The sequence below is a fragment of the Haliotis rufescens genome, unplaced genomic scaffold (genome assembly GCF_023055435.1).
Source record: "Haliotis rufescens isolate VD_foot unplaced genomic scaffold, xgHalRufe1.0.p SCAF_14, whole genome shotgun sequence".
Lineage (NCBI taxonomy): Eukaryota > Metazoa > Mollusca > Gastropoda > Lepetellida > Haliotidae > Haliotis > Haliotis rufescens.
The window spans coordinates 29,802,929-29,947,107 of record NW_025963824.1 but is presented as its reverse complement, the minus strand read 5'-3'; the positions used below and the strand labels follow the sequence as shown (position 1 = coordinate 29,947,107).

General features: G+C 43.3%; 5 protein-coding genes across 6 annotated transcripts; 1 reads left to right on the top strand and 4 right to left on the bottom strand.

The window, feature by feature from the left end:
* Positions 1-16,333: 16,333 nt before the first annotated feature.
* On the top strand, positions 16,334-18,831 carry LOC125379227 (ribosome-binding protein 1-like). Its single transcript, XM_048395470.1, has 3 exons — positions 16,334-17,732; positions 17,840-18,125; positions 18,162-18,831. The coding sequence occupies exons 1-3, from the start codon at positions 16,334-16,336 to the stop codon at positions 18,829-18,831; spliced, it is 2,355 nt and encodes a 784-aa protein (XP_048251427.1).
* A 30,023-nt stretch (positions 18,832-48,854) lies between these two features.
* Positions 48,855-94,838, bottom strand: LOC124143355 (transmembrane protease serine 9-like). Its single transcript, XM_048395469.1, has 22 exons — positions 94,701-94,838; positions 93,308-93,517; positions 91,184-91,438; positions 90,701-90,783; positions 90,109-90,197; positions 88,798-89,060; positions 87,579-87,718; positions 85,335-85,497; positions 82,544-82,675; positions 81,427-81,594; positions 78,334-78,407; positions 77,499-77,587; positions 76,173-76,435; positions 73,252-73,391; positions 72,226-72,384; positions 60,297-60,420; positions 56,415-56,582; positions 56,051-56,124; positions 55,351-55,439; positions 54,237-54,496; positions 50,759-50,898; positions 48,855-49,047 (listed from the first exon to the last, which is right to left on the bottom strand). Exons 1-22 carry the CDS (start codon positions 94,777-94,779, stop codon positions 48,886-48,888), a joined length of 3,324 nt encoding a protein of 1,107 aa, XP_048251426.1. The 5' UTR covers positions 94,780-94,838; the 3' UTR covers positions 48,855-48,885.
* A 477-nt stretch (positions 94,839-95,315) lies between these two features.
* LOC125371648 (tryptase-2-like) lies at positions 95,316-96,918 on the bottom strand. Its single transcript, XM_048395468.1, has 3 exons — positions 96,891-96,918; positions 96,622-96,764; positions 95,316-95,471 (listed from the first exon to the last, which is right to left on the bottom strand). Exons 1-3 carry the CDS (start codon positions 96,916-96,918, stop codon positions 95,316-95,318), a joined length of 327 nt encoding a protein of 108 aa, XP_048251425.1.
* LOC124143324 (prostasin-like) lies at positions 96,779-112,696 on the bottom strand. 2 transcript variants are annotated; one of them, XM_048395260.1, is made up of 8 exons: positions 112,495-112,694; positions 102,715-102,858; positions 102,172-102,219; positions 101,572-101,663; positions 100,928-101,016; positions 98,657-98,771; positions 97,320-97,461; positions 96,779-97,134 (listed from the first exon to the last, which is right to left on the bottom strand). In XM_048395260.1, exons 1-8 carry the CDS (start codon positions 112,562-112,564, stop codon positions 97,097-97,099), a joined length of 738 nt encoding a protein of 245 aa, XP_048251217.1. In that variant the 5' UTR covers positions 112,565-112,694; the 3' UTR covers positions 96,779-97,096. The 2 variants fall into 2 exon arrangements, with proteins under 2 accessions (XP_048251217.1, XP_048251218.1); XM_048395261.1 differs by lacking the exon at positions 96,779-97,134 and having other exon boundaries at positions 97,376-97,461; positions 98,653-98,771; positions 112,495-112,696.
* A 4,476-nt stretch (positions 112,697-117,172) lies between these two features.
* On the bottom strand, positions 117,173-143,853 carry LOC125379168 (hemicentin-2-like). The gene is made up of 15 exons (XM_048395259.1): positions 143,690-143,853; positions 138,444-138,560; positions 136,252-136,398; positions 135,385-135,436; positions 133,403-133,555; positions 131,024-131,317; positions 129,426-129,689; positions 125,970-126,251; positions 124,349-124,470; positions 122,655-122,796; positions 121,011-121,280; positions 120,373-120,439; positions 119,874-119,940; positions 118,224-118,357; positions 117,173-117,275 (listed from the first exon to the last, which is right to left on the bottom strand). Exons 1-15 carry the CDS (start codon positions 143,834-143,836, stop codon positions 117,218-117,220), a joined length of 2,316 nt encoding a protein of 771 aa, XP_048251216.1. The 5' UTR covers positions 143,837-143,853; the 3' UTR covers positions 117,173-117,217.
* Positions 143,854-144,179: the final 326 nt, after the last annotated feature.

The following is a 144,179-nucleotide window of genomic DNA, read 5'->3' as shown; positions in this document are numbered from 1 at the left end:
CCACCCCCCACCCTTGCGTTTACATACATCAGAGTATTTCTGGCCCCGCCCCGCATAATTCCTGCTTTCAGTTGTAACTTCCCTTTGGTACTTATTTCACGGGCGTTGCTATTTGCAGAAATGGCATGAGGTCATATTTGTTCGTCTCGAAAATGATTGGCATTTTGACTTTTGAACCAACGCCCAGTTTTTATCAGCTTCTCCGTAATTGACCCTCCCTTCCTGGTGCCGACCTCGAAATACGTCATTAAATCCAAAATAGTAGAGTGATATTGACTTTAACAGCTTTGGGTGGAAGCCAAGAGTATAATTTTCTTTATCCGGACTTTTTCAAGAACACATAGCTCTATAGAGTTTAATAACGTAATGTGTTACATCGAAACACATGAATACAACGAGGCTGTACTGGTATAGTCAGTGTGTAAAATTGAGTGAGTTAAGAGAGGGGTTTGATGGGTGGTTTTGTGTGTGGTTGAATGAGTGGTTGAATGGGTTGTTGAATGAGTGCCCACATGCCCACATGTCTATTTTTAAAACTAAGATCACTCTCCGGTCACACTCACCCATACCGATCCCACACTGACCGATCACACCCCACCCACACACCGACCACACCCAACCCACACACCGACCACACCCAACCCACACACCGACCACACCCAACCCACACACCGACCACACCCAACCCACACACCGATCACACCCAATCCACACACCGACCACACCCAACCCACACACCGACCACACCCAACCCACACACCGACCACACCCAACCCACACACCGATCACACCCAATCCACACACCGACCACACCCAACCCACACACCGACCACACCCAACCCACACACCGACCACACCCAACCCACACACCGACCACACCCAACCCACACACCGACCACACCCAACCCACACACCGACCACACCCAACCCACACACCGATCACACCCAATCCACACACCGACCACACCCAACCCACACACCGACCACACCCAACCCACACACCGACCACACCCAACCCACACACCGACCACACCCAACCCACACACCGATCACACCCAATCCACACACCGACCACACCCAACCCACACACCGACCACACCCAACCCACACACCGACCACACCCAACCCACACACCGACCACACCCAACCCACACACCGACCACACCCAACCCACACACCGACCACACCCCACCCACACACCGACCACACCCAACCCACACACCGACCACACCCAACCCACATACCGACCACACCCAACCCACATACCGACCACACCCAACCCACACACCGACCACACCCAACCCACACACCGATATCACCCAACCCACACACCGATCACACCCAACCCACACACCGACCACACCCAACCCACACACCGATCATGCACACCCAATCCACACACCGATCACACCCAACCCACACACCGACCACACCCCACCCACACACCGACCACACCCCACCCACACACCGACCACACCCCACCCACACACCGACCACACCCCACCCACACACCGACCACACCCAACCCACACACCGACCACACCCCACCCACACACCGACCACACCCCACCCACACACCGACCACACCCCACCCACACACCGACCACACCCCACCCACACACCGACCACACCCAACCCACACACCGATCATGCACATCCATGTTGCACACCGTTGACACATGAGCTAATGTATACGCCACCCCCAAAACAACTACACACACCCAAAAATTCATCCCCACCCATATTGTACAATGAGCATAACCTTCACCTCATCAAGCCTCGTGTCCCACTATCTCTACTCTACATATCGTTTCCCACCCTTTCTCCCCCACCTCACAACCCAACCCTACTTGTACAACTTCCATCCAAGGTGAGTGAGTGAGTGAGTTGGGTTTAACGCCGCTTTTAACAGTATTCCAGTTATGTCACGGCGTGTCAATCCAAGGTGAGGCGAGGTGAAATGGGCTTTAACGACGCGTCGATGCGTATTGCACTCATATCGCGACGTGCATGCACATGTGTGTGTGTGTGTTTGTGTGTGTGTGTTGTGTGTTTTGTGGTGTGTGTGTGTCTTGTTTTAGCCCCTTAATGCCGACCGCCAGACAGGGTAACAACAAGTACCATCTCTTAACGTCTTTTTAAGTCGCTATATGGCTGAAATAATGCCGATTCGACGTTAAATTTGAACTCCCTCACTCTTAACGTCTTTTGGAATGACGCGGCCGGGGATCAAACCACTCCCAGCCGATACATTTACAACAACAACAACAACAACAACAACAACAGAGATTCCCCTCCAACTTGTTGACAGGCTTCCTGCGCCCCGTTCAACTCCCTTCCGGCCCACCTTCCAGCCCCCGTTCCATTTCCTACCCTCGCCCCACCCCCCTGCGTCTGAGCAGCACTCCTCCCTCATGACAGTGTAAATATTTTATATCGGACAGCCGCACGCATCATCAGTCACCTTGTTCGTCTCGTGTTAATCAACGATCAAGAATCTCAACCAAATTAAGTCATTATTTTGGGACGAACCCCAGCCGCGGATGGTATGGGCTATGCTGCGATTTTTTCTCATTAGCTCACAAAATCTAATTAGGCCTATCCATTATTTATTGTGAGTTGGAAACTTTAATTACATATCGAGGAAACCTGGACCCGCAACACACTTACCATAGCCGCTGCTGTGTTGACGCCAGCCATTGCTGCCGCGACGTATCGACGTACCTGCCAGAGAGTGGGGAGGAGGGGGGTGGGGGGTGGGGGGTGGGGGAGCAAGGGGGAGAGGTTGCAGGACTCCAAGCCGGACGTACGACCGTAGATTTCTCCGTGGAAACTGATTACAAACAAGTGGGTTAATTCTTGTCCTTTCAGTGGAGTTGTTTGGGTGTAGTTATTGTTTCACATGCGACTTTCCATTAAATAGAATAATATGAACCACAATACACGACAATCGACTGAACATGAAACATTTTATATGAATGAATGAATGAATCATTATGAATGAATGACTATATAAATATATTAATAAAAAGTGAATGAATGAATTAAGGATTGACTGCATTTTTTCGGTTCATTGAGGTATGAAACGAAAAACTGATGTTCAAGTTGTATGAATGCGCGTAACGCACGCACGCACGCACGCACGCACGTGACGCACGCACGCACGCACATACATACATACAAACATACATACACACACACACACATACACACACACACACACACACACACACACACACACACACACACACACACACACACACACACATACATACACCCACACACACACACACACACACACACACACACACATACATACACACATACATACATACATACATACATACATACATACATACATACATACATACATACACACACACACACATACACACACACAGACACATACATACATACATACATACATACATACATACACACACACACACACACAGACACACACACACACACACACATACATACATACATACATACATACATACATACATACATACATACATACATACATACATACATACATACATACATACAAACATACATACACACACACACACACACATACATACATACATACATACATACATACATACACACACACACATACACACACACAGACACACACACACACATACATACATACATACATACATACATACATACATACATACATACATACATACATACATACAAACATACATACACACACACACACACACACACACACACACACACACACACACACACACACACACACACACATACATACATACATACATACATACATAAAATGAAAAGGTAGATAGATAGACTCCATCACTGAATCCCAGGCACGAAATAGGCACAACATCCCGGGACCAGTTTAATACTAACTGTACTCAGACCTCAGACAGTGAGGCGGTTCCCTCCAATCAGTCATCCGGTAATGTTCCCGTAGAGCGGCATAATCCAACTACGACGTTCTACCGCACTTACGAGTCATTAATGGCGCACCGCATAAATCTGCATGCACTGTAATTAAAGAGCCTATACAGTAATTGATTTACCGTCAAGGAAAAAATGGGAAGGACGTACTGTCATTGTTTTACGTTCCAGGCCGATGTGATTTTAAAGGCTAGTTCAGACAACATTATATGGCACTATCGGTTGTGTGGGATGTTCTAGTTGACGTCATAACGTTATATCGTTTGTGTAGGATGTGGCAGGGTCTGGTTGACGTCATGACGTTATATGTCACTCTCTGTTGTGTAGGATATGGTAGTTTCTAGTTGACGTCATCACGTTATAATTTTTTAATTTGACGTTTACACGATATACGGCTTTTCCGTTGGACGAGAGGTCGGTCACATGACCGCGAAATTGACGTTCATAAGTGTATGAACGAAACAAATTTGACGTTCATACGTTTTTCACGAGACCGTGTTCTTGAAATGACGTAAACACGGACGGACTACTTCCACATTCCTGGGGAAACCCCTGGGAACGAAAACATACATAAACATTATTTCTGATCATTTAGAACCTTTAATCTTGGTCTCAGCATTTCAGTATACATTGAGAAACGTAAGAGAGCTTGACTGCATGATTGTTCACGAATTTCCTCGTTACGGCCCATCCTAATGAACAAACGAAAACATGCACATCCAAACTATCGTCAGTATCGACTCGATCTATGTCTAGGCTGACAGTGATTGTCTCCAGCAATCTACGAATTTACCTTGGTTTCTGTTTGACGCATCTTTAATCACCTTTCAATAATCGGTCAGTTGATCAATGATGACTAACACATGTAACCGCCACAGGTTCATTAACAACTTCGGAAATCCTCCCGTCACGTTTATCGTGTCGGCCATTTTGACGTCTTGTCCTTGATGTAAATGTATTACGACGCGCTGTCATTGTGACTGACTTACTGAGGTAGTTCATTACAGACCTTTCTCATCTAATGGGGATATTATATGAACACATGTGTTGCGTAAGATGTTTCTGAAGAGCAAGTTCTGCATCCATACGCTCCTTCAATCACCTCCTTTTTGGGGACCTATTTTATTCCGCGATATAGCTGGTTGTTGTTTGGCTATCAGTGTAAACATGAAGTCACACGTACTAAATAATAAAATTGTGTTTAGATCTTGGCCAAGATCCTTTGAGGTAAGAAATTGTGATAAAAAATTATAAGAATTGACTTTCACTTTGCGTGAGTTTATTGGAGTATGAACCTTCATAGAGTGAGGGCCAAACATTGTATGAACGTCGTCGCAAGCTCCGACGTTCATACAGTTTGGCCCTCACTCTATGAAGGTTCATACTCCAATGAACTCACACAAAGTGAAGGTCAATTCTTAAATATGGTCTGTTGTGTAGGATGCGGGAAGGTCTGGTTGACGTCATAACGTTATATGGTCTGTTGTGTAGGATATTGTAGTTTCTAGTTGACGTCATCACGTTATATGGTCCGTTGTGTAGGATGTGGCAGGGTCTAGTTGACGTCATCACGTTACATGGTCTGTTGTATAGGATGTGGCAAGGTCTAGTTGACGTCATAACGTTATATGACACTCTCTGTTGTGTAGGATATGGGAGTTTTTAGTTGACGTCATCACGTTATATGGTCTGTTGTGTAGGATGTGGGAAGGTCTAGTTGACGTCATAACGTTATATGGTCTGTTGTATAGGATGTGGCAAGGCCTAGTTGACGTCATGACATTGTATCATTTGTGTAGGATGTGGCAAGGTCTAGTTGATGTCATCACGTTATATGGTCTGTTGTATAGGATGTGGCAAGGTCTAGTTGACGTCATAACGTTATATGGTCTGTTGTATAGGTTATGGCAGGGTCTTGTTGACGTCATCACGTTACATGGTCTGTTGTATAGGATGTGGCAAGGTCTAGATGACGTCATAACGTTATATCGCACTATCTGTTGTTTGAGATGTGGCAGATATTCTGTACCCCGTGTAAATCCGGGTTAGAACTAGCCTTCGGCAACCAATACTTATCATAGGATGCGACTAACGGGATAGGTCGATGCATGTCATCGTATTCCAATTGCGTAGATCGTTCATTAAGTCAGTCACTGGATTATCTGGTTCAGACTCGAATATTTACAGACCACCTTCATGTAGTTGGAATATTGGTGAGTGCGGCGTTTAACAATAACATAAAGAAAAGAAAAACAACGTTAACCCTAGCTCTTATCGCAACAAAACATCAGAAATGACAGAACGGTATTAGATAAACATGGCGGTTTAATGTTGTTTGCTGCAACACATCCACTAGTTCGGCATATTCCATTAGGCAGTTACTAATTAAGGTACTTCACAACGCTGATCGATACACATCACGTCCATTATAGAAGAGAAATCAAACATGAAGAGGTGAGGTGAGGTGAGGTGAGGTGAAATGGGGTTTAATGTCGCGTCCAAGATTATTGCACTTATATAGCGACGTGGATGCACGTGTATGTGTGTGGCTGTTTGTACTAGTCCGGACGTCGACTGATGCCGATTTATATTGCTAGCTCACTGAAATACCATGCCGCAGTTTAACATGAATACCAGACTCAGACACAGTATACTGACTCCGAGCCGAACAGTCCTTGTTTTAGCCCCTTAATGCCGAGCGCCAGACAGGGTAACAACAAGTACCATCTTTTAACGTCTTTTGGTATGACGCGGTCGGGGATCGAACCCCGGACCTTCCGCTCTCCGGGCGGACGCTCTACCACTAGACCACGGTGGCGGTCCAAACATGAAGAACCATCCTGTTGTGTTATATAAATAATTTAAAGCAATGTGCCCTGTGACGTCAGAAGGGTGGCAGATAAATCTACTCGGCACCAAGGCACGGTGGTGATGCGAGTACAGTATACACAAACCACTTAACCGCAAAGACTTCACAGCACAAACTTGATAAAACAGACGCATACTGCTCCACAGCAATTATCACGTGAGTCTATTGTTAGACTAAAATTTAAAGACGAAATAAATTTCTTTATCCCCGTCTGTTATTAACGAATCGGCGCCAGCAGAGCTGCCTAGATAGCTCCCAGGATTAAGCCTCAAGTTAGGGAAACGGAGGCTGCGAGATAAAAGCGGTTATTACCGACCGTCAACTGTCAAAGAAAACGGGCATTATCTCCCTTTGCTTTTCTAAATGACTGTATTTTCTGAGACGAAATACGGACGAGAATACGGTGCAAATACGAATCGATAACAATAATAGATAGTCTGAGGTTTCAGTGTATTGTATGTGACTTGAAGCTATCATGGTTATGGCCCGACAACTGACAGGTCACGCCACATCTCACGTCTCACCGCGAGACATCAGCACGAGATTTTGTCGTTACTTTGAGTAGATACTTCAACAATTCTGTAGCAGCTCTGTAGATGTGTAATTTGCTGATATAGATCAAGCCTTAATTAGCTTGTAAACATCGTCGCGGCCTACGCCTTGCTCTTTGTGTTGGATACAACATGTCTGCTCGAATACAGTCAAACCCCTACAGTCCGGAAACTCTGAATTACGGAAGAGTGTTATTGGCAATTTAATGTCCATCAAGCTCCTCACAGCGATATCTAGTTCGCGGAGCTCTCTATACTATCGCTGCCACCAGGCAAAACTCCCCACAATGATAGATGACCACAACCATGCATGGAGTTGAACTCGCAGCCGATTGAACGTTATGTTAACAAACAAGTGACGACTGTCGTGACCCCGAATACACTTACCCGTGCTAAATTGCTTTCTTTGTTTGTCATTTTGAATTTCTATTTCATTAAAACTATCATGTAATTGATAAAGTTAGAATGTAAGGGACAAGTTGGTTGATTTTCCGTGAGTCTGCAATCTCGAACCAATCTGATTATACAAACAACAAAATAATTTCATCTGGAAAACATGGTCAGTCGTAAACCTTTTCAAAATGAACTATGATGGCATTCCCAAAGACATAAACAAAAGTATAAACGTTACTACATATGGGGTAAGAGGGCAAATTTCAAGATTGTTGACATTCATCACCACTCGTCCCCCTATCGATGAATGTAATGTGTGAAAATACGACAAACCAATCAGAATGCGCGTATGATTTCAAGTTCTTCGTCAAAGAATCACTCAGAAATAATTTTTGATTTTACCTATGTCTTGCATCTAAAAATATACCAAAGACACAGTTAAATGTGTTCAATCCTACTGTATAATTCCGCACGTTCCGATGTGCTTTAAATTGCATCTGAAATTTATATAATATATGGGGAAAATGTGTGAACCATTACGCAACGAGTTGACGATTGTTTTAGGTATGCCCGTTTGCGCTAAGACGGAACCCGGTCGCAAAAATGGCCACGAGAGGGGCACGAGTCGCTATTCGGCTTGTCCCGGAATATCACGAGTTGGTCACGAATGGATTGTTGACTGTCTATAAGATAAGGGACACAACTCCGTACCTGTGTTGAGCTGAACTTGACTGAGCTTCTGTCTGTGGCTGTCATTGGACGACGCTAAACGTAACTATCATTGGTCCTCGGTATCAAATGAAAACAACGAGCGAACATTGTGAAGTAAAAATGTTTAAGCAAAAATAACCTCAGCAGAGCAAACTGTTGTTATTTCTATCTCCCTAAACATATTTCGAGGTATGGACATGTCACCATGTTTATTTAAATTCGTATTCAATTACGCCACGCATGCGCACCTATAACCGGATATGGTACAGTTTTATATCAGAGTTTTGGGCTGCCGCATATTTGCTAAAATCTGCAAAGCTTGCTGCGCGAACCAACAGTAGACGTTAAGCTGGAAAAGTGTTGATCCGGACGAATTTACGGCGAAACCTACAAGGCAGATTAACGACAATACTGAAAGTACCATAAACTGGTTCCCTGTCCTTGTTTCGCACGCACGCGAATACGACATAAAACATAAGTGAGCTAACGTCAATGATATTAAACCTGTAAGGAGATACCAAGTCTTACAATCGGCAACTCAACGCGGGCCTTCGGTACGACGAGCTGACGCCTTAACCACTTTGCAACCCCATCACCTATTAGTGAGTGAGTGAGTTTAACTTTTGCGTGGGATGGTGGTAATACATGAGTGTGCAGAAACTAGTTCTTTATAAAATAACTATAATGAGTGAGTGAGTTAGGTTTAACGCCGCCTTTAACAGTATCCCGATTATCAAGAATATGATCGCAAAGTCACCAGGGCCTATGTTACACTATGTTGACCCAAAGAGTGAGTGAGTGAGTGAGTTGGGTTTAACACCGTTTTTAACAGTATTCCAGTTATATCACGGCGTGTCAGCTTAATGTGGGAGGAAAGCCCGAAGTGATGCAGGTCTTAGACGTTTACCACTTCGGTGAAACCCACGAGCACGGGTATGGCGCTGACAAACCTAGAACCACAATCGGGGCGAAACGGGATTAGAACTCACGATGATAGGTTTCTGGCGTGCCCAAGGGACGCAATTCTGCACAGCGAATTGCGGCGCCTTAGATGACTTGGCCACGCGAAATCGCTTAAGGCAATGAACACACATATAATTCACAGGGCAATAATTCCCGGTTCGCTATGATTATGTTTCTGCGTTTGTCAGCACTTAACCCTTGATCGTGGGTTGCACCAAAGTGGTTAACGGCTAAGATTTCTATCCCCCCATGCACGGAGTTCCTCCCCCGGGCTCGAATAACAACACAAGTGACTGTATTGGGGTAGAACATGTCTTCAAGATCCCATGCTTTTCGTAAGAGGCGACTAACGGGATCGGGTAGTCAGGCTCGCTGGCTCGAAATTGGCCGTTCCATGCACGGATTTCCTCCCCCGGGCTTGAATAACAACACAAGTGATTGTATTTTACATCCAACCGAAGCAACGAGGCAGAGTAGCTCTCGCGTAACACAAACCATTTGTTGATTATTTTATTTTCCTTGCAACATAATTCAGTTTACCCCGAATTAGACCGCTTGCGGTGATATTGGACAAACGTGGTCTCGCTAACAGCAGTGAGATATGTGTTCGTCCACCAGTTGTATGTCTGATGTTTATACTTCCTGTGTACTTCTCACGGTTAAGTCTGTTGAAGTATTCACAGACCGCCGTCATATAGCTGGAATATTGCTGAATGCTGCGTTAAACCACAAACAAACAAACAAAACTGTTTTTAACGCCGCACTCAGCAATAGTCCAGCTATATGACAGCGGTCTGTCAATAATCCAGTCTGGACCAAACAATTCAGCATTTGACATCATGAGCATGGCTCTACGCATTGGGATACAATGACATGCATCAACCAAGTCAGCGAGCGTGACCACCCGATCCCGTTAGTCGCCTCTAACGACAAGCATAGTCGCCTTTTACGGCAAGTATGGGTTGCTGAAGACCTATTCTTCCCCGCATCTTCGGTGAGTGAGTGAGTTTGATTTTACGCCGCTTTTAGCTATATGCCAGTAATATCACGGCGGGGGACACCAGAAATGGGCTTCACGCAGTGTACCCATGTCGGGAATCGAACCCGGGTCTTCGGCGTGACGAGCTAACGCTTTAACCACTGGGCTACCCGACCGCCGACACCCCCCCCCCCCCCCCCCGTGAAGATTCGGGAGAGAGTTGGTCTTCAGCAACCCATGCTTGCCGTAAAAGGCGACTAACGGGATCGGGTGGTCAGGCACGCTGACTTGGTTGATGCATGTCATCGTATCCCAATTGAGTGGGTCGATGCTTATGACATCAATCACTCGATTGTCTGGCCAAGACCCGATTATTTACAGACCGCCACCATATAGCTGGACTATTGCTGAGTGTGGCGTCAAACAAAGTACAGATGGAAGCACAATTACGTAACTGTAGATCGGTTATTACAATTCTCACAAAACTTTTCTGTAAACTTCCAGTTTCGTCTGCCATAAGAAGACGTGGATGAATGACGTAAAACTCGTGAATAAATCATCGTTAGAGGTCTGACGAAGTACCACATTGCTTCCCCACTCAATTACTTTACTTTCCGGGGCCACGTGTTCATTTTTCCCGCGAAATGCTGTCGTCCGTCAGGCCCTGCAGCCAGTCCAGCCTAGCCGCACCAGACGCGCCATGGCGGGATCTCGACCAGCACGGAGAGGCATTAATACTGGATGAATTAATCTTTCCTTATTGTCTTTACCCTGCAAACTTAATTACACTCACTAGAAAGCTGATTGCCTCCACATCGATCTCCCAAAAGAGGCACGATGCACGCGTGCAGAAGTGGCACGCCATCTCGCATGTATGGAACACTGTTTGGGACACAATATACGATAATACTTCATGGTAAAGTTAATTTAGTTGTTTATTCTTACGTGAGCATGCACATGTTTTAACAATGACGAACACAATATTTCGAAAGCTTAGTTCACGTATTACTCTTGTCTCAATTACTAATGTTCGACTGGTATAGGAATGAAAAGATCCCTCTGTGTAACTGGTTGCAGTGACGAACTTCTTATCTCATCAAAGGAGGAATCAGTTCCATGACAAGAACAGCCCACCGTAGCTATAAAAAGGTCACAATGCGTGAGACTGTCTTCGGCCGATATCATAGGAAATGAAATGAATTTCAAACAATAATACAGCTACAAAAAGTGTATCGATGTCAAGGTGTAACGTATCAGCTGATTTATTTACCACCAATTAACGGTTTCTCAAGATAGACAAAAATGAAAATACGACTATTTGAAAAATACACTTATGATAAGTATAATTCATATATGTATTTTACCCGCATCTTGACAAGAGGGACACGGAGTGTTATGTTTCTGATCAGCTAAACAGTGTTATACACTAATAAAAATGGGACGGTTGTCTAAGGCGACGCAATTCGCTGTGCAGAGTTGCGTCCCTTGGGCACGCCAGAAACCTGTGATCCGGGGCTCCAATCCCGGTTCGCCCCGATGATGTTTCTAGGTTTGTTAGCACCATACCCGTGCTCGAGGGTTTCACCAAAGTGGTAAACGTCTGAGACCTGCATCACTTCGGGCTTTCCTCCCACACTAAGCTGTCACATCGTGATATAACTGGAATACTGTTAAAAGCGGCGTTAAACTCAACTCACTCACTCACGAATTAAAAATAATTGATAATTTCACATGGTAAGGGAGTACTGGCTAGAACATTAAATCGCCTCATGCGACAAGCCTCTTGCAGGAAACATAGGCTGCTGAAGACCTATCCTACCCCGGAACTTCACGTAGTAGTAGTAGTAGTAGTAGTAGTAGTAGTAGTAGTAGTAGTAGTAGTGACAGTAGTAGTAGTAGTAGGTATGTTGCTTTCATAACCTTATTATGTAAACACCCCTCTGAAGATGGGGGGTAGAATAGATGTGTATGTCTTAAGCAACCAATACTTGTTGTAAAAGGCGACTATGCTTGTCGTAAGAGGCGACCAACGGGATCGGGTGGGTAGGCTCGCTGATTTGGTTGATGCATGTCATTGTATCCCAATTGCGTAGATCCATGCTCATGATGTCAAATGCTGAATTGTCTGGTCCAGACTCGTTTATTGACAGACCGCTGTCATATAGCTGGACTATTGCTGAGTGCGGCGTTAAAAACAGTTTTGTTTGTTTGTTTGTGGTTTAACGCAGCATTCAGCAATATTCCAGCTATATGACGGCGGTCTGTGAATACTTCAACAGACTTAACCGTGAGAAGTACACAGGAAGTATAAACATCAGACATACAACTGGTGGACGAACACATATCTCACTGCTGTTAGCGAGACCACGTTTGTCCAATATCACCGCAAGCGGTCTAATTCGGGGTAAACTGAATTATGTTGCAAGGAAAATAAAATAATCAACAAATGGTTTGTGTTACGTGAGAGCTTCCTGCCTCGTTGCTTCGGTTGGATGTAAAATACAATCACTTGTGTTGTTATTCGAGCCCGAGGGAGGAACACCGTGCATGGAACGGCCCGCGAGCCTGACCACCCGATCCCGTTAGTCGCCTCTTACGAAAAGCATGGGATCTTGAAGACATGTTCTACCCCAGATCATCACGTGTCAGTAACGTGTGCGTTATCCTTAACATACTGCTGGGGATTATATTTTCACGTGTGGCGATATTTTGTAATTTGAGATCTGTTCAATTTGTTTACTATATTATTAAACGGCCAGTCATTGTTTCATTTTCAACCCATATTTATCATAAGTTCAAAACACAGCTGCTGAAATATGTCGTGCCAAACATATTTTTCAACCATTCTTTTGCGCATTTAAGAACAGCATTGAAGATGAGACATACATGGGCGGATACAGAGGGGGGTGGGGTTGTGTGTGGGGGGGTTGGGGCGGGGTGGGGTGGGGTGGGGATGCGCACCCCCCCCCCCCCCCCCCCCCCTTTTATTTCGAAAATAAATCTTTATTTCTGTATAAATTACCACCAAAGACAATAGATAGATCTTAATTGTGCACCCCCCTTTTCAAAAAAGCTGTATCCGCCCATGACATATATGCACCTTGCTATACAAAACATATTCCTTACGGGGAGTAATGCGGCCTATCATGTAGAGTCTTATCGCTGTGACGTATATAATTTGAAAGTCTCTTGTAAACACGTGCATAAAGAACAAAAGCTATAGACACAAATTGATATATCAAACTAACTTTACGTGATGTAACAACCACATTTCCGATCCCTCTCAAGTTAAAGACTTCTGATCACCGATACCCCGTGCGCATAAGCTATTAAGCCATGGCATTAATTAGTCGCTATTTGGGCGTTCCCCATTCATCTCAACGACAAAGTTCTTCGTAAGGAAAATAGCATCTTTACAGCGTTCTTTGCTTGCTATCATATTTCAAAGCACTAGATTAACGTGTCTCCTCAGAGATGTGCATTATTCAATGATTAGGTTGAAAGTAAAACAGGCTTTTAATGTCCGAGGATCCTATACAAGGCTTAATGACTTCCTTGTGTGTCCAGCTCTGTAGAAAGCCAAGATAAACGAGTTTTACAAGAACAAAAGACATGTCTTGTTGCGCTCATAGTGCAAGACCCCACAGACCAGACTGGGAGACTGTCTTACTTGTTGCGGTTTGGCCAAGAGTATAATTCCAGTTTTCGGTCTTCCTCTTGTCCCGTGGTAACCTTTATCGTGATAGCTTCAGGGATAAACAGATTGAGTGCAGTAAACTACGGTTATAACGAACTCAAAGGGACTACTAATTTTAGTTCGTTATAACCGTAGTTCGTTATAAGCATATATACAGCATAACTACAGCAAATAGTCAGGACCAAAAAGTAAGTTCGTTATATCCGTCAGTTCGTTATAAGCGTGTTCGTTTTAACCGTAGTCTACTGTATTTGTTCACATATAGGCGCCCCCCTGTTGTTGCCCCTTATATTAGATAAGGGTTTTCTGAAACACGCCAGTTTAAAAAGCTGTGGAATTACTTTTTTGTCTTAAACGTTTTAGGGGTCTGCGGGGTTGAGTGGTATAAGACACAACAATTCTCAGATTTGCACCCCTTAACTGGACCAGGATCCGCTAATCGGGGTTCCAATCTGAGATGATGATCACCGATCTGGCATCTGTTTCCACCTTGTCACAAGACTGACGCCAGGGTGTATGTAGATTTCACTCAGCAACAGAAACATTTGAAATCTTGATAAAAATCCGTGTAAAACCAGCCCCTTGGCCTTGATTTTGTTGGAAATCCAAAGAATTAATAATTGTGTTACAAACCGTTTTGAAAGAGCAAAACACATGTAGAAAAATAATGAAATATGTCAATACATTTTATTTGTTTCATAATCGTAACTCGCAGGAAAACGAAACCAGAGACCTCATTGACCGGGACTTCCCCTGTAAGTTGAACAATATTCTAGCTGCTCCCGCCTTTGACGTCTACATTTCACATTTGTCCAGGTAAAATAGGGGCGGTCGGGTAGCCTAGTGGTTAAAGCGTTAGCTCGTCATGCCGAAGACCCGGGTTCGATTCCCGACATTGGTACAATGTGTGAAGCCCATTTCTGGTGTCCCCCGCCGTGATATTGCTGGAATATTGCCAAAAGCGGCGTAAAACCATACTCACTCACTCACTCACTCAGGTATAATACACACCACTCTAGCTCAAAGGGGGTTTGATCAAGGTTACAACAAGGCCTCAGTAAAAGTTTCAAAACCTTTTGCTGTAGACATGTGGAGGAAATTTCGAAATTTGAGGCATAAGTGACAAAATTGATGTTCGATCCTCTTCCATATTCTGATTTGTCCTAAATGTTCCCGTGTTGTTTTTTTCAGGTGAACAGTTGCCGTGAATTGCATGTGTTTGTGACGCGTGCTACAACCAGGTCGGAATCGTACAACCAGTTCTGCTTTCAGCAGATTGTTCACGTGGCTATTGAAAGGGCCCTGTCGCTTATATTTTAATCAAACTCACTCTCCCACACAAGAAAGATGTGCGGCATTTAATATTTTAAATATTTTATGATCAAAGATCCCCGTGAGCACTCATCACTTCGGGCTTTCCTCCCACATTAAGCTGACACGCCGCGATATAACTGGAATACTGTTAAAAGCGGCGTTAAACCCAACTCACTCCCTCACTCCCTCACTCACTCTTCGACACAAGCATGTGCTTGGAAATGTCAACGGAGGTTTCATTTAACGTTTGACACACCTTGATTAAACACATGATGGCAGCTAGCGTTCTTGTTGAAACAGACAATGTAACGAGATTTTCAGGAAGTCAAATTTCCCGGCAATATAAACAACTCCTCCAAGAGATGAAAATATATAAACAATATCAAACTATATCGAACCCCATGATACCTTTCATTGAATAGTTTTCTAACTTGCACAATGAAAATTTAATGTTTCTTAAGTAAGTATGAAAATAATAAGGTTACATGACCCCAGTAACTGTAAGGTGTAAGCGCTGAGGCATGGTGGAAGTTCAGACTAACACATATATACCCCCTGAAATAAAGTAAAATATATAAATAATGTTTACATAATATTTTTGTTTTCCTATTAAATATAGTTCTATATAATTCATCTTGCAGGAACTTTCATTTTAGTTAAGCCATCTTAACAAAACCTAACACGTTTAGATTTACTTTTGTTTTTCTATTATATACAAACGAACGAACGAACGAACGAACGAACGAACGACAGACAGACAAATAAGGGAACTCTTTAGTATGAAGGCACCAAAACCTGGACCTGAGAATGGGATGAGTATCGGCTCCTAGACCTGAGAATAGGATGGGTATAGGCTGCAAGAGCTGAGGAAGGTTGAGTACAGGCTGATAGAGCTGAGAAAGGGTGAGTACAGGATGATAGAGCTGAGAAAGGGTGAGTACAGGATGATAGAGCTGAGAAAGGGTGAGTACAGGATGACAGAGCTGAGAAAGGGTGAGTACAGGATGATAGAGCTCAGAAAGGGTGTGTACAGGATGACAGAGCTGAGAAAGGGTGAGTACAGGATGATAGACCTGAGGAGGGGTGAGTACAGACCGTCAGAGCTGAGAAAGGGTGAGTACAGGATGACAGAGTTGAGACAGGGGGAGTACAGGATGACAGAGCTGAGAAAGGGTGAGTACAGGATGACAGAGCTGAGAAAGGGTGAGTACAGGATGACAGAGCTGAGAAAGGGTGAGTACAGGATGACAGAGCTGAGAAAGGGTGAGTACGGGATGACAGAGCTGAGAAAGGGTGAGTACAGGATGACAGAGCTGAGAAAGGGGGAGTACAGGATGACAGAGCTGAGGAGGGGTGAGTACAGGATGACGGAGCTGAGGAGGGGTGAGTACAGGCTGATAGAGATGAGGAGGGGTGAGTACAGGATGACAGAGATGAGGAGGGGTGAGTACAGGCTGATAGAGCTGAGGAGGGGTGAGAACAGGATGACAGAGTTGAGGAGGGATGAGTACAGGATGATAGAGATGAGGAGGGGTGAGTACAGGCTGATAGAGCTGAGGAGGGGTGAGTACAGGATGACAGAGCTGAGGAGGTGTGAGTACAGGATGATAGAGATGAGGAGGGATGAGTACAGGATGATAGAGATGAGGAGGGGTGAGTACAGGCTGATAGAGCTGAGAAAGGGTGAGTACAGGATGACAGAGCTGAGAAAGGGTGAGTACAGGATGACAGAGCTGAGAAAGGGTGAGTACAGGATGACAGAGCTGAGGAGGGGTGAGTACAGGATGACGGAGCTGAGGAGGGATGAGTACAGGATGATAGAGCTGAGAAAGGGTGAGTACAGGATGACAGAGCTGAGAAAGGGTGAGTACAGGATGACAGAGCTGAGAAAGGGTGAGTACAGGATGACAGAGCTGAGAAAGGGTGAGTACAGGATGACAGAGCTGAGAAAGGGTGAGTACAGGATGACAGAGCTGAGAAAGGGTGAGTACAGGATGACAGAGCTGAGAAAGGGTTTGTACAGGATGACGGAGCTGAGGAGGGGTGAGTACAGGATGACGGAGCTGAGGAGGGGTGAGTACAGGATGACAGAGTTGAGGAGGGGTGAGTACAGGCTGATAGAGCTGAGGAGGGGTGAGAACAGGATGACAGAGTTGAGGAGGGATGAGTACAGGATGATAGAGATGAGGAGGGGTGAGTACAGGCTGATAGAGCTGAGGAGGGGTGAGTACAGGATGACAGAGCTGAGGAGGTGTGAGTACAGGATGATAGAGATGAGGAGGGGTGAGTACAGGCTGATAGAGATGAGGAGGGGTGAGTACAGGCTGACGGAGCTGAGGAGGGATGAGTACAGGCTGATAGAGCTGAGGAGGGGTGAGTACAGGCTGATAGAGCTGAGAAGGGTGAGTACAGGTTGATAGAGCTGAGGAGGGATGAGTACAGGATGACAGAGCTGAGGAGGGGTGAGTACAGGATGATAGAGATGAGGAGGGATGAGTACAGGTTGACAGAGCTGAGGAGGGGTGACTACAGGCTGATAGAGATGAGGAGGGATGAGTACAGGCTGATAGAGCTGAGAAAGGGTGAGTACAGGATGATAGAGCTGAGGAGGGGAGAGTACAGGCTGATAGAGCTGAGGAGGGATGAGTACAGGATGATAGAGATGAGGAGGGATGAGTACAGAATGACAGAGCTGAGGAGGGATGAGTACAGGCTGATAGAGCTGAGGAGGGATGAGTACAGGCTGATAGAGCTGAGGAGGGGTGAGTACAGGATGATAGAGCTGAGAAAGGGTGAGTACAGGATGACAGAGCTGAGAAAGGGTGAGTACAGGATGACGGAGCTGAGAAAGGGTGTGTACAGGATGACAGAGCTGAGAAAGGGTGAGTACAGGATGACAGAGCTGAGAAAGGGTGAGTACAGGATGACAGAGCTGAGAAAGGGTGAGTACAGGATGACGGAGCTGAGAAAGGGTGTGTACAGGATGACAGAGCTGAGAAAGGGGGAGTACAGGATGACAGAGCTGAGAAAGGGTGAGTACAGGATGACAGAGCTGAGAAAGGGTGAGTACAGGATGACAGAGCTGAGAAAGGGTGAGTACAGGATGACAGAGCTGAGAAAGGGTGTGTACAGGATGACAGAGCTGAGAAAGGGTGAGTACGGGATGACAGAGCTGAGAAAGGGTGTGTACAGGATGACAGAGCTGAGAAAGGGGGAGTACAGGATGACAGAGCTGAGAAAGGGTGTGTACAGGATGACGGAGCTGAGGAGGGATGAGTACAGGATGATAGAGATGAGGAGGGATGAGTACAGGATGATAGAGATGAGGAGGGATGAGTACAGAATGACAGAGCTGAGGAGGGATGAGTACAGGATGATAGAGCTGAGGAGGGGTGAGTACAGGTTGATATAGCTGAGGAGGAGTGAGTACAGGATGATAGAGCTGAGGAGGGGAGAGTACAGGCTGATAGAGCTGAGGAGGGGTGAGTACAGGCTGATAGAGCTGAGGAGGGGTGAGTACAGGCTGATAGAGCTGAGGAGGGATGTGTACAGGTTGATAGAGCTGAGGAGGGGTGAGTACAGGCTGATAGAGCTGAGGAGGGGAGAGCACAGGCTGATAGAGCTGAGGAGGGGAGAGTACAGGATGACAGAGCTGAGGAGGGGTGAGTATAAGCAGATGGAAGTGAGAATTGAACGGTATGCAATGGGGTTGCTTTGTTAAATATATGCTGTGGGATGTGAAGGAGGGACTGGGAGATACATTATTGGGGGAAAGGGACAAGTGGCGGGGGTTACTATTATCCTGTTGGCCGGCAATAAATCTCGATTACCATGAGAAACGGAACTGACGAACGATATGCAGTTGTTTCTGATTTCCATTTCTGATGCTTGATTCGAATACGGCCGCTGTGATATGGGCGGGAAATTACTGGCCACTGCGTTCCACTCACGCAGACACACGCATCCACGCATGAAGGCCCAAACTTATTCAATCGTGCGCTCGATACATGGACGCCCCGAACGAACGAACGAACGAACGAACGAACGATAGATAGATAGTGAGTGAGTGAGTGAGTTTGATTTTACGCCGCTTTTAGCAATATTCCAGCAATATCACGGCGGGGGACACCAGAAATGGGCTTCACACATTGTACCCATGTCGGGAATCGAACCCGGGTCTTCTGCGTGACGAGCGAACGCTTTAACCACTAGGCTACCCGACCGCCAGGATAGATAGATAGAATGGGGTGGGTATTGGCTGATAGAGCTAAGAAGGGTGAGTACAGGCTGATAGAGCTGAGAAGGGTTTGTACAGGCTGATAGAGCTTAGAAGGGTGAGTACAGGCTGATAGAGCTGAGAAGGGTTTGTACAGGCTGATAGAGCTTAGAAGGGTGAGTACAGGCTGATAGAGCTGAGAAGGGTTTGTACAGGCTGATAGAGCTGGGAAGGGTGAGTACAGGCTGATAGAGCTGAGAAGGGTTTGTACAGGCTGATAGAGCTGGGAAGGGTGAGTACAGGCTGATAGAGCTGGGAAGGGTGAGTACAGGCTGATAGGGTATAGGCTGATAGAGCTGGGAAGGGTGAGTACAGGCTGATAGAGCTGAGAAGGGTTTGTACAGGCTGATAGAGCTGGGAAGGGTGAGTACAGGCTGATAGAGCTGGGAAGGGTGAGTACAGGCTGATAGAGCTGGGAAGGGTGAGTACAGGCTGATAGAGCTGAGAAGGGTGAGTACAGGCTGATAGAGCTGGGAAGGGTGAGTACAGGCTGATAGAGCTGGGAAGGGTGAGTACAGGCTGATAGAGCTGGGAAGGGTGAGTACAGGCTGATAGAGCTGGGAAGGGTGAGTACAGGCTGATAGAGCTGAGAAGGGTTTGTACAGGCTGATAGAGCTGGGAAGGGTGAGTACAGGCTGATAGAGCTGGGAAGGGTGAGTACAGGCTGATAGAGCTGAGGAAGGGTGAGTACAGGCTGATAGAGCTGGGAAGGGTGAGTACAGGCTGATAGAGCTGGGAAGGGTGAGTACAGGCTGATAGAGCTGGGAAGGGTGAGTACAGGCCGATAGAGCTTAGAAGGGTGAGTACAGGCTGATAGAGCTGGGAAGGGTGAGTACAGGCTGATAGAGCTTGTGTCCTGGCGTGTAAACCCCCTGTTTGTGAGCCAGGTCTAAACAGTATTCTCTTGTACCAAACGGCATCAGTAACCACGTTAGCAAACGTCTTTAACTGATGCGGTCGCCCTGGGCGCCGTGTCCCATATCCGGGCTAGTAATTGTAGCCTTGCATCTGTGATGCATTGAACACGAGTATGTACATCTAAATACAATGGAAATTGGTAGCCTGATATTCTGACCAGTAGCAACGTACATCGCAAAACATGACCCCAGCTATTGTGAAGGTCAACTGAAATCCAGGAACATATCTTTGACACGTGATCTCCCACAATTATTTTCGACCACGATAAAGGGTTACTCACAATTTATGGGCCAGAGTTATAACATTGTGTCACATGAGACACACATACGTCGTGGCGTCATAAAAGTCACCTCAACTGTTGGTTGGTTACACTGCTGGTCAAAACAACTTCCTCTCGATCTCGACTGAACATACATTCCGGTTAATTTAGGAATAAATAAATTGCTAGATAGCCCATGGCTTTTAACACATTTGACACATCAGAGACAAAAATGATGTCCGATGCAATTCATTATTTTGACTTCTACCATATGTTCCCGTGGTTTTTCAGGTTAAGAATTGACTTGTCTTTGCATGTGTTTGTGACGGGTGCCACCGGTGGGGCAGGATATGCACACTTTATCGCGAACACCTGATATCATTACTATTTGATATTGATTCATAAACACATGCTCATGATGTAGTCGGAATCGTACAGTCGACTCTACTTTATGCGTGGATTTCTATTTGAAATGAAAAGGGTTTTGTCGCTATAATTTTTTCAACAACAAATAGAGAGACATAAACAGAGAAATACTTACAATACGTCCACAATCAGAATGTGATTGTCTGATAAGAGAATGTAAGTAAGGATAAGAATTTATGGATGAACAACTTCTTTATTACAATTAAGCGACGTTTCAGTGTAGGTTCAAACACCGTTATCAAGCAAGTGATATACAGAGGGTATATCATCACCAAGAAATCTCAGAAATCCCCACGCCAACAGTCTGCACCCTTTGTGATAAGCCTCCCCTACTCTTGAACAGTTAGCCACAAAATCCAGAGACTCTTAAAGCAACAGGCCAAAATTGATGTAGTTTTCAAGAGAAGTCATACCATTCAGAACATAATTAAAGCCACAGGGAAACCACCATCCAGCCACAAGCTAGAACCATCAGGAGCAGTGTACCACATTCCGTGCAACTGTGGACAAGCTTACATAGAAGAAACATCTAGGCCCCTCAAAACCCGAATAAAAGAACATCAAAGCTCAGTCTCCAAAGATGACTCTAAATCAGCTCTTTCAGATCACACAGCATGCAGTGGGAGAAAGTCACAGCTCTCATCACCAACCTCAAAGACTTCAAGATCAGGAAACTACAAGAAGCCATCAACATCAAAAGACTCCAACCGTCAATCAACCGTGACCAAGGCTATTACATACCCCCGGCGTACCATCAACTCATCAAAGACCCCAATCAGCCATAATCCCATTGTTTTTATTACTGGCTTCATCCTTTGTTTAAGGTACTGACTTCACTGATGATTGTCATCACTGCCCTTGTGTATACATAACAGGCTTCTCTACTCCAGTATAACAATATCTACTCTACTGTATAAACATTGCCTCCTACTTGTATATATATTTATCAACCACACCCTGTATATCACTTGCTTGATAACGGTGTTAGAACCTACACCGAAACGTCGCTCTTAATTGTAATAAAGAAGTTGTTCAACCATAAATTCGTATCCTTACTTAGTACTCCAACTTCTAAATGCCTATCAAAGAAGTGATAAAAGAATGGTCAGGGCTTGTGTCGCATTATCGCGCTGAACAATGTCACTGGTTTCTATAGGTTTTTAGTGTTAATGATTAAATAAGCAGTCTGTGAAGTTTCTGTTGTTTATTTGTGATAATTGCCATATTGCATTTATGGCTTATTATTTTTGAATTACATACATATAATTAATTATGCATAAACTGTCAATGCAACCAGTCTGGAGTGCCCGCAAAAGCAGATTCCTTTCAGAGCAAAGGGCAAACTCGATGTGAAAATTATATGAATGGACCACTGAGAATCAGTCATGACACCCGGTGTTCATGAATAGGGAAGCATCTCCGGTCAGAAGTCCCAGCTATGTTTCTATGACAACGAAAACGAGCGAGATGCGTTCTGAAATACAATCGTTGTAAGAAGGGATCGAGTGCAGTAGCGTGTTATTGTTCACTTAATTTGTGCATAAGATCTAATTCAGCGTTAAAACATGGGGTCGTTAAAGTAAGGATGGCGTATGAATTCACCATCAAGTAAGAAACACGAGTATTGAACGGAAAATATGGCCTCGTAATCGACAACGCAGAGTTGGCGAGTGGAGCCGGGGATACGATCGAGTTCATGTGACGTAGACTAAATGATTTTACATTTTATGAAATATTTGTTGCAATAACCGTTAATCAACTTCAGTGATGGAAAAGAAAAGATTCACGACATTCGGGATTGCATCGGGTGACGTAAATGAGAACTATATTTCCTTTTTCGCGACCTTCTCGGTCGAGGGGACGTATATTTTACACGGTAGGGTTGTATGGAAATGCTCAACTCTGTCCTTTAAAAGTTTCAATATGCAGTCTCCACTTACGGAACACACCGAATCGGAGTGAAATCAAGGTATGGACATTAATGAATAACTGATTATATCGAAGTCGTACCAGAATTCAACATGACAGATAAACCAACACTCTACACATCATGAAAGAAAAGCACTCGCGTCGTACCAACATTCCATATAACGTGAAACCAAAGCACTGACGCCGTACCAACATTCTTTATATCAAGAAACAAAAGCACTCACGTCGTACCAACATTCTACATATCATGAAACAATGGCACTCACGTCGTATCAAGATTCTATACATCAAGAAACAACAATATACACGCCGTGCCAACATTCTATACATCAAGAAACAACAATACTCACGCCGTGCCAACATTCTACATATCATGAAACAACAGTACTCACGTCGTACCAACATTCTATACATCAAGAAACAACAATACTCACGTCGTATCAAGATTCTACACGTCATGAAACAACAGTACTCACGTCGTACCAACATTCTATACATCAAGAAACAACAATACTCACGCCGTGCCAACATTCTACATATCATGAAACAACAGTACTCACGTCGTACCAACATTCTATACATCAAGAAACAACAATACTCACGCCGAGCCAACATTCTACATATCATGAAACAACAGTACTCACGTCGTACCAACATTCTATACATCAAGAAACAACAATACTCACGTCGTATCAAGATTCTACACGTCATGGAACAACAGTACTCACGTCGTATCAAGATTCTACACGTCAAGGAACAACAATACTCACGTCGTACCAACATTCTACATATCAAGAAACAACAATACTCACGTCGTATCAAGATTCTACACACCATGAAACAACAATACTCACGTCGTACCAACATTCTATACATCAAGAAACAACAATACTCACGTCGTATCAAGATTCTACACGTCATGAAACAACAGTATACACGCCGTGCCAACATTCTACATATCATGAAACAATGGCACTCACGTCGTACCAACATTCTATATATCATGAAACAACAGTACTCACGCCGTGCCAACATTCTACATATCATGAAACAATGGCACTCACGTCGTACCAACATTCTACACATCATGAAACAACAGCGCTAACGTCGTACCAACATTCTACACATCATGAAGCAAAAGAACTGACGCCGTAACAACATTCTGTATATCATGAAACAAAAACACTCACGTCGTACCAACATTCTACTTAAACAACAGCACTCACGTCGTACCAACATTCTATATATCATGAAACAACAGCACACCCGTACAAACATTCTATTTGTCGTAAAACAACAGCACAGACGTTGTACAAACATCATATATATATACGATTCGTAAAACAACGGCCCTCACGTCGTACAAACATTCTATATATCAAGAAACAACAGCACTCACGCTGTACAAACATTCTATATATCAAGAAACAACAGCTCTCACGCCGTACAAACATTCTATATATCGTGAAACAACAGCTCTCACGCCGTACAAACATTCTATATATCACGAAACAACAGCCCTCACGCCGTACAAACATTCTATATATCAAGAAACAACAGCCCTCACGCCGTACAAACATTCTGTATATCAAGAAACAACAGCTCTCACGCCGTACAAACATTCTATATATCAAGAAACAACAGCACGCACGCCGTACAAACATTCTATATATCAAGAAACAACAGCACGCACGCCGTACAAACATTCTGTATATCAAGAAACAACAGCTCTCACGCCGTACAAACATTCTATATATCAAGAAACAACAGCACTCACGCCGTACAAACATTCTTGATATCAGGAGAGGCGGTGGGGTAGCCTAGTGGTTAAAGTTTTCGCTCGTTCCAACAAAGGCCCAGGTTCCATTCCCCACTCTATAAAATATGTGAAGCCCATTTCTGGTGTTCCCCACAGCAATCTCATTAAAATCAGATCTTCTTAAAAGTGACAGTCGGAATGTCTTTTCTGATCATGCAACCTCGAAAATGTCCACACGGGGTATTCCGAACGACAGTTCCCAGTACGTGGGAAGCACTGCCATACAATCTAAACCATATATCAAACATTCCGGAATGTTAGTTTGTTCAGTTTTCAAAATTTTAATCGACAACGATGTCAACATATCTTTCAAGCGTGAGACGTCAGGTTGTAACGAGTGCCGTAGAGCTCGATTAAGCTGCTTTCTAATTGAATGATGTCGACTTCTTGTTAGTCGTTTCGGCGGTCGGTCAAAGTTCGCGAAAGGTCGTTTTGACGTGATCCGTGATGGGATGTCCTCAGATCTTTGTTTAGCGATAGCGAGAAATAAGATCTGGTTTGAATGAGATTGTCCCCATCGTGACATTGCTGCAACATTGCTGCAAGCAGTGTAAAAACACACTCACTCACCCATTGTCTCTACATTTATTGAAACAACAACCCTCACGTCGTACCAACATTCTATATATCGTGAAACAACAGAACTCACGTCGTACCAACATTCTATATATCGTGAAACAACAGAGCTCACGTCGTACCAACATTCTATATATCATGAAACAACAGATCTCACGTCGTACCAACATTCTATATATCATGAAACAACAGAGCTCACGTCGTACCAACATTCTATATATCGTGAAACAACAGAACTCACGTCGTACCAACATTCTATATATCGTGAAACAACAGAGCTCACGTCGTACCAACATTCTATATATCGTGAAACAATAGAACTCACGTCGTACCAACATTCTATATTTCGTGAAACAACAGCACTCACGTCTTACCAACATTCTATATTTCGTGAAACAACAGCACTCACGTCGTACCGACATTCTATATATCGTGAAACAACAGCACTCACGTCGTACCGACATTCTATATATCATGAAACCAAAACATTGACAACATACCAACATTCTATATTTCGTGAAACAACAGAGCTCACGTCGTACCAACATTCTATATATCATGAGTTAAAAGCATTGACGCCGTACCAACATTGTATCTATGATGAAACAGCAGCACTGACACCCTACCAACATTCTATATATCGTAAAATAACAACACAGATGTGACTCCAACATTGTATATATGGTGAAACAACAGCATTCACGCCGTACCTGAAACACGATGATTTGTGTGGGCATTAAACTTGGATTTGGCCTTTAATGACGTAGGTGTAGTGGGAATGAACAACCTCCATAACAATGTCTAATTTGGCGATATGACCGTAGACAATAGGGGCAACAGCATCATCATTATCGTCATGGTCGCGACACCTTCAACATCGTCGACTACGTCCACGCGCCGCGGCGTCGCCAGATTCCAAATGCCACTCTCTTCGTAACACCGACGTGATGTAGGTATCAAACCTCAGCCATTAAATAGATTATCCATCTGAAAACAAATCAATATTTGATATATCTCTTACAGCTTGTCACTGACTGGGAACACTGTCTTTAGGATTCGCCACATCGACGCCCTAACAGCAAGGAGATGACACTACAGAACTCCTCACACGGTTGTTGACGTGATAGGAGCTCTGTCTTGCTATTGTTTCTGAACATTCGCAGATCAGGTGCAGGTATGGCTATTTCTGGTACGTGAAGTGTACGGTCTGTGGAACATGTCTCATCTTGTGTACACGAGGTGGACGAATCAATGGACAACGTTCACGAGGCAACATGCATGGATGGCGGCACTTCCAGCAGGTTGGAGTGAGATAATGAGTGAACCATTCTCACCTGTATGGCGACTTTCTACATGTAGTCTCCGTCTTGTAATAAACCCGACGCCATCATTCCCAAATCTGTCTTCATCATTGAGCTATCTTTCAGCATCAGTCCCTTGAAGTTCAACTTTCACCACCATTTCCCAATCCGTGTCATTGAGCTATCTTTCAGCATCGCTCCCTTGTGTTAAAAGCTTCACCGCTATTTCCCCTTGGCTGTCTCGACCCTTGAGCTATCTTTCAGTATCGCCCATTTTAAAGTGAGCCCTTCACGAATACTTCTGAAAAAGTGCCTCGAACTTTGAGCTCCCTTCCAGTATTTCCCATCTTGAAGTAAACCCCACACCGCAATTTCCCATGGGTGTCATTAACCTTGAGCTTTCTTCCAGTGCTTCCCATCTTGAAGTAAACACCACCATCATTTCCACAAGTGTGTCATTAACCTTGGTGTTACTTCCAGTATTTCCCATCTTGAAGTAAACCCTACACCAACATTTCCACATGGGTGTCATAAACCTTGAGCTTTAAAATTCTTCCAGTATTTTCCATCTTGAAGTAAACCCCACACCGTAATTTTCCCATGGGTGTCATTAACCTTGATCTTTCTTCCAGTATTTCCAATCTTGAAGTAAACCCCACACCGCAATTTCCACATGGGTGTCATTAACCTTGAGGTTTCTTCCAGTATTTCCCATCTTGAAGTAAACCCCACACCGCAATTTCCACATGGGTACGTTGTCATTAACCGTGAGGTTTCTTCCAGTATTTACCATCTTGAAGTAAACCCCACACCGCAATTTCCACATGGGTACGTTGTCATTAACCTTGAGGTTTCTTCAAGTATTTCCCATCTTGAAGTAAACCCCACACCGCAATTTTCACCTGGGTGTCATAAACCTGGCGGTTTCTTCCAGTATTTCCCATCTTGAAGTAAACACCACCACCATTTCCACATGGGTGTCATTAACCTTGAGGTTTCTTCCAGTATTTCCCATCTTGAAGTAAACACCACCACCATTTCCACAAGGGTGTCATTAACCTTGAGGTTTCTTCAAGTATTTCCCATCTTGAAGTAAACCCCACACCGCAATTTTCACCTGGGTGTCATAAACCTGGCGGTTTCTTCCAGTATTTCCCATCTTGAAGTAAACACCACCACCATTTCCACATGGGTGTCTCGAACCTTGAGCTATGTTCCAGTACTATACATGTATAGAGAATGTCACACTCATTCTCATTAGATACCATTTGTACGAAACGAGTGGACTTTCTATGGCATCTTGCCGAGAGAAAGATCACGAGTTTCGTAAAAAATGGTATCTAACGAGAACAAGTGTGGTATTTTATTTATTACCCACGTTAAATATATTTTAAGTGTAAGACCAAACCTTAACCAGTTGCAAAATCGGGTTGCGCATGAATATTTTTATGTGCCCAAATATGGGCATTGTTGACATTTCTATGCATATGCAGTAACAACATGCGCCTGCAGTTATGTTTGCAAACAAAACAGCACCGACGCTCAAGATCCTTTTTGGATAATATCTTCAACCTATGGCAATTCAAGTGCATTGTTGTTAGTCTGCGGGACACCTTAAAGAAAATTTGAAAAGTCACATCAGCGCCGCGCTTTGAATATCGGACCAATGGTCGGTCACTGCCGGGACCCCGTGTTTTCAATCAAAAAGGTTCGGTTTCTTTTATCTATCAGCTGAATTTATATCATGTCCGTACCATTTTGGAAGAGGGAAATCAGAGTGTTTGCAAAAGACATTCATGTTAACTGTACGACCCTACACTGAAGACGTGAAAATCAACAAACTCAAGTCTGCATGCATGTCAGTGACAGCTACGAACGAAGGGCAAGGTCACCACCGGAATAAGAAAAGACAACCGTGATCTACTCACAGCGTTTTACGCTAGAGATAGGGGATGTTACTGTTCACATTTGGGATATTTTGGGCCACATAATCAGAAGTCAGGCACACTTCTACGGAGTTTTCGAATGATTTGTTTCGGAACTGTTCACTTCGAGTGATCCTGTCGTGCAGTCGTGAACAAACAACTCCCGAAACAGCGCCACAAAATACGCTTCGAAGGGGACATTGATGGCACAACCGGATCATCCCAAGTAAGTCTAGATTCTGTCTAAACTGACTTCATTTCGACCCGCTTATCCTTTTACGTTAAATCAAATTGAAAGTTGCAAAGTGGTCGGGTGCGTCACGCTCATGGGGACGAGTTATTGATCGGTAGCGATACATTGTAAATGGATATAGCTCGATTATATAATGTCTGCAGACGTTGATGCGTGTGACTATCTTGTTTGGTTTAGTAAAGTGTTTGTAAATATCTCTCGCTCTCGTGAGATTGCTTCACTTCTGCCTTGTAGTTGCAAAATTAATGATGTCTCGCGACTTTTTATAAATGAAAAATAAGTCCCGATGTGACAGAGGTCACGGTTATCCAATCAAAACGAATAAAACGAGGTCAACATTGCACGACAAACCTGTGACGTACGGATTTAGTATTTTACCACCTGTATCTTCACCACGTGGGTAATAGAGAAGTTTATCCCACCACCATTTCCACATGGGTGTCTCGATCCTTGAGCTATGTTCCAGTATTTCCTATCTTGAGGTTTATCCCACACCACCATTTCCACATGGGTGTCTCGATCCTTGAGCTATGTTCCAGTATTTCCTATCTTGAGGTTTATCCCACACCACCATTTCCACATGGGTGTCTCGATCCTTGAGCTATGTTCCAGTATTTCCTATCTTGAGGTTTATCCCACACCACCATTTCCACATGGGTGTCTCGATCCTTGAGCTATGTTCCAGTATTTCCTATCTTGAGGTTTATCCCACACCACCATTTCCACATGGGTGTCTCGATCCTTGAGCTATGTTCCAGTATTTCCTATCTTGAGGTTTATCCCACACCACCATTTCCACATGGGTGTCTCGAACCTTGAGCTATGTTCCAGTATTGCCTATATTGGAATTACCCGTGAAGATCCGGAGTAGAATAGATTTTCAGCAACCCATGCTTGCTGTAAAAGGCGACTATGCCTGCCGTAAGAGGCGACTAACGGGATCGTGTGGTTAACGGAAGGCGGGATGTTGATTCTAGAAGAAAGCGGGATGTTGATGGATTCTAGAAGAAAGCGAAATGTTGATGGATTCTAACGGAAGGCAGGATGTTGATGGATTCTATTAGAAGGCATGATGTTGATGGATGCTAGCAGGAGGCAGGATGTTGATGGATTCTATCAGAAGGCGGGATGTTGAAGGATTCTAGAAGAAGGCAGGATGTTGATGGGTTCTAGCAGAAGGTTGGATGTTGATGGATTCTAGCAGAAGGCGGGATTGTTGATGAGTTCTAGCAGAAGGCGGGATGTTGATGGATTCTAGAAGAAGATGGGATGTTGATGGATGCTAGCAGAAGGCGGGATGTTGATGGATTCTAGAAGAAGGCGGGATGTTGATGGGTTCTAGAAGAAGGCAGGATGTTGATGGGTTCTAGCAGAAGGCGGGATGTTGATGGATTCTAGAAGAAGGCGGGATGTTGATGGATTCTAGAAAAAAGCGGGATGTTGATGGATTCTAGCAGAAGGCGGGATGTTGATGGATTCTAGAAGAAGGCAGGATGTTGATGGATGCTAGCAGAAGGCGGGATGTTGATGGATTCTTGCAGAAGGCAGGATGTTGATGGATTCTAGAAGAAGGCAGGATGTTAATGGATTCTAGCAGAAGGCGGGATGTTGATGGATTCTAGCAGAAGGCGGGATGTTGATGGATTCTAGCAGAAGGCAGGATGTTGATGGATGCTAGCGGAAGGCAGGATGTTGATGGATTCTAGAAAAAAGCGGGATGTTGATGGATGCTAGCAGAAAGCGGGATGTTGATGGATTCTAGCAGTCTTGATATAATCATACATTTCGATAAATAAAATTGGTTCGATCAGTCGATAATTAAATGACAACGATGATTCTGAAGTGATGAATTATTTGTTGTTGTGAGCAAAATTCATTATATCCAGATGTGAAGTATTTGGAAATGACTGTCATTTTAACATATTCCGAAAAGATTTGTTAAGATGTTACAAATTAGTGAAGGATATCAAGTCACATATTGCAAAAAACTGTTCTTGATGTCAATTAATAAAAAAATTATATTTACTTATAACATGGAACAAACATCCCCTGTTACACCTGTCCACGTGGTACTGTACAGTGAAAACCGGCGTCTGTAACTACACTACAAAATGCTTAAAGCAAAGCCTGGAAATTGCCTGCGCCTAATGGCAGCTGGGCGACGACCTATGGAACATTCCACTCCATCGTCCCTGCAAGTGGAAACAATTACTGCAGCAATGTCTCCCGTGACCTCGGGGCAAAAGACAATAAATACTCATCTTTCGTTACAGTTTCCACACAGGCGAGCACTACATGGAGACCAACGGGGTGGTTGAAGATGCTGATGTCCCCGAAGTACAGTACAGTAAACTACGGTTATAACGAACACGCTTATAACGAACTGACGGATATAACGAACTAACTTTTTAGTCCCGATTATTTGCTGTAGTTATGCTGTATATATGCTTATAGCGAACTACGGTTATAACGAACTAAAAATAGTAGTACCTTTGAGTTCGTTATAACCGTAGTTTACTGTATTCCAATATAACCGCAATGCAGCACACGTATCGTGAAACAACAACATCCATTTCTCTAACTTGGTGACACGCTGATGTCATGTCATAGTGAGTGAGTGAGTTGGTTTTTACGCCGTTTTTAACAGTATTCCAGTTATATCACGGCGTGTCAGCTTATTGTTGGAGGAAAGCCCAAAGTAATGCAGGTCTCAGACGTTTACGTGAAACCCACGAGCACGGGTATGGTGTTGACAAACCTAGAAACATAATCGGGGCGAACCGGGATTCGAAGCCACAATCATAGGTTTCTGGCGTGCCCAAGGGACGCAACTCTGCACAGCGAATCGCGGCGCCTTAGACGACTGGGCCATCCGTGACCCCCTGTGATGTCATAGCATTCAGTACGATATACACTGAAGAAACAAGGATACTGTTGTTTTTGTTTCTGGAGTCCATTTAAAGAATGTGACAACGTGATATGTTCTTTAACAACGTGATATGGACCCGTGAAGATCCGGGTTAGACAAGGTCTCCACAACCCATGCTTGCTGTGAAAGGCGACTATGCTTGTCGTTAGAGGCGACTAACGGGATCGGGGTGTCAAACCCGCTGACTTGGTTGTTGCATGTCATCGTAACCCAATTGTGTGGATCGATGCTTATGATGTCAATCACTTGATTGTCTTGTCCAGACTCGATTATGTACAGACCACCGTCATACAGCTGGAATATTGCAGAGGGCGGCGTATACAAACAAACAAACAAACTTATAACTCCCTTGGGGATCGTTCAAACTATATTGACATTTAAGCTCAAATATCGTCGATTTACACGGGAGTCGAAGTTTGGTCATCAAAGGTTAGTTACCGATATATTTTCAACGCATTCGACGAAAATGTTATATTGACATCAGTATAGAACATACATACATATTGAACTTAATCCAACAGAACTATTTTGCAATGGTGTCTCGAACCTTGAACAGTCTTCCAGTGCGGCGTTAAACAACAAACAAACAAACAAACAAACAATGACAGCGTGATTTGTGTGCTCTACCCAAGTGGTAGGGAGTTTACAGCCGCTTTGAATAGTATTTCAGTTATATGGCGGCCCCACAGCGACGTGTGGGAGGAAATCACCAGGATGCCAGTACGTACATGTTTGCAGGTGAAATCCAGAGTGACAGTGAATCAAAATTCGAGCAAATTTGCGATTCGACACCACGACCAGCAAAGCCTGGCACGGTTTAGGGACATAGCTATGTATAGTTAGGGACCATTGAACCACAAGGCCGTAAAAACCAATTCCCCCTCCCCTGCTCCTTCCCCCACCCCAGCACACACCAACCGCTGAGTGACAGGGAGAGAAAGAGGCTGGTTCTCGCAAACACTTCCGTGTTTAAGATTAACCTGGACATTAAAAAAGACTCTCCTTCCAATGTAAACCCTTTGGTGAATATAAGCTGGAGAACTTCCTGCTACCCCCCGACGTAAATCAGCAATGATTGTGTTGGGTAATACGGTTGTATGACGCTGTTGCGCAATACACCTATATCCGCGTTCAGTTCCCAAGAGGAATACTTTCCTGGTGCTCCACGGGGTAATACTACTTGAACATTTCATACTGTCGACGTACCATATGCTATATTTATTAATTGTCACTGTACAGTACTTCCCTGTAGGGCGGTCGGGTAGCCTAGTGGTTAAAGCGTTCGCTCGTCACGCCGAAGACCCGGGTTCGATTCCCGACATGGGTACAATGTGTGAAGCCCATTTCTGGTGTCCCCCGCCGCGATATTGCTGGAATATTGCTAAAACCATACTCACTCACTGTTTAACACCGCAAAAAGCAATATTTCTGCTTTATGACGTCCGTCTGCAAATAATCGAGTAAATAATCGAGACTTCCCCGTGACGGCCAAAGCTTTACGGCGGCATCGCGGATTGATCCTGTGTACCGACATGCATGCCACGTCACTTATGCTGTTTGGGGGACAGTTTGCCCGATGGTCTAAACCGCCGCTGTTCTTTTTGCAGAGTTGTCTCCCTTGGGCGTACCAGGATCCTCTGATCGTTAGCTAACGAAAGTAGCAAACTTCTCCGACCTGTGATACTTTTGGATTTCCTCCCACATAACACTGAAACGTTGTGTTAGGACTCGAATACTGGTTAAAGCGACGTCAACAAATTTCACATAGCTCATAACCTAACACTGTGACCAATCCGCAATGCAAATAGGACACCAAATCACATGTTATTGAGGAGCGTTGGGGTAGTTTTGTGATTCATCGTTCGCTCGTCACGCCCGGGTTCGATTCTCTCCAGGGGTATTATATACTGTTCAATGATTGATATGGATATACAGTGACACAGCCGACTGATTCTCTATACCATGCATGCACAGTATGTGTAAGGGAATAGTGTTAAAAGAGTAAGTCACGTTCCTGGAGCCAATCTTCACTGTAATTAGTGTCCTGAAAAACTTGAGACATTGCGTGCGTCCGTGCGTGCGTGCGTGAGTGAGTGTGCGTGCATCTGTGTGCGTGTGTGTGTTAAAAGGCGGCTTCAGAATGACATACTTGATGTCGGGTCTTGCTAATCACCATGGATATAACTGGAGAAGGATAATATATATATATATATATATGTATACTTCTCAAAAGAAGAGGGGGCACGGGTGGCCCAGTCGTCTAAGGCGCCGCAATTCGCTGTGCAGGGTTGCGTCCCTTGGACACGCCAGAAACCTATGATTGTGGGATCGGGTCCCGGTTCGCCTCAATTATGTTTCTGGGTGTTTCAGCACCATACCACCGAAGTGGTAAACGTCCGAGACCTTCATCACTTCGGGCTTTCCTCCCACAATAAGCTGACACGCCGTGATATAACTGGAATACTGTTAAAAGCGGCGTTAAACCCAACTCACTCACTCACTCACTCTCTAAAGAAGAGTGTACTTCAACGACGGTGCGTTTATAGCAAAGGGGAAAAACATGAATTGAAAGGAAGCTGTCGACGGTTAGTAAAATTCTAAATACGTCATGGACTTCACTTTATGCGCATGACGTCAGTTTTCAACTAACAGTCAGGACTTATGTGAAGAAAATTCATGTAACTCTTAAATCTAAAAATAGCACCATAATATTACATGAAACGTCAAGGCCAGAGAACAGCCAGTTTCGATTATCCGACGCAACAGGGCGCGGTCGGGTAGCCTAGTGGTTAAAGCGTTCGCTCGTCAGGCCGAAGACCCGGGTTCGATTCCCGACATGGGTACAATGTGTGAAGCCCATTTCTGGTGTCCCCCGCCGTGATATTGCTGGAATATTGCTAAAAGCGGCGTAAAACCATACTCACTCACTCACTCACCAACGCAACAGAGTCCACAGGGCGCAAAGGGTATAACAGCGGTGGTTATTCTATTATATACGTACATATAAGTGTGAAAGACTGACTTTCTGAAGTTAAGAAAAGTGATAATTTCATTGCAGTGAACATAACAATTGATATTTCACAGCAGTGGACATAAACACTCGATATTTCACTGCTGTAAAAATAACACTTTGACGGAACTATTATCATTCGAGAGTAACCTCCCCTCAAATTGTCCCTTGTCCAGCCCGTACAAATTTTTAAAAACTGTTGACTTCCTTTTGAAGTACTTTCCACATTGACATGTCAAAATAATGACAGATGGTCTTTAATGGAGTAAATATCGCTTCAGGCTGTTTGCTATTCTCTTCAAAATGATTTCCTTATACACTGTAAATTTCTCACTTAACTCGTCAGTCGAGGCTGTTCGTTTCGCGAAGCGCCATTTTTGTTACTTGACCAGCGTGTATCCTTTCGCTTCCAACAGCGGTTTGGTAATTGTCAAGCATATGTTTTTGTTAAAGTTGATTTTGTATATATTAATCATATCTGTTTGCATGAAACATAATTTTCGTAGCCCTAAATAATTTTTCTTACTTTTGTTTATATTTTGTAAAGATTTTGCAAACGCGAACTACTTTTTTAGTCGCAAATACAAGGGATAGTGAACCGTTCTTGTGTGTAAAGTAGGGAGAATTTACGTTTCAAGGTTTTACATTTGTAATGAAATGATAAAACTACACAACAAGTATATAATAAATAGGATATTCCATGTGTCTCGTGAAATATCATGTTTCTCTCATCTCGTGACGGGTGAAAACGACAAAGTAGACACAATTAATTGATAACACCATCTTTAATACTGTAAAGGCGACGTTTGTATTCCGCGTGAAAAAGAGAAATTTATAAAATATTTATAAAATATCTCCTTCAACCCCCGATGAGGGAAACATGATATTTCACTCGACACATGAGTGAATGAGTGAGTAAGTATGGTTTACGTCGCTTTTAGCAATATTCCAGCAGTTTCACGCCGTGGACACCAGAAATGGTCTCCACACATTCTACCCATGTCGGGAATCGAACCCTGGTCTTCGGCGTGACGAGCGAACGCTTTAACCACTAGGCTACCCGACCGCCCCTCACACATGAAATATCCTGTATATATGAATAGGTCACTGACAACATGTGTAAGCGTCTCCTCACCTACCCGTAGCAACCGCCATTCACACACTTTACAAAAATAGTGACCCGTGAAGATTCCGGGGTAGAATAGGTCTTCAGCAACCCATGCTTGCCGTAGAAGGCGACTATGCTTGTCGTAAAAGGCGACTAACGGGAACGGGTGGTCAGGCTCGCTGACTTGGTTGATGCATGTCATTGATCCCAATCACTGGATTGTTTGGTCCAGGCTCGATTATTTACAGACCGCCGTCATATAGCTGGAATATTGCTGAGCGCGGCGTTAAACAACAAACCAACCAACCAACCAACACAAATAGTAACCCTCGTTTTGAGAATAACCAGCGCTTGGAATAGACACTTGATGATAACCTTGAATCTGAGCAGTGTTTATGTACATCTACAGTTATTAGATCTCGAAGGAAGGCTATTTTCGGACAACTTTAACACAAGATACACAATAATGTTTATTGCATTCGCTAAAACCATATTATCCAAGGCTGGACAGCAACAGACGTGAGCAGATCACATCTATCGTTAATACTCCTAACAACGTTAGCAAAAACTTTTATTTGACACTCTGGAAAAGATCAGCTAAAATTCAGCAGATATTATACATCGGCTGTGTTTCTTATAACACCCCAACATTTCCCAAACGCAATTTAGCTGAAAGCTCTTCCCATATGGTACTGAACGTGTAAACAAGATGGAGCCCGGAAGTAGTGAACCAGATTATGGCATGTCGAAATGATGCCATTAAGTGATGTGTCTAAACTAAACGGTAATTCTTGTTCAGCCGGCCTCACATGTTCATTTGAGTGTAAACAAGTTGGCGTCAACTGTAAACACGGTTTTTGCGACTTTTATCAACAAACGTCGGCTGTTAGTGGATGAAAGACGATTGTTGTCGTGAAACATGCCGTTCTTTTACAGGCTCTTCCAATCTGTCATTTACTGATTAAACTGTGATATTATGAATTATTGTTTGACAAAAAATAACAAACTCAATTTTAGCAAATTATCTAAATGTGTACTGCGTTTATCATACCGTTAAAGTAACGGAGAACACTACAAGTGTATATTACGTGAGTGTGATATATCGTTATACCATGACAATGCTTTATTGCAAAGGGAATAAAAATCAATGCAGCTTATGGCTATAAATTCCTCGAAGCCTGTTTAAGGAGATTAACCGTCGAATTTTATAGGCGTCGAGAAGTGCCATAGATTATATTTTTCTAATAAACCAATGTCTTTGGACATCCCAGAACTGATTCACCCAAGCGCCTTGTTGAAGAGAGTTATTAGTTTTGAAAGAAACAGACAGGACATGCCTAAAACCCTAGTGCATCGTCACATATCGACTTGGTTGCTATGGGTTACCGTTATCAGGTACTCCCGGACAACGGGTAATTTGTAGAAACATCACCGATTATCATGACAATATTTGATTTCCATTCTTCCGCGAAGCTCATTTGTCGTACAGACATGACTTAAGGCTAACGGAAGGGTCGAAGAAAAAAAATGAGAACTTGAATTATTCCATGTTCCTTGAAATTGAACACGAACAGCAAGACAGGGTATTTTCTGTTAAAAAGGGACACAACCTCTATTGGCATGAAACAATTATTGAAGAAACATACACGCACCGGAAGACGAATTCGTATGTATCGATAGTCTGTTTACGTTTAGAGATTTGAGCTATTCATAGTACAGTCCTCGGGAGTCTCTCACGTAATTACTGTCGGTAATTTGCGCAAGCAATAATTATTGGTGTCCTGTCATTAGTGACAGTGGCTCACGTGCATCACGTCCAGCACGAGAACTGCTTTGTATACACCCGTTTGTCGTTGTTGTTTTGTTTGTTGTTTAACGTCGCACTCAGCAATATTCCAACTATATGACGGCGGTCTGTTATAATCGAGTCTTGCCTTAAAAGGCGACTTACGGGATGAGGTGGTCAGGCTTGCTGACTTGGTTGATGCATGTAATCGTATCCCACACTTTACAAAAATAGTGACCCGTGAAGATTCCGGGGTAGAATAGGTCTTCAGCAACCCGTGCTTGTCGTAAAAGGCGACTAACGGGAACGGGTGGTCAGGCTTGCTGACTTGGTTGATGCATGTCATCGTATCCCAATTGCGTGGATCGATGCTCATGATATCAATCACTGGATTGTCTGGTCCAGACTCGATTATTTACAGACGGCCGTCACATAGCTGGAATGTTGCTGAGGCAACAAACAAACAACGAACAGAGTACCAATCAAAACTTACAATATACCAATCTCATGAGATAATATAATAATTCAGAAGTCGTAACATCCATGCATTTATATTGTAACTGTTTAACGCGCATGGTCCATCTGTAAATGAAGACATCAGCTCTAGAAAAAAAGGTTCCCGTCTAGCGATGCCGCTGGTCGCAATGGCTGAAACCAACGGCGCTAAAATCGACGCGCTTTCTTCTGCCAATCCCGTGACACCCCTAGAAACATTCTGCCATGTCGGGCAACAGTTCACTGGCAGCAAATCTAATTAAGACCAAGGGAATTTGTGTTTAACAATTCATGTTTTGCCCCGGGTTTCAAAGCCGAGAAATCATCAATATTTGAAAGCATTTGGCTTCGCAGAACTAATAAGGAAAGTCGTGTCCAATGCGCTGTGGATAATTACCCCATCCCTTCTGCTATCTCACCCAAAACGGGCCCCTCTGGTGTTTGGGATTTTTAAGACTGGGACACCTTCTACAGATAATAATTGAAACAACGGGTTGGCAGGCGATATACTAATTTGCCAGAGAGGAAATTAAATTTAGATAAATTGGGGTGTTGGTAAAAATAGAGCTGCTCTCCACGTGGAAGATTCCTCCATTGTTCGGGAGGCTGGACTTGATTCCTCACGTTTGGGCTCCATTACCTCTGAAAGGATTCGGAGCAAGAATAGTTCCACTCTTGCAATACTTCTAGGCATATATGACTTATATGTGGGTGAAGGAACACGAAATAAATATGAAAATATTTTTAGTTATGTTGTAAACCTTTCCATAATACAATATGTATTAACCTGTGAAAATCGGTTTAACTAATACATTAAATATTTTAATGTAAAAATCGGTACACGTTAACGAATTTTATTCTGAGAGGTGTGACCAGAATGTTTTTTGTAATCTAGCTTGACGTCCATGTGGCCTAAGAAGAAATTGCTGAAACACCCACAACAATTTATCACCAGGGGAACATGTGCACCACCTCCAATTATGAAAATACGTAAAATACAACACCTGGCGTGAATAAAAAAAAGCCAAAAAACTTGGAGGAAAAAACTATCTGTGAAACATCATGCTCACTGTGAAGGAATTACATCGCCACAGACACGTTTCTGGCATGTGAGCTGGCCAGATGTCAAACTGGACGGCAAGCCATTGATGAGAGAGTGTGGCGCACCATCTCACTCTACACTGTGCGGCCAGGGGTCCCAGGGGGCTGTGTGTGCGAAGGGGGGGGGGGGGGGGGGGGGAGGCCTGCGTGTGAGTTTCTTGTTGAAGTCAGTAAAAAGGCTGTCACTTTTTCATATATCTTTATCATGTATCGAGGGAATCGTTATGAGCCACGATTTGGAATATTTAGAACAAATATGCACAACAACATTTATAACATGTTCGTTCGTCACATCTTTTGTTATTGTTGTTGTTGTTGTTGTTGTTGTTTAACGTCGCACTCAGCAATATTCCAGCTATAGGTCGGCGGTCTGTAAGAAATCGAGTCGGGACCAGACAATCCAGTGATTGGCACCATTATGAGCATCAATCCACGCAATTGGGATACGATGACATGCATCAGCCAAGTCAGCGAGCCTGACCACCAGATCCCGTTAGTCTCCTCTCACAAGCACAGTCGCCTTTTACGGCAGACACCTTTAACAGAATTGAATCAATCACTATGAGTAATTTCTTTGATCGCGTACATACGCTGCTTAGTGTGCAGCCCATATAGTGCGTACACAATTGCATTAGCATTAGAAAATACATATAACAGGTGCTTTGTCATACTTTGACTGGTCGTTGCTGTTTATTCGTTGTTTAACACCGGGAGCGGTCGGGTAGCCTAGTGGTTAAAGCGTTCGCTCGTCACGCCAAGGATCCAGATTCGACTCCCGACATGGGTACAATGTGTGAAGCCCATTTATAGTGTCCCCGACCGTGATATTGCTGGAATATTGCTAAAAGCGGCGTAAAACCACACTCACTCACTGTTTAACACCGCACAAAGCAATATTGCTGCTTTATGAAGTCTGTCTGCAAATAATCGAGTCTGGACCAGACAACCCAGTGATTGATATCATGAGCATCGATCCACGCCCGTTAGTCGCCTCTTACGACAAGCAAAGTCGCCTTTTACGACAAGCATGGGTTGCTGAAGACCTATTCTACCCCGAATCTTCACGGGCATTCGGATCCCATCGGTCGGGCAGAGTACGTTAACTTTTTGGCAACCACTCTGTCTCAACACAGTTTGATACTGTTTAATAAACACATGCGTTAAACAACAAACCAACCAACCAACCAGCTTCCAATGCCTCGGTTAGATTAACCCTATGTGTAAAACCCAAGAGTGAAGCCCACTTCTGGTGTCACAGGGGTATTATGCTGGATAAACAACCCAGTGATTAATACAATGAACATCGGTCCACGCAATTGAGTTCAAATGTCAAGGGGTAAATCTTGATCAGTGGTCCAAGCATATTGCATACTCCAGGAATCGTATTCTAACAATAATCCCAGTTAAAAAAAATGTATATTTTGTGGAATAAGCTTATGATATAAAAACCAAAAAAATATAAGTCTTTTGAGGTTGATTTTTTTTTAGAAAGTGCTGGACTGTTAATGTACCACGTGGACAGAGCACGCCGTGATTTTCGCACGGCGACGTCTATAGAACGCAGGATTTGCACGTGCAACCTCTGGTTATAGTACTGTTCAATATTACATTTAGCTGTCAATCACGTTGAAGGTGTCACGCCGTTGATGACTCTCTTGCGCGTGATGCAGGAGGACCAGAAGACATTAAAGCTTTATCGGTGGAATTTGACGGGAGAGGTTGTCAATTAAAGAAAATGTATTGTATCACAGTCCGTGCAGCACGAGGACTGGGGAATATTTGTCATTTATACTCCGTCACACGGTGTGATATGACGTCATACACAGACACGATGGGTTGGGGGTTCAACATTCAACTCGCATTGGAAGTTTGTGCACCTGAGGTGTTTCTTTTGCTGATATTAAGTGTAATTGAGTTTTATTTGTTTGTTTGTTTGTTTATTTGTTGTTTAACGCCGCTCTCAGATATATTCCAGCTGTATGACGGCGGTCTGTAAATAATCGAATCTGGACCAGACAATCCAGTGATTGACATCACGAGCATCAATCAACGCAATTTGGATAATATTACGGTGACATGCATCAACCAAGTCAGCGAGCCTGATCAACCGATTCCGTCAGTTGCTTCTTACGATAAGCATAGGTTGCTTAAGACCAATACCAACCCGCAATCTTCGCGGGGCAGTGGCGAGGTGAGGTGAAATGGGGTTTAACGTCGCGTCCAAGATTATTGCACTTATATAGCGACGTGTGTGTGTTTGTGTGGCTGCTTGTACTAGTCCGGACTGATGCCGATTTATAGTGCTAACTCACTGAGATACCATGCCGCAGTTTAACATGAATACTCCACTCGGACACAGTATGCTGACTCCGAACCGACCAGTCCTTGTTTTAGCCCCTTAATGCCGAGCGCCAGACAGGGTAACAACAAGTACCATCTTTTAACGTCTTTTGGTATGACGCGGCCGGGGATCGAACCCCGGACCTTCCGCTCTCCGGGCGGACGCTCTACCACAAGACCACGGAGGCGGTCGCGGGGCAGTGGAATTGAGTAAAATAAATATAAGAGCCCAGGTGAAAATAGTTCTTTTGATTCAGTGTGTAATTGAATCTTGACTTCTCAGACTTAGAGTCAACGACAAAAACCTTTTAGACACTGACAGACATGACCCCGCCCTATATGTCCAGGTTCCTGTGTCAATGTTTTATGTAGGGCTTTTAACGCCAAATTGTCGCTAGTTCCATTAACAGGCAGATACTGTGACACTGTCATTTCCCACTTGATAAATCACCAGCGTCCAAACAAATTTGTCACGACCGAGCTTCCGTACATTCTGTCCACAACACTGTTTTATTTCAATTCAGTAACATGTGTGTCGCTGGGTCTAGGGATAAGCTGCCCTACAGACATCCGGTGAAGTCTGCGCGTGCTCTGCGCGTGCCAAGGGAAATAAATCTTCTGGATCGTTTCGCGATGACCGATTGTGTGCCAGGTGTCTGTTGACCTGCCTGTCGCACTGTGCAACACTTCAAACATCTCTCACATTGAAATGTCCACTGATTTACCCACATTAGGGGTGGGACGGGCAACTCAGCTACCCGGGTCGGGTGGGTACTGAGTAGGACCCGGGTACCCACAGGACTACCCGGATCCGTGGTTAGTCACGTGATATATTGTTTAATGACAAAAATTATCTAGAACTCTATGGTTACACTACAAGTCACTAATGTTCGCATTTCTTTCTGACTATGCACCCATTCCTTCTGATTTTTCATGTGGTTGAATAAAGATTTAACTCAATTCAGCTTTAGTGTATGAATGACCAGATTGTTAAATACATGTATCTAAATACATTTTGCCAGGGCCAGGCTAAAAATGTTCCCAATCGGACATTTTGAGACATCTCCCGAGACCTACAGTGGGTAACCGGGTTGGGTCGGGTAATAGGGGGGTGGGTACCCGGGTAGTAAATTTGGACTCGTCCAAGCCCCATGCAGTACACATACAAAACCTCTCGTCTCTTTTGGTGGTGTTTACCTGCTAAAAACTGCTTTTTGTTTTCATTATTAAACATATGTTCTCGGACTCGGTTTTCCGGTTTAATAGTGAGTGAGTGAGTATGGTTTAACGCCGCTTTTAGCAATATTCCAGCAATATAACGGCGGGGGACACCAGAAATGGGCTTCACACATTGTACCCATGTCGGGAATCGAACCCGGGTCTTCGGCGTGACGAGCGAACGCTTTAACCACTAGGCTACCCGACCGCCCTTTCCGGTTTAATAAACGTCAACCATTAACAGCAACGAAACGCTGTAATGAGCTTGTAGGTTGAGTTCATCTTCGCTCTGGGTATTATCTCCATTCGGATGCTTTGTTTGTCGTTTGTTGTTTGACGCCGCACTCAGCAATATTCCAGCTATATGACGGCGATCTGTAAATAATCGAGTCTGGACCAGACAATCCAGGGATTGATACCATGAGCATCTGAAGTTGTATGACTGAAACATATTACCGTCATAAATAAACCATGAAGGCTCACATAATACAATTTGTAATTCTAACTTATGATATTTACGATACGAAGGCGAACATAATGCCCATTTTCTATTCCAAATAGAGGCGCGTGGGTAGCCAAGTGGTTGTAGCGTTCGCTCTTCACGCCGAAGACCCGGGTTCGATTCCCCACATAGGTTCAAATTATGAAGCCCAATTTTGGTGTCCCCCGTCGTGATATTGCTGGAATATTGTTAAAATTGCCGTTAAACCATATGCTCACTCACTCACTCACTCACTCACTCACTCATTAGTCCTAATATATGATATTTACGATACAGAAATACACTCAGCGAATAATCTGTGTTTAGGTGACGTGTCTACAGCACGAAAACATCTGCAATCTCTACACTATGTAAAGCACGTTCACAATCTCATTAAAATCAGATCTAAGTTCTCGCTACCACTAAACAAAGATCTGAAGACATCCCTTTAGGGGTCACGTCAGAACTACCTTTCATCCGACCAATCGGAGCGTCGCTTACCAGATCATGAAAGTGACAGTCGGAAAGTGTTTTCTATACACGGGGTATTCCGAACGATAGTTACGGGCTTAATGACTGTATCCATACAATTAGCCATTCCAGAATGTTCTTTTGTTTAGGTTTCAAATGTTAATTGAGAATTTGTCAAAATATGTTTTGAAGCGTAGTCGCCTATTTGAAATTTGTGCCGTAGAGCACGAGAAAGCTGCCTTCTGATTGGCTAATGTCGATTTCTTGTCAGTCATTCCATTGGTCTGTCAAGTTCAAGTTCGCGCATGGTCGTTCTGACGTGACCCGCAATGGTGTCCCCAGATCTTTATTTAGCGGTAGCAAGAACCTAGATCTGATTTTGATTAGACTGAGCACGTGAATTACATGTACATTGTGTTTGTGTTGTGATTTTAGCCAGTGGAGATTATATTAAGATAATGCCGCGTCCCCCACACAGACTCCCTACCCAAACCGCCCCACCCCCTCACCTTGGCTCACTTTTGCACTATGCACTCCCAGGCAGGCAACGTGTGCAGCGTTGAACGACGGAAGGGACCTCACTCTGTTAGCCTTCCTCTACAAGGTGCATTTTCTATTCTCAAACGTAACAATATCAGTTCAAACCCCATCATGAAATAGGGTAACTGTATTTTGTATCAATGTCATATATCAGTATGTCTTATTTTCGTTTCAAAAATGTTACTAATAATAAATCAATTGTTTTCCTATAGTTTCTGAATGAACTTTAAACATAACATTCTTTGATGTTGCCAAAGGCTTAAGAACTTGCCGACATTACTGGATCTTTATGTGTCACCGCAATCTGTTACTGATAACAAGCTGTTTTCGTTTTATCTAGAGGTCAGAGATCACACCTGAAGCTGCAGCCAGCTGTCAACCCCAACAGGAACTGTCAGAAGCGGCGTAAAATCCAAAAAGTCTTGCTTGCCGGTGGAAGGGAGGTAACCCTTGAGGCGGTTTCAAGCGTTTTGTTGGACGCAAATCTTGCGACCCAAGCACGCCCTCAATCCAAATCCAACTGCAACTCAGCGTTATGATTGAGGCAGATACCGATCACACGTCATGTCTTTATCATATTCGAAATACATTTCCCTCGCATCCGTTAAATACTGAGAATATCTTCCTACGTTGAGAAATTTTGATTTGAACATATTTTAATCACAAAAAGAGAATGGGATTGGGTACAAGTTCTCCAACTTAGGACACCTTCTCTCAAATCAAGAAATTGTATTTCTGTTTGCCTTGGCAAACTGGGTCAGAATAGGTCCCCTGAAGGTGAGATGGGGTTTGATGTCGCTGTATTTCGGGTCAGAATAGGTCCCCTGAAGGTGAGATGGGGTTTAATGTCGGTGTATTCCGGGTCAGAATAGGTCCCCTGAAGGTGAGGTCGGGTTTAATGTTGCTGTATTCCGGATCAGAATAGTTCAGCTCTTTAGGTTGAAAGTCTGAGTGTAATACGATACCGATGCACACAAAGCGATTCTCAATGGTGATTGGTCTGTTGAAGCGATAAGAGGTCATATTGCGTCTTTTGAGAACAAAACTTTGTCACGTTTCAAATTGCTAAAATTATCTGAACAGGCTACAGTTTCTTTTCTCAAGGCCATCTAATGCTATTTTGTTCGTGATCTTTCTTAAAAAGGGTAATAAATAGAACAACTTACACGAAACTCGGAACTACGGATTTCCTGCTACAAGCCTATGTTCGGTGCTTACATCATTCCTTCCTTCGAGTTGTCACTGCCCGCTATAAATTTCATTTCATTTTGAACAGTACTAATCTGTTTTGAATCTGTGTGTAAATATATTTCAGATCTCTGAATGATATATCGGGTGTAAATCTACACCAAGATCTCTGAATGATATATCGGGTGTAAATATATAGTATAACCCAGATCTCTGAATGATATATCGAGTGTAAATATATTCCCAGATCTCTGAATGATATATCGGGTGTAAATATATATCCCGATCTCTGAACGACATATCGTTTGTAAATCTATACCCAAATCACTGAATGATATATCGTGTATAAATATATACCCAGATTTCTGAATAATATATCGTGTGTAAATCTATACACAGATCTCCGAATGATATATTGTGTGTAAATCTATACCCAGATCTCTGAATGATATATCGTGTGTAAATCTATACCCAGATCTCCGAATGATATATTGTGTATAAATCTATACCCAGATCTCTGAGTGATATATCGTGTACAAATGTACATCCGAGGTACATACATATCCATAGATCCAGGAATATACAACAAATAGGCATTATATCATGCCCGATTGCCACTTAGACTTTATAGACCAAGATAAACCACATTGGTAGGCATTCTGTCAGCTGCTCGGACTATTTGAAGAATGTTTTATCTGAGGTAATGTCCTACCCCTTTTCAAAACTCTACGGGGGCGGTGGGGTAGCCTAGTGGTTAAAGCGTTCGCTCGTCACGCCGAAGACCCGGGTTCGATTCCCGAAATGGGTACAACGTGTGAAGCCCATTTCTGGTGTCCTCCGCCGTGATATTGCTAGAATATTGCTAAAAGCGGCGTAAAACCATACTCACTCACTCAAAACTCTACGGAGCAAACAAACGCCACACCTGCTTGAATCAGTTTTGTTTTTAGTTGTTTGACGATGAAGTAAAAAATATTCTTCCTATTTCACGACTTTCAACTCCAGCATGTGCGTGAGGCTAGCCAGAGGACGATAGCCTTTCCGACAATCTCGTCTCTTTCCGCCACTCTCCGTAATCGCGAAGAAGACTCGGCTGTGAGTGTAGGAAATGAAGCAGCTTCTGCCCAAACAGTAAAGAGCCTTCCGCCTTAACACGATCAATTCTTGCGCGCTACCGTTTTATCAGCGTTTAATGTTCGTTATTCTTACATATACTTAGCTATTTATCTAGGTTAGGTTATTTGTTGCTTAACGCCGCACTCAGCCATATTCCAGCTTTATGACATCGGTCTGTAAATAGTCGAGTCTGGAACAGACAATCCAGTGATTGACATCATGAGCATCGATCCACGCAATTGGGATACGATGACATGCAGCAACAAAGTCTGCGAGGCTGACCACCCAATCTCGTTAGTCGCCTCTTTCGACAAGCATAGTCGCCTTTTACGGCAAGCATGGGTTGCTGAAGACCTATTGTACCACAACAAATAACTCTCGTAATCGTAAGATCAGTCACATAACTTATGCAAACGGCCGCTTTTGCCACATCAGAAGCCATTCCAGAAGCCATTCCTTACTGTTGCCTGGACGCTGGGACGTGTACATCACGTGACGGTCATGTGGTCAAATATAGTCCCTGCTTATAGTCAGTTAGCCGAGTGCGCGTGCACAACGTGTACGCCATGCGTTTGCAGTCGGAAAGCGCACGTAAAATCCCCAACCTCAGTCAGTCGGTTAGTCAGGGGTGAAAAACATGTCCGTTGTATGGAGGAGAAATCTGTACACAATGTTCAATTGGTAGTAAGCTTGCAAGCGTGTGCGTGAATTTTCAGGGGGTCAAAATAGCATAAATTGAAGGGAAATTGAATAATTTGACAAAACAATGTTATACTCTGTAAAAGATCTTTGATTTTGAAAACAGGTCATAGAAAAACTTCAAACATCATTTTTCTTTATTATTGTACTGTTTTGGTGTTTTTAAGCATTTTTGCAAGTATCCCACTCATCAACTACATTAACATAATCTACCACCATATTTCAAAAAGTAAGTTTCGTCAAAATTGCTTTTTAGGGGGTGGGGCAATATTCTAGACAATATCTGAGCCCCTATGTAATATATTTTTATTTTAATACATTTTAATACACAGTTATAGTGCTTTTATTGTCACAATTCAATGGAATTAGTGTTTTACCTACTCACAAGAATTCAAAATGAAGTAAAAACATATTAATTTATCAATGTTTTCACTGGGAATTAGAATAACAGTTAAATAAAACAGAATGTTGTCAAATTCAGATAACCGAACATATTATCTGCAATCAAAGACATAATTTAGATAGTTTAATAAAGATGTTACAGTCAATTTTTCCTTCAAATTTTGATCCACTGAAAAATTCACGCACACACTTGCAAGCTTATTACCCATTGGAAATCGTATGCAGATCCCTCCTTGATGCAAGAGAAAAAGTTTTAGGTATACAGGAAAAAGTGGGAAAAAAATCTTAACTGAGCCTCTTTTTCTCTGGTGGCAAACTGACTAATACAATGGCTGCCAGTCACCTCAGAGCAATATTTTCACCGGAAATAGCCGATCGTGGCAGGGTGACAGGATGGACATCGCCCTATCCCGCCAGGATACGATGACACGTCGTCAACCATTACCCGATCCTCATTATATAGTCTGTGTTTGTGTGTGTGTGTGTGTTTGTGTGAGTGTGTGTGTGTGTGTGTGTGTGTGTGTGTGTGTGTGTGTGTGTGTGTGTGTGTGTGTGTTTGTGTTTGTGTGTTTGTGTGCGTGTGTTTGTGTGTGTGTGTGTGAAAATCAGTGCTATACACTCACTCACTCATTCACTCACCCACCCACCCACCCACCCACTCACTCACTCACTTACTCGCCCGCCCACCCACCCATTCACTCACTCACTCACTCACTCACTCACTCACTCACTCACTCACTCACTCACTCACTCACCCAATCCACTCACTCACTCACTCACTCACTCACTCACTCATATTCAAATATTTACCAAAGCATGAGTAAGTCTGTAAACATCCTGGCCAAAGACACAGAAACTTACACACAAACTATTATGCGTGATTTATTTTATTGAGTGAAACTAGTATTTAGACTTGACACCTTCAATCCAGCTTAGAAATGAAGACACACGCGTGTAGACACCGGGTGTTGCTTTGTCACCACATCCGTAACCCCAGGAAACAATACCCGCCAGTTTCCACACACTACCAGTTTTACACACCAGGGGGCCGCCGGAGTCTCCCTACAAAAAAATATTAATGAGGGATTTACAGTAAGCAGAAATAGGTTCATAAAGTAAAAACAAATACAAAACAATATATCTGAGATTTTTAATATATAATATATATTTTCTTGCCATGCTTGTCAAACGTCAATAACAGATGAAAGTAAGCAGATCGATATGGGAACCCGTTTGTCACTAAATGTAACTTTTCTGTGATACGTCTAGTTATTTTACTGTCCGTTGTTGACAGGTTTTTATTGTTTACATGTCTCTATTATATATAACCTTTGAAAGTCACGATATGGCTGAAATATTGCTGATGTGACTTTAAATTTTAACTCACTCACTCACAAAATGTAACACTCAAACCGTTAGCACTTTCTATTTCAATTTTAAAATTATTTCCTGTTCACAACCCTTTAAATGAAAATTTTAAAATATGATTGAACTTTTATATTTTATAATAAAAATTATCATTATTTTATTATTAACTGCGACAATGCTATAAAATACGGTGAAGTGTACTAAAGCACAAAGGTATTTTCTGTTTCTGATTGTCTACCGTGAACAACTGTTTGGAAGCCGGTGCATCAGAACAATACAAGCTCATCACTCAGCTTTGTAATCAGCTCACCTGGAATAAGATCCTCACCTAGTTTTATAATCAGCTCACCTGGAATAAGATCCTCACCTAGTTTTGTAATCAGCTCACATGGGATAAGATCCTCACCTAGTTTTATAATCAGCTCACCTGGAATAAGATCCTCACCTAGTTTTGTAATCAGCTCACATGGGATAGGATCCTCACCTAATTTTATAATCAGCTCACCTGGAATAAGATCCTCACCTAGTTTTGTAATCAGCTCACATGGGATAAGATCCTCACCTAGTTTTATAATCAGCTCACCTGGGATAAGATCCTCACCTAGTTTTATTATCAGCTCACCTGGGATAAGATCCTCATCTAGTTTTATAATCAGCTCACCTGGGATAAGATCCTCATCTAGTTTTGTAATCAGCTCACCTGGGATAAGATCCTCACCTAGTTTTATAATCAGCTCCCCTGGGATAAGATCCTCACCTAGTTTTATAATCAGCTCACCTGGGATAAGATCCTCACCTAGTTTTATAATGAGCTAACCTGGGATAAGATCCTCACCTAGTTTTGTAATCAGCTCACCTGGGATAAGATCCTCACCTAGTTTTATAATGAGCTAACCTGGGATAAGATCCTCACCTAGTTTTGTAATCAGCTCACATGGGATAAGATCCTCACCTAGTTTTATAATGAGCTAACCTGAGATAAGATCCTCACCTAGTTTTGTAATCAGCTCACCTAGGATAAGATCATCACCTAGTTTCGTTTTTATCTCACCTGGGATAAGATCCTCACCTAGTTATGTAATCAGCTCACCTGGTATAAGAGCCTCACCTACGTTTGTAATCAGCTAACATGGGATAAAATCCTCACCTAGTTTTGTGATCAGCTCACCTGGGATAAGATCCTCACCTAGTTTTGTAATCAGCTCACATGGGATTAGATCCTCACCTAGTTTTGTAATCAGCTCACATGGGATAAGATCCTCACCTAGTTTTGTAATCAGCTCACCTGGGATAAGATCCTCACCTAGTTTTATAATCAGCTCACATGGGATAAGATCCTCACCTAGTTTTATAATAAGCTCACCTGGGATAAGATCCTCATTTAGTTTTATAGTAATTAACTCACCTGACAAGCATCCTTTCCTCCTGATGTCAGACCAGCGCAGACGTTGTGGTCGAAGACGACGTTGCCGAGGTAGTATTTACACATGCTGTTTGTGATGACGGGAACGTTTACCTTCTCGAGATAACGCGTGCCTTGTCCATCTGGATGTGTGGAAAACAGCAATAACGTCATGACATATGCACGTCGAGGAACTAGCTGTCCATAAACGTCACGCCAAGCGTGTCTGTACGTCGTCGTTGTTATTAACTCCCCTATTTAACTATATGGATACAATTTGGAGATTATAAAACGAATGTGTGTGTCCTTCTGATTTTCTAAAAGTGTGCCAGGATAACTGGCATCTTCTGGGTTAAAAGTGTATTTCTGCTTATGATCCAAAAATGATGCCACACAGTTTGCATGCTTACGAAGGGTGATTGAAAGTGCAGAGCCTCAAACAGATGACAAGACGTGAAGACATTTAAATTATTATCTTAAGCATAACACACTTCTACAATGATACACTTTTGCCAACGATTTGGACCCGTGAAGATCCGGGGTCTTCAGCAACCCATAGGCGACTATTCTTGTCGTAAGAGGCGACTGACGGGATCGGGTGTTCAGGCTCGCTGACTTGGTTGATGCATGACATCGATCCCAATGTGTGGATCGATGCTCATTATATCAATCACTGGATTGTCTGGTCCAGACTCGATTATTTACAGACAGCCGTCACATAGCTGGAATATTGCTGAGTGCGGCGCAAATCAACAAACCAACCAACCAAGCCAACGATTTGAAGGGATTTTATCCCAGTTTCGTTGATTTCCTTCACTTGGCTGTCCGAAAACATTCTCCAAGACAGCCATGAAATTGGTTCCGACTGAAGCTTTCTTCATATTTGGGAAGCTTGAGATGAGGCGTATAAGGTGGAGGCTGAAGGAGTTCAAAGCCATACTTGTGGATTGTGACCATGTCAAGGACTGATTGGTGCACTGACGCATTGTCCGGATGAGAGAGCACATCATTTCGCAGCAAAAAACGTTTCTTAGTCTTAATGCCATTCCGTAAATGCCCCAAAAGTCACCATAATGTGCTCTCTTTTGTGTCAGTCATTTTGGAAGATAGTCCGCTATGAGGACAAGCTCGGCATCCACAAACACAAAGCCCATAACCACTCCAGGTGAGGGTCAGTCTTTGCCTTCTTTGGTGGTGGTGGTGGTGGTGGTGTCTGGTGATTGAACAGTCTTTTCCTTCTTTGGTGGTGGTGGTAGTGTCAGGTTATTTGACAGTCTTTGCCTTCTTTGGTGGTGTTGGTGGTGGTGATGGTGTCAGGTGATGGGACAGTCTTTGCCTTCTTTGGTGGTGGTGATGGTGTCAGGTGATGAGACAGTCTCTGCCTTCTTTGGTGGTGGTGGTGGTGGTGGTGGTGGTGGTGGTGGTGGTGGTGGTGGTGGTGTCAGGTGATTGGACAGTCTCTGCCTTCTTTGGTGGTGGTGATGGTGTCAGGTGATGGGACAGTCTCTGCCTTCTTTGGTGGTGGTGATGGTGTCAGGTGATGGGACAGTCTCTGCCTTCTTTGGTGGTGGTGGTGGTGGTGTCAGGTGATTGGACAGTCTCTGCCTTCTTTGGTGGTGGTGGTGGTGGTGGTGGTGTCAGGTGATTGGACAGTCTCTGCCTTCTTTGGTGGTGGTGATGGTGTCAGGTGATGGGACAGTCTTTGCCTTCGTTGGTGGTGTTGATGGTGTCAGGTGATTGGACAGTCTTTGCCTTCTTTGGTGATGGTGGTGGTGATGGTGTCAGGTGATTGGACAGTCTTTTCCTTCTTTGGTGGTGGTGATGGTGTCAGGTGATGGGACAGTCTTTGCCTTCTTTGGTGGTGGTGGTGGTGGTGGTGTCAGGTTATTTGACAGTCTTTGCCTTCTTTGGTGGTGGTGATGGTGTCAGGTGATGAGACAGTCTCTGCCTTCTTTGGTGGTGGTGGTGGTGTCAGGTGATTGGACAGTCTTTTCCTTCTTTGGTGGTGGTGGTGGTGTCAGGTGATTGGACAGTCTTTGCCTTCTTTGGTGGTGGTGGTGGTGTCTGGTGATTGGACAGTCTTTTCCTTCTTTGGTGGTGGTGGTGGTGTCAGGTGATTGGACAGTCTTTTCCTTCTTTGGTGGTGGTGGTGGTGTCAGGTGATTGGACAGTCTCTGCCTTCTTTGGTGGTGGTGATGGTGTCAGGTGATGGGACAGTCTTTGCCTTCTTTGGTGGTGGTGATGGTGTCAGGTGATGGGACAGTCTCTGCCTTCTTTGGTGGTGGTGGTGGTGTCAGGTGATGGGACAGTCTTTGCCTTCGTTGGTGGTGTTGATGTTGTCAGGTGATGGGACAGTCTCTGCCTTCTTTGGTGGTGGTGATGGTGTCAGGTGATTGGACAGTCTTTGCCTTCTTTGGTGTTGGTGGGGATATCAAATGCTCCCTGTGTTTATGTTGTTGGGCTCAGAGTGGTGAACCAAAGTATCATCCTTAGTCAAAAATCTAAACTTACTGAATCGATATCCTTTCTGGATTAGCTTCAAATGGAGCCAGATTATCACAAGACATATGCTTGATGCGTTTTTTGTCTGATTTCAGAAGCTTTGGAACCTAAAACTCTGATACTTCATTTGCAAAGTTTCTGTGGTAACGGAGTAGTTTTGCTTCTGGGAAATGCCAACTGAACGAGCAAAATGGTTCGCCGATTGGTCGACATATCGTTGATTCTCGGGATCATTTAATGGTGTTGCTGACGTGACAGGCTTTCCAGGACAGGGTCATTTTGAAGGCTCCCACTTCCTTATGGTGGTATCCTTCCCAAGTGTTGTACGTATATCTTCATGGACGTCCATTGTTTCAACTGACTCAAAGTGTTGGTGGCCACACCCCTGTGACGTCTTGTAACGCCCACAATAACAGATTGTACCATTACACAATTCCTTCTATTGAGGCACAGACCTTCAATCAACTCTCTAAAATATGATCAACCTTGAAATATAACCGCCACAGCAACCATTTTTAAAATGTAAGTTTAGTTTTCGGTGAATCACTGATTGTGTTTGATCATACAATGAATATGTATAGCCTGTGTATATAGTAACGTTCTCCGACCTTATCCGACGTTCTGATTTTTGTAATTCGCATATTTCTTTTCCTAAACTTCGAAAAATGTAAAAATACAACATACCATGTTTTCGTAAAATATCTGATTGATAATTTTGATTTTATAAGTGTCTGATAATAAATAAATAATACTCCTAACAAAAGGGCAGTAACTCCAATTAATTTTTAGGAATTAAGTCATATGGCCTTACACCAAGACAAAAGTGTACGAGTATCGCAAAAATCATTTTACATTAAATAAATAAATAATGTATGTAGAGTATAAAATTTGTGTTTGTAAAATCAAATCAGTTCTCGGTTACCCACGTAGTTGTCTTTGAAATACTGTACAATAGATGCGACGAAGACTCAATACTGACTGAAATGAGTGGCTCCCCATCCGGTGACAGTGCACACCACGTTGTCGAAGTTCTCCCCTGAAGCAGGCAGGCATGCTGGCTTGAGCATCCTTCCCTCGGCGATTGGCTGTGAGAGTTTCACCAAGGCGATGTCGTGAGCGTTGGTTTTGCTGTTGAAGCTGGCGTGCCTGATGATGTGGGCGATTTTGTGCACCTGTTTCTGGTAAACGTGGTAGTTGTCAATGCCTCCCATCACGACGTCCCAGTTACCCAAATTAGTGCTGTGAGGAAATAAAGCGAGTTAATGGCGAGTCTGCGCATCACGTGATCGAATATGGACCCATCAACCAACTTGGCTATCTTAAAATAGCTACAGACGTTAAATTGAAAGATTTTTGGGTTTTTTGTAGGGCTTCTGTGTCACGCAATTACTTGAAGATAGGCAGTTGAGAGTTGTCTCCCCTGACTTAGTTATTCCAAGCAACTGACAGTTGTCTCCTTTTGCAGATATCCTCCTGAATAGCTGAGTATCGTCTACCAAGATACCGGGCTGTTGAGAGTTGTCTTCCCATATCAACTCTGCCAAAGCAGCTGAGGGTTATCTCCCCTGTCATCCTGAGATGTTGCCTCCCTTGTTTTATTATGTAAAACAGTCAAGTAGTTTTCAATTACCCAAAGACAATGTCTAAGGTTCTCTCATTGCGCTAACTGGTATGTGTGGACACAGACTTAAGACCCCTGAAGACCTGGGGAAGAATAGGTCTTCAGCAACCCATGCTTGCCGTAAAAGCCGAATATGATTGTCGTAATAGGCGACTAACGGGCTCGGGTGGTCAGACACGCTGACTTGGTTGATGCATGTAATCGTACCCCAATTGAGTGGGTCGATGCTCATGACATCAATCACTGGATTGTCTGGCCCAGACTCTATTCTAAACAGACCGCCGTCATATAGCTGGAATATCGCCGAGTGCGGCGTAAACAACAAACAAGCCAACACAGACTTAAATTGGGCTCGATATCGTGGTTCACATTCCCTCTATGATTGGGGTAGCTGTTAGTTAAGCCCTCTGACAAACACAGTTGTGTCAGCATATTAATCGTATATAATAGGACAACGATAAAGTAATCATACTCTTCGAAGCAGTGAGCTGCAGTGGCAATCCATTGGTCGTCAATCAGGGTACCTCCACACATGTGTCCCTGGTTGTACTGCAGGGAGACCTGGATTAACATCAGGAGTGAGTGAGTGAGTGAGTGAGTGAGTGAGTGAGTGAGTGAGTGAGTGAGTGAGTGGGTGGGTGGGTGGGTGAGTGAGTGAGTGAGTCGATGGGTGGATGAGTGAGTGAGTGAGTGAGTGAGTGAGTGGATGAGTGAGTGAGTGAGTGAGTGGGTGAGTGGATGAGTGAGTGAGTGAGTGAGTGGGTGAGTGAGTGAGTGAGTGAGTGAGTGAGTGAGTGAGTGAGTGAGTGAGTGAGTGAGTGAGTGGGTGGGTGGGTGGGTGGGTGGGTGGGTGGGTGAGTGAGTGAGTGAGTGAGTGAGTGAGTGAGTGAGTGAGTGAGTGAGTGGGTGGGTGGGTGGGTGGATGAGTGAGTGAGTGAGTGAGTGAGTGAGTGGATTAGTGGGTGGATTAGATGTTTGGGTTTCTGTGTGAATGATGGCCGTTGTAAGTATTGAGATTGTTATTGGTAGTTGCTGCATGGTTGTCAAGACCTTGTGATGCTGGTATTGTGCTGGCGTTTTTGTGCTGGTGTTTGGATGATGTTGTGATGGTGCTCTAGCGATGTTGTGATGGTGGTGTTGTGTGATGGTGTTGTGATCTTGGTGTGTCGTACCTGCCATGGGAACTCCCCTGCTACAGCTGTCGATCCCCCAACTATCCGGCTCACCTCGGGAACGCCACAATGACCTGTTAACACGCCGACATGCACGTACATAGCAGTTATGACAAACAAAAAGGAAAACAACTCCACTCGTACACACATCCACACAAAGTCTGATACTGCATTCAAAGCACACAAAATGAAGTTTGTATATATGAACTATATTCTTTAACGCACATATTTCTGGGTTAACTTATTGTTTCAAATTGGGAATCGACACGTAACACCAAGTACGTAAACACATAACATCATATATATAGCAACTTGTTTGTCATGCCCGACTCAAGAGTACCCGGATGCAACGTTAGCTCCTTACCATTCCCGTGCGAGACATGTCCGGGCGCCTGTGTGGCATGCGCAGTGCTGGGGTCCGGGTAACAACAGAAGTTGAGGAAGCCGCAGTGACTGAGTGTCTGGAGTTCCCCGGGGTTACACGACGACCCGAAAAGACTACGGCAGTGGCCGCCATATTGAGACTCACATTCTGGAACAACAGGAGATTGTCAACTATGTCCTGTCGTCTTAAAACTACCCTGTGCAGGAATGCATGACTCCCTTCAACAGGAAACAGGTAAGGAGTCTTTCAATGTATCTTGCGACATCTCTTATACACTACTGCTCTGATACGGATCCAGCAACCCATGCTTGTCGTAACGAACCAACGAACTTGATGATCATTCTTTGTCAAATATTTAAATAGTTTGTAAGATGACATGAATGTATTCTAATCAAACTTATTGCATTGAAAATGTTGTAAAAATTAATTTTTAAAATCTTTTAGACGAATTTCTGTGTAGTCATCACATGTCGAGAAGATGAAGATGAAGCCATCGTCATTTGATCATCAGACATCCTAGTGAGAGAGTGGATGTTTTATGCCAATCAGCAATACACCAGTTGAATTAGTTGATTCTGGACCGGACAAACCAGGGATTGATATAATGAGCATCATCCCATACCGTCGGGTCATGAAAAAAACTCAATCACTAAGCATGACTACCCGTGAAGGTCAGGGTTATAATAGGTCTTCCAGGGAGCAATCCATGCTCGCCGCACAATGGAAACTGTGCTTGTCGTCATGCCCCCCTTTCACTACGACCACGAATGTCCCGAATCACCCCGAATCGGAAACTTTCGAAATTCGTGATGATTCGGCCAATGATGCAAACTTTCGTGGCTAATCGGGTTGAAAAATATGAAGAATGCCAGGAATGGGTTAAGAAACATGTACGAATTATAATATTCATGTACGGATCATGCACGAATTGTAAGAATCACCTACGACTAAGTTACGAATATGCCGAATGTTGTTACTTAATTCTTACATGATTCATAGTTGACTCGGGACATTCGTGGCTGTTTCGGGATGTTTTCGGGTAGACGACAAGAAATTCTAGGAGCCACGAATCGCTCAGAATAGCCAAGAATGCAAAAGAATCTATAACGAAGCTGTTACGGAACATAAGAATTAATTACGAATGGATTACGATACAGCCACGAAATTGCAATTCGGGGACCCTTCCACGAAAGGTTTTGACAAATAAAAACTTTCTCGCCGATTCGAACTGTACGAATGTAACTCCCACACTTTAAGAAAGACTTACGATAGTCGCAGAGCTACGATCGCTTTGTGAAAGCCAGGAAACACAGAAGAAGCTGCCGAGCTGTGTGGCCTCTAATGTATTCATACGCACTTTACTCTCAATATCAGGACTCGTCGACATGACGCAATATATTCATAGATGATTATCGTTGCTACTAAGTAGGATATAAAATTCGTTTCTATTTGATATCAAATTTATGTCCTCTCAAAAAATATCAAATACAAAATATTGCGCTGGGGACATATAAGTGATGTGCTATATTTATAGCCTATACTAATATAATGTCCAGGCAATAATTTTGATGACCCTGCAAGATTTCTGCTGACATCATCAATCCAGCTTCCACACAAAAATATGTATAAATTCACCAAAACAACTAAACAGAGGCGCAAAAGAAAATATACCTCTCATCTGACTTTACCATTTTTTTTAATTTTCAAATAAAAAATATCTTAAGTTAGCGATAACATATACATAAGACGCTCCAAACGAATACTTCATGTTTTCTTTTTTAAAATATAATTTGATTTAAAACTTTTAAAACGTTAAAAAAAAGGATTCGCACAATTAGCAACTGCTGACATCTTATCTTTGAAATCCAATCAATTTGCTTTTTCGGCGCAAATGTATAACTGTTACATTAATTTTCAAACATGCAAGGTAGTGGCTATGTTGTTTGCAAATTTATTTCTTACCCTGGTCTGCATTGAACCAGTTAATTTATAAACACAAAAAAAAAACACAACAAAAACCAACAAGCAATGAGTGATGGTTAAATATATATTATAAAAGTTAACAACAGTTCTTTTAATTTTCATGAAAAAACAATCGAGCCCAGAAATGAGCCTTAAGCCCCTACTCTTACATACACGATTTAAGATTCGTGCTCGATCTTGTGGTTTAAGCAAATTCCTTAACCAAACACGACCCTCATACGACCAAAAACGACCCTCATACGACCCTCATACGATCTTCATACGACTGAACACGACACTCATACGATCGTCATAAGATATTCATACGATACAACACGATTTAACCTCATTTAACACGACCCCAATACGACTGTCATACGACCAAACACGACTGTCATACGATGCCCATACGACTTAACACGAATCAACACGACCGCCATACGATTAAACCCGAATCATTACGATGTCCATACGACTACAAAAATAAAAACGATCTCCATACGACTGGGGAAGACCTTCATACGACATATTTTTGTTTATTTTGGTCACGTGGGTCAGTAGTATATATAAGCTGCATTGCAACAGCATTTCTGTGTCAGTCTTCACCATGTTCAACAACGAACAAGACCCGCAAGAAGCAGCTTTGGAGGAGGAGGATGTTTCCCTTTCGAAGGTTTTGCTTGGAGGAGCTTCCGTTTCGCATGGAGTTTGGCATGGCTGTAGAATGAGCTTTCACTTTCAGGGGCTTTCCCACGTTCTCACTCAGTCACGTGATGGGCTCTTCCGGTCGTATGACAAACGTACGGATTTCGTGTTCAGGCGTATGGGAGGCGTATGAAAGGCATATGAAAGTCGTGTTGAATCGTGTTAAAACGTTAGAAGGTCGTATGAGTTTCTTCCCACGCTCCCCAACACGACTGAACGCGACTGAAAACGATCTTCATACGCTTGTACACGACTGTCATACGACCATCATACAACCTTCATACGACTGAACACGACTTTTCAGCTAGGCTTAATTCGTGTAATAAATTTTTGCATTGCTAAAAATTATAACACGATTTAAGCCGAGCTGCGACGTCCATACGACCGCGCGCGACCGACCACGACTTAAAACGAATGAACACGAATGAGTGCGCGACCTTCATACGTTCTACCACGATTTAAGGAAAAACGTTAAATCGTGTTCATTCGTGTTCAGATTCGTGAAGGGGGGTCGGGTAGCCTAGTGGTTAAAGCGTTCGCTCGTCACGCCTAAGACCCGGGTTTGATTCCCGACATGGGTACAACGTGTGAAGCCCATTTCTGGTGTCCCCCGCCGTGATATTGCTGGAATATTGCTAAAAGCGGCGTAAAACCGTATTCACTCACTCACTCACTCACTCAGATTCGTGAATGTGAGATAGGGGCTTACACATTGTACCAATGTTGGGAAAACAGTCCGGATCCTTGGCGTGACAAGCGGACGTTTTAACCACAAGCTCACGCCTACCCACAATGTAAAGAAAAAACAACGTTGAGGCAGATATTCAAATAACTGGAGGTGACGTTATTATGAGGTTTATAAACACATTACGCAGGCTTTCCCGGCGAACGGGTACCCGTTAGTATGGGATAGCAATAAAATAAAGACCCTTCTGGAACCTTACAGATAGCTTGGGTTGTATGCTCCCTAGGGAGATGAAAATTGAACAAATGGTATGTACAACAATGCTTTACCTGCAATATGGGCAAAAGACCTGTGGTCCGGGTTCGATTCCACACATGTGTGAAGCCAATTTCTGGTGTCCTCCCGCCGTCATAAATTGCTGGAATATCGCTATAAGCGGGCAAAACCATACTTACTCACTCATTTAGTAAAATAAAAAACGACATCAATTGGGGATTATAGGGTCTTACCTGTTTGTTGGAGACTGCCCCGTATGAGACAGGCGAGTACCAGGAGGGCTAGGGAAGACAACATTATAGCAAGACGACCAACAGGACTGCTGAGGCGGCACCTAGCACCGGGCAAGTAGAGGAGCTATCTTGAATAAAGATAAGTCATGTGACATACGCATGAAAAACAATGTCACTTTGGTCACTTGGTTATCTTTGATAACTTCTTTTCTATTTATATTGTAAAACAAATAGTATTACATACTGCCCCCATTATCTCCCTGTGCCAGTGCCCAACACGATGTACTAAATTTAACCCTCCAAGTTGAAAGTTTCAGTGTAATATGATACCGATGTGCACGAGATTCTTCATGTTGGCTGGTCTGTTCTAGCAATATGAAGTTATATTGCGTCTTTTGAAAACAAAACTTTATTAAGTTACAAATTGCTAAATTTATGTGAACAGGCTACAGTTTCTTTTCTGAAGGCCATCTTATGCTATTTGTTTGTGAAAAGTTCTTAAAAAGGGAAATAAATAGAACAACCTACACGAAACTCGGAACTAGCAATATGACGTTATATTGCGTCTTTTGAGAACAAAACGATATGACGTTACAAATATATACAAAAAGTTTCTTCTCTGTAGGGTTGCCATCTTAAACAGTAAATTCTCCCTACCTAACACGTTTCAACACCCCTTGTAATTGCGACTTGAAAAGTAGTTCCGTGAATAAATGTAAAGCCTTGACCTCTGAGTGATGAAACGTGCATAAAAGTATATCCCAGGTCTCTGAATGAACTGTTATGTATAAATGTATATCTCAGGTCTCTGAATGAACTGTTATGTATAAATGTATATCTCAGGTCTCTGAATGAACTGTTACGTATAAATGTATATCACAGGTCTCTGAATGAACTGTTATGTATAAAAGTATATCACAGGTCTCTGAATGAACTGTTATGTATAAATGTATATCACAGGTCTCTGAATGAACTGTTATGTATAAAAGTATATCCCAGGTCTCTGAATGAACTGTTATGTATAAATGTATATCACAGGTCTCTGAATGAACTGTTATGTATAAAAGTATATCACAGGTCTCTGAATGAACTGTTATGTATAAAAGTATATCCAAGGTCTCTAAATGAACTGTTATGTATAAATGTATATCCCAGGTCTCTGAATGAACTGTTATGTATAAATGTATATCCCAGGTCTCTGAATGAACTGTTATGTATAAATGTATATCACAGATCTCTGAATGAACTGTTATGTATAAATGTATATCCCAGATCTCTGAATGAACTGTTATGTATAAATGTATATCCCAGGTCTCTGAATGAACTGTTATGTATAAATGTATATCCCAGGTCTCTGAATGAACTGTTATGTATAAATGTATATCACAGATCTCTGAATGAACTGTTATGTATAAATGTATATCCCAGATCTCTGAATGAACTGTTATGTATAAATGTATATCCCAGATCTCTGAATGAACTGTTATGTGTAAATGTATATCCCAGATGTCTGAATGAACTGTTATGTATAAAAGTATATCCCAGATCTCTGAATGAACTGTTATGTATAAATGTATATCTCAGGTCTCTGAATGAACTGTTATGTATAAATGTATATCCCAGATCTCTGAATGAACTGTTATTTATAAATGTATATCCCAGATCTCTGAATGAACTGTTATGTATAAATGTATATCCCAGATATCTGAATGAACTGTTATGTATAAAAGTATATCCCGGATCTCTGAATGAACTGTTATGTATAAATGTATATCCCAGATCTCTGAATGAACTGTTATGTATAAATGTATATCCCAGGTCTCTGAATAATGTATAGTGTGTAAGTGTATGTCCCAGGTTTCTGAATGGTGTATCGTGTATAAATATATATCTCAGATGTCTGAATGATATATCGTGTATAAATGTATATCCGCGATTTCTGAATAATATAAAGGGTATAAGTGTATATCCCGAATCTCCGAATGAACTGTTATGTATAAATGTATATCCCAGATCTCTGAATAATGTATAGTGTGTAAGTGTATGTCCCAGGTTTCTGAATGGTGTATCGTGTATAAATATATATCTCAGATGTCTGAATGATATATCGTGCCTAAATGTATATCCACGATTTCTGAATAATGTACCAAATCTCCGAATGAACTGTTATGTATAAATGTATATCCCAGATTTCTGAATAATGTATAGGGTGTAAGTGTATATCCCAGGTCTCTGAATGGTGTATCGTGAATAAATATATATTTCAGATGTCTGAAGGATATATCGTGTCTAAATATATATCCGCGATTTCTGAATAATGTAAAGGGTGTAAGTGTATATCCCAAATCTCCGAATGAACTGTTATGTATAAATGTATATCCCAGATTTCTGAATAATGTTAGGGTGTAAGTGTATATCCCAGGTCTCTGAATGGTGTATCGTTTATAAATATATATCTCATGATCAGATGTCTGAATGATACATGTATATCGTGTATAAATGTATATCACAGATCTCTGAATGGTGTATCGTGTATAAATATATATCCCAGATGTCTGAATGATATATCGTGTATTTTGAGGTTATCACGCGAGCGTGTTTGGGGATGGTATATCCTGTATTAGGAATAAACATTGTATTTAGCGAGCCATGGCGAGCCATGTAGATAGTGTTTCTTCCTTACACAGAGGGGCGGTCGGGTAGCCTAGTGGTTAAAGCGTTCGCTCGGCACGCCGAAGACCCGGGTTCGATTCCCGACATGGGTACATTGTATGAAGCCCATTTCTGGTGTCCCCCGCCGTGATATTGCTGGAATATTGCTAAAAGCGGCGTAAAACCATACTCACTCACTCACTCCTTACACAGAACATTTACCATCCCCAAAACACACCAGCGTGATAACGTCTTTATCATATGTCATTCTGTGTTGAATAATCTCTTCCAATCCTTCACAAATATTACCTAAACATTGCAAGTTTTTTCCTGGAATGGGCCTAATAATATATATGACGCCAGAAGGTAAGTAATGTGTCAGTCTGACAGTGGAAACAGTCAATATATTAATTTCCAAATGAAATCTGTTCCTTATACAGAGGCGTAACTACATATAGGCAAAACAACAATTCCCTACACAAATTGTTTCGACTTGCCTCTCTCGGCAATCAATCGGTCTGTCCACTAGAGTAACTGCCATTATCAAAGGGAAGCTACTCTTAACATAATCTATGAGACGTCACGTTTGATGACAAATGTCTGCCTATCCTGTCCTGATATATCGTGTGTAAATCTATACCCAGATCTCGAAATGATCTGTTGTATATAAATGTATATCCAAGACCTCTGAACGATATATCGGGTATAAATGTTTATCGTTGATCTCTGAATGATATATTTGGTATAAATGTTTATCCCAGATCTATGAATGATATATCGTGTATAAATGTACATCCAAGGTATATACTGTGCCTGATCTCTGAATGATATATCGCGTGTAAATATATATTCCAGTTTCCTTGACGATATGTCGAGTATAAATGTATATCCCAGACCTATGAATGATATATCATGTATAAATATATACCCCAGGCCTCTGAATGATTTATCGGGCATAAATGTATATCCAAGACCTCTGATTGATATATCATGTAAATCCCAGATCTCTGAATGATATATCGCGTGTAAATATATATTCCAGTTTCCTTAACGATATGTCTAGTATAAATGTATATCCCAGACCTCTGAATGATATATCGTGTGGAAATCTATACCCAGATCTCTGAATGATCTGTTGTGTATGAATGTATATCCCATACCTATGAATGATATATCATGTATACATGAATACCCCAGCCCTCTGAATAATATATCATGTATACATGTACATCCCAGACCTCTGATTGATATATCGGGCATAAATGTATACCCCAGACCTCTGAATGATATATCGGGCATAAATGTATACCCCAGACCTCTGAATGATATATCGGGTATAAATGTATATCCCAGACCTATGAATGATATATCATGTATACATGTATATCCCAGACCTCTTATTGATATATCATGTAATCATGTACATCCCAGACCTCTGATTGATATATCGGGTATAAATGTTTATCCCAGATCTTTGATTGATATATCGGGTATAAATGTTTATCCCAGACCTCTGATTGATATATCGGGTATATATGTTTATCCCACACCTCTGACTGATATATCATGTATACATGTACATCCCCGACCTCTGATTGATATATCGGGCATAAATGTATACCCCAGACCTCTGAATGATATATCGGGCATAAATGTATACCCCAGACCTCTGAATGATATATCGGGTATAAATGTATATCCCAGACCTATGGATGATATATCATGTATACATGTATATCCCAGACCTCTGATTGATATATCATGTATACATGTACATCCCAGACCTCTGATTGATATATCGGGTATAAATGTTTATCCCAGACCTATGAATGATATACCATGTATACATGTATATCCCAGACCTCTGATTGATATATCGGGTATACATGTACATCCCAGACCTCTGATTGATGTATCACATATACATGTACATCCCAGACATCTGATTGATATATCGGGTATATATGTTTATCCCAGATCTTTGATTGATATATCGGGTATAAATGTTTATCCCAGATCTTTGATTGATATATCGGGTATAAATGTTTATCCCAGATCTATGAATGATATATAGTGTGTAAATGTATATCCAAGGTATATGCAACAGACATTCATGCGATTTTCAACATGACCATACCGTGCCAGATTGCTTAATTAGGCTTAGAGACTAAGATAAACCACATTGGTATGCATTCTGTCAGCTGCTTGGTCTATTTGAAGAATGTTTTATCTGAGGTAACGCCCTACCTCTTTTCAAAACACTACGTAGCAAACGGTGTCCATCTTATCAATGACGCGTTAATCACCTAGTCCTGGCTAAAAGCCACACCTGCTTGAATCAGATTTGTTTGTTTGTTGCTTATCCCTTCAGTCAGCAATGTTCAACCCCTATCACGGCGCCCTGAAAATAATGCAGCATGCGCGAGGTTAGCCGGAGGATGATAGCATCAAAACAACTCCTCATACCGCCTGGATGCGATGACACGTAATAAACCAAGTCACCGAGCTCGCTCCCCCGATCCTCATTATATAGCCCGTTCTTAAATAACTGAATTAATAATAAAACCAATATTTGTGTGTGTGTGTGTGTGTGTGTGTGTGTGTGTGTGTGTGTGTGTGTGTGTGTGTGTGTGTGTGCGTGCGTGTCGGAACTAGTGTCAGAGCGTCACAATGACATTATGGCTTTCAGAACGGGATAATAACAGCCGCTGGAACGCTGCAAACTTAAGGTGCAAAACACAACTATGATACCCGTATGAAATGCATCACCATCGAATAACCATTTCCTGTTTGCTTCACTTTTAGCCATGCATACTTCCTTTAGCCACCGTCAAACATGGGTGTATACTTCCTTTAACCAACGTCAAACACGTGTGTTGACTTCCTTTAGCCACCGTCAAATATAGGCGTATACTTCCTTTAGCCACCGTCAAACATTGGTGTATACTTCCTTTAGCCAACGTCAAACATGGGTGTTCACTTCCTTTAGCCACCGTCAAACATGTGTGTTCACTTCCTTTAGCCACCATGGGTGTATACTTCCTTTAGCCACCATGGGTGTATACTTTCTTTATCCACCATCAAACATTGGTGTATACTTTCTTTAGCCACCGTCAAACATGGGTGTATACTTCCTTTAGCCAACGTCAAACATGGGTGTATACTTCCTTTAGCCACCATGGGTGTATACTTTCTTTAGCCACCGTCAAACATGGGTGTATGCTTCCTTTAGCCATCGTCAAACATGTGTGTATACTTCCTTTAGCCACCGTCAAACATGGGTGTATACTTCCTTTAGCCAACGTCAAACATGGGTGTATACTTCCTTTAGCCACCATGGGTGTATACTTCCTTTAGCCACCGTCAAACATGGGTGTATGCTTCCTTTAGCCATCGTCAAACATGGGTGTATACTTCCTTTAGCCAACGTCAAACATGGGTGTATACTTCCTTTAGCCACCATGGGTGTATGCTTCCTTTAGCCACCATCAAACGTGTGTTTACTTCCTTTAGCCACCATCAAACGTGTGTTTACTTCCTTTAGCCACCATCAAACGTGTGTTTACTTCCTTTAGCCACCGTCAAACATGGGTGTATGCATCTTTAGCCACCATCAAACATGGGAGTATACTTCCTTTAGCCAACGTGAAACATGTGTGTTTACTTCCTTTAGCCACCATGGGTGTATACTTCCTTTAGCCACCACCAAACATGTGTGTTCACTTCCTTTATCCACCATCAAACATGGGTGTTTACTTCCTTTAGCCACCGTCAAACATGTGTGTTCACTTCCTTTAGCCACCATCAAACATTTGTGTTCACTTCCTTTATCCACCATCAAACATGGGTGTTTACTTCCTTTAGCCACCGTCAAACATGGGTGTATGCTTCCTTTAGCCACCATCAAATATGGGTGTTTAATTCCTTTATATTAGCCACCGTCAAACATGGGTGTATACTTCCTTTAGCCACCACCAAACATGTGTGTTTACTTCCTTTAGCCACCGTCAAACATGGGTGTATGCTTCCTTTAGCCACCATCAAACATGGGTGTTCACTTCCTTTATCCACCATCAAACATGGGTGTTTACTTCCTTTAGCCACCGTCAAACATGGGTGTATGCTTCCTTTAGCCACCATCAAACATGGGTGTTTACTTCCTTTAGCCACCGTCAAACATGGCTGTATGCTTCCTTTAGCCACCATCAAACATGGGTGTATGCTTCCTTTAGCCACCGTCAAACATGTGTGTTCACTTCCTTTAGCCACCGTCAAACATGGGTGTTTACTTCCTTTAGCCACAGTCAACCATGGGTGTATACTAACTTTAGCCAACGTCAAACATGTGTGTTTACTTCCTTTTGCAACCATTGGTGTATACTTTCTTAAGCCACCATCAAACGTGTGTTTACTTCCTTTAGCCACCATGGGTGTATAGTTTCTTTAGCCACCATCAAACGTGTGTTTACTTCCTTTAGCCACCATCAAACATGGGTGTATGCTTCCTTTAGCCACCGTCAAACATGGGTGTATGCTTCCTTTAGCCACCGTCAAACATGGGTGTATACTTCCTTAAGCCAACGTCAAACATGTGTGTTCACTTCCTTTAGCCACCACCAAACATGTGTGTTCACTTCCTTTATCCACCATCAAACATGGGTGTATACTTACTTTAGCCAACGTCAAACATGGGTGTATACTTCCTTAAGCCAACGTCAAACATGTGTGTTCACTTCCTTTAGCCACCACCAAACATGTGTGTTCACTTCCTTTATCCACCATCAAACATGGGTGTATACTTACTTTAGCCAACGTCAAACATGGGTGTATGCTTCCTTTAGCCACCGTCAAACATGTGTGTATGCTTCCTTTAGCCACCATCAAACATGGGTGTATGCTTCCTTTAGCCACCGTCAAACATGGGTGTTTACTTCCTTTAGCCACAGTCAAACATGGGTGTATACTAACTTTAGCCAACGTCAAACATGTGTGTTTACTTCCTTTTGCAACCATTGGTGTATGCTTTCTTTAGCCACCATCAAACGTGTGTTTACTTCCTTTAGCCACCGTCAAACATGGGTGTATGCTTCCTTTAGCCACCATCAAACATGGGTGTATGCTTCCTTTAGCCGTTAAACATGGGTGTATGCTTCCTTTAGCCACCGTCAAACATGGGTGTATACTTCCTTAAGCCAACGTCAAACATGTGTGTTCACTTCCTTTATCCACCACCAAACATGTGTGTTCACTTCCTTTATCCACCATCAAACATTGGTATATACTTACTTTAGCCAACGTCAAACATTGGTATATACTAACTTTAGCCAACGTCAAACATGTGTGTTTACTTCCTTTTGCAACCATTGGTGTATACTTTCTTAAGCCACCATCAAACGTGTGTTTGCTTCCTTTAGCCACCATCAAACATGGGTGTATGCTTCCTTTAGCCACCGTCAAACATGGGTGTATGCTTCCTTTAGCCACCGTCAAACATGGGTGTATACTTCCTTAAGCCAACGTCAAACATGTGTGTTCACTTCCTTTAGCCACCACCAAACATGTGTGTTCACTTCCTTTATCCACCATCAAACATGGGTGTATACTTACTTTAGCCAACGTCAAACATGGGTGTATACTTCCTTAAGCCAACGTCAAACACGTGTGTTGACTTCCTTTAGCCACCACCAAACATGTGTGTTGACTTCCTTTAGCCACCACCAAACATGTGTGTTCACTTCCTTTAGCCACCACCAAACATGTGTGTTCACTTCCTTTATCCACCACCAAACATGTGTGTTCACTTCCTTTAGCCACCACTAAACATGGGTGTTCACTTCCTTCAGCCACCATCAAACATGGGTGTATACTTCCTTAAGCCAACGTCAAACATGTGTTTACTTCCTTTAGCCACCACCAAACATGTGTGTTCACTTCCTTTAGCCACCACTAAACATGTGTGTTCACTTCCTTTATCCACCATCAAACATGGGTGTATACTTCCTTAAGCCAACGTCAAACATGTGTGTTCACTTCCTTTAGCCACCACCAAACATGTGTGTTCACTTCCTTTAGCCACCATCAAACTTGTGTGTTCACTTCCTTTATCCACCACCAAACATGTGTGTTCACTTCCTTTAGGCACCACCAAACATGTGTGTTCACTCCCTTTAGCCACCACCAAACATGTGTGTTCACTTCCTTTAGCCACCACCAAACATGTGTGTTCACTTCCTTTAGCCACCACCAAACATGTGTGTTCACTTCCTTTATCCACCACCAAACATGTGTGTTCACTTCCTTTATCCACCACCAAACATGTGTGTTCACTTCCTTTATCCACCACCAAACATGTGTGTTCACTTCCTTTAGCCACCATCAAACTTGTGTGTTCACTTCCTTTATCCACCACCAAACATGTGTGTTCACTTCCTTTAGGCACCACCAAACATGTGTGTTCACTCCCTTTAGCCACCACCAAACATGTGTGTTCACTTCCTTTAGCCACCACCAAACATGTGTGTTCACTTCCTTTAGCCACCACCAAACATGTGTGTTCACTTCCTTTATCCACCACCAAACATGTGTGTTCACTTCCTTTATCCACCACCAAACATGTGTGTTCACTTCCTTTAGCCACCACCAAACATGTGTGTTCACTTCCTTTATCCACCACCAAACATGGGTGTTCACTTCCTTTAGCCACAACCAAACATGGGTGTTCACTTCCTTTAGCCACCATCAAACATGTGTGTTTACTTCCTTTATCCACCATCAAACATGGGTGTATACTTCCTTTGTCCACCGTCAAACATGGGTGTATACTTCCTTTATCCACCATCAAACATGGGTGTATACTTCCTTTGTCCACCATCAAACATGGGTGTATACTTCCTTTATCCACCATCAAACATGGGTGTATACTTCCTTTATCCACCATCAAACATGGGTGTATACTTCCTTTGTCCACCATCAAACATGGGTGTATGCTTCCTTTGTCCACCATCAAACATGGGTGTATACTTCCTTTATCCACCATCAAACATGGGTGTATACTTCCTTTGTCCACCATCAAACATGGGTGTATACTTCCTTTGTCCACCATCAAACATGGGTGTATACTTCCTTTATCCACCATCAAACATGGGTGTATGCTTCCTTTATCCACCATCAAACATGGGTGTATACTTCCTTAAGCCAACGTCAAACATATGTGTTCACTTCCTTTAGCCACCACCAAACATGTGTGTTCACTTCCTTTGTCCACCATCAAACATGGGTGTATACTTACTTTAGCCACCACCAAACATGTGTGTTCACTTCCTTTAGGCACCACCAAACATGTGTGTTCACTTCCTTCAGCCACCACCAAACATGGGTATTTTGCCCTTTTGCCCGGCAGTAGTTCTGGTATTTCTAGTCAGGTCAATGATTAATGTTCGATAATAACATTTCGTTCTGGGATTGTGTGTTTAATTGAATATAATTGTGAAGAATCGGGTGCTAAAATGATGGTTGACGGACTATAAGCTCTTTGTGTCCCGTGAAGAACCGGGTTAGAATAGAAATGTTGGTTGGTTGGTTTGTTGTTTAACGCCGCACTCAGCAATATTCCAGCTATATAACGGCGGTCTGTAAATAATCCAGTCTGGACCAGACAATCCAGTGATTAATATCATGAGCATCGCTCCACACAATTGGGATCGATGACATGCATCAACCAAGTCAGCGAGCCTGACAATCTGATCCCGTTAGTCGCCTCTTACGACAAGCATAGTCGCCTTTTACGGCAAGCATGGTCGCCTTTTACGGCAGGAATGGGTTGCTGTTAGAATAGATCTTCAATAACCCATGTTTGTCGAAAGACTTGGTTGGTAGATGTCATCGTATCCCAATTGCGTGGATCGATGCTCATGATGTCAATTACTGGATTGTCTGGCCCAGAAACGATTATGAACAGACCGCCTTCATATAGCTGGAATATTGTTGAGTGCGGCGTTAAACAACAAAAAAACAAAAGCTTGTACCAAAAGCTCGGAAATGCTAGAAAATGCTTTTTTTGGCTTCATTCATTCAGGAATATTGCTGAGTGAGGCATCAAACACCAAAGAAACTAACAAACTTTACAATGATCGTTATTTGCTTATTGATATAATTTTAGGAATCGTTTCATGACTGGCGTCTTCAGCATCAAATGCACTCGTACATGTTGTCATCCGCTTCACTGTATCCACATTACCATGAGACCCGGCGTATACATCAACATCGACGTCAAAGACTGTACAACGATGGTATATCAGGAAGTGGCACAGAGTCGTGATGACAGCAGGTTCCAGCTTGTCAGTGCAGATGGTATGGTCGGCGGGAAGACCTAACGCTTGTTATCGTGTCCAGGGGGCCGTTCTATTTGGAGGTGGCAGCGTAATGATTTGGTCTGTAATGTGTGGGCAGGATAAGACGGAAGCTTGCTGTGTTCAACTCACAGCGCAACGTAACATCGACGAAGTATTGCGTCCATTAGTGCGTCCCTCCCTCCAGCCGTCCTTTAACAGGAATAATGTTAAAAGCGGTGTTAAACTACACTCACTCACTCACACTCCCTCCCAACAATATCACATACATCACGTACCGTCCGTCACATTCCGAAGCTCAATAACGTCAACGTCTTGCCTTGACAAGTTTGCTCACGTGACATGTCGCCAAATGAGTGAGTGAGTTTGATTTAACGCCGTGTTCCATGCAGTTATATCGCGGCGTGTCAGATTAATGTGGGAGGAAATCCCGAAGTGATACAGGTCTCAGACGTTTACCACTTCGGTGAAACCCACGAGCACGGGTGTGGTGCTGACAAACCTAGAAACATAATGGGGGCGAACCGGGATTCGAACCCACAATCATAGGTGTCTGGCGTGCCCAAGGGACAGCGAAATTGCGGCGCCTTAGACGACTGGGCCACCCGTGCTAATCGAGAACACATTGTATATGTGTAACCGCAAGACTTTTCAGTTACGAAGGAAAATGCATGCTAATCACTGGATTGTGTGGTCAGGCCAGACTCGATTATTTTCAGACCGCCGTCATATATTGCTAAACTTAATATTTGAAAATCTCGCGTTGTGAGATTCAATTAATTTAGTAAACTTTTAAGGTAACCTAGGTCTACATATAAAACACAGCATGTTTATCTCCTAATTACAAGGTCAGTATGGGTGACTGTTTTTATTTTAATCACAAAAACATTGTACAAAACGGAAAGCGTACAAATGTTGCATTGATATTAGTATTTAGCCTTGACACCTTCAATCCAGCTCATGAATGAGGACACGCGCGTGTAGACACCGGGTGTCGCTTTGTCCCCACATCCGTAACCCCAGGAAACAATACCCGCCAGTTTCCACACACTACCAGTTTTACACACCAGGGGGCCGCCGGAATCTCCCTGAAATGAGAGGTTATACGTGAAGAAATCCCTCCGTGAGAGTTGGAAAGAGGTGTCGCGCGTTTTCCAAATTCAATTTGTCATACATATTGTAATCCGAAGGTTTTGATTGTTAATATCTTTTGCAAAACGTTGTTATAAAAGTAACATACATATACATGCAAAAAAGGGACCACTAATTTTAGTTCTGTTTGTTTGTTGTTTTACGCCGCACTCAGCAATATGCCAGCTATATGACGGAGGTCTGTAAAATAATCGAGTCTGGACCAGACAGTCCAGTGATTGACATCATCAGCGTCGACCCACGCATTTGGGATACGAGAACATGCATCAATCAAGTCAGCGTGTCTGACCACCTGATCCCGTTAGTCGCCTCTTACGACAAGCATAGTCGCCTTTTACGGCAAGCTTGGTTTGCTGAAGCATGATACATTTAACAGCAGTATCAGCCAGAGAGCGTCATGAGTGGCGTGACATCATACCATTCGGACGTATGTGACGACACATTTAGAATATCATATTTCCAATAGCTCCAGATATGTTTGGTGAGTCCTGTTTAATCAAATTGGTAAACATGCACGACTTTGACCGCTCCTCCCACATTAAACGGACAAGCTGTGCTTTACCTAAAGGGAGCGGTCGGGTAGCCTAATGGTTAAAGCGTTCTCTCGTCACGCCGAAGACCCGGGCTCGATTCCCGACATGGGTACAATGTGTGAAGTTCATTTCTGGTGTCCCCCGCCGTGATATTGCTCGAATATTGCTAAAAGCGGCGTAAAACCAAACTCACTCACTCACTCACGCTTTAAATAAAACATGTTAAAAGCTGATGATATGAACTCGGTGACAGTCTGCATTAGTGATCACCTGACAAGCATCCTTCCCTCCTGCTGTCAGCCCAGCGCAGATGTTGTGGTCGAAGATGACGTTGCCGAGGTAGTAGCTACACATACTGTTGGTGATGACCGGGACGTTTACCTTCTCCAGCATTCGAGTACCTTGTCCATCTGTAACAAAACAACGTTACTATAATCTACAAACAGAATAGCTTGTGAAGACAATATGGACGAAATTAAGCACCACTTACGCGCATACCATACGTCGAATATAACAGGCAAAGAAAGATTACAAAAAGAATACATGCGATTGGCACCACAAACCTATTAAGATCCGGGGTAGAATAGGTCTTCTGCAACCCATGCTTGTCGTGAGAGGCGACCAACGGGATCAGGTAGTCAGGCTCGCTGACTTGGTTGATGCATGTCAACGTATTCCAATTACGTGGAGACCCGTGAAGATCGGGGTACATGTAGAATAGGTCTTCTGCAACCCGTGCTTGTAGTAATAGGTGACTATGCTTGTCGTAAGAGGCGACCAACGGGAGCAGGTGGTCAGGCTCGCTGACTTGGTTGATGCATGTCATCGTATCCCAATTGCGTAGATCGATGCTCATGATATTAATCACTGGATTGTCTGGTCCAGACTCGATTATTTACAGACCGCCTTCATACAGCTGGATTATTGCTGATTGCGGCGTTAAACAACAAACCAACCAAACCAACAATAGTTAACTTAATGATTTGTGTATCATCCTCGCATATACATACATCAAGTCTATGGTAGAAGTACAAATAATTTTCACTCTTCAAAAACCTCAACCTTCCAATACCCATCCCGTTTCATAGCTTTTAGTTATTCCATCATGTTTCCAAGCAAGTATAATGCAGTAACGATAACAGCAATATTTTGAGACCACCCCCAACTCGGGTGGCATTTGCACCTGGGAGAATGCACGGGACGGTGTGAGGTCATCACCTCGGGACAGGCGTCAGTTGATTACCTCAGGTTACAGGCCGTTTCTTACATGCATGACAACGCACGAAGATTTTCTAAGTTTATCATCATTTTACCTGTAAAAGTACATTTTAAGGGTAATCACAATGTCAGTTAGGACAGACTAGATTAGGTCAATTCGCGTTATTTTGATATATGCTCTATTTATAGTCCTTAACTGAATGAAGCCAAAAAAAGCATTTTCTAGCATTTCCGAGCTTACAAGCTTTTGTTTTTTTGTTGTTTAACGCCGCACTCAACAATATTCCAGCTATATGAACAAACAAACAAACAAAGTTGTCTCCAGACACTATCTTTCGGGGTATTTCATTTTCCCTGAGTGGGAACCGGCACCCTACTGGTTTAAGGCGACGTAATTCACAGGGAAGACTTTTGATCCAATTGTTTGTTTGTTTGTTTATTTGTTTGTTGTTTAACACCGCACTCAGCAATATTCCAGCTATATAACGGCGGTCTGTAATTAATCGAGTCTGGACAAGACAAACCAGTGATTGACATCATGAGCATCGATCCACGCCATTGGGATACGATGACGTGTATCAACAAGGTCAGCGAGCCTGACCACTCGATCCCGTTAGTCGCCTCTTACGACAAGCATAGTCGCCTTTTACGGCAAGCATGGGTAGCTGAAGACTTATTCTACCCCGGATCTTCACGGGTCTAATTATGATCCGTGGCTTAATACCAGACACAAGACCATGTCCTCGCACAATAAATATAACTGATTAAACTGAAATACTGCAAAAAGCGGCTCTAAAGTCAACCCATTGCTATGGTACTATCGGTCACCCATTCATTTTGCCATGTGAAGAAAATCAAAGTCAGATGCACACCGTTATTGAATGCTAAAGTGTGAGTGAGTGAGTACGGCTTTACGCCGCTTTACCCAATATTCAGCTATGTCATGGGGGCGCTAGGAATGGTCTGCTCTTTCTGCGTAGTCTAGTGGATGAAGCGTCCGCTAGGATAGCAGATTGTCGGTGGTTCGATCCCCTGGCAGTGTCATACCAACATACGTTAAAAGATGGTATTTGTTGTTACCCTGCCCTGCGCTCGTCATTAGGGGACTAAAACAAGGACTGGTCGGTTCGGAGTCAGTATACTGTGTCTGAGTGAGGTACCGATGTTAAAGCTGGTAGCTCATGTGACTAGTAGAAGCAGACAAGTTGCATCTACTCTATGCCGAGCGCCGGGCAGGGTAACAACAAGTACCATCTTATAACGTCTTTTAGTATGACACGTATACCGACCTTCCCCTCACCGGTCAGAGTCTCTATCCACTAGCCCACGGAGGACGAGAGCCTGATGTTTGCACTTTGGAAGTAAAATTTTCGAGTATTTATATCGTCATTTCAATTATCTATTTTTTTCGAAATTTCAATTTTTTTTCTCGTTATTTCGCATATTTAAACAAAGAAAACAAAATTTCGAGTTTTTTCTCCGGCACTTCCATTATTGTTTTCGAAAATTAGGTTTGTTTAAATATACTTGAAATAACATGAAATTACTCGAAGTAACGAGAAGATCTTGATTTCGAAATTTTAAAATAAACTTGAAGTAACGAGAAATAATCGATATTACGAAAATATCACCGAGGTAACGAGAAAAAAATCGAAATTTCGAAAAAATAAACAAATAATTAAAATAACGAGATTTCAATGAAATAAAATTATGCTCCCGAAGTGGCACCTTCAGGCTTTCCTGACGGAATTGGTCCCATTGACCGGGAGACTTGGAGGATAATGTTTTGTGTGTTATCTCCAACGCGCCACGTGACTCATGCACTGCAGCTGTTCATATTAGGGAATTAAGTGTAAACGATCAGCTGTCTTCAACTGATCTGACATTACTGAAAGTTTAGTTTTTTTATCCCGCAGAAAATAGCTGAGTAAAAGATTTATTATTACATTATTTTATAATTGTTAACGACGTACCGAACTCTGTTGACCCCCATCCAGTCACGGTACATACAACGTTGTCAAAGTTCTCCCCCTTCGACGGCAAACAAGCAGATCCTACAAATCGAGCAGAGAGATCCACAGGCTTAGAAAGTTTCGCCATCGCAATGTCGTGAGCGTTCGTCTTGGAGTCGTAGTCGGCGTGGGACAAGATGTGGGAGACTTTATATATGTGGCTGCTCTGGACGTGGTTACTGTCAACAGCTCCTACAACCATCGTCCAGCCGCTCCTGAAGGTGCTGCAACAGATCAGAGGTCAGTGGTCACGGAAGCGCCCCATTAAGTCATCACTATCCGTCTCTATTAAGACAACCTTATGCCTCCCATTGCAATTGGACCCGTGAAGATACGGGGTAGAATGGGTCTTCAGCAACCAATGCTTGCCCTAAAAGGCGACTGTGCTTGTCGTAAGAGTCGACCAACGGGATCGGGTGGTCAGGCTTGCTGACTTGGTTGATGCATATCATCGATCCTAACATGATGTCAATCGCTGGATTGTTTGGTCCAGCCTGGATTATTTACAGACCGGCGTCATACAGCTGGAATATTGCTGAGTGCGGCGTAAAACAACCAACCAACCAACTGTAGCCTGCATCTTGGAACTTGTCGGATACCCTCATCAGTTTATACCACAAAAAAACATTAAATCTATTCAGTGTCTGAATGATGTTAATAGCTCTTCCTTTTAACTAGCCATCAATTTTAACGAGGCTTTTAATGGGTATAGAAGCGGCCATGTTGTCCTAGATTATAATTGCAATTGAAAGGAAAAGAGCATCTCGTTCTAACGAGATCGTTAAGTTCGGTAGAAAGTGCACATTTATGAATGACAAAAGTAGTTCCGCATTCCTATGAGGTCACAGAGGTCAAGGGCGTTTACCTGACCAATGAAAATCTTTATAGGGTTTATGACACATGTGCAACATATGATTTTATGTACTCGGTTATTTGCCACTACAGAGATAATAAAATTCCACCCACGGCAGATCTGAAGATCTGCAAGTGATTGAATGTGTGTATGCGTGAGTGAGTGAGTGAGTGAGATACACCCATTTCTAATGTCTACCGCCGTGATATAGCAGGCATCTCGCTAACAGCTGCGTTAACCCAAACTCACCTAACTTGGTGACAAATAACCAAATTTTGTTAATTAAAATATTTCACCAAGTGCCAGTTGCTCCTTTTTCTACCCCTAAATTCCTGAGGTAATTCCAGTCACGACCTCCAAACAACAATCTCTATTTTTTTAGATTGTTCAGATTCATTTGCCAAAGTGCAAAGCCATTTGAAATCCAAACTTACTCTTCAAAGCAATGTGCTGCCGTGACGACCCACTGGTTGTCTATCAGGGTACCCCCACACAAGTGGTCTCCATGGTAACGCATCGATACCTGTGTACAACAAATAACATCAACTGTTATTCCATCCGAAGTCGAACTTTTATCACCATGTCATATCACATACTGTTTGTTTGTTTGTTTAACGCCGCACTCAGCAATATGCCAGCTATATGACGGCGGTCTGTAAATAATCCAGGTCTGGACCAGACAATTCAGTGATTGATTTCATGAGCATCGATCTACGCATTTGGGATACGATGACATGCATCAACCAAGTCAGCGAGCCTGACCACCCGATTCCGTTAGTCGCCTCTTACGACAAGCATAGTCGCCTTTTACGGCAAGCACGGGTTCTACCCCGGATCTTTACGGGTCCTATAGCCACGTGGACATAGAAGGAGACCCGAGTAGAGAATAAGACTTCAGCAACCCATGCCTGACGTAAGAGGTAATAATTATTCGAAAACAAGATATTTCAATTATTTCCCTTTTGTTCAAGAATAGGTCTTCAGCAACCCATGCTTGTCGTAAGAGGCGACTAACGGGATCGGGTGGTCAGGCTCGCTGACTTGGTTGATGCATGTCATCGTATCAAAACTGCGTAGATCGATGCTCATGATGTCAATCACTGGATTGTCTGGTCCAGACCCGGATTATTTACTAACCACCGTCATATAGCTGGAAAATTGAGTTAAACTGTAAACAAAAAAACCCAAAAAAATCTTACAAGTCGCTCACTCATTCACTCACTCACTCACTCACTCACTCACTCACTCACTATAACCACGCAGACATACCTGCCAGGGAAACTCTCCCGCTACGGCCAGGGTGCCGCCGACAATCCTAGCTGGGTTGGACCCACCACACTGCCCTACACGAAGAGAGTATAATTAATCAGCGTCATGGTGATGGGTTGTTTGTCAAATCAGGGAAATGGCTGTTTTCACAGATGCAATGCTGAAATACTACATTTATCTGAAAATATCACTCGAGTGAAAAAACAATCTTCTTCAATGACAAGATGGTTTGCAGAGGCTATGGGTGACAGGGATGGGATTTAAAAAGAAATGTTTTCCGAAAAATCTAGGAAAAAGGACTATCATGCCTTGTGAAAATGCTCTCTGACATGCTGGATGCGCTGAACGACGATGTGTTGTAGCCTATCCCGTGACCTGAAACAGTAACACACACTAGGCTGTGGAACTAATGAGGGGGGGGGGGGGGGGGGGGGGGGATTAGCTTTGTCGGGTTACACCATCCGTTTATACTATAATTGCTAACTGTTGCATAAAACAATATTCACTCACTCGCCTAACCACTTACTAGTGAAAACATGGAATTCCTGTAGCAGCTTTAATGTTCATAGCCTTTCAAAAACAAATTGTCATTAAGTGTACGGCATTTCATAAACAAATTGTCATTAAGTGTACGGCATTTCATAAACAAAGTGTCATAATGTGTACGGCATTTCATAAACAAAGTGTCATAATGTGTACGGCATTTCAAAAACAATTGTCATAATGTGTACGGCCTTTCCTTAATAAAGTGTCATAATGTGTACGCATTTCATAAACAAAGTGTCATAATGTGTACGGCATTTCATAAACAAAGTGTTATAATGTGTACGGCATTTCATAAACAAAGTGTCATAATGTGTACGGCATTTCATAAACAAAGTGTCATAATGTGTACGGCATTTCAAAAACAATTGTCATAATGTGTACGGCATTTCATAAACAAAGTGTCATAATGTGTACGGCATTTCAAAAACAATTGTCATAATGTGTACGACATTTCATAAACAAAGTGTCATAATGTGTACGGCATTTCAAAAACAATTGTCATAATGTGTACGGCATTTCATAAACAAAGTGTCATAATGTGTACGGCATTTCAAAAACAATTGTCATAATGTGTACGGCCTTTCCTTAATAAAGTGTCATAATGTGTACGGCATTTCATAAACAAAGTGTCATAATGTGTATCACATGTCATTGCACGTTTAAGAAAAAAAGACTTTGTGGGGAATTTTATGACAGACATGGACAAAAGGAATGCATACCATTCCTTTTCGTGCAATAAAATGATTACTGTGTTCCAGCCTTAAAGTGTTTCGCAAAATGTGTTAATAATCACATAATACAAGCAACGACTCCTTTCTAGAATTAACTGAGTGTTCAATATTTCAATTGTCATCATTTGTAATTGCATTTGTTACAGTAATTAAATAGGGATTGTGTCAGTTTCTATATGTCACAAAGCACAACTAGCATCCGGGTACCCTGGTTCGGCGATCAGGGCTGAACACAGAGGTGAGGTGTAACGTCGCGTTCAATTTCATTGCACTTAAATCCGAGCGCCAGGCAGGGTAACAACACCTACTATCTTTTGGTATGACGCGGCCGGGGTCCGAACCTCCGACCGTCCGCTGTCCGGTCGTACGCTCTACCACTAGACCACGGAGGCGGTCTCCAGACAGTGAATCCAAGATGGCGGTTAACGAATCACGTCATTGAATTTAGCCGATGCGTTTCAAGTATACATCATTATTGACAAACCAGTGAAATCCCGTCAATCCCCAATGTATACATATGAACAGCCACTACATGTACACGGTGATTGTGGATGTCACGTGGTGGTTTCCATGGTTACCGGGCTAAACGGGCTGCAATAAAAGTGACAAAATCTTTTACTAAATCTCTTCTAAAAGCCCAGTCCGATCCACGATTCCGACTATATCTCAAGTATGTGCTTATGAATTACTAATATCTATTACTGATGGAACCATGTGTTCGCGAAAAGGTGAGCGTATCCTGCCCCGGCTGTGTCACAAACACATGCAAAGACAAGTCAAGTGTGCACCTGATCATTCACGGGAAACACTTTAACATAATGATATGGTACAAGTTGCTTCACTTCCCAAATTCGTAAGAGGCGACTAACGTGATCGACTCGATTATTTACAGACCGCCGTCATATAGCTGGAATATTGCTGAGTGCGGCGTTAAACAACAAATAAACAAACTAACAAACTTCCCACATTCACACCCGGTTCTTTATTGGCGGTTACGGAAAGGGCCGAGTTTGGCCGACTGAGACGAGCAGTGGATCACGGCATGCGTGTTCAGCAAAATGAAAAACAGTCGTTATACGTTTTTAAGCTGATAACAGATATCTTTAAAAGAAGAATAGTGCCACTAGGTTTACGAAACTTAACTAATGTTGTTTGAAATATAATGTTGAAATCAGGCGTCAGATATTTATATACTAATACTTCTTGATTAAATTGAGTACAGTAAGTGTCACAAATAAAATTATTTTACAATTTTTTGTCATCAGTTTTCGTTAAAAAACAAATTGAAAATCTTCAGAATGCGTTTACTGTGTAACCTATTTAGTCATGCACACTAGTCCGTGTGGCTATTCCAATGTTTACATTTGGTTGTGGGCGAGGTCTCACTGGCATTTGCTTATTCCATATCATATTGATTGTGGAAGAATGACGGATAATTATTTGCATGGACATCTTAAAACAACAGGGGGTACGGGTGGCCCAGCCGTCGAAGGCGCGGTAATTCGCGATGATGATTGTGGGTTTGAATCCCGGTTTGCCCCGATTATGTTTCTAGGTTTGTCAGCAGCACACCCGAAACCATGGGTTTCACCGGAGTGGTAAACGTCTGAGACCTGCATCACTTCGGGCTTTCCTCCCACATCAAGCTGCCACGCTTTGATATCACTGAATACTGTTCAAAGTGGCGTTAAACTCACTCACTCTTCAAAAACACCGGATATGTTTTGCAAATCTACGGAGTCCGCCATCTTCAATACTCTGTGGAGTGTTTCCAACCGTCGACCAAGAGTACACGGATGCAAAATTAGCTCCTTACCATTCCCGTGCGAGACATGTCCGGGCGCCTGTGTGACATGCGCAGTGCTGGGGTCCGGGTAACAACAGAAGTTGAGGAAGCCGCAGTGACTAAGAGTCTGGAGTTCCCCTGGGTTACACGACGACCCGAACAGACCACGGCAGTGGCCGCCATATTGAGACTCACATTCTGAAACAACAGGATCAGGGGGTATACAGAAATGGAGACTACTGCTGGATTTGAAATAATTAAATAATGACATGGTACGCATGTATGTATATTTTTCAGTTTGTTTAGAATTTTACGTGACCCAGAAGAGTGAGCGAGTGAGTTAATTTAACACTGTTAATATGACACAGCAGGAGCGAGCGAGTGAGTTGGGTGCACGCCGCTGTTAGCAATATTCCAGCAATATCACGACAGGAGACGCCAGAAATGGGCTTCACACATTGTACCCATGTGAGGAATAGAACCCGGGCTTGACGAGCGAACGCTTTAACCACTCGGCTACCCAAAAGCCCCAAAGAATATGGATTACACACTATCTCAGTATGGTTGAACGTTGTGAACAATGTGTCATAGAAAGTGTCAGCTAAATGAAGTTATGAGACCCATTAACCACCTCCGTGGTCTAATGGTAGAGCGTCCGCCCGGAGAGCGGAAGGTCCGGGGTTCGATCCCCGACCGCGTCATACCAAAAGACGTTAAAAGATGGTAGTTGTTGTTACCCTGTCTTGCGCTCGGCATTAAGAGGCTAAAACAAGGACTGGTCGGCTCGGAGTCAGTATACTGTGTCTGAGTGTGGTATTCATGTTAAACTGCGGCATGGTATCTCAGTGAGCTAGCACTATAAATCGGCATCAGTCCGGACTAGTACAAGCAGCCACACACATACATACACGTGTATGCACGTCTCTATATAAGTGCAATAATCAGTAAACCTCATTTTACCTCACCTATAAGACCCATTAACAAAACGCGGACCGTGAACGTTAGCCACATTGGTGGCACCGAGGAACATGTTTAAGGTCCTCACAGCTTATCTAGGATTCGAACCCAAGAATAGTGGGTCTTGGCTTTGATGACTATCTCTTCCAACTTCCACGACTTGCACTAACAGTATACGCAAATACGTCACCTGTAGTTTGGCCAAGGGACATGTGGACCAGGCAAGCACTGAGGAAGATTTTTAAAGTCGACATAATGAACTCGGCAAACTGAACATTTGGCAAGATAAGACAAGATAAGCGAGTGTATGGAATACCTGACACTGGATTCAACAGGTCGGCGATAAGCAAGTGTTAGATAACTCATCTACCGTAAAACCTCTTCTATACGAACCCCTATCACTGATTATCTGTGTGTGTGGCTCTTTGTACCAAAGGGGCGGTCGGGTAGCCTAGTGGTTAAAGCGTTAGCTCGTCACGTCGAAGACCCGGGTTCGATTTCCGACATGGGTACAATGTGTGGAGCCCATTTCTAGTGTCCCCCGCCGTGATATTGCTAAAAGCGGCGCAAAAACAACATTCACTCGCTCACTCGTTGTACCAAAGGCGACTATGCTTGTCGTAAGAGGCGACTAACGGGATCGGGTGGTCAGGCTCGCTGACTTGGTTGATGCATGTCATCGTATCCCAATTGCATAGATTGATGCTCATGATGTCAATCACTGGAATGTCTGGTCCAGACTCGATTTATTAACAGACCGCCTTCATATAGCTGGAATATTGTTGAGTGCGGCGTTAAACAACAAAAAAACAAAACCTCTACCAAAAGCTCGGAATTTGTTTTCGAAATGCTAGAAAATGCTTTTTTTGGCTTCATTCAGTTAAGGACTATAAAAAGAGCATATATCAAAATAACGCGAATTGACCTAATCTAGTCTGTCCTAACTGACACTGTGATTACCCTAAAAATGTACTTTTACAGGTAAAATGATGATAAACTTAGAAAATATTCTTGCATTGTCATGCATGTATGAAACGGCCTGTAACCTGAGGTAATCAACTGACACCTGTCTCGAGGTGATGACCTCACACCGTCCCGTGCATTCTCACAGGTGCAAATGCCACCCGAGATTGGGGTGGTCTCAAAATATTGCTGTTATTGTACTTAATTGGCATGTGCGTTAATGGAGTATCAAACTTTGGATATGTACTGCATTATACTTGCTTGGAAACATGATGGAATGGTTAAAAGCTATGAAACGGGATGGGTATTGGAAGGTTGAGGTTTTTGAACCAAGAAGTAAATATATAATAGAATAAACAGTGTAGCAGGACGTTAAAACTGAAGAGTGAAAATTATTTGTACTTCTACCATAGAATAGATGTACAGTAAACTACGGTTATAACGAACTCAAAGGGACCACTAACTTTAGTTCGTTATAACCGTAATTCGTTATAAGCATATATACAGCATAACTACAGCATATAGTCGGGAACTAAAAAGTGTGTTCGTTATATCCGTTAGTTCGTTATAAGCGTGTTCGTTATAACCGTAGTTTACTGTATGTTTATGCGAGGATGATACAAAAATCGTTAAGTTAACTATTGTTGGTTTGGTTGGTTTGTTGTTTAACGCCGCAATCAGCAATAATCCAGCTGTATGAAGGCGGTCTGTAAATAAACGAGCCTGGACCAGACAATCCAGTGATTAATATCATGAGCATCGATCTACGCAATTGGGATTGATGTCATGCATTAACCAAGTCAGCGAGTCTGACCACCCGATCCCGTTAGTTACCTTTTACGACAAGCATAGTCACCTTTTACGGCAAGCATGGGTTGCTGAAGACCTGTTCTACCCCGGAATCTTCACGGGTCTAAGTTAACTATTAGTTTATAAAGGAAGTACAAAACAAATAAAGTATTTACATTTTACACTTTGCCTGATCGTGTCAGTGATGTCATAACTTCACCGTCTAATCTCTGAATGAAGCCAAATATATATTATTTTTGAATACGTCACGATCTCGTGCTGTTCGTCAAAAAGCGAATCAAGTAAAGTTTTGTGCACAGTCACCAAAATAGCTCTTGATTTCAATTTTCTTTTTCAAAATATAATGTTAAGTGTAATTGAACTAAAAGGCTGAGGGTGTTCCGTTTTCGATTGGTGTAACTTAACAAGACAAAGAATACATGTAAAGTCGAGATGATTTATATCAATAAAACTGATAAGTAGAATCAGTTATTTAACCTCACGGTTAGATATTATGAGCAACGTACGGTATGGGGGTACGGACATACAGTTAACCAAGTCACCGAGACTGACCCGAGATCCTTCAAGTTGCCTCTAACGACCAGCGGACCGCCTCTGTGGTCTAGTGGTGGAGCGTCCGCCCGGAGAGCAGAAGGTCTGAGGTTCGATCCCCGGCCGCGTCATAACAAAAGACGTTAAAAGATGGTACTTGTTGTTACCCTGTCTGGCGCTCGGCATTAAGGGGCTAAAACAAGGACTGGTCGGCTCGGAGTCAGTATACTGTGTCTGAGTGGGGTATTCATGTTAAACTGCGGCATGGTATCTCAGTGGGCTAGCACTATAAATCGGCATCCGGACTAGTACAAGCAGCCACACGCACACGTACATGCACGTCGCTATATAAGTGCAATCATCTTGGACGCGACGTTAAACCCCATTTCACCTCACCTCACCTCGAACCCACTGTCATAGAACACCTTAATATATCTGCACGGTGAATTGCGGCAACTCAGACCACGGGACCGTCCATGCCACGAAAATGTCAAAGGTAAATCACACCTTCGATTCTTTCAATTACTGTTAGCTTTTATCGGCTTTTAAACATCTTCATGAGGTATTTTTGTCTTGGTATTACTGTGGTATTAAAACAAAACACTCAACAAAACTTAAGAGTTTAATACCTTTAATACAAACACCATACCAATATTGTTCAATCAGCAGCAGGACCTAATCATATTTCTTTATGATATCTTCGATCCAGTCAAGGAAGGAGGAGACACGGGTGTATACTCCGGGGGCGTTCTTCTGGCCACACCCGATACCCCAGGACACGACGCCCGCTATCTTCCACACTCCACCCCTCCTGCACACTAGGGGGCCGCCAGAATCTCCCTGGAACAAGACCAGTGTTATGTCAGAGATCCGTGGACAGGACACCCCCTATCTTCCACACCCCACCCCTCCTGCACACTAGGGGGCCGCCAGAATCTCCCTGGAACAAGACCAGTGTTATGTCAGAGAGCCGTGGACTGGACACCCTGTCTTTTAGATGCATATACTATCATTGGCATGCGGACTGCTCCTATACAATGGACGTTTTTTCAGTCCTTGGCATCAATGTAGTGTCATGATAGTGAACCAGGACTCACCTGACACGCGTCTTTGCCGTCCTGAGTGTATCTTGTAGTCATCAATGGTGTGTCATCACTGTGAACGTGGACTCACCTAACACGCGTCTTTGCCGTCCTGAGTGTATCTTGTAGTCATCAATGGTGTGTCATCACTGTGAACGTGGACTCACCTAACACGCGTCTTTGCCGCCCCGCGAATATGTTGTAGACATCAATGTAGTGTCACGATTGTAAACGTGGACTCACCTGACGCGCGTCTTTGCCGCCCTGTGAGTATCTGGTAGACATCAATGTAGTGTCATGACTGTGAACGTGGACTCACCTGACACGCGTCTTTGCCGCCCTGCGAGTATCTTGTAGTCATCAATGTAGTGTCACGATTGTGAACGTGGACTCACCTGACACGCGTCTTTGCCGCCCTGCGAGTATCTTGTAGTCATCAATGTAGTGTCACGATTGTGAACGTGGACTCACCTGACACGCGTCTTTGCCGCCCTGCGAGTATCTTGTAGACATCAATGTAGTGTCACGATTGTGAACGTGGACTCATCTGACACGCGTCTTTGCCGTCCCGCGAGTATCTTGTAGACATCAATGTAGTGTCACGATTGTGAACGTGGACTCATCTGACACGCGTCTTTGCCGCCCCGCGAGTATCTTGTAGACATCAATGTAGTGTCACGATTGTGAACGTGGACTCATCTGACACGCGTCTTTGCCGACCCGCGAGTATCTTGTAGACATCAATGTAGTGTCACGATTGTGAACGTGGACTCATCTGACACGCGTCTTTGCCGCCCCGCGAGTATCTTGTAGACATCAATGTAGTGTCACGATTGTGAACGTAGACTCACCTGACACGCGTCTTTGCCGTCCCGCGAGTATCTTGTAGACATCAATGTAGTGTCACGATTGTGAACGTGGACTCATCTGACACGCGTCTTTGCCGCCCCGCGAGTATCTTGTAGACATCAATGTAGTGTCACGATTGTGAACGTGGACTCATCTGACACGCGTCTTTGCCGCCCTGTGAGTATCTGGTAGACATCAATGTAGTGTCACGATTGTAAACGTGGACTCACCTGACACGCGTCTTTGGCGGCCCGCGAGTATCTGGAAGACATCAATGCAGTGTCACGATTGTGAACCAGGACTCACCTGACACGCGTCTTTGCCGTCCTGCGAGAATCTGGTAAACATCAATATAGTGTCATGACTGTGAACGTGGACTCACCTGACACGCGTCTTTGGCGCCCCGCGTGTATCTGGCGGACATTAATGTTGTGTCACGATTGTGAACCAGGACTTACCTGACACGCGTCTTTGCCGCCCTGTGAGAATCTGGTAGACATCAATGTAGTGTCACGATTGTGAACGTGGACTCACCTGACACGCGTCTTTGCCGCCCTCTGAGAATCTTGTAGACATCAATGTAATGTCATGGCTGTGAACGTGGACTCACCTGACACGCGTCTTTGCCGCCCTGTGAGAATCTAATAGACATCAATGTAGTGTCATGACTGTGAACGCCGACTCACCCGACACGCGTCTTTGCCACCCTCTGAGAATCTTGTAGACATCAATGTAGTGTCAAGATTGTGAACGTGGACTCACCTGACACGCGTCTTTGCCGCCCTCTGAGAATCTTGTAGACATCAATGTAATGTCATGGCTGTGAACGTGGACTCACCTGACACGCGTCTTTGCCGCCCTGTGAGAATCTAATAGACATCAATGTAGTGTCATGACTGTGAACGCCGACTCACCTGACACGCGTCTTTGCCACCCTCTGAGAATCTTGTAGACATCAATGTACTGTCATGGCTGTGAACGTGGACTCACCTGACACGCGTCTTTGCCGCCCTGCGAGTATCCGGCACAAATGTTGGAGGTGTGGATGTGGCTTCCCATGTAGTAGGAGCAGAGCTTGTTGTTCATGATGGGCACGTCCACCTCCTGCAGGAAACGCTGGATGTGACCCTCTGCAACACGTCATTAATTTTAAAGAATCTGATTGGCTAGATGCCGTATTGTGAAAACCCATACAAATCATCTGGCCTGACCACAGTGATGAGTGGGTGAGTGAGTTGGGGTTAACGCCACTTTTAACAGTATTCCAGTTATATCGCGGCGTGTCAGCTTAATGTGGGAGGAAAGCCCGAAGTGATGCAGGTCTTAGACGTTTACCGCTTCGGTGAAACCCACGAGCACGGGTATGGTGCTGACAAAACCTAGAAACATAATTGGCGCGAACCGGAATTCGAACCAACAATCATAGGTTTCTGGCGTGCCATAGGGACGCTACTCTGCACAGCGAATCGCGGCGTCTGAGACTACTGGGCAACAGTGCCCCGGGGTAGTGATGACCCTCACAATCAAATTAGCATATCAATTGACCGTACTTTTCTTTTGTTTGTAAACGAAAGCGCGTATTCTGGAATCAGAGCAATCCGGGCTAGTGAAAGCCCTTCAGTACTCTGCGTTTTGTCAGATTGTTTCACATGAATATATAGATTTTCTACTCCGACTGCAACACCGAGAAGTTGGTCGTTACATGCATAACATACCCCTAACGATCCGGGTAGAATAGGTCTTCAGCAACCCATGCTTGCCGTAAAAGGCGACTATGCTTGTCGGGAGAGGCGTTAACGGGATCGGGTGGTCAGTCTCGCCGACTTGGTTGATGCATCAATTGCAGGAATCGATGCTCATGATTTCAATCACTGGATTGACCAGACCCGGTTATTTACAAATCTTCAGCAACCAGGGAGAGTATTCCCTGCTTCATCTACAAACCCGTACGAAGCGTTCATAGCTGGATTGAAAGTAGTGGTGGGAATGCAATTTGTTCAACTATACAATGGGGGCGGTCGGGTAGCCTAGTGGTTAAAGCATTCGCTCGTCACGCCGAAGACTCGGGTCCGATTCCCGACATGGGTACAATGTGTGAAGCCCATTTCTGGTGTCCCCCGCCGTGATATTGCTGGAATATTGCTAAAAACGGCGTAAAACCATATTCACTCACTCACTCAACTATACAATGGAAACACTCGGTGTTTACCCGAATATGCCGCTCCCCATCCTGTGACTGTACAAACCAACCCATCAAAGGCCTCGTCTCTGTCAGGTAAACAAGCCGCCCTGGTGTCTTTGTGTTGGGTGTCCACCCTCTTGGCCAGCTTGATCATGGCGACGTCGTTGGAGTTGGTGCTGGAGCTGTACCCAGAGTGTGTGAACACACGGGCTGCGTCGATCACTTGGCTGACCTGGACGTTGTAGATGTCGTGAAGGCCGATGCCGACTGTCCAGTAGTTGCCGTAGGTTCTACGAACAAAGTGAATGAGTGATGTTTTACGCCGATTGTAGCAATATTCCAACAACAGCGCGGGACGATACATTGCATACATGGAGGGTGTGGGAAGGTAAGAGGGACCCCTTGTAAACGTGACAGAAACAAACATGGAGTGAGTGAGTATGGTTTTACGCCGCTTTTAGCAATATTCCAGCAATATCACGGCGGGGGACACCATAAATGGGCTTCACACATTGTACCCATGTCGGGATTCGAACCCGGGTTTTCGGCGTAGACAAACATGGAAGATATTAACAATGGACTTTGTTCGAAATGTGTCCGTTCCCCTAGCAGTGAATGGGTACCCGGTAGGATGAGATGGCAATGTGGTTGTTAACCTTCTTGCACCTGAGAGGCGGCTTTGGGTGTATACTCCTCAGGGAGCTGAGAATCGTTGTTGAATGAATGAATGAATGAATGAAAGCACACTGATCCAATGACGGGGTAATAATAGCGCTTTGAGACCTGTCTGATTTGGAAATATTTATTTCTTTAAAAATACACACCATCATGATTTAAATCACTCTTGACATTACGCACAGGTCCTTACTTAGCTGTACCGTACATATACTATTTGATACTCCTGCTGTTTGATTAAGTTCAGCTTTGTGGTATATATATATATGACCCTTAATAAAAACGCATTTGTATTTTGATCGTAACTTTATTTTAGTTAAGATAATGTTGGAAGTTGAGTTGGGTTGAGTTGGGTTTAAGGCCGCTTTTAACAGTATTCCAGTTACATCACGACGTGTCGGCTTAATGGTGGGAGGAAAGCCCGAACTGATGCAGGTCTCAGACGTTTACCACTTCGGTGAAGCCCACGAGTATGGTGCTGACAAACCTAGAAACAATCTGGGCGAAACGGGATTCGAACCCACAATCATAGGTTTCTGGCGTGCCCAAGGGACGCAACTCTGCACAGCGAATCGCGGCGCCTTAGACGACTGGGCCACTTGTGCCTCGGCAATGTTTAAGTAACGATGATTGCATACACTGTCCCTGGTTCGAGTGACTTACTGCTGGAAGCAATGGGCCGCAGTCAGTACCCACTGGTCCTGGATGAGGGTCCCTCCACACAGATGCTGACCGTTGTACCGTAGCGACACCTGGAGGACAAAGGGTGGAGTCATTCACACACAGTTCAATCATTTTTATCCGACACCCCGTGGGATGTCGGGATTAGAACAGGTCACCAGTAACCTCACGCTTGTCATACGAGTGGACTGAATACCATCCTTATGCTTTGTCTCGTCCAGATTCGACCATTTACACCGGCTGTAATATTGCTGGAATAGTGCGGCGGTTAACAACATTCACTCACTCACACTGAATACACTGGTCTGAAGGATGATGTATACGGTCTCCCACAACCACAAGAATGAACCGCGCTGAACCCAGTGGGAACTTGAGAACTTCCCCATGACCGGGTTGTAAGAATGAAGATCGTGCAACCACAGTGTGTAACTAATTTTAAAGTCACCGTCCTGATTCATGCTATTAACGGATGGTGCAATGTCCAACTGACCAACGTTACGCCACTGTCATCGCCCAGAGCGTTGCCACCGGTTAGCTTGGCCCAGATACACGTGTGTCCACTCATTGTACGTACCTGCCAGGGGTACTCGTGGGGTTCAGCAGGACCCCCTCCCACAATCCTGTGATTGTGACCCACCAAGGTGACGCCACAGGTGCCTGTAAACATACGGTATGCTGTGAACATAGGGTATGCTATCAACAAAGGGCATCCTGTGAACACACTTTACTTAAATCTTTAAATTCCAAAACTGAATTCATTTTTAAGGACCATCCCGGGTACAAAACATACAGCAGTTAAAAACAAAATCCAATACAACCCAAAGAAAATCATACTGTGATGCATTCTGTACCTGTGAAGATCCGGGGTAGAATAGGTCTTCGGCAACCCATGCTTGCCGTAAAAGGCGACCATGCTTGTCGCAAGAGGCGAATAACGGGATCGGGTGGTCAGGCTCGCTGACTTGGTTGATGCATGTCATCGTATCCCAATTGCGTAGATCGATGCTCATGATGTCCATGATGTGATATTAAAATCCAATAAAAATATAACGCTTACGTGAATCTACACCGGCGCCAGATGAGTTGGTTGGTAGTGCTGGGAGAATAGGTTGGCTGTTTGTAGTATGATGGTTTGGTCCGGTTACATGGCTGCCTGATCCGGGTCCTAGATTCGATCCTCCAGTGCCCGGATGATATAAATCAGGATGGCAGCAGAGTTTAAGAAAACCGCAGTGGCTGAATGAAAGCGCGTCACCACTTCGACACGGCTCTGTGTAGTTGACACAGTACCCCTTATAAATGGTTTCACAATCTGCAAGAGATTTCAGTGAAACCATGTTATTCCGGAAACGCTGCGTTCGCGAACACCTGGTGTCATTATTCATTTTTACGTTATCCATTCGTGTAATTTCCACCGATATTTTCCCTTTTATGTGGAATCGGTGGATAATCGAGACTCATTGTTCTCTGGCGCTGACGTTACAGTAAACAACGTTTATAACGAACACGTTTATAACGAACTGACCGATATAACGAACTCATTTCTTAGCCCAGGCCGTTTGTTGTATATATGCTGTAGTATGCTTATATTGTTTGTTTGTTGTTTAACGCCGCACTCAGCAATATTCCAGCTATATGACGGCATATATGCTTATAACGAATTACGGTTATTACGAACTAAAATTAGTGGTTCCTTTGAGTTCTCTGTAACCGTAGTTTACTGAATATAGTTATAGGTCGTTACTGAGGTTAAAGTCTGCACATCTATAACGAAACGCGATTCTGTGCATAATCCGTTAATTCAGACTTGATTTAGGACCGCCTAATTAAACAGTTGTAAACTGTTGTGATTGAGTGGGTTTGGTTTTACGCCGCTTTTAGCAATATTCCAGCATTATCACCGCGGGGGACACCAGAAATGTGCTTCACACATTGTACCCATATGGCAAAGCGAACCCGGGGCTTCGGTGGGACGAGCGAACGCTTTAGCCACTGGGCTAACCCACTGCTCCTGTAAACTGTACACAGACAGGGAAAAAAGGAACGCTGTAATAACAGAAGAAAGTGTACGGGGTTATAGACCCGTCCGAAACATTACACCAACATCCTAGTAACTCTGTCCCGTGAAGACCCGGGGAAGAGTAGGTCTTCACCAACCCGTACTTGCCGTAAAAGGCGACTATGCTTGTCGTAAGAGGCGACTAAGGGGATCGGGTGGTCAGGCTCGCTGACTTGGTTGATGCATGTCATCGATCCCAATTGCGCGGATCGATGCTCATGATATCAATCACTGGATTGTCTGGTCCAGACTCTGGTCCAGACTCGAAAGGGGTCACCCATCCAACCACAGTAAACTACGGTTATAACGAACACGCTTATAACGAACTGACGGATATAACGAACTAACTTTTTAGTCCCGACTATTTGCTGTAGTTATGCTGTATATATGCTTATAACGAACTACGGTTATAACGAACTAAAATGAGTAGTCCCTTTGAGTTCGTTATAACCGTAGTTTACTGTACTCCCCTTGACAACCGTTGCTTATCTTCACCTGACCTGTGGCCTGTATGCAGGACCACGTGCGAACACATCCTTGTCACACATATCTTCACCATTTAACGTACAGTAAACTACGGTTATAACGAACTCAAAGGGACCACTAACTTTAGTTTGTTATAACCGTAGTTCGTTATAAGCATATATACAGCATAACAATAGCAATTAGTCGGGACAAAAAAATCAGTTCGTTTTATCCGTCAGTTCGTTATAAGCGTGTTCGTTATAAACGTACTTTACTGTAGTCACATGTGTCAAAACTAAACGCTTAAAAGAAATGATCTAGTTGTTTGTTTGTTGTTTAACGCCACACTCAGCAATATTCCAACTATATGACGGCGGTCTGTACATAATCGAGACTGTACCAGACAATCCAGTGATTGATATCATGATCATCGATCAACGCAATTGGGATACGATGACATGCATCAACCAAGTCAGCGAGCCTGACCACCCGATTCCCTTCGTCGCCTCTTAAGACAAGCATAGTCGCCTTTTACGGCAAGCATGGGTTGCTGAAGACCTATTCTAACCTGGATCTTCACGGGTCGCTTATGAAAATAGGGGTATGGATAAAGCAAACAATTTGTTTATTTGGCTAACACTAAGTAATGACATTTACCTGTCTGATGGGGTTTAGTTACCGAAGTGCCAGGCGGCCGCTGGTTGATGGGGGAGGGCGTGGCAGGTTCGTGATGACCCCCGCTGGAGTGGTGTCGTGGGTAGCAGCAGTACGTCATGAACCCACAGCGAGGGGTGTAGGAGTGAATGTATCCCTCCGGGCAGGTCTCCGTGTACCGGACACATATGCCATCATAGTCCAGCCGGCAGTCTGGCAGGCAGAAGTATCAATGTATGGACGTAGGTTAGACACAGACTATAACTCTGTGTACACTGACATCCATAGAAAATAGAACAACTCATGCTTGCCGTAAAAGGCGTCTATGCTTGTCGTAAGAGGCGACGATCGGGATCGGGTGGTCAGGTTCAGTGACTTGGTTGATGCATGTCATCGAATCCTAATTGCGTTGATCGATGCTCATGATGTCAATCACTGGATTATCTGGTCGAGTCTCGATTATGTACAGACCGCCGTCATATAGCTGGAATATTGCTAAGTGCGGCGTTAAAGAAAAAAACAAACAAAACAAACAGACATAGAAGATAAATACTTATGAACACATAGGTGTGAAATGATTATAAATACTTATATTATATTATTACTGTCCGCATGGTCACGGGAGCAGATTCTCCAATGAACATGTTGAGGTCTAGAAACATTAAATGGACAGAAAGACACAGTTCCTGGGAACCTTTGACGTTAAAGACATTGCACATTCTGTTCTGGGGATGTGATATATAACTGACAGGTTCTCTTGACCGACATACCCTTGCTCAGAAGGTCTTACATGATACACAAATGCCAAGACTTAGATAGCACCACCGTCAAACCGTCTTCGGACGTCTGACGGCGGGGTTATGCTTGTCTCCAGGGCGACCATCAGCGGGTTCTGGATACCATACAACACCACGGGAAATGTCTCTGATAGGCTTACACTTACCATCCTGCACAGGACCGTAATATTACACTCCAATACTAAGTTTTTATTCAGAAAACATGCGTCACCATAATACCCTTTTAAAGGCATGATTTATAACCCTGCATTTATCTCGGATTAAAAACGCGTGTTTAAAAGTTCTATATTGCTCATTTTGATATGCCATAATCTGACATTTAAGTAAACGAATATTGTGTTTTTTTTATCCATATTCATAAGTTGTAATGGCATGTAAGCAGATCAAACGCGAAACTGCAGGGGCGAGGCGATTCTTTTTCACGAGCCGATAGTTTAGAGTGTGTTCTATGATGTTCCCTTCTTTCTCTAAATTTAAATACATCACAACGTTTAGACTTGTGATAAAACATTCTTTTGAATAAAAAAAATAATTAACAGAACATAACATGCGAGCATCTCCAAAGCTCTCAAAATATTAAAACTACAAAAGGCATTTACCATTGAATCCTGAGGCCAAAGACACAACGGCCACAAAAATTGTGAGACGCTCCATCGTTACTTGACTGTCCACCTTCATTGAGCTGCCTGGATTGAGGAGATCGCAGGCTGTGTGCGGGTATAAACCCCCCCTGGGTGAGATACAGCACGGCCCGAGACAGGTGGGCAGTGGCCACCGTTCACAACTCTGATGTTACAAAACTGACCTTTTCACACAGAGTTCAGCCACTCGATATATGATAACGCTGTTTTGTTCACCGATTTCTTCCAAATTTCTAATGAATAAATACGGTAAATATAAAACGTCACACTGCAAACATGAAAACGTCGGGTTGTTTTCGTATATGGTCCTAGGACAGAAAAACGACGTTTTTTTGGACGCTTTCAAACCGTCGTTTTTCCGTCAAGATAACGTCGTTATTTGACATCGGAATTTACTTGGAGAGAACGATCTCATCAAGCACCTCCTTTTCTTTATTGCCATCTGGGATTCGAACTCTTTCCACAAACGTATGAACAAATAAAGAAAATCATATATAAACCACAGTTTTATTGTTTCTGTTTAATCTAAATTAGGATTGGTTGGAAACAAAATTATATCGTACAGTCCCTGGATCAGCTGATGATGTTGTGTATCCACTGTGTGTAGCTGGAGACCCTGGTGTAGACCCCCGGGAACCTGCTGTCCCCACACTGCTTCCCCCACGACACTACACCTGTCAGGTGCCACACCCCCTGTTCCACGCAAGCGAGGGGGCCTCCAGAATCGCCCTGATGAAAAGCCATATGGAAGTTGATCATTCGTAGGTCCTTATTTGCACTGAACTCACATACACATCTTGTATTAATTAAGTTCCACCGTTCCCCGTTATCGTTGCTCACAATATCAATCACTGGATTGTCTGGGCCAGACTCGATTGTTTACAGCCACGTCATATAGCTGGAATATTGTTGAGTGTGGCGTTAAATAAACAAACAAACAAAAAACAAACAAACAAACAAATCATATTATATAAGGCCATAACGTCGATAATGACCCTTCCAGAATAATAGATTGTCTATATCATATCGGGTCAATGAAGTAGACCTCTTCAACTCCCCACACCCCCTCCCAAATTACATGGGGGCATTTCATTACATCGAGAAAACACGACGATGTCCCTTCTAGAGTTCCTTTTGTGGGTTCCCACATGTTAGACAGCTGATTGAAATAAGCCATTCGAGTTAATGTGGTTTCATGAAGTAAGCATACCCTACACTGTCAAGGCACAGTCATGTTATTAGGCAAAAAACAATATCGATGTGACTTTAGTGAGTGAGTGAGTATGCTTTTAGCAATATTCCAGCAATATCACGGCGGGGGACACCAGAAATGGGCTTCACCCGGGTCTTCAGCGTGACGATCGAACGCTTTAACCACTAGGCTACCCGACCGCCCCGATGTGACGATAACCTTAAACTCACACAATCTCTAAGTTATTCATTACTCACTCACTCACTCACTCACTCACTCAATCACTCAATCACTCAATCACTCACTCACTACAGGCGACTGACCACTCACTACAGGCGACTGACCAGGTTGGGGCAGTTACAATGTATATCCCGGCTGATATGAAGTTATTCATTACTCTGAGCGCTCAATCGCTCGCTCGCTCACTCACTCCCTGCCTTCCTCCCTGCCTCCCTCCCTCCCTCCCTCCCTCCCTCCCTCACTCACTCACTCACTCACTCACTCACTACAGGCGACTGACCACTCACTACAGGCGACTGACCACTCACTACAGGCGACTGACCAGGTTGGGGCAGTTACAATGTATATCCCGGCTGATTGGGTGTCAGCGTTGCTCATAGTATTACCCACTGCTGGTCCAGAATCTTCCCGACTCAGTGACAGCATTCATAGCAATATAAACTGTACCTCGCAAGCGTCGTTTCCCCCTCCACCAGCACATATGTTGTTGTCGAAGATGGTGTAGTCAACGCCGGCGTAGTCCGTCCTACATTTAGCCAACGGTACAATGGACACACCAGCTTGCTTCAGATAACCGATGTCCTTGTTACCTTGACAAAAGGAACATTTATATTAGACACTAGTCTCACACAATACAGACATATAAGCTTGCTTCAGGTAACCTATGTCCTGGTGATCTTGGACACAGGAACATCACTGTTAGACACACGTCTCACATAATACAGACACAAAAGTGTACTTCATGTAACCGATGTTCTGGTGACCTTGACAAAAGGAACATTTTACATACGTACACACATCCGTAACACAAGTGTCAAAACGTGTGGTGTCAACCCGGGACAAGTGACATAGTTCAAATGTGCCTCTGTTCTACCGGCAAGGAATGGATGACCGATATGTGAGATGGATGTAAAAGCCCCTGCTATATGTACAGCGCCCGTAGACAGCTTGGCTTGTATACTGGAATGCAAACGGATCCACTGGTCGGGGAACAAATAAAACCGCATTTGAGCAGATACTAGTAGCTGGATATACTATGCTATGCTATGCTATGCTATGCTATGCTATGCTATGCTATGCTATGCTATGCTATGCTATGCTATGCTATGCTATGCTATGAGATATGATATGGTAACTTTCCTCACCATGAGTCTCTCCCCATCCAGACACAACACAGTCGGTGGCCGAGTTGGCTGTTTTGGGGAGACAAATCGGCCTGACGTTGTTGTTGAAGGCAAACTGGCTGTTGATGCGTATCAAAGCTATGTCATTTTGGCCAGTTATCTTCTGCAACGTTAAGGTGTGTAATGTTAATCTTGTCCAACATTAACATCGCGTGGTACTCATGTAATTTGAAATAAACATTATGTTTTCTACTCTATCAAAGACCTATTATTAGTTTCAAGCCTGGGTCTAGATTGTTTTCTGCCTGAAGTATATATGTTTTAACGTGAAGTGCTTTATATTCAGAACTTTCGGGAGTAGATCACATCAAGTCGTATCTTGTTAAGATTACATTCAGACATAATCAAACGAGTAATTCCCACCTGTTCCACTGGAGGCTTTTTCATATTCTTGAAGCTTGAAGAGGATTAGTCAATACATTCATCGACTGGTACGTTTTATTGTGCATTTGGTGAGAAAAAGTACGAGAATCTGTACTTTACTGAGAAAGTGTTATCCAAAATAAAACATTTGTTGTATTTGGTGATGATTTAACGAAAATACAGAATCGAAACAACCCTGTCTTCATTCCTTCTACAGCGTCTAAATGTCACTTCAGGATATTTTCCGTATATGACTTAACACAGTGAACCAGCGTTATGTTGATCGTAAAGCCAGGGTGTCGAAACGGCTTCTGATTGGGCGATGCATCTTCCCGAGGCAAGGGAGTTCACTGACTTTAAAAGTCCAGATCCCACCTTTGCCGAACTAGGTTGGAATTATGAAGTTATATTTTGGGCTGGACTAACGAGTCTATGCATAGTCCAATCAAAATCGCGTAACGAAATCGACATCTGGTTCGTACACTGTCGTGCAGATTTCGGTCGATTGCAGGGTTTGCAACTCGGCGTTAACAGATATTTTCCAAATCTTTTTATGTTTTATAATCAAGATGCTCACGTGATTTGATTCACTTCCCGAAGCAAAACCTGTTTTATCGCAATACAGATTTTGATTATTGATCAGATCGTCTTGACTGGGCACCGCCATTTTGTTTGAAGCAAATACAAGTGATATGAGAGGTGTCATCTGATTGGCCAATAGGAGGGACATAGCAGGGACATAACTCGTAACAGCCCCGGATGGCGCTTCGATCGCGCTTAGAAATTCCAAGGCAAGGGTGGAAACTGGACTTTTACAGTCAGTTATCTCCCTTGCCTTGGAAAAATGCGGCGATATTGTTCGCCTTACATGATATATGGAGATACTGGTATTCGAGTTCACGATGTCTCGCTGTATATCTATATATATTACCAACATTAAACTCTGGATGGAGTAAGATGCTATGTATGCTGTAGTATTGCTCTGTCCCGTCATGGGCCTTTGTGTTGTACTCTCCCGCCCTCACCATGTAGCCTCCCGCGTTGTCCGCACTGGCAACAAGTGGAAGAAACACAATCAATACTATACTGAGTCAGATTAAAAATCCACATTTTTAAAAGTAATCCCATATATGATATACAACGGTCAAATGTATCAGAGAAGGTAATTTTTAATCATTAATGTCCAAAGAAGGATTTTAATTAACGGTGGTAACCATAGTTTGTTCCAAGCACCTACGGTACTCGGTAATAACATCAACAGTTTAAATCATAAGTCCCAATCTGAAGTTCAGTAGCGTGTATGGCCACCATGTGCGTTGGCAACTGCCACACAACGCCTCCGCATGGACCTTGTGATGCTTGTGAACACATGACTGGGAAGACGACGCCATTGTTGCTGCCATATGGTGCCAAGATCTTGCACATTCTGTGGTTGGTTCTGGAGAGTGCGCAGACTTCTGCAAAGAGCATCCCAGCATTAGGGGTCTGGCATTGTCTGGCATTGTCGTGTTGGAAGATCAAACCGGGTCCATGTGCTGCCATTAAAGGCAGAGGTTCTGGTGCCAGTACCTGGCCGCGGTAAGCAGCAGCGTTGATTTTGCCACGGATGACAAGAAGCCTGGAACGTGCATTGCCACAGAAAGCACCCCACACCATGACACTTCCACCTCGAAATCTGTCAACTTCCTGTACACAACACTGGGCGTAACGTTCATGACGGCGCCTCCACACCCTCGCCCTACCATCAGCAAATCGAAGATTAAATCGGGATTCATCACTGAAGACGACTTGATTCCAATTCCTCTGAATCCATCGTAAGAGTCTCTGTGCCCACAATTGACGTTGACGTCTGTGTAATTGAGTCCCGCAGTATGGCCGTCGTGCTTGAAGGTGAGCAGTTCTCAGACGGTTTCGAACAGTTTGCGCACTCAGTCTACCCCTAAACAGTTCATTTCTGGTTGATGTAGCCGTCAAAATCGGTTACGGAGGTGACGTAAGACAAGTTGACGATCCTCTGCATGTGACGTCACACGTGGTCGACCTGGCCGAGGGCGATCAGCGGTGGTACCCGTTTGCTGTAGACGCGTCTGTAAATCGTAAACAGTCCGTCGACTACAACCAATCGTCCTTGCGACTTCAGCTACGGACGTTCCCGTCTGCAACATGCCGATGGCACGTTCACGTTGCACATTTGAAAGGCGTGGCATGACAAATGGCCGTAAAGACTTTTGTTTTCTTGTGTTTTTCTTTTTTTGTCAATGACTGCTAACCAGTATGGCTGAAAACACGTGCGGTATTATGGCCACGTGACCAGTTGCACGTGAAAAAAACACTTTTGCCACTATAGTGCTGTGCACATGATTTTGATCGATTCACCTGCACAAAAACGGGTGTTATCTGAAGACAATACGTGGCCATTACTGTTTACATACACAATAAGGGCCCACAATGATAACTGGTCAAAATGTTAAAATTTTAAGATTGTGAAGTTTTTAATTTGGTTCAGTATAGTATAACATACGTTCCGAATAAACAATTACAAAAATGAATATAATTTGCTTTGAATATTGGTAATACGTTGCCCTACATATGGAATTTGTTTTACTTAGCCATATGTTTATGTTTATTTGTTTATATCAAAGACCTCTATATCCAACTCAAATAAAAGAAGTTAACTGCCACTTGAAAAATTGAACTTCCCCCAAAATATTACAAACGTTTTCAAAACGTTTCTAAGCTGAAAACATAAGCCAAAACACTGCAAAATTAAAGAAAAAAAAACACGACTATGATACACGGTGGTGGTAAAAAAAAGAGAATACAATAATGGCTATTCGATGGTGATGTATTTGATACAGGTACATGTATCATACCTCTAGTTGTGTTTGGATACCGTTTGTAATTTTTGGTTCAAGTCCAAAGCTACTTCTTGCTCCTTCATCAGGTGAATGCTAAGTAAGTGCATACAGTACTAAATATATATCATGATGTTCACACAAGACAAGGTGGGATGAATGTACATGGATAACAATATAATGACGAAGCCGATGGGATAGGATTAATGTATAAAATCACTATAAAAAAGTGTCATGTATTCATGTACTCCCAACTTCTAAATGCCTACCTGAGACAAATATGTATCACTATTTTAATGAACTGAAATGAATTTTAGGTTTTCTTAGAAATAATGTTAATTGAAGACGTACTGTTGCATGCAATGGGCAGCGGTGAGGAGCCACGTATTCGCGATGATTGCTCCCGAGCAGGCATATTTGTCGTTATACGTTATAAAAGCCTGTGAAGAAAGGAAGGGCATATTAGTGTGGATAGCTTTAGCATGTGATTTTGAAAAAGTGACTTTAGTTTGATCCCAAATACCACTGGATACTGGTACACCTAAGGGACGCAACTCTGCATAGCGCATGTCTACGCCTTCGCCGACTTATTACAAAGGTGAGTCCACTTCTTCCGACATTACACACTAACTATATACTGTAACATGAAACAATGAGTGAGTGAGTGAGTGAGTTGGGTTTAACGCCGCTTTTAACAGTATTCGAGTTATATCGCGGCGTGTCAGCTTAATGTGGGAGGAAAGCCCGAAGTGATGCAGGTCTCAGACGTTTACCACTTCGGTGAACCCACGAGCACGGGTATGGTGCTGACAAACCTAGAAACATAATCGGGGCGAACCGGGATTCGAACCCACAACCATAGGTTTCTGGCGTGCCCAAGGGACACAACTCTGCACAGCGAATCGCGGCGCCTTAGACGACAGGGCCATCCGTGCCCCCCAAGGTTGATGAAGGTCATTTACGTTTGCTTTATCCAAAATTGCTACTCCACCCACCTGCCATGGCCATTCCCCGGGTACAGACCGCGACCCCCCGACGATTCTCCTGCCGATGATGTGCCCACCAAGCACTCTAGTTCCGCATTGTGCTAGGGGAAATAACTCTGATAAGACACTCGGTGTGAAGGCGTTCAAAGATGCAACAACCTACACAATCTTATTCACTTCAAGATATCATATGAACGGGTCGGGGTAAGATAGTGAGACCCTACATCAAGTTTTTTCTAGATAATTATGTTTTGTGGGTTGCAAGGTCCAGTATAACAAAAGAAACATGAGTTATTCCCCTTTGCTGGTTAGGTGCAGAATTGCATCATCTCCATATTTGTGATAAGTCACATGTATGTAGAGCCATCTTGGCAAGACCGTGACAAGCCACAAAATCATGGCCGAACGCATGCTGTCTGAAGAGGATGTTTTGAGAGAAATCTCAGGTCTGAGTGAAGACTAATATTTTTTTATAAATTATCAAACTTTGAAAATCATTTATCTCAAAAGTAGGTTTGTGTGGATTATCACTATGTTACCCCGACCCATTCTTATTTCACGCATGAATACAAGCCAAAATAGGGAATAAATGACATGTGTATGACTTACTTGGATTGCTATACTGGATGGATTGTGTTCGAAAAGCAGTTGCTACATCTGTCGAGAAGAAACAGTGCGATAAATGACATACATGTACGAAGTCCTTCACCAGCGAAGAATATGTTGTAAATAAGGGATCGTGGTATACCCTGACACTTCATTCTGTGGATTTTGTCTTTGCACGCATTTGTCTGTTCCTGTGGTAATATTGTTTATGTAGGTTTGAATTGAGTGAGTGAGTGAGTGAGTGAGTTGGGTTTAACGCCGCTTTTAACAGTATTCCAGTTATATCAGCTTAATGTGGGAGGAAAGCCCGAAATGATGCAGGTCTCAGACGTTAACCACTTCGGTGAAACCCACGAGCACGGGTATGGTGCTGACAAACCTAGAAACATAATCGGGATTCGAACCCACAACCATAGGTTTCTGGCGTGGCCAAGTGACGCAACTCTGCACAGCGAATCGCGGCGCCTTAGACGACTGGGCCACCTCAAAACGGGATATAACACATGCAGGTCTAATGATACAGCATAAGATAGTGCAAGGGGTCACCTATTGTAGGGTGTGTCAAGGGATGCTGTCCAACACAACACAGGTGGGTGTGGCCATGTTGATGATGGCAGTCGGCGGACCGAAATATATGATGGCAATCACTGTGATGAGAAGAGCAGATTCCGCCGTGTTGTCGACACTCATCTAGAATCAGGCATAGTTATGAATATTTCAGCTTCATTATCATAAAAGTAAACTAAACCCGTGGGACGATTCCTGGGTAGACGAGGTCCCAAATACCCCAAGAACCGTCTTTAATGAGTGAGTGAGTTGGGTTTAACGCCGCTTTTAACAGTATTCCAGTTATATCGCGGCGTGTCAGCTTTATGTGGGAGGAAAGCCCGAAGTGATGCAGGTCTCAGACGTTTACCACTTCGGTGAAACCCACGAGCACGGGTATGGTGCTGACAAACGTAGGAACATAATCAGGGCGAACCGTGATTCGAACCCACAACCATAGGTTTCTGGCGTGCTCAAGGGACACAACTCTGCACAGCGAATAGCGGCGCCTTAGACGACTGGGCCACCCGTGCCCCCCGTCTTTAATGAAGACAGGGGTTATAATGTGTAACCTCGTATCCTCGTATCCCAATAACGTGTGTCACCTACCACTAATTGACCAGTCCGAATCGATTACCTGTATTCCTACTTGGTGCAGCCTGAATATTGCTTCCTACGGCTAACAAGAACACTGACCCACAGTAACCTTTTGTCTAAACTTGTGCATAGCTTTATCATTAACGTATACACACCAGGACAGAAACAGGCTAACCTGCAAATGTCCCCCGATCACACAAACACCAGGACAGAAACAGGCTAACCTGCAAGTGTTCCCCCCGATCACACAAACACCATGACAGAAACAGGCTAACCTGCAAGTGTTCCCCCCGATCACATAAACACCAGGACAGAAACAGGCTAACCTGCAAGTGTTTCCCCCGATCACACAAACACCATGACAGAAACAGGCTAACCTGCAAGTGTTCCCCCCGATCACACAAACACCATGACAGAAACAGGCTAACCTGCAAGTGTTCCCCCCGATCACACAAACACCAGGACAGAAACAGGCTAACCTGCAAGTGTTCCCCCCGATCACATAAACACCAGGACAGAATCAGGCTAACCTGCAAGTGTTCCCCCCGATCACACAAACACCAGGACAGAATCAGGCTAACCTGCAAGTGTTCCCCCCGATCACACAAACACCAGGACAGAAACAGGCTAACCTGCATAGTCCATGATACCAGACCAGATATTGGTACCACCTGGGGTGAGAAAATCTCAGTATGATTTTTTGAAAGTCATATATCCATAGATGAAAAAACCCTTTGAAAGCAATCCGGGACTCACAGCTTAGTGGTAGTAATCACCACATAAAGGGGGACCCCAGAGTCGAATCCACGGGACTAGATTTCAGGGTAGGGGAAACCAGAAAGTGGAATAACTTTACAAGCAATAGTCATATGGTGAAGTATGACCACTCAAAATGTTGGTAACCTGATGCTCTACATGTTGGCTTAAAATATTATCACCTACCGGAAAATATATTGCAGATGCCACACCATTGGGACTTTCTTAACCCAAATGGGCTATGATTGAAGCCAAGCAGTACCTAAGTCTGTTTAAAGTCTGATAAAAGGAACTTTATTGTCTTTTATGGTGTGGTACAGAACGGTTTTTGGTACTTTTTAAAACGAATGTCATCATGCGCTAAAAAATGTAAAATTGTATGAGGTTGGGCTGCTAGAAATAAGTTCACATGAATTTATAACTCTCAACTCCAAATTATAAAGGCCATGTGCTAGATGTAGTCAGAAGCTGTTTTGAAGATACATTGTTCTGGTTTTGGGGGGCTCACAAGATTAAACTGAAGGTCAAATAGGGGTCAAATTGGATATGCTAACCGCAGTAACATGAAATGCGGTTATCTGTTGCATAATGAATATTAATATTTGATAAGATCATACAATTAGACACAAAATCTATTTTTATCACATAAGTGTTAGAAACTTAAGTCTTGATTATTGTAGACCAAAACAAGGGTGGTCACATATGAGTCTACATTGTACACTGTTGATTACTCATCATCTGGACCATCATCGCTTCAAATTCAACCTCGTCCTAAACTTGCTGATTGCTACTTGTCTGTAATTTGCAAAGGTATGTCTATTTCATGTTATACTGAAGGCAGGTACAGCTCTCCTCTAAGCCCTTCTTTAAACAGTTACATGCAACCAATTCCATCACTGTCGCAGGAGCAGGTGGTGCACCTACCCAGACAATAACCAAGGCCCCACCCTCCTCCTTCCAACCATGACCAACAGGAAAAGCCTCCATGCTCCTTTTCCATACTTGATAATTGTTCCTCTTGCAATGGTTCTGCGGTGAAGAGGCGCAAGGAGGAAGCTTCCAAGTTTCAGCTTCCTTTTTCTTTGCGCTAAAACAGGTTGAACAGCAATTCACTTCTCAATAAGTGTCCTTGTGCTGTATAGACAGCACATTTGTGACTCTAGTGCCTTGAACAGCTGTGGTGAAACTCTCCAGCTTCTGCCTACGCAAGTCAATGTGTTGCTGTGTATGTCACTGGTGAGTAGCCTGAGGGCTGAAACCTTTCCTCTTCCAGTGAAGCAGCTGACGGTATCACAGCTTGTAAACGGGATTGCCTAAAAGTCGGTCAATTACGCAATACATATCTCATCTTCAACATCTTTGTTGTATGATAGTTTGTTACAGCAGAATGGTGTCCCTTGGGCACGCCAGAAACCTATGACAGTGTGTTCGAATCCCGGTTCGCCCCGATTATGTTGTCAGCACTATACCCGTGCTCATTGGTTTCACCAAAGTGGTGAACGTCTAATACCTGCATCACTTCGAGCTTTCCGCCCACATCAAGCTAACACGCCGTGATATAATTGGAATTATACTATTCAAAGCGGCGTTAAACCCAACTCACTCACTCCCTACTCTTGTGTACGGTTCCGTTTGATTAACTGGGTTTGTGTTGTGATTACCTCCGGCTTAAATTTGAAGTATGTTTAGAAGAATGTTACTATGTTCAAGCCAAACATCGTGAATATATCATGCAACCGAATCATTTTTCAGGAGAATAATTGCAAACTAAGGGCCAACATATTGATTTCCAATGTATCCAGAAGCAAAGAACTTATTCGGGTGTGTAATCTCTGCAGGAAGTTAAAACAACTGTCAATACAATAAACCATGCAGAACCATAAACCGCCGTATGAAACGGTATGAATCATACTTTACATACAGTGAACTACTTGAAACTGTGCTCAAATCTGCACAGCAAGCACCATACATGTGATTGTGAAGACAACTTATTACAAATATCTGATATCAAACCCGTTGTTTTACATGTGTTGTTTATTGAACAAAGTCATGCTTCATAGAAGCCTGGTATCTAATCGTGTTGAACAAAAATTTGCAATAGCAGTGTGAAGGGAGAACGATTGAGTGCGCGTTACATGCTTGACCTTAATTCCTCCCTGGAACCATTCTCGCTGGCTGCCTGAACAACATACGATACATTGCAAAGGTAGTGCGCAAAAGAGCTATCGGGTAAGGGAGATAACCACTCACTCTCAGTAATACAGCTTGAATAAGATACGATGTACAGCATTGCAAGGTCAGGCGTGATAAAGCTCTATACTACAGATACAGCTAAAGAAGATAATCGCTCAATGCCTAATAAAGTCGATATATTTAATTTAATATCATAGATACAAATATGAAATTTTGGAGTCCGATAGTCACGTGTTGTTGTTGTACAAAGGCATTGAAAACTGTTCATTGTCACAATTGTCTCAATCACCAACTGTCAATATACAAAACAGAATAATTCATCAAGATGACAGTTTTCATGTAAAGATTACGTATTTCTAAGCAAATTAAAGATACATATATCTAGTTGCTTAGAAATACTTAATCGTTACATAGAAACTGGCATCTTGATGTATGTATTGTATCGATAATGTATTGTATATTGACAGCTTGTGATTAATTGTTACCAGATGGCTCCACCTGGGGTAGCAGACGACACACTTTCCAACAATGGGGAACAGGGTAAAAATATGAGTAGGCTGGTTATCATCGAGCTAACGACTCACCAGTCTTAGATGTATTGAAAAAACACACTCTTAATTCTCAACCTTATCTAATGTTAATTCAACAATTTATCATATACTTAGCAGTGGGATATTCTGTTAATAATCTCTCATAATTCTATTGAATTGTTCTGTACATTCTATCAATGTTTATTTGTACAAAGCTGTTTTATTTATGTACAGAAGTGAGATATTAATTGTCTGTCTACAATGTATACCTACAATTAAACCGATTACACACAGAAGCTTCACTTTGAGCTCCTTGTTTTCTTTAAATACCGCGATCTGAGACACTATAAAGTGGTATTTAGGTAGACATAATACTTGTCTATAGATGTAAACACATTTGATGTTACATCAGTGATGTTTAAGTTGATTTTGACAGCCCAGGCCAAGTCGGACCAAACACAAGCCAAACACTTCTCATAGAGACTATGTTGAGAATGTAGAGGGAAAAGGGCTTCACTTTGAGCACCTTGTTTTCTGTAAATATCTGAGACACTATGAAGTGGTTTATAGTTAGATATAATACTAGTCTTTAGATATAATGAATGTTAGCAACTTTAGAAGTGCCAGGACAGTTCTTAACACGTGTCGTGTCAGCCCTATGACATTCGCGAATATCCACTTCCAGAAAACATCCTGTGTTGGTTTAACATGAATTAGTAAAGGTTAATTAGGGATGCCCAACACGTTAATTAATGAAAGAAGAGTAGTCAAAACACTGTCGTTTCCTGCCCTAGGCATCACACCCCTACACGCTAAGGTCGGTGAGAAACTTTCTCATCAAAGAAAACACAGTCAAGACACTGACTTTTCTACGAGGACTCACGGTATGCAGTCATAATTATCAGTTTATTACATTGTTGAAGATGCATTTCGATTCAAACTTAATTAAATGAGCAAAACTATACGTTTGTGGACATTTGCGATCTGCCTAGATATGCACGTTTCGTTTTATTATTCTGCAATCCATTTTTAGTATTAGCCACTGGCCCGGCCCGGCCCGACTTTTCTTGGCCCGACTCTTGGGAAATCCCCTTGTAAACACCTGCAGTCCCAGAAGGTCTGCAGATTTGTCAACGCCTTGCGTGTCAGCAACCTTCTGGACGTCAACATATACATTTCATGTCCTGGTTCTACCCTTCATGTAAATTGAGGATGGTAGCTGTGATGGTAATGCCAAGCCAATAATAAGGACATACGCATCGTATCAGACACACTCACAACTGTAGTAAAGCCAGAATCAGTACAGCGCTTCGCATGAAGGAGGAGCCTGCTGTCTGCCTCTTCTTGGCTTCATCTGAGGGCTTTACATTGTTGACTGGCTCCAACGTTAGTCTTATGCAAGTCTGCTTCTCCGTTCATCTTCACTCCAGCCAGTAACAAGTACTTAAATCAGGTGTGCCTTGTTCTCTAGGTTCAGGACATTCACTGTATGACCCAATGTTCGGGTGCAAGGGTCCTGAATGGTATACCATGCTGGGATCCTCTGTTGGCTCTCTCTGCATCTTTGATTGATTCCTCTTGATAAACATCAAACACCATGTCAGTATACCCACAGGATATTCCTTCTCGCAAGGCTTTAGGAACTTCAGTATGCGACATATTTAGATCCGCCAATTACTCTGTACTTTGCAGTAAGGTAATGTCTGCTGATGGCTCCAGGCTTCAGACAGAAACCTTTGGTGCCTCGTTGTGCCTTCTAGGTACAAGATATCGACAATATCGAAGTGTGACATCCAAAATTGGTGATGAACATCATTCTGATCCTGGTAGAAATACTCTGCCAGAGATATAAACTCTGGAGTGCTAAGTGCTTCAAAGAAGGTATCCTGGCATATGTCTTGTCAAAACGCATTGATCGTCTCTTTTATCTTTATGGAGGCTTTCCATCAGTTAAACCCATTCCAAACAAGCCGTTGCAGTGCCTCATATAGCAATTTGTGGAATCTAACAGCACGGTTGTATCTTCAACCGTCAAGTACACCTTCAACAGAACCTTCAACGATCACTTCAGTTTCTATGCAGAGGTCTCTTAACCCAGTTTTTCTACCACACCAAACAGTGTGTACACTGTGTGAAATACGCCTAACCTAGGAACGATTCAGAGAATAGCTTCTTCTGTTTCAAAATGTTTTCAGTGGCCTTTGCATACAATGCCTGGTCGCAAACCAAAACAATGCTCCCAAGGGCTAGTGACGTTCTGATCTTCTGGGACTGACACAAAACCTCATGGACAGTAAGTGGAAAGCCAACCACAACTTTAACATGGACATGAATATTGAACCCTTTCAAGCTGCTCGCAGTCTGGTTTCTGAACAATGCAACCGAGTTATCATCCATAGTAGGGTTTTCTTGTTCACCCCCTGTTTCAGTTCCATGTCGTCTACTTCAATGTTATCACGAGGTGGCGGACCAGCTCATACACAAGCATTGTAGATAGGAAGCTGCGACTTGACAACCTTGATAGTTCCATGCTTCTGTGTTGGTTCATTCAGGACATCCTTCAAATGCTGTGGACCACTCACCTTTTGCTGCACGTTGATTCCATTACTTAGTGTGATGTCCCTCCTCCACTTAGTGTCTCTTCAAGTCAGTCGATGTTATCAAACGCCAATGTTACTTGGACATTTGGTTGTATGCATCCTGGTAGTGTAACACTTTCTTCGCTCAATGACAATTTATGAAGACAGAGTGCTGTGTCATTCTCCTCAATTGGGGAGTATGAAACGCCATGTCCAATTCGGTTCAGAATGCGAATTAGTTCCACACACCCAGTGACTAATTTCGCAACATATGGCAGCAGGATTTGTTTTTTGAGTTTCACCTTGACCCACATTTTGCCATCACAATGTCCTACCCTATAGAGTCTGCTAATATGGTCTGATACACGAATTGATGTGGTAGTGTCTCAAGTTAAAACTCATTTTCAAGAAGAGGTTTAATGATGCAGGAATGTAGACAGATGCATTTTTCATTTCTGTTGATACTGTTGGCCAAGACCTTGTAACATCTTATCCCTTGACTTCATTTCTAAGCATAAAAAATACATTCATCATCATTGTATCAAAATGAGAAGTGCTTTGCTTGGCAGCTAGGAGCTGTTCCTTCAACTTCTGGTTTTCTTTGATTAGCTCAGTCAATGTTTGTCAGGATAATCCGAAGGTTTGCTTTTCTCATCAGGTATCATATGGATACTCTTCAATTTGAGTATATGTTAGGTCAAGGTCGCACGAAACAGAGTCTGTGGAAGCTGCAGCTGCACTAGATTTGGCTTGTGGCGTCTTTCCAGGCTTAGTGTATAGCCAGAGCGATGGAAACCTCCTTCAGCAGCGACTTCAAAAACATTAACTGCTCCCTTTTGAAAGAAACGATAGATGAGAGTTATCTCTCTTGAAAAGCAGACAACACTGTCTGGATTCCTTTTTAAGAATGTTTAGTACCGGTAATGTGACTTGGAAAATGTGTATTTGATCATTTAAACTTTCCTATATGTTAAGTAGAGTTAAATAATAGCAACTGTTTTCCAATAGAAAAAAGGATTATATGCACACATAATGCTTCTGGCTCACATCCCTGTTCTTGTTCTTATGAGGAGGCCATTGAAAGCGAGCAGTCAGTGTCTCAAAATTCAACTTTAGTACAAAACATTAATTTAAGTTTGTCTTTTCTTTTGCAGAATAAGGGTCCCTTCTTATTCTAACTCAAAGGGTTATATTTTGTAATATATTCAGGTTGAAACCGAGTTCATATATGGTACTAGATGGCATTCTTATTGGATTAGTGGTAACCAAATTACATCAAAATGTAACTTGACCATCATCTGGTTATATATAGGGCATGACTATGAGCAATAGGAGTAGTTTTTTTATCAAAACATAATGACAGTTTTCAGGAAGTTCAACTTCATACAAATCTTGTATGCTTTTAGCGCAAAACGACATTTGTCTTAAAGTGCATCAAAAACCGTTCTTTACCACACCACAAAAGATAATAAATTTCACTTTTTTCAGACTTTTAACGGACTTGGGTACTTCTTGGCTTCAACCATAGCCCATTTGGGCTAAGAAAGTCCCATTGTAGTGGTATGTGCAGTTTATTTTCTGACAGGTGGTAATATTTTAAGCAGAGGTCAAATGTTGTGACCTTTTGACCTCTGGTGACCTACATTTTTTTGACCATGTATTAGTCCTATATTACAAACCAACATGTAGAGCATCAGGTTACCAACATTTTGAGTGGTCATACTTCACCATATGACAATTGCTTGTAAAGTTATTCCACTTTCTGCTTTCCCCTACCCTGAAATCTAGCCCAGTGGATTGGACTCTGGGGTCCCCCTTTATGTGGTGATTACTACCACTAAGCTGTGAGTCCCGGATTGCTTTCAAAGGTTTTTTTCATCTATGGATATATGACTTACAAAAATTGAGATTACTGAGATTTTGTCACCCCAGGTGGTACCGCTTTAAAACATTTTGGAGTCTGGCTCATGGACTAGCAAGTGCTCCCCCCGATCACACAAACACCAGGACAGAAACAGGCTAACCTGCAAGTGTTCCCCTTGATCACACAAACACCAGGACAGAAACAGGCTAACCTGCAAGTGTTCCCCCCGATCACACAAACACCAGGACAGAAACAGGCTAACCTGCAAGTGTTCCCCCCGATCACACAAACACCAGGACAGAAACAGGCTAACCTGCAAGTGTTCCCCTTGATCACACAAACACCAGGACAGAAACAGGCTAACCTGCAAGTGTTCCCCTCGATCACACAAACACCAGGACAGAAACAGGCTAACCTGCAAGTGTTCTCCTCGATCACACAAACACCATGACAGAAACAGGCTAACCTGCAAGTGTTTCCCCCTATCACACAAACACCATGACAGAAACAGGCTAACCTGCAAGTGTTTCCCCCGATCACACAAACACCAGGACAGAAACAGGCTAACCTGCAAGTGTTCCCCACGATCACATAAACACCAGGACAGAAACAGGCTAACCTGCATGTGTTCTCCTCGATCACACAAACACCAGGACAGAAACAGGCTAACCTGCAAGTGTTCTCCTCGATCACAAAAACACCATGACAGAAACAGGCTAACCTGCAAGTGTTCCCCGATCACACAAACACCATGACAGAAACAGGCTAACCTGCAAGTGTTCCCCGATCACACAAACACCTGGACAGAAACAGGCTAACCTGCAAGTGTTCCCCGATCAAACAAACACCAGGACAGAAACAGGCTAACCTGCAAGTGTTCCCCGATCACATAAACACCAGGACAGAAACAGGCTAACCTGCAAGTGTTCTCTCCGATCATATAAACACCAGGACAGAAACAGGCTAACCTGCAAGTGTTCTCCCCGATCACACAAACACCATGACAGAAACAGGCTAACCTGCAAGTGTTCTCCTCGATCACAAAAACACCATGACAGAAACAGGTTAACCTGCAAGTGGTCCCTTGATCACACAAACTCCATGACAGAAACAGGCTAACCTGCAAGTGGTCCCTTGATCACACAAACACCATGACAGAAACAGGCTAGTCTACCTTTGATCATACAAACACCAGACCATTAGCAAGCTAATTGCAAATCTTCTCTCGATCACACTAACACCGGAACTGAAACAGACTAACCTGCAAGTTGTCTCCCGATCACACCAACGCTGAACAATATGGCCGCAATATAAAGAAGAAGGGCTGCCATACTGTTAGATACGTGTTTGAGCTCATCCACTTCGTGATTCACAGTATAGAGATAAGCACCTTTCACCGCTTAGTCTTTGAATACACTCAGAGTAATATATAAGATTACTGCATTAAACCAGAATTCAATGAACCAGTAAAAGATTACGGACTGAGGTTTTCCTGTCATTCTTTCATATATAAACTGATTAAAACATTATTGGGTGGACGAGTTGCTCCATTGCAATGCGGGGGCACGGGTGGCCCAGTCGTCTAAGGCGCCGCGATTCGCTGTGCAGAGTTGCGTCCCTTGGGCACGCCAGAAACCTATGATTGTGGGTTCGAATCCCGGTTCGCCCCGATTATGTTTCTAGGTTTGTCAGCACCATACCCGTGCTCGTGGGTTTCACCGAAGTGGTAAAGGTCTGAGACCTGCATCACTTCGGGCTTTCCTCCCACATTAAGCTGACACGCCGCGATATAACTGGAATACTGTTAAAAGCGGCGTAAAACCCAACTCACTCACTCACTCCATTGCAATGCTAAGGAGAACTGCTTCTCTTGATCCTACAAGGGTCTTGTTGCAGATTCGAACCTTTTTATTCCCTTGCTCGGTCAACATAAATGAGCACCTCGTCTACGTTCCTTCAAAAAGCTGTGACATACCTTCAACATGGACTCAGGCTGTGGAAATCCTACAAACCGTCCTCTTTGACCCAGGTGTCAAACGCAGCACAGCAGTGTCTCAAGATGTACAGATACCAGAAATGGGCCACTGGTACAAGGACCGCCTCCTTGGTCTAGTGGTAGAGCGTCCGCCCGGAGAGCGGAAGGTCGGGGGTTAGATGTTCGGCCGCGTCATACCAAAAGACGATGCAATTTAGGACTTGTTGTTACCCTGCCTGGTTCTCGGGATTTAGGGGCTAAAGCAAGAACTTGACAGCTTTAGCTCTGTCGGCTCGGAGTCAGTATACTTTGTGAGTTGGTATTCATGTTTAACTGTGGCATGGTATCTCAGTGGGCTAGCACTATAAAATCAAATGCAGCACAGTAGTGGCTCAAGATATAACTATATTGGGTTAACGGAACATGTATTTGTATCCACGAATTTACACTGAGAAAGTTTCCAGACGTTCCTATTCATAAATGTTGTGTTTTTGCTTTGATACGTTTTACAGGCATTGCAATGTGTGTATAATGTTTGCCGCTTATCTTGTCACTCCACATGTAAGATATAGGTAGAACACTCCCTGAGAGGCAACACCTGACCAGGGTTCACTGGCTCTAACAAAGGTCAGCAGTGACTTGTCAGTTTGTAACTACTCGATCGTTTTTAAACTAATTTTGATTATATACACCTGGGAATACGTTTCACGTCTTGTTTATGTTCATATCTGCTCAAATGTTGGTATTTTTCTCCAAATGGGTCATATCATAGGAGGTGGGGTGAGGCGAGGCGAGGCGAGGTGAGGTGAGGTGAGGTGAGGTGAGGTGAGGTGAGGTAAAATGTCGTTTTACGTCGCGTTAAAAAATATGCATGCATATCTGTGTATGCGTGCGTGTGCGTGTGCGTGTGCGTGTGCGTGTGCGTGCTGTTTGTGCGTGCGTGCGTTCTTGCTTGCGTACGTGCGTGTGGGTTTGTGCTAGACCGGAGTCATGCTGTTGCTCGGCCGCGTCATACCAAAAGACGATTAAAGCTAGGATTTGTTGTTACCCTGCCTGGTGCTCGGCATTTAAAGGCTAAAGCAAGGACTGGTCGGCTCGGAGTCAGATATACTGTGTGAGTAGGTATTCATGTTAATTTCCGGTATTGTATTTCAGTGGGCTAGCATTAAAAAATCGCACACACATCCAAACACAAACACACACATGCACGTCTCTATATAAGTGACGGATTGACAACTCCAAAGTCAAAGAGTAGAAAAACGTTCTGTCCAAATATTTTCTCAAAAGATTGTATTAGGTTGCACTAGGCTGCATGCATTCCTTAAGACTATGAAATCTGGGAACATATATTTGCTGCGGTGTGTTGATATAAAAAAACATAATTTGTCGAACAATGGGACTTGAAAAACAGTTGGAAATTAAATAATTCTAATTATTGGTAAGATTGGAGGCATAGGTATCAAAACATTTTGGTGAGTGAGTGAGTGAGTGAGTGAGTGAGTGAGTGAGTGAGTGATAGAGTGAGTTGGTGGGTGGGTGGGTTGGTGGGTGGGTGAGTGAGTGAGTGAGTGAGTGAGTGAGTGAGTGAGTGAGTGAGTGAGTGAGTGAGTTGGTGGGTGGGTGGGTTGGTGAGTGAGTGAGTGAGTGAGTGAGTGAGTGAGTGAGTGAGTGAGTGAGTGAGTGAGTTATTCCAGCAATACCACCGCGGGGGACAGCGGAAATTGGTTTCACGCATTGTATCCATGTGCGGAAGCGAATCCCCGGTCCTTCGTTCTTACACGTGAACGCTTTGACCACAAAGCCACCCAACCACCCTCTTTGTCGAATGGCGTCTAGTCATTTAGGCGCCTTACGTACATACAAGTCCGACTTGCTGCCTTGAAAACTATAAAACAAAAAACTTTAAAAAATCCTGAATAGCAATTTACATCCCTTAAATGTATATACAGTAAACTACGGTTATAACGAACTCAAAGGGACTACTAAATTTAGTTCGTTATAACCGTAGTTCGTTATAAGCATATATACAGCATAATTTCCGCAAATAGTCGGGACCAAAAAAGTAAGTTCGTTATATCCGTCAGTTCGTTATAAGCGTGTTCGTTATAACCGTACGTTACTGTCTGTACTAGTTTCATGTTATGCTCCCGAAATGAGCCCTAGCCTTATTTCACCTACAGTACATCTTCGTAAAAACGCCGGTTCAGGCGAAGCGACAGCGAGACATGTGAAAAAATACTAAAAACACGTTGATACAACGCCGAATGAATTGGTTTGAACGCCGTTTGTATGTTACATCGTAAGTACATCACCAAGAATAAGGTGAGGTGAGGTGAAATGGGGTTTAACGTCGCGTCCAAGATTATTGCACTTATATAGCGACGTGCATGTACGTGTGTGTGTTTGTGTTGCTGCTTGTACTAGTACGGACTGATGATTTATAGTGCTAGCTCACCGAGATACCATGCCACAGTTTAACATGAATACCCCACTCAGACACAGTATACTGACTCCGAACCGACCAGTCCTTGTTTTAGCCCCTTAATGCCGAGCGCCAGACAGGGTAACAACAAGTACCATCTTTTAACGTCTTTTGGTATGACGCCACCCCGGACCTTCCGCTCTCCGGGCGGACGCTCTACCACTAGATTACGGAGGCGGTCATCAGAATAAGAAATTAACGGATTCAATCTCATTTGTGAAACAGAATTCTGATTAGTCAGATTGAAGTGAGTCATGAGTTTTATCAAGGAGATTCGACGGGGAGGGCACGGGGGCAGCAGTTGTATTGTCGCTGAGCAGATTTGCGTCCCTTAGGCGCGCAAGGAACTTATGGCTTCGCATATTGGTTCGCCCTGATTATGGTTAAAGATGAGTCAGCACTATACCCCTGCACGTTGCTTTCACAACAGTGGTAAACGTCGGGTCTCCCTCCAACATGAAGCTGACACGCAGTGATATAACTGGAACTCTGTTAAAATCGGCTTTGAGCTCTCTTGTTGATGACACTTGTACATATGACGTCCCTCAACTTCCATTAATGAAGATTCAATCAATGACATCGACAGTCAGATAGACGTATTACAATTGCTGAACCCGAGGAAGACACAGGTTTTAGCCATGGATTCATTGAAACTATTATTCATGAACATATACAGATGAATAAGATATCTGCTCGTTGGGTGCCAAAGTATCTAAATTCTTAGGAAATTTCTAAGGAAAAAAGAACTGACATTGCCAGTGAAAATATAAGTTAATTTAGCTAATTGACGAGGAATTTAAAAAGAGATTAGTAAAATTATGGCCACTGTCCTCTAGGATGCTAAGGGTGCGATTCTTGTTAATTACTTATATTAGGAGGTCAAAAGACAATTACCGGTGCCTACTATGCTGATTTGCTTCTTCATCGCCTGATTGATTCTGTCAAAGAAAAGCGGCGAGGAATACTGACTGCGGGAGTTCTACTACTTCATGACAATGCATTTTCACACCTCTCGACTTGCAAATGCTGCTGTGCGACAATGATGGGTTCGAAGAGCTTCCCCACCCTCCATTCGCCAAACCTGGCACCAAGTGATTTCCAACTATTTTCTAAACTAAAAGAACACCTTTGTGGAAAGCTCGATGACGACATGAATGGGATTTTCAGGGTGGCTTCAGAAAACGTCTTCCTGACTGGAATTGAAAAGCTTCAATATCGATATGAGAAGTGTATTCAAAAGTAGGGAGATTATGTTGAAAAATAAAATTGAAAATACTTTCACAATTGTTGGTTTTGTTTGTTAGGCTAAGAACTTTTGATCCGCCATCGTAAACATGTCTGAATGAAACATACGATTTGACAGCCATATCACCGCGGAATCTGATACAAGAGAAAAATACGTCTTTCTCAGCCTTTGTCAATAACTTTTAAATAACTATATGTACAATTACAGTGTATAAAATACAAAGTAGAATAAGCATAGACATGATGTTATGGTTTATTTGACAAAGGTTCATGTCCGCTACATCACAGATTCTTCTTGTCCAGGACCAGTGGCTTGGCACCTAAAGCAGGGTTCCCTAGTCTGGAAGAACAAACACACATTGTCATGTGCGGACATATCTTTTGTTTGTTTGTTTGTTTGTTTGTTTGTTTGTTGTTTAATGCTGCACTCCGCAATATTCCAGCTATACGACGGCGGTCTGTAAATAATCGAGTAGGAACCAAACAATCCAGTCATTGACATCATGAGCATCGATCCACGCCATTGGGATACGATGACATGCTTCAACAAAGTCAGCGAGCCTAACCACCCGATCCCGTTAGTCGCCTCTTACGACAAGGATAGTCTCCTTTTACGGCAAGCATGGGTTGCTGAAGACCACGGATCTTCACAGGTCGGGGGCATATCCATGAGTTGGGGGGCGGGGGGGAGGGGAGGTGAAGTACAAACACCTATTGTTATGAGGTGACATATCTTTGAGGGTGGGACGGGGAGTGGTAAGTACAAACACACATATTCCTGTGGGGACATATTTATGAGGGCGGGGTCGGAGGGGTACGTACAAACACACATCGTCATGTTGGGGTCATCATAAACACATGCAAAGGCAAGTCAATTGGTCACCTAAAAAGAACACGTGATCATATGGTACAGTCAAATGTGTCGAATTGAACAAAACCTTTGTCAAATTTGGAAATATTATTCACATGCTGAATACTGCATCCCAGTGATCCTGCTCAAACACCTGATGAATATTTGTCAAAATAACACACGAGACGGCCCTTGGGACCTGGGTATATAAGAAACGCTGTGTATTGCGGTGAGTGAGTGCAAGTGATTTTGGTTTTACGCTGCTTTTAGCAATATTCCAGCAATATCACGGCGAAGGACACCAGAAATGGGCTTCACACATTGTACCCATGTCGGGTTTGGAACCCGGGCTTAGGCGTGATGAGCGAACGCTTTAACCACTCGGCTACCCGACCGCCCTGTGTATTGGGTAGGCAGTTGTAGTTTCAATATACTCACGCGAGTGACGTCACCCCGTGCGAAGTGGAAGCTGTGAACTGGCTCTGTTGACCAACATTCTGCCACACCACCGTCCCTGGCGCATGCTCAGACAGCAGACCATCGTGTATGGCGGACCGGCACACAGAGGAGGACTAGCAAACACAATTATACTTTGTTGTTACTGTGTATGGAGATTATTAGCCAAATGTGTATTCTTATCATGAATAGCATATATTAAGAATACAATTAATTTTATATTATGTTTTTTTGTTTGTTTGATGTTTAACGCCCCAATCAGCAATTTTTACAGCTATATAACAGCTCTGTAAATAATCGAGTCTGGACCAGACAATCCAGTGATTGACATCATGAGCATCGATCAATGCAATTGGGATACGATGACATGCATCAACCAAGTCAGCGAGTCTGACCACACGTTCCCGTTAGTCGCCTCTTACGACAAGCATAGTCGCCATTTACGGCATTCATGGGTTGCTGAAGACCTTAACCGGATCTTCACGGGTCAATTGGTTTTGGTATTTTATTTGTATATATTTGTATATATGATAAGTACGACATGGAAATACTCGAGGGCAATAATTTCTTTATCGTGCCATAATGACATTATTTGGTTTTGTTTGTTTGGTGTCTAACGCCGCAATCAGCAAAATTCCAGCTATGTGACGGCGGTCTGTAAATAATCGAGTCTGGACCAGACAATCCAGCGATTGACATCATGAGCATCGATCCACGTAATTGGGATACGATGACATGCATCAACTAAATCAGCGAGCCTGACCACCCGATCCCGTTATTCGCCTCTTACGACAAGCATAATCGCCTTTACGGCAAGAATGGGTTGCTGAAGACCAATTCTTCCCGGATCTTCACGGGTCTCTTTAATAATATTCATACATTGATGCACAGCCTACTAGCTTTACACATCTTCTGACTAACGGTCCAAAGAATCAAGAGAAAGGTTTTGAAAGCGCTGATGTACACCTTTTATCTGTGAGTGTTGAAATATTAAACCACTGTTCCAACTTTTTTCAGTTCTTAAACAAAAATAACATTAGCTTTGTGTCAAAGCTTCAGTGGCAGATAGATTAGTGTTGTCATGGTAATTGAATTGCTGACATCACAACGGTTTGCAAACTTTATGCATTGTGATGCAATTTCACGTTGGTACCCTGACACTGACTCCTTACCATTTCCTCAGATGCAACGAGCGTTAGTATTAGGACCATACGCTGAAACAGCTTCATACCAAAAGCAACTGGAATTAAACGATATAACCATTTTTTTTTAAATGGCCCCGACGAACGCTTGCTGCTTGCTTGTTTGTTGTTTAACACCGCACTCAGCAATATTCCAGCTATATGACGGGGGTCTGTAAATAATCAAGTCTGGACCAGACAATCCAGTGATTAATATCATGAGCATCGATCCACGCAATTGGGATCGATGACAAGCATCAACCAAGTCAGCGAGCCTGACAATCTGATCCCGTTAGTCGCCTTTGACGACAAGCATAGTCGCCTTTTATCGCAAGTATGGGTTGCAGATGACCTATTCCACCCCGGATCTTCACGGGTCCCCCGACGAACGCGGTAGATGATGGGCAGCCAAGGCAGAGACCTAAACAAGTTGTTTGGTTTATAAACAAACCGATGCATATGTTGTGCTTCCATACACCGGTGTTGGATCCGCTAGACAGGTGGCGGGGCAGTGGAGTCTGAAATGAGAGTCATTGTACCAAGTGCAAATATTGTGCCAATTGAAGCTGATGGAACTTTGCATCTGTCATGGAGAAGACTTTATCATCACTCGTTAAGGAAGCTAATTGTTTGACTGGATACTCAGCGTCAAGTTCCTTTCCATAACCAAAAAAGTCCATTGTGCGATTCTGACTATATCATAAGCATGTGAAAATCCATACCATTTGTCTGACTGGAATGTACAGACATGAAGACGTCATGTGTGTGTGTGTGTGTGTGTGTGTGTGTGTGTGTGTGTGTGTGTGTGTGTGTGTGTGTGTGTGTGTGTGTGTGTGTGTGTGTGTGTGTGTGTGTGTATGTATGTATACTTAACATTTGAAGGATGGAAATATTATTTCACTGAACATATGCTGTATTTGAATATGAACTACAATATCACAGGTACTTACCCACAATATTCAAACGTGCACTGTGAGAATGTTGTGTTACAGGTTCCTGGTCCCTGGTCATTGTACGCTGTGTAAAGACAACAATAAATAGCAGGTAACGAGAAGTTGGCGGGTGCTTTAGTGTTTAAAAACACGTCGTCGATTCCACAACTACGGAAACCCTAAAGGCACATATTATATATTTTTTCTGGAAACCTCACAATGACATTGTGCAATTTCAAGGTACAGTAAGGAAAACTTAAGAAAATATGTTGAAAAACCAAGACACAGAACTATATAATAAATTTCAAGAGTATGGTATCATGCATTTGCTAAAACTTAGGACAAATAAAAAAAAGAGTTTTCTGAAACAAATAATTATTTTTTAAAGAATCCCAGCAAACACACCCTACCCCCAACCCCTTACCCCCTCAGAATATCAAAGGGGCGGTCGGGTAGCCAAGTGGTTAAAGCGTTCGCTCGTCACGCCGAAGACCCGAGTTCGAATCCCAACATGGCTACAATGTGTGAAGCCCATTTCTGGTGTTCCCCGCCTTGATATTGCTAGAATATTGCTAAAAGCGGCGTAAAACCAAACTCACTCACTCACACTAGGAATATCAAATGGTTGATCCACACTTAGTGGAATAACGCCTTACCATATGCACTGCTCGTTGCCGATGCCAAACTGTCTGTGGCGGAACATGAATACATTCCATAGTCGGTGGGGGCGATCTGGTTGATGAGGAGCTTGTGGCTGCCCCCTGACCCGGGGATCTGTACGTACTTGCCCTTGTTGCTGAGATCAAGGGGCTGGCCATCCTTTGTCCACGTCACCTGAAGCGGTGGGTCGCCCGTCACCGTACAGTCAAAGAAGATGACCCCCTTCGCAGGGGTGACACTCGGTGCAAGGCTGGCTTTTGGTGGGTCTGACAAAGGATAATAATTATACTACCAATATTGGTTAATCCATGGACAATGTTAATTTCTGATAAGAATATGCTCGTAGCTACATGGACCTGTAGATCTACGGACCGCCTCTGTGGTCTAGTGGTGGAGCGTCCGCGTCCGCCCCGGCCGCGTCATACCAAAAGACGTTAAAAGATGGTACTTATTGTTACCCTGTCTGGCGCTCGGCATAAATGGGGCTAAAACAAGGACTGGTCGGCTCGGAGTCAGTATACTGTGTCTGAGTGGGGTATTCATGTTAAACTGCGGCATGGTATTAAAGTGAGCTAGCACTATAAATCGGCATCAGTCCGGACTAGTACAAGCAGACACATACACACACGTGCATGCACGTCGCTATATAAGTGCAATAATCTTGGACGCGACGTTAAACCCAATTTCACCACACCTCACCTCACCTGTAGATCTACAGAATGCTGCTTAATTGAAACATAAAAATCAAATTTTAAATATTCATTAATATCAATCTGTCATCAGCATCCTAACTGTCCATACAACACTGCTTGCGTCTGGGATCTATAATATAATCTATAATTCTTCTCTGCCAGGTGTATATCAACCAATAATTAATTATATATATCAAGTGAGGGACTTACCATCTCATTTATTTTGAAAAAAACACCACACAATCTGAATGCTTTTTGAGAAAAAGAGGAGAAGTGGTGGTATCTAGGCCAGGTTAGGAACTTTTTCACACATGGTACAGAGAACTAACTTTCACGTGTCATTTGTTTTAATAATTATGCACGTGCAAATGAATACATGGGCACGTGCAGCTTCTGTTGTAAGACAGGTCATTGACGGGTATGTGACCCGTGAAGATCCGGGGTAGAATAGGTCTTCAGCAACCCATGCTTCCCGTAAAAGGCGACTATGCTTGTCGTAAGGGGCGACTAACGGGATCGGGTGGACAGGCTCGGTGACTTGGTTGATGCATGTCATCGATCCCATTTGCGTGGATCGATATAATATTTATGATATTTATCACCGGATTGTCTGGTCCAGACTCGATTATTTACAGACTGCCGTCATATAGCTTGAATATTACCGAGTGCGGCGTTAAACAACAAACAAACAAACATACACCGCTATGAAAACCCGTGACAAACCTAGTGCGTAATTGTTGTTTCACTGTCTGGAACGCAAGCGCACACGCACTCACGTACACACACACTCTCTTGCTCGCACGAACGCAACGTTAAGCCCCATTTCTCCACAGTTTAATGAATTTATGCCCATGACTTGAATGCATGATCGTTCAAGCTAATTGGAAATGTAACAAAGAGTATTTCGTTTCGAAGATTTATAACATAGTCATAAGGAAAAACACCCACCTTGTACCTTCAGGGTAATATACGCTATATCGTAGCCATGTAAATTCTGGGCTTGGCATCTGTAACGTCCTTCGTTCGTTTTATCAATGTTGGCAACGAAAAGAGACCCGTCACTATGGCTGAACAGATGGGAGTTGGCAGCCTGATAAAACAAACAGGTACAGGTTGGGCTGAAATTAACATTAACACACTGGGCGAAAATATCTCCTTTCATACTCTATATCGTAGCCATGTGAATTCTGGGCTGGGCATCTGTAGCGTCCTTCGTTCGTTTTATTAATGTTGGCAACAGAAAGAGACCCGTCCTTCTGGCTGAGCAGATGGAAGGCTGATAAAACAAACAGGTACAGGTTGGGATGAAATGCATACATATACACACTGGGCGAAAAGATCTCCTTTCACGCTTGAACTTTCCTTGTTTTGACAAAAATATTCAATATGTTCAAGAGTTCAAAAAGAATCAGTCACAAATATCTGCGGAAACAGAATCCGTAGGGCGTAAAAGGCAAATAATGAGGAAACGTATATTAAGGTATCACCGAAAATCAGTCATGGCATCAGGTGTTCGCGAATCTTGATTGGAAAGCTCAGATGGCCTCTACGCGAGTCTTGGCCGATTTGATATGGCACTTCGCTTGGTTGACACTCATTTCTGTACCGAACAGCAATACAGAACCATCAACAGAATCGATATTGACATTGGCACTATGTCCCACATCTTTGGCTCGTTTAAGGAAACTGTGGAATGCCTTGTTTTCATCATGAGTCTTGACATGCTTCACGGGAGGATAACCAGACACATACATGTGTGCAAAAGTGCACAATACAATTCTATCATGAAGAGACTCCACGTTAATCAAACTACGTCCTCCAATTATAATTGGTAAATATAAGCGATTGAGGAATGAGCGAGGGTGGTGGGATCTATTGTCTGACATGATTCTTCGTGTGAGGGTGTTAATACCCTGAATTTCTTGTTTCGTCCAATCAACAACACAAAAAGATTACGAAAGGAAATTATTATTATTATTATTATTATTAGTAGTAGTAGTAGTAGTAGTAGTAGTAGTAGTAGTAGTAGAATTTACACATTAAAATAAATTAATGCAGCAAAGGGGATTTGGGTGATCCTGGCACAGTCAGGCTGGTTAGACTCATCATCAGCTCAGGGCCCTTGCCCCCTCTACACGCAGCCCAGACAGCGAATGGGACTTCTCCCAGGAAGCGCTACCTCGTCAAACCCACTCAGAACTTTTCGGAGAATGTGAAGACTCCCCAAACCCTGCAGCCTTCTGCATTACCAAGATTGTCAGAAGGGCTGTCTTCCTGGCAGTAAACCCGTGTACTCTCCCAAAGTCAGTCATCAGATTGGGAGGTACCAAACCTAAGGCACCGAGAACAATAAGAAGTGGGACAAATAGGGATGCAAGCATGACATATTTGCCCTGTTTTTCCTGGATCTTGTCAATCACATTAGTGTCAAAAGGGACAGACAATTGAATGACATATATGATTTCATTGGGTTTATGAAAAAGGACGAGATCAGGTTTGTTGGTCTAGATAGGTCCAAGTATGTTTGTATTTACCTTTTTCAATGACGTCCTCTAATGTTCGTACCATGTCAAAGCCACAAGCATGGCGAAGAAAAGGGCGAATCTATAACCAACAAACAAAACAGACCTACGATTACCTACCGTGCTTGTCCACGTGACGGTGCCTGGAGGGAAGCTGGTGGCGTTACACCACAGTCGGATTGTCTGTCCTGCAGTAGCTGTGACAAGCCCGTCCCCGGACAAGCTGGTGATGTGGGGCCGAGCTGGAATTATCGTGGTGTGGTGTGAGTGGGTCTCGTGACATACAGTCCGGCAACATATTGACACATAAAGCCTGGTGACAGCAGACAATCTCGGGGATCGGAGAATGTTTACACCATATTTGTGTGAAGACTGCTGGTACTTGTATTGTATTCTGAGGTGAGACTGGAATAAGTCATCTGTCTGTCGCAACTCTGCACAGCACATACCGCGCCAAACTGTGTTCACACGCTAACGTGACAAGGCCTAATTTCTCTTGTGATGTTAAAATACACCAAAGACACAAATAACATTTATCATCTGTCTACGTCTACGTAATACTTTAACAGACAAATTGTTACAATAAAAAAGTAAACTAAACTGACGGCAAAGAGAAAGTATACACCCATGCATATGTTTGACGGTGGCAAAAAATGACACAGTGGAAATATTATATTAAAAAACAGACTCCATGTCCCTTATGGGCCACCGTAGTTATCGGATGGAGATTGTTTGATACATAATAATGAGCCTCTCACAAAAGCCGACTGTGTTCAGCCAACTGACATTCGTAATGTTGTGATCAAATCCACACACACACACACACACACACACACACACACACACACACACACACACACACACACACACACACACACACACACACACACACACACACACACACACACACACACACACACACGCACGCACACACACATTCTGCTTTGTTGAAGAACTTTACTTGTGGGTAAGCTGTATGCTAACGCAGCTTTTCCAAAGTGCACTTTTGAGAAGATCAAATGATGAACAACACCCCAAATGGACTGTAAGGTGAAGCGCTTTAGGAATTGAACCTAGATAAAACTGTTTCACTTCCTCCAAGATATATTATGAATGTGGTCTGGATTGCATTGCTTTTCGGTATAACTGGTTTGCACGTGTTCCAAGGACGCATTTGTATGTAACTTTCTAATTGGACCAAAAAAAACCCATGATTGTAGGAATGGGTGACATAAAATCCAGGTTTAATTTTTAATGTTGAAAAACAAATTTTCCCAAAATAAATATTTATTCCAGGCTACATGTATGACAATTTGGGCATGAACGCTCTGGTGTCTCTTGACTTTGACTACGCAAAACTTACATTGAACACTAAAAGCAATTGCGTCTCCGAACTTTCACTCCGCGTAAGACTTACATTCAACACTAAAAGCAATTGCGTCTCCGAACTTTCACTCCAAGAAAGACTTACATTCAACACTAAAAGCTATTGCGTCTCCGAACTGTCGCTCCACGTAAGACTTACATTCAACACTAAAAGCTATTGCGTCTTCGAACTTTCACTCCAAGAAAGACTTACATTCAACACAAAAAGCAATTGCGTCTCCGAACTTTCACTCCAAGAAAGACTTACATTCAACACAAAAAGCAATTGCGTCTCCGAACTTTCACTCCAAGAAAGACTTACATTCAACACTAAAAGCAATTGCGTCTCCAAACTTTCACTCCAAGTGAGACTTACATTCAACACTGAGGTAGGTACTGACATCCACTGTCTCGGGACCATTGTTTGCTTCACAGACGTAGCGCCCGTTGTCCTGGTAACGGGAGATGGGCAGGTACAGCTGTGACCCGCCCGTCGTGGGGCTGATACCGGAAGAGACCAGTTGTCTGGACCCATCCACGCTGACGTGATACCAGGTGATAGACAGGGGCTTCTCGCTGTCAAACTTGCATTCCAGCATCACTGGTTCACCTTCGGTCACAGTGTGGTTCATATGTACACTGGTCACTTTTATATGTCCTAAAAAAATGAGGGTGAGTGAGTGAGTATGGTTTTACGCCGCTTTTAGCAATATTCCAGCAATATCACGGCGGGGGACACCGGAAATGGGCTTCACACATTATACCCATGTCGGGAATCGAACCCGGGTCTTCGGCGTGACGAGCGAGCGCTTTAACCGCTAGGCTACCCGACCGCCCCCTGAAAATGAGAAGAAATGCTTTGCTACATTATGTGCTTGAGACCTTACCTGCACTTAATTAATTTAATAGCTGTCTTTTCGCGAACACTGAGTTTCAGTTTTCCATTCATATCATTTTCACAGCTATTTGCCCTTTACGCCAACATGAGTCTGTTTCGGCGGATAATCAAGACTGGGTATTCTCTTGCATTGACGTTTTATATTTATCTACGTCATACAGATGACTGACCCGTGAAGATCCGGGCAGAGAATGGGTCTTCAGCAACCCATGCACGTCGTAAGAGGCGACTCACGGGATCGGGTGGTCAGGCTCGCTGACTTGGTTGATGCATGCCATCGATCCCAATTGCGTGGATCGATGCTCATGATGTCAATAACTGGATTGTCTGGTCCAGACTCGCTTATTTACAGACCGCCGTCATACAGCTAAAATTTTGCTGAGTGCGGCGTTTAACAACAAACAAACACTAAAACAAAACCTAGGTAGTTTTGATAAACCTTTTGACCTCTATGGTTTCACAAGCATTTTCGAATCTTCATCGTTCAACGAGCACGATTGAGCCTTTTTTCAACATTGCTGTTGAATCTTTATGGAACGACGAGGACTACTGCATACAATCAGTCAGGGAGATGTATTCGACAGTAGATCCCAGAACTACACTCTGCCCAGGTGAGGTCACAGAGCGGCCAGAACAAACCCCAGGACCACACTCCGACCAGGCGAGGTCACAGAGCGGCCAGAACAAACCCCAGGACCACACTCCGACCAGGCGAGGTCACAGAGCGGCCAGAACAAACCCCAGGACCACACTCCGACCAGGTGTTACAGACCTTCGACAGTAGATGCAAGAACCACACTCCGACCAGGCGAGGTCACAGAGCGGCCAGAACAAACCCCAGGACCACACTCCGACCAGGCGAGGTCACAGAGCGGCCAGAACAAACCCCAGGACCACACTCCGACCAGGTTTTACAGACCTTCGACAGTAGATGCAAGAACCACACTCCGACCAGGCGAGGTCACAGAGCGGCCAGAACAAACCCCAGGACCACACTCCGACCAGGCGAGGTCACAGAGCGGCCAGAACAAACCCCAGGACCACACTCCGACCAGGCGAGGTCACAGAGCGGCCAGAACAAACCCCAGGACCACACTCCGACCAGGCGAGGTCACAGAGCGGCCAGAACAAACCCCAGGACCACACTCCGACCAGGCGAGGTCACAGAGCGGCCAGAACAAACCCCAGGACCACACTCCGACCAGGCGAGGTCACAGAGCGGCCAGAACAAACCCCAGGACCACACTCCGACCAGGCGAGGTCACAGAGCGGCCAGAACAAACCCCAGGACCACACTCCGACCAGGTGTTACAGACCTTCGACAGTAGATGCAAGAACCACACTCCGACCAGGCGAGGTCACAGAGCGGCCAGAACAAACCCCAGGACCACACTCCGACCAGGCGAGGTCACAGAGCGGCCAGAACAAACCCCAGGACCACACTCCGACCAGGTTTTACAGACCTTCGACAGTAGATGCAAGAACCACACTCCGACCAGGCGAGGTCACAGAGCGGCCAGAACAAACCCCAGGACCACACTCCGACCAGGCGAGGTCACAGAGCGGCCAGAACAAACCCCAGGACAACACTCCGACCAGGCGAGGTCACAGAGCGGCCAGAACAAACCCCAGGACCACACTCCGACCAGGCGAGGTCACAGAGCGGCCAGAACAAACCCCAGGACCACACTCCGACCAGGCGAGGTCACAGAGCGGCCAGAACAAACCCCAGGACCACACTCCGACCAGGCGAGGTCACAGAGCGGCCAGAACAAACCCCAGGACCACACTCCGACCAGGCGAGGTCACAGAGCGGCCAGAACAAACCCCAGGACCACACTCCGACCAGGTGAGGTCACAGAGCGGCCAGAACAAACCCCAGGACCACACTCCGACCAGGTGTTACAGACCTTCGACAGTAGATGCAAGAACCACACTCCGACCAGGCGAGGTCACAGAGCGGTCAGAACAAACCCCAGGACCACACTCCGACCAGGCGAGGTCACAGAGCGGCCAGAACAAACCCCAGGACCACACTCCGACCAGGTGTTACAGACCTTCTACAGTAGATGCAAGAACCACACTCCGACCAGGCGAGGTCACAGAGCGGCCAGAACAAACCCCAGGACCACACTCCGACCAGGCGAGGTCACAGAGCGGCCAGAACAAACCCCAGGACCACACTCCGACCAGGTGAGGTCACAGAGCGGCCAGAACAAACCCCAGGACCACACTCTGCCCAGGCGAGGTCAGGGAGTGGCCAGAACTAACCCCAGGACCATACTCCGACCAGGCGAGGTCACAGAGCGGCCAGAACAAACCCCAGAACCACACTCCGACCAGGCGAGGTCACAGAGCGGCCAGAACAAACCCCAGGACCACACTCCGACCAGGCGAGGTCACAGAGCGGCCAGAACAAACCCCAGGACCACACTCCGACCAGGCGAGGTCACAGAGCGGCCAGAACAAACCCCAGGACCACACTCCGACCAGGCGAGGTCACAGAGCGGCCAGAACAAACCCCAGGACCACACTCCGACCAGGTGTTACAGACCTTCTACAGTAGATGCAAGAACCACACTCCGACCAGGCGAGGTCACAGAGCGGCCAGAACAAACCCCAGGACCACACTCCGACCAGGCGAGGTCACAGAGCGGCCAGAACAAACCCCAGGACCACACTCCGACCAGGTGAGGTCACAGAGCGGCCAGAACAAACCCCAGGACCACACTCTGCCCAGGCGAGGTCACGGAGTGGCCAGAACAAACCCCAGGACCATACTCCGACCAGGCGAGGTCACAGAGCGGCCAGAACAAACCCCAGAACCACACTCTGCCCAGGTGAGGTCACACAGCTTCGACAGTCCACGTCCAGACACGTCCAGTTGAAGGACCGTTTCTTAACCAATGCAAGACCGATATACATTTTACTCACTCAAGACCTGAAGCAGGATCACCTTCTGTTCCGTCCCAAACACGTTAGAGGACGTGCAGGTGTAGGCCCCGTGGTCGCCCACTGTCACATTTCTGATGCTGAGATCGTACCCCTTCAATGAAAATCGGGAAGAGTCAAGTGTGGAAACGTCAGGCGTCCATGTCACGTGGGGTGGAGGGTAGCCAATGGGATCACAGGCGAGCACAACCGGAGATCCCTCGGTGACCGTAATGGAGCCACTCGGTGCGTGGAATGCAGGCTCGGCTGAAATTAAAGGGGGGACTTTAATCAGTGCAGTCAATAGGGACAACCAGTGTGTGTGTGCGTGCGTGCGTGCGCGCGCGCGCAAGTATGTAATTGTATGTGACTGTGTGTGACTGTGTGTGGGTGTATGGGAGAGTGATTATATGAACATTATGTTCAAGAGTATGGACGTTTGTAATTGAGTGAGCGTATTAGTGAGTGAGTGAGTGAGTGAGTGAGTGAGTGAGTGAGTGAGTGAGTATGGTTTTACGCCGATTTTAGCAATATTCTAGCAATATCAAGGCGGGGACACCAGAAATGGGCTTCACACATTGTACCCATATCGGGAATCGAACCCGGGTCTTCGGCGTGACGAGCGAACGCTTTAACCACTAGGCTACCCGACCACCCCGTGAGCTTACTAGTGTCTTCACTTGTTTGAGTGTATGACTGTATGGGAATGTTTGTGTCTGATTTTGCAATTGTGTTGGTAATTATGTGAATGCATGTGATGTGTGTGTGAACCTGTTCCTAACTGTGTGAGCACGTTAGTGTGTCCACGAGGGTGTTATTGTATAAACGTGTATGTTTAAAGGTGTGCGGGTAGGTGTTTGTTTGTTTGTTGGTTGCTTAACGCCGCACGCAGCAATATTCCAGCTTATATGACGGCGGTCTGTAAATAATCGAGTCTGGACGAGACAATCCAGTGATTAATATCATAAGCAATCAATCCAAGCAATTTGGATCGATGACATGCATCAACCAAGTCAGCGAGCCTGACCACCCGATCCCGCTAGTCGCCGCTTACGACAAGCATAGTCGCGTGCGGGTAAGTGGTTGTTGTGAGCGTGTTAGTGTGGCCACGGGCGTGTGATTGCTTGAGTGAGGGATAAGGTGAGTAATATTACAACCACAATAAAATATGACTTTGAATATGATCACACTCCCGTTCTTTAAACCCCTTACTCGTACAATCAGACTGGCTTTAGCGGTACTATAAGGGTAACGCTATTTACCGTTATTATAGTTAAAATGGATGGAATTTGTTATCAAATAAAAAGAAACAGCAATATCGGTTTTGAAACATTTACTGCAATCAACACGAATGTCACTGACCTACTTTTACAAATATAGAAACGTCATTGAACAAACCAGATTACGTCACTATTCAACGTGACGTCACCTATCCCTATCCTATGACGTCATCTAACAACGGGCGTGATAATGGCCCGTCGTCAAGCAATATGAGCCAATTATCAAGTTACAGGGGCCCCCTCATTTCTGATAACATGCGGGTGGTTTAATGATAATTCTATCCATTTTAGCTATAATAACTAGCAATGCGAAGAACTTACTCAGATTCATGCAACATGCTGTGGAGGATGGGGAAGGAAGGCTCATGGGTCCCTGGCTTCCCTGGAGCCCTCTGTCTCCTGTGTCGCCTTTAGCCCCAGGGGCACCAGGATCTCCCTTCACACCAGCAATACCAGGATCCCCTCTAGCTCCAGCTTCGCCTTTAGGACCCGAGGGGCCTGCTGGCCCATAGGGCCCGGGTTCCCCCTTTAAACCAGGAAGCCCCGTCAGGCCCATATTTCCCTTACTCCCGATATCGCCCTTACGTCCGGACTGGCCATCATTGCCTTGTTCACCTGTTGGAAACACAACGAAACCTCGTATATATGAACGGCATCATTCTCTGTGAAATCGTCCTGAGTAGGTGAGGTGAAATGGGGTTTAACGTCACGTCCAAGATTATTGCACTTATATAGCGACGTACTTGCACGTGTGTGTGTGTGTGTGTGTGTGTGTGTGTGTGTGTGTGTGTGTGTGTGTGTGTGTGTGTGTGTGTGTGTGTGTGTGTGTGTGTGTGTGTGTGTGGCTGCTTGTACCAGTCCGGACTGATGCCGATTTATAGTGCTAGCACGCTCAGATACCATGCCGCAGTCTAACATGAATACCCTACTCAGACACCGAGCCGACCAGTCCTTGTTTTAGCCCCTTAATGCCGAGCGCCAGACAGGGTAACAACAAGTACCATCTTTTAACGTCTTTTGGTATGACGCGGCTGGGGATCGAGCCCCGGACCTTCCGCTCTCCGGGCGGACGCTCTACCATTAGACCACGGTTTGGTGACTAGTGCACTTTGCCTACACTATGAAAAATGCTCCCCTTACATTAATTGTGGACTAGTCCAAAGTATTTTGCATGTTATTTTTACTTTGCTATATGTTGATAAAACCTGTGATTGTTTTGAAACATGTTGTTTATATATTTCCTTTCAACACCCAGTAGAAGAAAGGGGAACTCTGTGTGTTTTCATTTTAAGTTATTAATCTCTTGAAAATAAATAGTTTTGTTCATAGGAAAGCTATTCGTATCCAGACCCCATGATCAGCCAGTGAGCAAGCCAGTTAGGGAGAAGATTGAACAAGAATAAGAGGAACTCCAAAATTAGTAGGAGATTAGTGAGTGAGTTGGGTTTAACGCCGCTTTTAAAAGTGGTGATGGTTCATATTTTGACTTTGTACACCACGTTCATCGAAAGTCGACATTGATACACATTATTCGACACCGTTATGCTAAAAGGAGCTGGAAATCGGCAAAATGTCTGTTGCCATGACAGCAGAGTAAATTTGTGTTCAGTTGTACACCGCTTATGTATACAGTAAACTACGGTTATAACGAACTCAAAGGGACAACTAGTTTAAGTTCGTTATAACCGAAGTTCGTTATAAGTACATATACAGCATGACTACAGCAAGTAGTCGGGACCAAAAAGTAAGTTCGTTATATCCGTCAGTTCGTTATAAGCGTGTTCGTTATAACCGTAGTTTAGTGTATTACCAAAACGTCATTCAGCAATAAAGTTCAAGTAATGTGCATGTCAGGTGAGATTAAAAGTAACATCCCTTTGGAATTTAGACGCCCCATCTCACTTTTTAAACTCTCGCTGTTCTGTTTTACCATCATTTCGAAAGCTAAATCTAAACGACCCAGGATCTCTTTTATTGCAATTAACATATCACTTTGAAACAAATGTCAAATGCTCTTAATGTTATGTCTTCCATTTTATGTCTGTGTTGTAAACGTGTCTTTATATTCGTTTAATCCCCTTTTTGTACGATACAGGTATGATATTAAATGTTTAATAAGATCGTCAGGAAGGCGGGGCGGACTGACGGGATGTCCAGATCATGGAGCTCCGGAAAAACCGAGACTTCTGTATTACGCTGGTAAAGACAAGGTTTCCGGATTATAGAGATCAGGACTAACGATATTGCTGAATTATGGAGATCCTGACTAACGCGATTTACGGATCAAGAAGGTCCAGACTATCAGGGTTTCCGGATTATGGGGGTCCCGACTTAAAGGGTTTCCTGATTATTGGGGTCCCGACTAAAATATTTTACGGATTATGTGAGTCCGGACTAACATTTTTTCCGGATTAAGGAAGTCCGGAATAACAGGGTTTCCGGATTAAGGATGTCCCGACTAAAAGGGTTTCCGGACTAATGGAGTCCGGACTAACAGTATTTCCGGATTAAGCAGGTCCGGATTAATAGGGTTTCCCGATTAAGGAGGTCCGTACTAACAGGTTTGTGTACTATCTGGCTGTCCGGACTGATAAGGTTTACTGATAATGGGGGTCCGGAAAAACGATCCAACCTTGATTGGACTGAAATATTGTTCAAATAAGCCTTAAACCGGAGAGACTCGTTCACTCTGCAACCAACCTTTTGGGCCTGGAGAACCTGTATACCCCGGCTCTCCTTTTGGACCAGGGGGAGACGGCATTCCTGGCTCTCCCTTCACGCCCCCATCTCCCTTCGCACCCATCGCTCCTGCGTCTCCTTTCACCCCGGCGGAGCCTTGATCCCCCTTGGGACCTACACCACACACAGAATAGGGATACAAACTCATGGGCCAAAAAAGTAAACCGAGTTTTTTCAATGTAATTGAAAAATGAAAGAATTTTCATTAAATTAGATTATCTTTATTTAACCATCACTCATTCCTGCAACAGTTTGTAAAACAAAAATCTTTAGCTGGGTAATTTTGTGTGAACACAATTTGGTTCAATGGGGTAAATAAAGCGACAAAGCCCTCTCCACATCCAATAGAAATCTGAAATGAATTTGTAACCACATGAGCCCTACCATGTTTGAAGTGTTGTTAATGTGTGCTGAGGAAAGCAAATTTATATAGTTTCAAAGATAAGATGTAAAAGATACCCATCAACAGTCGTGTACTATGCGATCTCTTTAGTAAATTTTAAAAGTTTTAAATCAAAATATTTAAAAATATATTTTGACATGTTTTTTTCACTATCCTAAGATAAAATTATTTTCAAATGAAAATCAAACATATGATATGATATGATCAACTGAGAGCAATGGTTCTTTGGCTCCTTAATATATTTGTTTTGCTTGACTAAGAACATAATCATGTACAGTCAAGTCCCGTTAATCCGACATGATTGGTTGCATATAATCATGTCGATAGATAGCGATACGATCACGTTGTGATAAAAAATATGTCTCACTGTAACCTTTCAATGTTGACATGGAAAGGCATTTTCACTTCTGTCCTGACTCTCAAAATTATTCATATGTATAAAATCAGGGGCAGCCGGGTAGCCTAGTGGTTAAAGCGTTCGCTCGTCAAGCCGAAGACCCGAGTTCGATTCCCGACATGGGTACAATGTGTGAAGCCCATTTCTGGTGTCCCCCGTCGTGATATTGCTGGTATATTGCTAAAAGCGGCGTAAAGCCATACTTAGCCATTCACTCACTGTATAAAATCAGGGCAGATTCCAAAATTTGCCAAATTTGCTTCAGTACAAAATCGAAATATTATGAAGATAAAGTTTCGAATGTGTGAATGTAGTAGCATTGTACCTTTGGGTCTTGTGGTTTCACGAGAAGAAGATGCTTTATGTACAATAATGTTTGGGTTGCTTTGATTTGTTTTTGGACCCGTGAAGATCCGGGGTAGTATAGGTCTTCAGCAACCCGTGCTTGCCGTAAAAGGCGGCTATGCTTGTCGCAAGAGGCGACTAACGGGATCGGGTGGTCAGGTTCGCTGACTTGGTTGATGCATGTCATCGATCCCAATTGCGTGGATCGATGCTCATGATATGAATCCCTGGGTTGTCTGGTCCAGACTCGATTATTTACAAACCGCCCTCAAATAGCTTGAATATTGCTGAGTGCGGCGTTAAACACCAAACAATACGGATTGAATGAATGTTTGTTTTGGCAAATGTTGTTTTATCGGATGTGCATGCTTGTTGTAGTAAGTGAGTGAGTGAGTTTGGTTTTAAGCCGCTTTTAACATTATTTTAGTTATATCACGGCGTGTCAGCTTAATGTGGGAGGAAATCCCGAAGTGATGCAGGTCTCAGACGTTTACCACTTCGGTAAAACCCACGAGCACGGGTATGGTGCTGACAAACCTAGAAACATAATCGGGGCGAACCGGGATTCGAATCCACAATCATAGGTTTCTGGCGTGCCCAAGGGACGCAACTCTGCACAGCGAATCGCGGCGCCTTAGACGACTGGGCCACCCGTGCCCCCGCATGCTTGTTGTAACTCTCTACAAACAAATGAAAATGTTCTGCATGTTTGGAAATAAGGACATTATAGGTAAGGACAGCTCGGTGAGTTTGTGAATGACGGTTCATTGTCCAGTGCTGTGTCCTCTGACAACCTACCTGGTAAACAAATCTTGCTGTTGTTTGAGCAGTAATTTTCAAATTGGTGCAACTGAAACAAGATATGTTCATATTCAAGTAACATTTACGATGGGTTATGGTGAGGTGAAATGAGGTTAAACGTGGCGTTCAAGATTAGTTTGCACTTATAAAGCGACGTGCATACACGTACGTGTGTGTGTGTGTGTGTGTGTGTGTGTGTGTGTGTGTGTGTGTGTGTGTGTGTGTGTGAGTCTGGCCTGTTTAATACTAGCTCACTGAGATACCATTCCGCAAAATAACGTGTGTACACCAGTATACTGACTCCGCGCCAGACAGTCCTTGTTTTAGTGAAGTTTAAGAGGTGAGATGAAATGGGGTTAAAAGGCCGCGTCCAAGATTATTACACTTATATTCTATTGCACTTATATAGCGACGTGCATGCACGTGTGTGTGTGTGTGTGTGTGTGTGTGTGTGTGTGTGTGGCTGCTTGTACCAGTCCGGACTGATGCCGATTTATAGTGCTAGCACACTGAGATACCATGCCACAGTTTAACATGAATACCCCACTCAAACACAGTATACTGACTCCGAGCCGACCAGTCCTTGTTTTAGCCCCTTAATGCCGAGCTCCAGACAGGGTAGCAACAAGTACCATCTTTTAACGTCTTTTGGTATGACGCGGCCGGGGATCGAACCCCGGACATTCCGCTCTCCGGGCGGATGCTTTACCACTTGACCACGGAGGCGGTCCTTTTGTGAAAGAACAAGCACGGGTATTGTGCTGAGAATTCTAAAACACAACCAGAGGGAACCAGGATCTGAGCTCTTGATCAGTAAGCCATATATGGACATGTTCTGGGTGAATACAAGCAGTGAATACTGACCTCTGCTTCTGTCAAATCTTTGAAAAGGTCACCGAGGTCAGATCCCACTGTCAGTCGAGTCTGTCGTGAGGTTTCATGGTCTCCCATCAATCTCGCGAGATCTCGCAGAACAGCAATCACTTCCTGTTTCACAAGATTAGTTGAGATCTGAAAGAATGGACAGCAAATATGTTAAATTAATCAACCCGAAAGAACGAACAATTCACGGATTAAAAACATGCACATGTCAGACGTAATGACAGTGTGTTGTACATCACTGATGAGCGGAGTGAGTGAGTTGGGTTTAACGCCACTTTTAACAATATTCCAGTTATATCGCGTCGTGTCAGCCTAATGTGGGAGGAAAGCTCGAAGTGATGCAGGTCTCAGACGTTTACCACTTCGGTGAAACCCACGAGCACGGGTATGGCCCCCTAAAAACCTAGAAACATAATCGGGGCGAACCGGGATTCGAACCCACAATCATAGGGCGCAACTTTGCACAGCGAATCGCGGCGCCTTTGACGACTGGGTCACCCGTGCCCCCCCCCCCCCCCCCCCCCCCCCCCCCCCCCCCTGATGAGTGGAAGATTGTGCTTATCAGTACAATGTGCTTATCCGTTTATTGTTGCACATTAAAGGACAGTGTGATATACATATCTGATATTATTGCACATTAAAAGACAGTGTGATATACATACCTGATATTATTGCACATTAAAGGACAGTGTGATATACATATCTGATATTATTGCACATTAAAAGACAGTGTGATATACATACCAGATATTATTGCACATTAAAGGACAGTGTGATATACATACCTGATATTATTGCACATTAAAGGACAGTGTGATATACATACCTGATATTATTGCCCATTAAAGGACAGTGTGATATACATACCTGATATTATTGCACATTAAAGGACAGTGTGATATACATACCTGATATTATTGCACATTAAAGGACAGTGTGATATACATACCTGATATTATTGCACATTAAAGGACAGTGTGATATATATACCTGATATTATTGCACATTAAAGGACAGTGTGATATATATCTTAGCAACTTCTAACTATGGTGACAGCAAGGGTTTAAGTAAATATTTCATATGGTCTTCCATAACTTGATATACAGACACAATCAACTTTTTTTCCGGCGGCATCCCTCCACACTTTGTGGAGCAAAATTGATATTATCAGGAAACATGTTCTTTGAATCAATCCGACGCGCTTGTCCCTCATTTGAACCCCCGCATGTATGTCCCTTCACTTGTATCTCCATGTGTGTTTCTCCCACGCTTATGTCCCCCATCACTGTATATACATCTGCACCCCCCCACACTTATGTCCCTTCACCCCTATCTCTACCTGTGTTTCCCCACTCCTCATGTATCTCTACGTGGGTTTTCCCCAAACTTTTGTTCCTTCACCTGTATGGCCCCCACACGTATGTTCCTTCACCTGTATCACTACCTGTGTTTTTCCTCACAAGTATGTCTCTTCACCTGTATCTCTACCTGTGCTTCCAATGTCTATATATCCTTGTTTCTCCTTGTTTCTCAACCCGTGCTTTCCAACTTTTGGAATGGTGTGACCATCCCTGGTTGAATGCTCAGAGAACATGTACATGATTAAGGTAAAGATTGTGCAGTGGTCTTCCTTCACAGATGATATATGTTCATTAAATAGAATAGCCTACATGTCTCGCAATCCAAGCTGGATCTCCTCCTGCTGACAAACATTTGTGCAGTCAATTTTCATATACCGTATTCGACGTAATAAGCGCCTTGCTCTAATAAGCGCCAACGGCGATATTTGCTAATATATTGGCTAGTGAACAATCTCAATTAACGTCCCTTCACATTGATCATTGTACACAAGACTTATTTAATCGTGTATAATACACACCCGCGTGTTATGTGCACCCTTAATTATGGGCAATTAAATTCTGGAAAATATATCTGTGGTGTATAATACGCACAGATTTTTCTTCTGTATCATTTCAGGCTGTCAGCATAAACCACGAAATTTACGATCTTTCAACTCTTTCATACTTTAATAAGAGCCCCCTATTTCTAATTTTGAGAGCGCCCTGGGCGAATATTACGTCAAATACGGTACAGCAGTTGCTCCTACTGCCAAATTACCATCTCATCGTACCTTTCACTGATGGGTAAAGCATATTAACATGTGCAAGGATTACCTGATCCCCAGGTTGCCCCTGTTGGGAAGGTTCTCGGGTTTCCCTGAGATCGTTACTGCCATGACCACTCCGCCTGGCCCTAGGGTCGCGAACTTCCAGCAACACATCTTCAGCAACCTGGAAAATTCAAATCTATCGCACATCAGCTAAACGTGTTCTTTCTTTACTGAACAAAATTAGATAGGAATGATGAATATTATTGGGAATATTGGTATGTAATGGTATGCTCATTTTTCACAACCAAAACAGATCCACCAAAATAGTCTTTATTATTATCGGGGGCACGGGTGGCCCAGTCGTCTAAGGCGCCGCAATTCGCTGTGCAGAGTTGCGTCCCTTGGGCACGCCAGAAACCTATGATTATGGGTTCGAATCCCGGTTCGCCCCGATTATGTTTCTAGGTTTCACCATACCCGTGCTCGTGGGTTTCACCGAAGTGGTAAACGTCTGAGACCTGCATCACTTCGGGCTTTCCTCCCACATTAAGCTGACACGCCGCGATATAATTGGAATATTGTTAAAAGCGGCGTTAAACCCAACTCACTCACTCACTCACTCACTTTGTTCTTATCATTATTTGTTTTTAGTACATGTTCATCGTGCAGAGATACCGGGTCAGATGTCCAGTACCGCATGTTTGTCGGGAAATAGCCCTCGGGTGGTCTGGTTTGCATGCTCTTTGTACGACGATTTCAAAGAGCGTCATACGACTTTTCCTTATATTCGTTTTGATCAAGGTTATAATATCCTAGGCCTCAGTGAAGTTTCCGAACGTTTGTAGAGGACGTTTCCAAATTTGACGCATCTGTGATAAAAAGGGGGTCCGATGCAATGTTTGACTTGTGCAACAAGTTCCCATGTTGTTTCAGTTGAACATTTAATTTGTCTTTGCACGTGTTTGTACCTGTGGGGCAGGAACACCTGGTGTTATCACTATTTGATAGTGATTCATGAACACATGCCTATGGTATCGTCCGAAAATGAGATGCAGTTTGATCGTCATTCCAAAACTAAACCATCGGTTTGTAGTGCGGTGTAGTTTGATCGTCATTTCAAATAAAAAAATCGGGTTATGGTGAGGTCCAGTTTAATCTTCATTTCAAATGTAAACAATCGGGTTGTGTTGAGGTGTAGTTTGATCTTAATTCCAAAAATAAACAACCGGGTTATTAAGAGGTGTAGTTTGATCTTCATTTCAAACCTCAACAACCGGGTTATGATGAGGTGTAGTTTGACCTTCATTTCAAATCTCAACAATTGGGTTATGAAGAGGTGTAGTTTGACCTTCATTTCAAATCTCAACAATCGGGTTAAGATGAGATGTAGTTTGATCTTCATTTCTAATCTCAACAATCGGGTTATGAAGAGGTGTAGTTTGATCTTCATTTCTAATCTCAACAATCGGGTTATGATGAGGTGTAATTTGATATTAATTCTAAATCTAAACAATCGGGTTATGAAGAGGTGTAGTTTGATCTTCATTCCAAAACAAAACAACCGGGTTATGATGAGGTGTAATTTGATTTTAATTCTTAATCTAAACAATCGGGTTATGAAGAGGTGTAGTTTCGTCTTAATTCTAAATCTAAACAATCGGGTTATGAAGAGGTGTAGTTTGATCTTCATTCCAAAACAAAACAATCGGGTTATGATGAGGTGTAGTTTGATCTTCATTTCAAAACAAAACAACCGGGTTATGATGAGGTGTAGTTTGATTTTCATTTCAAATCTCAACAATCGGGTTATGATGAGGTGTAATTTGATTTTAATTCTTAATCTAAACAATCGGGTTATGAAGAGGTGTAGTTTCGTCTTAATTCTAAATCTAAACAATCGGGTTATGAAGAGGTGTAGTTTGATCTTCATTCCAAAACAAAACAATCGGGTTATGATGAGGTGTAGTTTGACCTTCATTTCAAATCTCAACAATCGGGTTAAGATGAGATGTAGTTTGATCTTCATTTCTAATCTCAACAATCGGGTTATGAAGAGGTGTAGTTTGATCTTCATTTCTAATCTCAACAATCGGGTTATGATGAGGTGTAATTTGATATTAATTCTAAATCTAAACAATCGGGTTATGAAGAGGTGTAGTTTGATCTTCATTCCAAAACAAAACAACCGGGTTATGATGAGGTGTAATTTGATTTTAATTCTTAATCTAAACAATCGGGTTATGATGAGGTGTAGTTTCGTCTTAATTCTAAATCTAAACAATCGGGTTATGAAGAGGTGTAGTTTGATCTTCATTCCAAAACAAAACAATCGGGTTATGATGAGGTGTAGTTTGATCTTCATTTCAAAACAAAACAACCGGGTTATGATGAGGTGTAGTTTGATTTTCATTTCAAATCTCAACAATCGGGTTATGATGAGGTGTAATTTGATTTTAATTCTTAATCTAAACAATCGGGTTATGAAGAGGTGTAGTTTCGTCTTAATTCTAAATCTAAACAATCGGGTTATGAAGAGGTGTAGTTTGATCTTCATTCCAAAACAAAACAATCGGGTTATGATGAGGTGTAGTTTGATCTTCATTTCTAATCTCAACAATCGGGTTATGATGAGGTGTAATTTGATATTAATTCTAAATCTAAACAATCGGGTTATGAAGAGGTGTAGTTTGATCTTCATTCCAAAACAAAACAACCGGGTTATGATGAGGTGTAATTTGATTTTAATTCTTAATCTAAACAATCGGGTTATGAAGAGGTGTAGTTTCGTCTTAATTCTAAATCTAAACAATCGGGTTATGAAGAGGTGTAGTTTGATCTTCATTCTAAAACAAAACAATCGGGTTATGATGAGGTGTAGTTTGATCTTCATTTCAAAACAAAACAACCGGGTTATGATGAGGTGTAGTTTGATTTTCATTTCAAATCTCAACAATCGGGTTATGATGAGGTGTAATTTGATTTTAATTCTTAATCTAAACAATCGGGTTATGAAGAGGTGTAGTTTCGTCTTAATTCTAAATCTAAACAATCGGGTTATGAAGAGGTGTAGTTTGATCTTCATTCCAAAACAAAACAATCGGGTTATGATGAGGTGTAGTTTGATCTTCATTTCAAAACAAAACAACCGGGTTATGATGAGGTGTAGTTTGACCTTCATTTCAAATCTAAACAATCGGGTTATGAAGAGGTGTAGTTTGATCTTCATTTCAAATCTAAGCAATCGGGTTAAGATGAGATGTAGTTTGATCTTCATTTCTAATCTCAACAATCGGGTTATGATGAGGTGTAGTTTGACCTTCATTTCAAATCTCAACAATCGGGTTATGAAGAGGTGTAGTTTGACCTTCATTTCAAAACAAAACAACCGGGTTATGAAGAGGTGTAGTTTGATCTTCATTCCAAAACAAAACAATCGGGTTAGGATGAGGTGTAGTTTGATCTTCATTTCAAAACAAAACAACCGGGTTATGATGAGGTGTAGTTTGATTTTCATTTCAAATCTCAACAATCGGGTTATGATGAGGTGTAATTTGATTTTAATTCTAAATCTAAACAATCGGGTTATGAAGAGGTGTAGTTTCGTCTTAATTCTAAATCTAAACAATCGGGTTATGAAGAGGTGTAGTTTGATCTTCATTCCAAAACAAAACAACCGGGTTATGATGAGGTGTAGTTTGATCTTCATTCCAAAACAAAACAACCGGGTTATGATGAGCTGTAGTTTGATCTTCATTCCAAAACAAAACAACCGGGTTATGATGAGGTGTAGTTTGATCTTCATTCCAAAACAAAACAACCGGGTTATGATGAGGTGTAGTTTGATCTTCATTCCAAAACAAAACAACCGGGTTATGATGAGCTGTAGTTTGATCTTCATTCCAAAATAAAACAACCGGGTTATGATGAGGTGTAGTTTGATCTTCATTCCAAAACAAAACAATGATAGTAAGGTGAGGTGTATTTGGAAGCTTACTGCGGACAAAAAGTTACAATTTTACCAAGTTTATGCTATACATTTAAAGTCGTAAGCTCACGTACCAATTTGCACAATATAAATCAACACAAAACCTTCCTACACAGTGTAATGGTTGGTTGGTTTGTTGTTTAACGCCGCACTCAGCAATATTCCAGCTATATGACGGCGGTCAGTGTAATGGTTGGTTGGTTTGTTGTTTAACGCCGCACTCAGCAATATTCCAGCTATATGACGGCGGTCAGTGTAATGGTTGGTTGGTTTGTTGTTTAACGCCGCACTCAGCAATATTCCAGCTATATGACGACGGTCAGTGTAATGTTTGGTTGGTTTGTTGTTTAACGCCGCACTCAGCAATATTCCAGCTATATGACGGCGGTCAGTGTAATGGTTGGTTGGTTTGTTGTTTAACGCCGCACTCAGCAATATTCCAGCTATATGACGACGGTCAGTGTAATGGTTGGTTGGTTGGTTGTTTAACGCCGCACTCAGCAATATTCCAGCTATATGACGATGGTCAGTGTAATGGTTGGTTGGTTTGTTGTTTAACGCCGCACTCAGCAATATTCCAGCTATATGACGGCGGTCAGTGTAATGGTTGGTTGGTTTGTTGTTTAACGCCGCACTCAGCAATATTCCAGCTATATGACGGCGGTCAGTGTAATGTTTGGTTGGTTTGTTGTTTAACGCCGCACTCAGCAATATTCCAGCTATATGACGACGGTCAGTGTAATGGTTGGTTGGTTTGTTGTTTAACGCGCACTCAGCAATATTCCAGCTATATGACGGCGGTCAGTGTAATGGTTGGTTGGTTTGTTGTTTAACGCCGCACTCAGCAATATTCCAGCTATATGACGACGGTCAGTGTAATGGTTGGTTGGTTTGTTGTTTAACGCGCACTCAGCAATATTCCAGCTATATGACGACGGTCAGTGTAATGGTTGGTTGGTTTGTTGTTTAACGCCGCACTCAGCAATATTCCAGCTATATGACGGCGTCAGTGTAACGGAACACACCTATTCTTAGCAGGTTACGTTCTCGAGGTCGTTGCCAGTAGTAGTTCTGATAACGCTGTGGGAAATGTGAACAATGAGGTTATCAGTTCTCAAAGCCCACAATGGAATCGTTGGGCCATGCTAAATACTCATAACTGGCCGTTATCAGTCATGTTATAAAATAATTCAAATTTGTAGTTATGGTACCAGACAATTAGGAAACTTGGTGAATAAAAAAACAGTCGCAGATCTTGAACAGTGACAGACGACGTTGAAACTAATAGTAAAGGTTGATTATTTTATGTCTTGGTGTCCACTTACCGTCTTAATTGTTAATTGATTTTCAAGATTCTGTATCCTCCCTGCTTGGAGGATCGTTACCGTCACAAACGCAACAAGGTGGAGCCCAACGACAATGTACAAACATGCTGTCGCCTTCTGCGATGACGTCTCCTTCATCGTGGACATAATCGACACTCGTAGAGTGACACATTTTCTTATCTTATCAAAGAACTTACATACGCCCACCTTCTTCAGTTCCAGACAGGTTCACTCAGAATGTGATCCTTGTTGTGTCAACACCTTACCTATACTTGTTGGAGTAACCTCTTAAAGGGGAAGTGTACACGCAAAAATCACTTTCTTTCTTTTTCTAAACAAAACGCAATTTTAGAATTGATTAGTATCTGTGTTTGAAAATATACACTCAATTTTTTCACAGTGAAAGTAGGAAGCTCACAATAGTGTGAAAATGATATGCCGTTATGAGGCCTTCGTTTTTCGAGCTAAACAGGCCTGAGTTATCCCCCTT

What these genes read in the sequence shown, in the direction of transcription:
- LOC125379168 (XM_048395259.1), bottom strand. Translation starts at nt 143,836, where the DNA reads ATGTCCACGATGAAGGAGACGTCATCGCAGAAGGCGACAGCATGTTTG. An exon ending in AAGATTTGACAGAAGCAGAG is followed by an intron (nt 135,437 to 136,251) that starts GTCAGTATTCAC and finishes ATCTTGTTTCAG; the next exon opens with TTGCACCAATTTGAAAATTA. An exon ending in CCGTCACGTGGACAAGCACG is followed by an intron (nt 122,797 to 124,348) that starts GTAGGTAATCGT and finishes TTGTTTTATCAG; the next exon opens with GCTGCCAACTCCCATCTGTT.
- LOC124143324 (XM_048395260.1), bottom strand. Translation starts at nt 112,564, where the DNA reads ATGGCAGCCCTTCTTCTTTATATTGCGGCCATATTGTTCAGCGTTGGT. An exon ending in CATCCAGTATAGCAATCCAA is followed by an intron (nt 101,664 to 102,171) that starts GTAAGTCATACA and finishes TATTTCCCCTAG; the next exon opens with CACAATGCGGAACTAGAGTG. An exon ending in TACTCCATCCAGAGTTTAAT is followed by an intron (nt 97,462 to 98,656) that starts GTTGGTAATATA and finishes TTAACGTTGCAG; the next exon opens with AAGATAACTGGCCAAAATGA.
- LOC125371648 (XM_048395468.1), bottom strand. Translation starts at nt 96,918, where the DNA reads ATGAAGTACACTTTTGTGTCTGTATTAT. An exon ending in CACTTTTGTGTCTGTATTAT is followed by an intron (nt 96,765 to 96,890) that starts GTGAGACGTGTG and finishes CCTTTTGTCAAG; the next exon opens with GTAACAAGGACATCGGTTAT. An exon ending in GGGGAAACGACGCTTGCGAG is followed by an intron (nt 95,472 to 96,621) that starts GTACAGTTTATA and finishes GCTTTTCATCAG; the next exon opens with GGCGATTCTGGAGGCCCCCT.
- LOC125379227 (XM_048395470.1), top strand. Translation starts at nt 16,334, where the DNA reads ATGATAGAGCTGAGAAAGGGTGAGTACAGGATGATAGAGCTGAGAAAG. An exon ending in GCTGATAGAGATGAGGAGGG is followed by an intron (nt 17,733 to 17,839) that starts GTGAGTACAGGC and finishes ACAGGTTGATAG; the next exon opens with AGCTGAGGAGGGATGAGTAC. An exon ending in ACAGAGCTGAGGAGGGATGA is followed by an intron (nt 18,126 to 18,161) that starts GTACAGGCTGAT and finishes GGATGAGTACAG; the next exon opens with GCTGATAGAGCTGAGGAGGG.
- LOC124143355 (XM_048395469.1), bottom strand. Translation starts at nt 94,779, where the DNA reads ATGAAGGTGGACAGTCAAGTAACGATGGAGCGTCTCACAATTTTTGTG. An exon ending in GAGGGAAGGATGCTTGTCAG is followed by an intron (nt 72,385 to 73,251) that starts GTGATCACTAAT and finishes CTCTCATTTCAG; the next exon opens with GGAGATTCCGGCGGCCCCCT. An exon ending in ACATGTCTCGCACGGGAATG is followed by an intron (nt 56,125 to 56,414) that starts GTAAGGAGCTAA and finishes GCGTGTTAACAG; the next exon opens with GTCATTGTGGCGTTCCCGAG.